The 144,179-nt window shown below is 46.3% G+C and overlaps 1 protein-coding gene across 1 annotated transcript; it reads left to right on the forward strand.

Moving 5' to 3' along the window:
• Positions 1-34,068: 34,068 nt before the first annotated feature.
• LOC142244214 (beta-Ala-His dipeptidase-like) lies at positions 34,069-106,613 on the forward strand. The gene is made up of 13 exons (XM_075316420.1): positions 34,069-34,227; positions 34,862-34,990; positions 61,184-61,291; positions 63,452-63,595; positions 77,044-77,206; positions 78,859-78,947; positions 79,384-79,578; positions 82,724-82,808; positions 84,709-84,869; positions 86,646-86,810; positions 88,079-88,220; positions 92,504-92,651; positions 105,909-106,613. The coding sequence occupies exons 2-13, from the start codon at positions 34,952-34,954 to the stop codon at positions 106,033-106,035; spliced, it is 1,566 nt and encodes a 521-aa protein (XP_075172535.1). The 5' UTR covers positions 34,069-34,227; positions 34,862-34,951; the 3' UTR covers positions 106,036-106,613.
• The last annotated feature ends 37,566 nt before the right edge of the window (positions 106,614-144,179 follow it).

Here is a 144,179-nt window from a genome sequence, read left to right on the forward strand (position 1 = left end):
CCAGAGATCCAAGGGCCAGCGCCTGCAGGCAAAGGAGCTCCTCCGACATCTACAAGCCAGGAGCGGACTCCCAGTGCTCAGGCACAGTGGTCAAACTACTACATAGGTGCAGGAGAAAGGTGGACGTTGCCAACCCGACTAGGAAGCTGCAGCCGGCTGCGGGCCCCGTTCATACCTTCGTTTGGTTTACCAGTGACTCTGTGTGGTTTAATCATGAGTACACCAGTGCCCTCAGGCACCGCACCGCGCGGCACCGCAACCCTGCACCCTGCACCCCGGCCCTCGCACCACCGGGCCCCGGGACCAACATCCCCTACCCACGGAGGGGTCAACACCTAGTTGCGCCACTACACCGCTCCCGGGTGTCCCCGTACCTTAATCGCAGCGGTGGTGTCCACCATCACCACAACCCGTGGGTGGCGTCACAAACAATCATCCCAAAACCAAATACCCGCATTCCTCCGTGTGCAACGCCAACCCCCTTGCAGAGAGACGTGACCCCCGGGTCCGTGAGAGGCTCGAGCCACCACCCGTAGAATGCGAGCACGGATTCGAGCGGCTCGGCGGCCGCAGCTGAGGCCGCGGGGCGGTACATGTCCCCAAGGGTGCACATTCATGTCAGACTACGCATCCACTAAGGGGGCCAGGTCCGTGAGTCTCCGGCATCGGGCTCCACTCGAGAGGGAGAGGAGAGAGGGAGCGCTTCATCATCTCTCTCCTTCTTCATTCACCCCCAATGAAGTAGCAGTATGACAAAAATGAATACATACTGGTAAATTTTCTGCCGTACCATTTTTATTTAATTATGTATTATAGGAAGGAGAATAGAGCGCACATGGGATTATACCCGATGGGTTATCGGTAAAGAGGACCTAAATGGTTGGTGCAAATGACAGTCAATGTAATAAAACTCATCACACGTTAGAGTATATATCGAATTTTATTGAAGAAATGAAAACAGTATACTCTTCAAAAAGAAAAAAAAATTCTTAAAAGCGAAATATATAATTATATTTATAGACAGAGCGAGCACAAAGGGCTGCACAATTGAAATCAATGGGGCTGCTACACATTTGTGCAGAACGGACTGCTGCATGTGTGACGCCCCTGGAATTTCAGGTCGTCACAGGGTACTGCACAAGCTGCCATTCCATGCAGTATTCCACCTCCCTCTTGGTTCTGGGTCCCTACTTATGGGGTGTTGCCTCTAACAGCAAATCAAAATCCTAGAGACACCCCGCACCACACCCACCTGACACACCAGTGGACGGCTTGAGAGGAATAGAGTTGCCCACCTGGGGGGTCAGGGAGGGGAGGTGAGGTGTGTAGAGAGTTGAGAAGAGTCAGTGAGTGAAGAAGGAGGTGAAAGTAGCCCTCGAGCTGAGAGGAGCTCAGAGGAAGTCGGGAGTGGGGACTCCCGAAGTACTGCCTAGGTTGCAGACGGTGGTCTGGGCCTAGAGGAGTCGAACCCCTGGTTGCAGGGGATTGTGGCAAGGTGCTCAGACCCGTTGAGGAGGATGGCCGGCAGCCTGGCCCTGTCACCGGTCTGGGACCGAAGGCACGACAGGGTACACGGACCCTAGGTCTGGGAGTAGCTTCAGGCATTCACTTGAGGAGAACGGAGCCATGATGATCCGTTCCCACCCGCTCCAGAATCGGGGCATTAGCGCAACGAGGGGGATAGGACTTTCCAACCAAAACAGTCCAGAAAATCCCAAGCATGAGCCCTGAGAGCAAGCTCCCTTACTTAGCCATAGTAGGGTGTGGGGCCTGGCTAGTTCCAAGCTACCAGCCCATCAAGTTAAAGTCTAAACTAAGTGCCAGGAGGCAGGTCACGGACCACCAGGCAGCACCAATTGGGGACGGGATGCGGACAAGCTCCCTTCAGCGGCAGCGGTACCCAGAGACTTGGTTTACCCGGTTGTCAGTGTCTGCTTATGAACTGAGTAAGTACGAGAGTGACCCCTTCATCCCTACGGCACTACCCCCTTCACCGAGTCCCGGGGCATCCACTACCCGTGGAGAGTTCTAACACCTTGCTGCCCCGTTCCATCATCCCCGGGTACTCCCAACAGCAGCGGTGGTACTCTATGCAGCTGAGACGCTCCTGTCAGGAGTGAGCAGCCATGCCGGATGATGCCGATGCGAGACTCACCGAGTCACTCACAAGTGTGACTCCGCCCTCACTGTCAGACTGCTTCTCGCTCTGCATAGACGCTTGTCTGTACAGAGCGATGAAGCACAGCTGACATTGCTTTCCCTGTGGACTATGTCAGACTAATGTTTTTTTTTATAATAAGGATGTAGTCTCTAAATGTTTTTTTTGTTTTATTTCTAATAAGAAAAATTCTTTCTCTTTGTTTTTTTTTTACTGTTTACTATAAATTCATGTTGGCCATGTCTAATTTGGCATGATCCCATGAATTTTGGGCTTAGTACCAGCTGATAATACAAAGCTGGCCCTAACCACATTATTACCCAGCGTGCCACTGGCATCAGGGCCGCTGGATGAGCCAGGTAAAGCGCCAGAAAATAGTGCTTCTATGAATGAACCATTTTCTGGGGCAGCTGGGGGCTGCAATTTTCAGCGGAGGAGGCCCAGATAGTTTGGGCCACCCTGCGCTGAGGATTCCAGCCCCCTGCTGCCTGGTTTTACCTGGCTGGCCATCAAAATATGGCGGGAGCCCACGCTATTTTTTTTTTAATTATTTATTTAAATAATTAAAAAAATGATTCTCCTAATTATGATTGTCAGGCAGATGGGGGTGGCAGCCCATAGCCATCCACTTTATCTCTGCTGAGCATCAAAAATACTGCAGAGCACTATGTCATTTTTTTTAATGATTTATTTATTTTTACAGTACTGTAATGACAGGCAATCACAGACACTGGCACAGAGAATGGGCATCTGTGATTGCCTGTTGGAATAACCTGAAACCAGCCCATACATTCATATATAGCAGGAACAGCACACAGCCATAAAGCTTATAGAGGAGGGGACAGCATCTTGAGGTGCAATTTAATGGGTTTGCCCCTTTTAACTTCTGGGTCTTGAAATTGGACACCTGGCCCAAGCTTGCTCTTTATGCCTTGGAGGTGCTGGCCTGCCCTTCGGCAAGTGTTATATCTGAATGTGTGTTCAGCACGGCAGGGGGGGGTCATAACAGACAAGTGCATACGTCCACAGCCAACGTGGGAACACTGACTCTCCTGAAAATGAACCAGGCGTGGATTGCACAGGACTTTTTGCTACCTTTGGCTGACTAAAGAACTATAACAGCTGCACACAGCCATGGTTAGACTTTAGTTCAAATTACTGTTATTTTAGTGTGTCCCCAAATTTGAAGCAACCCCTCAAAAAAAACCTGTTCAGTATCTTCACCTACAATATAGATATATATACACACACAAAATATATAGTAGTGTAAAAATACATCATCTAAAAAAATGACGTAGCCCTCTGCGGTATTTTTGATTCTCAGCGCAGATAAAGTGGACGGCTAATGGCTGCCACCCCCAGCTGCCTGGCTTTACCTTGGCTGGCAATCAAAATACAGGGAGCCCATTGATTTTTTTTTAATTATTTAAAAAAATAATTAAAAATGTGTTGGCTCCAGCCTTATTTTTTTGATCGCCAGTTAGGTAAAACCAGGCATCTGGGGGCTGGGATTCTCAGCGTGGTAAGGCCCAAGCGTTCTGGGCCCCCTACGCTAAAAACCACAGCTCACAGCTGCACCTGGAAATGGCGCATTGTATCTTAGCGCCATTTACATGCGCTTTACTTGGCTTGTCCAGCAGGGCCCTGATAGTGGTGGAATGCTGGGTAATAAAGGGGTTAATACCAGCTTTGTATTCTCAGCTGGTACTAAGCCCAAAATTCATGGTGTCATGCCAAATTAGACATGGCCACCATGAATTTCTAGCAAATAGTAAGGAAAAACACAACACATAAAAAAAAGTTTTTGGATGAACCCTGACATCACCGTGAACATGGCCGAAAAAAGCCGAAGACTACCGAGTGACAAACAGTGCAGTGAATACCTCTAGACGTTAATGATCGGACCTGGAAACAGAAGCGGCCAGGAGATAGCGGGTCTGTAGGAAGCGTCGCGGGACCTGTAAGTATAATGACAATGTTTATTAGTAACTATATTCTTTATTTTACAGCCCCCGCCCCATCCCATAACTGTAAAGTCCAAGCTCGGGGTTCGGATGAAAGTTCATGTTGTCTCTGGCCCCAAACTCAGACTTTACCAAAAGTTTGGGCAAGTCTCCCAATCCTGAACATTAGAAGACACAGAGTGGGTGGAAGAGTCGGGCTTAATGCTGCGCTAAAAAACCACAATTCCAGGAGATGAGATGAATTCCTTTCTTTATTTTCACAGGTCAACGCATTTCAAAGGCATCTCCGCCTTTTTCATCAGGACAAAGAAAGAAGAAGGCATCTCCTGATGAAGAAGGCGGAGATGCCTTTGAAACGCGTTGACCTGTGAAAAATAAAGAAAGGAATTCATCTCATCTCCTGGAATTGTGGTTTTTTAGCACAGCATTAAGCCCGACTCTTCCACCTACTCTGTGTCTTCTATTACAACATCGGGGCTGCGGTTGACCACTTTATGCATTCAATTGCTTCATGCGTACAAGGAGTTGTGCCTGTCACATCCGTAACAGGTGAGTACCTGTATTACCCTCTATACCCACCTGTCTATCATATAAGACCCTATTTGCGCTTCTCTTCCACAGCTTTGCCTGAATCCTGAACATTGGGATTTCGCCCATCACTATGCTACACCACTTGGAATCTACTGTGTTTTGTGAATGATTCGCATTTGCTCTGCCTCAAAGGAAGATACCTATAATGCCTTTTAAAAAGTATTCATATCCCATGAACAGTGGCGTAACTAGAGTTGGATGGGCCCCGGTGCAAAGTTTAGACCTGGGCCCCCCCTCCACATACACAGACACTTGGGGTAAGGCATACCTCCCAACTTTTAAAGAAGGAAAAGAAGGACAAAGTTTGCGGCGCGCTATGCGCGCCGCGGCAAATTTTTAGGCCAAGCCCCCTAACCACACCCATTTCACAGTCACGCCCATATCCACTCCCCATCCACACCCATTCAGCATGGACACGCAGGCAGCCGGCGGGCCTCCAGCATGGACACGCAGGCAGCCGGCGGGCCTCCAGCATGGACACGCAGGCAGCCGGCGGGCCTCCAGCATGGACACGCAGGCAGCCGGCGGGCCTCCAGCATGGACACGCAGGCAGCCGGCGGGCCTCCAGCATGGACACGCAGGGAGCCACAGTGAGGCGGCCGGTCGCCCACACAGTGAGGTGGCCGGTCGCCTTCACAGACAGGCGGCAGGGGGGCGCCCGCACAGACAGGCGGCAGGGGGGCGCCCGCACAGACAGGCGGCAGGGGGGCGCCCGCACAGACAGGCGGCCGGGGGGCGCCCACACAGACAGGCAGCCGGGGGGCGCCCGCACAGACAGGCGGCCGGGGGGCGCCCGCACAGAAAGGCGGCCGGCCGACCGCACAGACAGGCGGCCGGCCGACCGCACAGAGAGGCTCCGGCCGGGGGAGAGGGGGGGGAGGGAGGGAAATCAGCGCTGGGGAGATTTTACTGTACCAGCAGCAGCACAGGCAGCACTCCTCTCTGTTATGCCACGTCTACTGGGATGGTAGGAGGGAAAAGCAGGGAGGCGGAGAGAGAGTGGGTGGGCGGAGCCCGGGAGCCGGCCGTCCCGATCGTGGCAACGGGACAAACAACGTAAAGCGTGAAAGTCCCGCTGTATCCGGGACGGTTGGGAGGTATGGGGTAAGGGATAATGACACTGACACTCGGGGTACAGGATAATGACGCTGACACTTGGCTCTCACCCACAGCACCCTGAAATCCCTCTATCAGCACCCAGCTTTCCTATGTTCTGATATTTATCTTGTCCTCAGCACCCAGCTTTCCCATATCAGAGCATGAGAAAGCTGGGTGCTGAGAGATGTATATCAGAACATGGGAAAGCTGGGTGCTGAGAGATGTATATCAGAACATGGGAAAGCTGGGTGCTGAGAGATGTATATCAGAACATGGGAAAGCTGGGTGCTGAGAGATGTATAGCAGAGCATGGGAAAGCTGGGTGCTGAGAGATGTATAGCAGAACATGGGAAAGCTGGGTGCTGAGAGATGTATATCAGAGCATGGGAAAGCTGGGTGCTGAGAGATGTATATCAGAGCATGGGAAAGCTGGGTGCTGAGAGATGTATAGCAGAGCATGGGAAAGCTGGGTGCTGAGAGATGTATAGCAGAGCATGGGAAAGCTGGGTGCTGAGAGATGTATAGCAGAGCATGGGAAAGCTGGGTGCTGAGAGATGTATAGCAGAACATGGGAAAGCTGGGTGCTGAGAGATGTATATCAGAACATGGGAAAGCTGGGTGCTGAGAGATGTATATCAGAACATGGGAAAGCTGGGTGCTGAGAGATGTATAGCAGAGCATGGGAAAGTTGGCTGCTGAGGGAAAGAGCCTTTTTCCCTCAGCACAAAACATTTCCATCCCATACTTGTATCTTTGTCCCCCCTGTATAAAGTTCTCAAAATACTATAACAGCCCCCACATAGCCTTCCAAATAATTGTATAAAGGGTCTCACATAACCCTTCATATATTAGAATGCAGATACATAGCCCTCCATATATTATAATGCACCCCCATAATCCTCCATGTATAAAGTAGCCCTTCAATTATAATGCATTTCCCATAGTTCTCCATGTATTAAAATTCACCCCATAGTTCTCCATATATTATACTGCACCACATAGTCCTCCATGTTTTATAATGCACTTCCATAGTCCATGTATAAGGTAGCCTCCATAGTCCTCCATATATTATAATGCAGCCCCCATAGTCCTATATGTATTATAATCCAGCCCCATCAATTTTCATATTGTATTATGCAGCCCCATACTCCTCCATGTATAATGTACCCCTAGTCCATGTATAAGGTGTCCTTCATGTTTTTTATGCAGTCCCATAGACCTCCATGTGTCATGCAGCCAGCCACCCCAGGGCCTCCATGTGTCATGCAGCCAGGCCCCTCCAGGGCCTCCATGTGTCATGCAGCCAGGCCCTCAGGCCTCCATGTCATGCAGCCAGGACCCTCCAGGCATCCATGTGTCATGCAGCCAGGCCCTCAGGCCTCCATGTGTAATGCAGCCAGGCCCCTCCAGGCCTCCATGTGTCATGCAGCCAGGCCCCTCCAGGCCTCCATGTGTCATGCAGCCAGGCCCCTCCAGGCCTCCATGTGTCATGCAGCCAGGCCCCTCCAGGCCTCCATGTGTCATGCAGCCAGGCCCCTCCAGGCCTCCATGTGTCATGCAGCCAGGCCCCTCCAGGCCTCCATGTGTCATGCAGCCAGGCCCCTCCAGGCCTCCATGTGTCATGCAGCCAGGCCCCTCCAGGCCTCCATGTGTCATGCAGCCAGGCCCCTCCAGGCCTCCATGTGTCATGCAGCCAGCCACCCCAGGGCCTCCATGTGTCATGCAGCCAGCCACCCCAGGCCCTCCATGTGTCATGCAGCCAGGCCCCTCCAGGCCTCCATGTGTCATGCAGCCAGGCCCCTCCAGGCCTCCATGTGTCATGCAGCCAGGCCCCTCCAGGCCTCCATGTGTCATGCAGCCAGGCCCCTCCAGGCCTCCATGTGTCATACAGCCAGCCACCCCAGGGCCTCCATGTGTCATGCAGCCAGCCACCCCAGGCCCTCCATGTGTCATGCAGCCAGGCCCCCAGGCCTCCATGTCATGCAGCCAGGACCCTCCAGGCCTCCATGTCATGCAGCCAGGCCCCTCCAGGCCTCCATGTCATGCAGCCAGGCCCCTCCAGGCCTCCATGTGTCATGCAGCAAGGCCCCTCCAGGCCTCCATGTGTCATGCAGCAAGGCCCCTCCAGGCCTCCATGTGTCATGCAGCAAGGCCCCTCCAGGCCTCCATGTGTCATGCAGCAAGGCCCCTCCAGGCCTCCATGTCATGCAGCCAGGCCCCTCCAGGCCTCCATGTGTCATGCAGCAAGGCCCCTCCAGGCCTCCATGTCATGCAGCCAGGCCCCTCCAGGCCTCCATGTCATGCAGCCAGGCCCCTCCAGGCCTCCATGTCATGCAGCCAGGCCCCTCCAGGCCTCCATGTGTCATGCAGCAAGGCCCCTCCAGGCCTCCATGTGTCATGGAGCCAGCAAAATAAAAAAACAAGTACCTCTCTTCTCCTTTTGACCCCTGCAACCACGGTAGTTATGACCCTGCCCCCATATGTCACACACACTGCTCCCCATACAGCCTGCACCCCCCATAGCACACACACTACACCCCCATATGTCACACACCCTGCCCCACATATCTCACCCTGCCTGTACCCCAACTTACCCCTCTCAAACACTCTGCACCCCTTCACATCCTTCTGTCACAGTCTGCAGCCCTCATATCCCCCTCACCCTGCACTCCCCTCCCCCTCGTGCCCCCTCTTTTCTCATTACCAGTCATCATGTGTCCATGTCTCCTTCAGGAATCCGTATCTTCTGATGCTTTCTGCCCGGCAATCCTGTGTCTCCTCCCACACACTCACATGGGCATGACATCATCGCAGGTCCTGGAAGGATGGATTTCGTCTGCTGTGCAGGAGCGCTTCTGCTCTGCCGCAGCTCAGAAACGCCTGGTGGGTCTCTCCAGGTCAGGGGGCCCCTCTGCCCCCTGCTGACACCGGGCCCCCTGACTCACAGGCCGGCCCCCTGGCGGTCGCGTAGTCGGCCACTACACAGCGCATCTCCTCTGTTACAGAGAGGAGCCGGCTGTGCAGAGCGGCTGCCGGGCCCCTAAAACCCTGCGGGCCCGGTCGCAGTGGCGACACCAGATTCAAGTTAGTCTGCAGTTAGACGTTAGCTATTAGATATTCATTCATCTATGCTGCACCAACTGTTTTAAAACCAACTGATCATAATTTTTATTTTGATCAAGGTACCCTGGACCCCAAGTACTCAAAATGAACATCTGAATGTCCTGAATAATATTTGATAGAAAAATTATCAAGTCTATGTGTAGTTTAGAAGTTATTCACGTAAATCTGTGTCACATAACGCTATACGCGCATAATCAAACGTACTCAATCGTCCATACGATTAATTTGAAAAGAGGTACCCTGGACCCCAAGTGCTCAAAATGAACATCTCAATGTCCTGAATAATATTTGCTAAAAAAATGATCAAGTCTATTTGTAGTTCAGAAGTTATTCACGTAAATCTCTGTTACATAATTCAATACGCGCATAATCAAACGCACTTAATCGTACATAAGTTTAATTTCAAAAGAGGTACCCTGGACCACAAGTCCTCAAAATGAACATCTCAATGTCCTGAATAATATTTGACCGAAAATTTATCAAGTCTATGTGTAGTTTAGAAGTTATTCACGTAAATCTATGTTATATAACGCTATACGCGCATAATCAAACGTACTCAATCGTCCATACGATTAATTTGAAAAGAGGTACCCTGGACCACAAGTACTCAAAATGAACATCTCTATGTCCTGAATAATATTTGATAGAAAAATTATCAAGTCTATGTGTAGTTTAGAAGTTATTCACGTAAATCTGTGTCACATAACGCTATACGCGCAGAATCAAACATACTCAATCGTCCATACGATTAATTTGAAAAGAGGTACCCTGGACCACAAGTGCTCAAAATGAACATCTCAATGTCCTGAATAATATTTGACCGAAAATTTATCAAGTCTATGTGTAGTTTAGAAGTTATTCATGTAAATCTGTGTTATATAATGCTATACACGCGCAGAATCAAACGTACTCAATCGTCCATACGTTTAATTTGAAAAGAGGTACCCTGGACCACAAGTCCTCAAAATGAACATCTCAATGTCCTGAATAATATTTGACCGAAAAATTATCAAGTCTATGTGTAGTTTAGAAGTTATTCACGTAAGGGTACCTTCACACTTTAGCGATGCAGCAGCGATCCGACCAGCGATCTGACCTGGTCAGGATCGCTGCTGCATCGCTACATGGTCGCTGGTGAGCTGTCAAACAGGCAGATCTCACCAGCGACCAGTGAACAGCCCCCAGCCAGCAGCGACGTGCAAGCGACGCTGCGCTTGCACGGAGCCGCCGTCTGGAAGCTGCGGAGACTGGTAACTAAGGTAAACATCGGGTATGGTTACCCGATGTTTACATTAGTTACCAGTGTGAGCAGGGAGCAGGGAGCCGCGCACACTGAGCGCTGGCTCCTTGCTCTCCTAGCTACAGTACACATCGGGTTAATTAACCCGATGTGTAATGCAGCTACATGTGCAGAGAGCAGGGAGCCGCGCACACTGAGCGCTGGCTCCTTGCTCTCCTAGCTGCTGTACACATCGGGTTAATTAACCCGATGTGTACAGCAGCTACATGTGCAGAGAGCCGGAGCCGGCAGCACAGGCAGCGTGAGAGCTGCAGAGGCTGGTAACTAAGGTAAATATCGGGTAACCACCTTGGTTACCCGATGTTTATCTTGGATACAGCTTACCTCAGCTGTCAGACGCCGGCTCCTGCTCCCTGCTCGCTTCATTTGTCGCTCTCTTGCTGTCACACACAGCGATCTGTGTGTCACAGCAGGAGAGCGGCTTTGAAGAAAACGAACCAGGGCTGTGTGTAACGAGCAGCGATCTCACAGCAGGGGCCAGATCGCTGCTCAGTGTCACACACAGCGAGATCGCTAATGAGGTCACTGCTGCATCACAAAAAGCGTGACTCAGCAGCGATCTCGGCAGCGAGCTCGCTGTGTGTGAAGCACCCCTAAATCTATGTTATATTATGCAATACACGCATTATCAAACGTAATCAATCGTACACACGATTATTTGAAAAGAGGTACCCTGGACCACAAGTCCTCAAAATGAACATCTCCATGTCCTGAATAATATTTGATAGAAAATTTATCAAGTCTATGTGTAGTTTAGAAGTTATTCACGTAAATCTGTGTCACATAACGCTATACGCGCATAATCAAACGTAATCAATCGTACATAGGTTTAATTTTAAAAGAGGTACCCTGGACCCCAAGTGCTCAAAATGAACATCTCAATGTCCTGAATAATATTTGCTAGAAAAATTATCAAGTCTATGTGTAGTTTAGAAGTTATTCACGTAAATCTGTGTCACATAACGCTATACGCGCAGAATCAAACGTACTCAATCGTCCATACGATTCATTTGAAAAGAGGTACCCTGGACCCCAAGTGCTCAAAATGAACATCTCAATGTCCTGAATAATATTTGATAGAAAAATTATCAAGTCTATGTGTAGTTTAGAAGTTATTCACGTAAATCTATGTTACATTACGCTATACGCGCAGAATCAAACGTACTCAATCGTCCATACGATTAATTTGAAAAGAGGTACCCTGGACCCCAAGTGCTCAAAATGAACATCTCAATGTCCTGAATAATATTTGCTAAAAAAATGATCAAGTCTATGTGTAGTTCAGAAGTTATTCACGTAAATTTCTGTTACATAATTCAATACGCGCATAATCAAACGCACTTAATCGTACATAAGTTTAATTTGAAAAGAGGTACCCTGGACCACAAGTCCTCAAAATGAACATCTCAATGTCCTGAATAATATTTGCTAAAAAAATTATCATGTCTATGTGTAGTTCAGAAGTTATTCACGTAAATCTATGTTATATAACGCTATACGCGCATAATCAAACATACTCAATCGTCCATACGATTAATTTGAAAAGCGGTACCCTGGACCACAAGTACTCAAAATGAACATCTCAATGTCCTGAATAATATTTGACCGAAAATTTATCAAGTCTATGTGTAGTTTAGAAGTTATTCACGTAAATCTGTGTCACTTAACGCTATACGCGCAGAATCAAACGGACTTAATCGTACATAAGTTTAATTTCAAAAGAGGTACCTTGGACCACAAGTCCTCAAAATGAACATCTCAATGTCCTGAATAATATTTGCCAAAAATATAATCAAGTCTATGTGTAGTTCAGAGATTATTCACGTAAATCTGTGTTACATAACGCTATACGCGCATAATCAAACGTACTCAATTGTCCATACGATTAATTTGAAAAGAGATACCCTGGACCCCAAGTACTCAAAATGAACATCTCAATGTCCTGAATAATATTTGACCGAAAATTTATCAAGTCTATGTGTAGTTTAGAAGTTATTCACGTAAATCTGTGTCACTTAACGCTATACGCGCAGAATCAAACGGACTTAATCGTACATAAGTTTAATTTCAAAAGAGGTACCTTGGACCACAAGTCCTCAAAATGAACATCTCAATGTCCTGAATAATATTTGCCAAAAATATAATCAAGTCTATGTGTAGTTCAGAGATTATTCACGTAAATCTGTGTCACATAACGCTATACGCGCAGAATCAAACGTACTCAATCGTCCATACGATTAATTTGAAAAGAGGTACCCTGGACCACAAGTACTCAAAATGAACATCTCAATGTCCTGAATAATATTTGACAGAAAATTTATCAAGTCTATGTGTAGTTTAGAAGTTATTCACGTAAATCTGTGTTACATAACGCTATACGCGCATAATGAAACGTAATCAATCGTACATAGGTTTAATTTGAAAAGAGGTACCCTGGACCACAAGTGCTCAAAATGAACATCTCAATGTCCTGAATAATATTTGCTAAAAAAATGATCAAGTCTATTTGTAGTTCAGAAGTTATTCACGTAAATCTCTGTTACATAATTCAATACGCGCATAATCAAACGCACTTAATCGTACATAAGTTTAATTTCAAAAGAGGTACCCTGGACCACAAGTCCTCAAAATGAACATCTCAATGTCCTGAATAATATTTGACCGAAAAATTATCAAGTCTATGTGTAGTTTAGAAGTTATTCACGTAAATCTATGTTATATAACGCTATACGCGCATAATCAAACATACTCAATCGTCCATACGATTAATTTGAAAAGAGGTACCCTGGACCACAAGTACTCAAAATGAACATCTCAATGTCCTGAATAATATTTGATAGAAAAATTATCAAGTCTATGTGTAGTTTAGAAGTTATTCACGTAAATCTGTGTTACATAACGCTATACGCGCATAATCAAACGTACTCAATCGTCCATACGATTAATTTGAAAAGAGGTACCCTGGACTACAAGTGCTCAAAATGAACATCTCAATGTCCTGAATAATATTTGCCAAAAATATAATCAAGTCTATGTGTAGTTTAGAAGTTATTCACGTAAATCTGTGTTACATAACGCTATACACGCATTATCAAACGTAATCAATCGTCCATACGATTAATTTGAAAAGAGGTACCCTGGACCACAAGTACTCAAAATGAACATCTCAATGTCCTGAATATTATTTGACCGAAAATTTATCAAGTCTATGTGTAGTTTAGAAGTTATTCATGTAAATCTGTGTTATATAATGCTATACACGCGCAGAATCAAACGTACTCAATCGTCCATACGTTTAATTTGAAAAGAGGTACCCTGGACCACAAGTACTCAAAATGAACATCTCAATGTCCTGAATAATATTTGTTAAAAAAATTATCAAGTCTATGTGTAGTTCAGAAGTTATTCACGTAAATCTGTGTTACATAATGCTATACACGCATAATCAAATGTAATCAATCGTACATAGGTTTAATTTTAAAAGAGGTACCCTGGACCCCAAGTGCTCAAAATGAACATCTTAATGTCCTGAATAATATTTGCCAAAAATATAATCAAGTCTATGTGTAGTTCAGAAGTTATTCACGTAAATCTGTGTCACATAACGCTATACGCGCATAATGAAACGTAATCAATCGTACATAGGTTTAATTTGAAAAGAGGTACCCTGGACCACAAGTGCTCAAAATGAACATCTCAATGTCCTGAATATTATTTGACCGAAAATTTATCAAGTCTATGTGTAGTTTAGAAGTTATTCATGTAAATCTGTGTTATATAATGCTATACACGCGCAGAATCAAACGTACTCAATCGTCCATACGTTTAATTTGAAAAGAGGTACCCTGGACCACAAGTACTCAAAATGAACATCTCAATGTCCTGAATAATATTTGATAGAAAAATTATCAAGTCTATGTGTAGTTTAGAAGTTATTCACGTAAATCTGTGTCACATAACGCTATACGCGCATAATGAAACGTAATCAATCGTACATAGGTTTAATTTGAAAAGAGGTACCCTGGACCACAAGTACTCAAAATGAACATCTCAATGTCCTGAATAATATTTGACTGAAAATTTATCAAGTCTATGTGTAGTTTAGAAGTTATTCAAGTAAATCTGTGTCACATAACGCTATACGCGCATAATCAAACGTAATCAATCGTACATACGATTAATTTTAAAAGAGGTACCCTGGACCCCAAGTGCTCAAAATGAACATCTTAATGTCCTGAATAATATTTGCCAAAAATATAATCAAGTCTATGTGTAGTTCAGAAGTTATTCACGTAAATCTGTGTCACATAACGCTATACGCGCATAATGAAACGTAATCAATCGTACATAGGTTTAATTTGAAAAGAGGTACCCTGGACCACAAGTACTCAAAATGAACATCTCAATGTCCTGAATAATATTTGCTAAAAAAATGATCAAGTCTATGTGTAGTTTAGAAGTTATTCACGTAAATCTGTGTCACATAACGCTATACGCGCAGAATCAAACGCACTTAATCGTACATAAGTTTAATTTGAAAAGAGGTACCCTGGACCACAAGTGCTCAAAATGAACATCTCAATGTCCTGAATAATATTTGCTAAAAAAATTATCATGTCTATGTGTAGTTCAGAAGTTATTCATGTAAATCTGTGTTATATAACGCTATACACGCGCAGAATCAAACGTACTCAATCGTCCATACGTTTAATTTGAAAAGAGGTACCCTGGACCACAAGTCCTCAAAATGAACATCTTAATGTCCTGAATAATATTTGACCGAAAAATTATCAAGTCTATGTGTAGTTTAGAAGTTATTCACGTAAATCTGTGTTACATAACGCTATACGCGCATAATCAAACGTACTCAATCGTCCATACGATTAATTTGAAAAGAGGTACCCTGGACCACAAGTGCTCAAAATGAACATCTCAATGTCCTGAATAATATTTGCCAAAAATATAATCAAGTCTATGTGTAGTTTAGAAGTTATTCACGTAAATCTGTGTTACATAACGCTATACACGCATTATCAAACGTAATCAATCGTCCATACGATTAATTTGAAAAGAGGTACCCTGGACCACAAGTACTCAAAATGAACATCTCAATGTCCTGAATAATATTTGACTGAAAATTTATCAAGTCTATGTGTAGTTTAGAAGTTATTCATGTAAATCTGTGTTATATAATGTTATACACGCGCAGAATCAAACGTACTCAATCGTCCATACGTTTAATTTGAAAAGAGGTACCCTGGACCACAAGTACTCAAAATGAACATCTCAATGTCCTGAATAATATTTGACTGAAAATTTATCAAGTCTATGTGTAGTTTAGAAGTTATTCACGTAAATCTGTGTTACATAACGCTATACGCGCATAATCAAACGTAATCAATCGTACATACGATTAATTTGAAAAGAGGTACCCTGGACCCCAAGTACTCAAAATGAACATCTCAATGTCCTGAATAATATTTGATAGAAAAATTATCAAGTCTATGTGTAGTTTAGAAGTTATTCACGTAAATCTGTGTTACATAATGCTATACACGCATAATCAAATGTAATCAATCGTACATAGGTTTAATTTTAAAAGAGGTACCCTGGACCCCAAGTGCTCAAAATGAACATCTTAATGTCCTGAATAATATTTGCCAAAAATATAATCAAGTCTATGTGTAGTTCAGAAGTTATTCACGTAAATCTGTGTCACATAACGCTATACGCGCATAATCAAACATACTCAATCGTCCATACGATTAATTTGAAAAGAGGTACCCTGGACCACAAGTCCTCAAAATGAACATCTCAATGTCCTGAATAATATTTGACCGAAAATTTATCAAGTCTATGTGTAGTTCAGACGTTATTCACGTAAATCTGTGTTACATAACGCTATACGCGCATAATGAAACGTAATCAATCGTCCATACGATTAATTTGAAAAGAGGTACCCTGGACCCCAAGTGCTCAAAATGAACATCTCAATGTCCTGAATAATATTTGCTAAAAAAATGATCAAGTCTATGTGTAGTTCAGAAGTTATTCACGTAAATCTCTGTTACATAATTCAATACGCGCATAATCAAACGCACTTAATCGTACATAAGTTTAATTTCAAAAGAGGTACCCTGGACCACAAGTCCTCAAAATGAACATCTCAATGTCCTGAATAATATTTGAAAGAAAAATTATCAAGTCTATGTGTAGTTTAGAAGTTATTCACGTAAATCTGTGTCACATAACGCTATACGCGCAGAATCAAACGTACTCAATCGTCCATACGATTAATTTGAAAAGAGGTACCCTGGACCCCAAGTGCTCAAAATGAACATCTCAATGTCCTGAATAATATTTGATAGAAAAATTATCAAGTCTATGTGTAGTTTAGAAGTTATTCACGTAAATCTGTGTCACATAACGCTATACGCGCAGAATCAAACGTACTCAATCGTCCATACGATTAATTTGAAAAGAGGTACCCTGGACCACAAGTGCTCAAAATGAACATCTCAATGTCCTGAATAAAATTTGCTAAAAAAATTATCAAGTCTATGTGTAGTTTAGAAGTTATTCACGTAAATCTGTGTTATATAACGCTATACGCGCAGAATCAAACGTACTCAATCGTCCATACGTTTAATTTGAAAAGAGGTACCCTGGACCCCAAGTGCTCAAAATGAACATCTCAATGTCCTGAATAATATTTGACTAAAAATTTATCAAGTCTATGTGTAGTTTAGAAGTTATTCACGTAAATCTATGTTATATAACGCTATACGCGCATAATCAAACATACTCAATCGTCCATACGATTAATTTGAAAAGAGGTACCCTGGACCACAAGTGCTCAAAATGAACATCTCAATGTCCTGAATAAAATTTGCTAAAAAAATTATCAAGTCTATGTGTAGTTTAGAAGTTATTCACGTAAATCTGTGTTATATAACGCTATACGCGCAGAATCAAACGTACTCAATCGTCCATACGTTTAATTTGAAAAGAGGTACCCTGGACCCCAAGTGCTCAAAATGAACATCTCAATGTCCTGAATAATATTTGACTAAAAATTTATCAAGTCTATGTGTAGTTTAGAAGTTATTCACGTAAATCTATGTTATATAACGCTATACGCGCATAATCAAACATACTCAATCGTCCATACGATTAATTTGAAAAGAGGTACCCTGGACCACAAGTCCTCAAAATGAACATCTCAATGTCCTGAATAATATTTGACCGAAAATTTATCAAGTCTATGTGTAGTTCAGAAGTTATTCACGTAAATCTGTGTTACATTACGCTATATGCGCATAATGAAACGTATTCAATCAGACATAAATTTAATTTTAAAAGAGGTACCCTGGACCCCAAGTACTCAAAATGAACATCTCAATGTCCTGAATAATATTTTACTGGAAATTTATCAAGTCTATGTGTAGTTTAGAAGTTATTCACGTAAATCTGTGTTACATTACGCTATACGCGCATAATGAAACGTAATCAATCGTACATAGGTTTAATTTGAAAAGAGGTACCCTGGACCCCAAGTGCTCAAAATGAACATCTCAATGTCCTGAATAATATTTGCTAAAAAAATGATCAAGTCTATGTGTAGTTTAGAAGTTATTCACGTAAATCTCTGTTACATAATTCAATACGCGCATAATCAAACGGACTTAATCGTACATAAGTTTAATTTCAAAAGAGTTACCCTGGACCACAAGTCCTCAAAATGAACATCTCAATGTCCTGAATAATATTTGCTAAAAAAAATATCATGTCTATGTGTAGTTTAGAAGTTATTCATGTAAATCTGTGTTATATAATGCTATACACGCGCAGAATAAAACGTACTCAATCGTCCATACGTTTAATTTGAAAAGAGGTACCCTGGACCACAAGTCCTCAAAATGAACATCTTAATGTCCTGAATAATATTTGACCGAAAAATTATCAAGTCTATGTGTAGTTTAGAAGTTATTCACGTAAATCTATGTTATATAACGCTATACACGCATAATCAAACATACTCAATCGTCCATACGATTAATTTGAAAAGAGGTACCCTGGACCACAAGTACTCAAAATGAACATCTCAATGTCCTGAATAATATTGGCTAAAAAATTTTTCAAGTCTATGTGTAGTTTAGAAGTTATTCACGTAAATCTGTGTTACATAACGCTATACGCGCATAATGAAACGATGCTGAAGTTGGTTTCTTATTCGTCAGTTTCTTATTCGGCAATTTAGTTTTTTCAGTTTTTTATGCATTTATCCATAAAAATAACACATCACAATAATAAAATACAATGCACTGATGTGCCCTAATATACATACACTCAAACTCAGCTGTGAAAAATATAAAACTGGCAAAAATATGGGCATCAAAGTGGGCACCAAAGTATGTTAGTGAAAGGGTTAAATTGCTTTGGGCCACTGATCTAACACCACAAGTGCATATCTAGTGATGCCCCTAATCAAACTCAAGTCACTCCAGCCTGGCCCAAAGGGGTTCTGGGCATCAAAACTGGCATCAAACTGGGCACACAACCAATTTTCACAGATTTTAATAAGTAACTGGTGTTTTTGAGGGGTTAAATGGCTTTGGGCCACTAATCTCACACCACACTTACATACCTAGTGATGCCACACATCAAATTCAGATCACTCCAGCCTGGCCCAAACAGGTTCTGGGCATCAGAACTGGCATTAAAGTGGGCAAATGGCCAATTTTCACAGATTTGAATAAGTAACTGGTGTTTTTGAGGGGTTAAATGGCTTTGGGCCACTGATCTCACAACACATTCACATACCTAGTGATGCCACACATCAATTTTAGATCAGTCCAGCCTGGCCCAAACAGGTTCTGGGCATCAGAACTGGCATCAAAGTGGGCAAATGGCCAGTTTTCACAGATTTGAATAAGTAACTGGTGTTTTTGAGGGGTTAAATGGCTTTGGGCCACTGATCTCACACCACACTTACATACCTAGTGATGCCACACATCAATATCCGATCAGTCCAGCCTGGCCCAAACAGGTTCTGGGCATCAGAACTGGCATCAAAGTGGGCAAATGGCCAGTTTTACAGATTTGAATAAGTAACTGGTGTTTTTGAGGGGTTAAATGGCTTTGGGCCACTGATCTCACACCACATTTACATACCTAGTGATGCCACACATCAAATTCAGATCACTCCAGCCTGGCCCAAACAGGTTCTGGGCATCAGAACTGGCATCAAAGTGGGCAAATGGCCAGTTTTCACAGATTTGAATAAGTAACTGGTGTTTTTGAGGGGTTAAATGGCTTTGGGCCACTGATCTCACAACACATTTACATACCTAGTGATGCCACACATCAAATTCAGATCACTCCAGTCTGTTTGGGCCAGGCTGAAGTGATCTGAATTTGATGTGTGGCATCACTAGGTATGTGAATGTGGTGTGAGATCAGTGGCCCAAAGCCATTTAACCCCTCAAAAACACCAGTTACTTATTCAAATCTGTGAAAATTGGCTGTGTGCCCACTTTGATGTCAGTTCTGATGCCCAGAACCTGTTTGGGCCAGGCTGGAGTCACTTGAGTTTGATTAGAGGCATCACTAGATAGGCAATTCTGGTGTTAGATCAGTGGCTCAAAGCCATTTAACCCTTTCACTAACATACTTTGTTGCCCACTTTGATGCCCATTTTTTTGCCAGTTTTATAACTTTTGCAGCCTATTTTGAGTGTATTTATATTAGGGCACATCAGTGCATTGTATTTTATTATTGTCATGTGTTATTTTTGTTGTTAAATGCATAAAAAACTGAAAAAAAAAAATTGCCGAATAAGAAACTGACGAATAAGAAACTGACGAATAAGAAACCAACTTCAGCCCCGAATAAGAAACTGACGAATAAGAAACCAACTTCAGCATCGTGCATAATGAAACGTAATCAATCGTACATAAGTTTAATTTGAAAAGAGGTACCCTGGACTACAAGTACTCAAAATGAACATCTCAATGTCCTGAATAATATTAGACAAAAAAATTATTAAGTCTATATGTAGTTCAGAAGTTATTCACGTAAATCTGTGTTACATAACGCTATACGCGCATAATGAAACATACTCAATCGTCCATAAGTTTAATTTTAAAAGAGGTACCCTGGACCACAAGTGCTCAAAAAGAACATCTCAATGTCCTGAATAATATTTCATAGAAAAATAATCAAGTCTATGTGTAGTTCAGAAGTTATTCACGTAAATCTGTGTTACATAACGCTATACGCGCATAATCTTCTTCGGTTGGCAATGAACAAGGAATGTATGTCGATTACTGTGGAATGAACATTTATCCTATATAAAGTTATGTATTTTATTTCTTGTATTTGTTATGCGGGGAATAAACTTGAAGTATTATTAATATTATTATTATTATTATTATTAGGTGCTTTACATGTTAAAGGGGTGTACATAATAGTATCTACAAAGTATTTGTAATCATTTTTACATTTACGTTATATTGTGTACTTACCAATCTCTTTGTGAAAGTCTGTCAGTAGAGATAGATGGCAAAAACTAACGATTAGTCTGTAACACAGGGAACAGCGAAAGGAATAAATCAGGGGATTCTACTCAGTAATCCGACATCAATGAAATTACGACACTGGTCGTCCTTAGAACCGCTCTCCAAGTCCAGCAGAGGCAAGACAACACAATACCACGTGGAAAAGGGTCCACATTCTCCAACAACCCAAGTAGTGGCCGATCTGAACGCTTCCAAGACACAGCAATAACATTCCCCATAAATTTGTATTTTTGTTTCTTCCTGCTTCTAGGGGTCAGACACCTTGTTGGGTAGATAACATTACATTCCAACTCTTTACACAATTATATCATTCAATTCAAAGTGTGGACAACTCCATAATGTCTGTAACATTGTGTAACATGAAGCCTCCTTCAGAGAGAGGAACAAAGGCCACACTCCCCCACTAGATAGGACAGAGAATGCTAATTGTATTAATGGCTAGAGACCTAGGGGTGCATCACACATAGCGAGATCGCTATTGAGATCGCTGCTGAGTCACGGTTTTTGTGACGCAGCAATGACCTCAGTCATTAGCGATCTCGCTGTGTGTGACACTGAGCAGCGATCTGGCCCTTCTGTGAGATCGCTGCTCGTTACACACAGTGCTGGTTTGTTTTTTGGTCTTTGCTTTCCCGCTGTGAAGCACACATTGCTGTGTGTGACAGCGAGAGAGCAAAGATCTGAATGTGCATGGAGCAGGGAGCCGGCGTCTGTAAGCTGCGGTAAGCTGTAACTAAGGTAAATATCGGGTAACCAAGGAAGCCCTTTCTTTGGTTACCCGATATTTACCTTAGTTACTAGCGTCCGCCGCTCCCACGCTGCCAGTGCCGGCTCCCTGCTCCCTGCACATGTAGCCGGAGTACACATCGGGTAATTAACCCGATGTGTACTCTAGCTTGGAGTGCAGGGAGCCAACGCTAAACTGTGTGCATTGGTAACCAAGGTAAATATCGGGTAACAAGCGCTTGGTTACCCGATGTTTACCGTGGTTACCATTGTCGGCAGCTTCCAGATGCCGGCTCCCTGCAAGTGCAGCATCGCTTCCACTCGTCGCTGCTGGTTGGGGGCTGGTCACTGGTCGCTGGTGAGATCTGCCTGATTGACAGCTCACCAGCGACCATGTAGCGAAGCAGCAGCGATCCTGACCAGGTCAGATCGCTGGTGGGATCGCTGCTGCGTCGCTAAAGTGTGACGGTACCCCTAATTATATTATGTCCATAATAATAGATCAAATCATCAAAAAATGTTCAACTGCTACTGTGAAAAATCCATATGTCCTAAACTAAATGTAGAGCAGATTCCAACTCTGAAGTCAGAATTGTTGTAACACATCAGTAAATTTTGTTCTGCATAAGTTTGACCAAATGAATCAAGCACTTGGAAAGCCGTGGACTATTCTGTTCAGAACGAGTTTTTCACCAAAAATTATCTGATAAAAAAAATTTATATGCAAATGTAATGTAATAACAGAATTTCAAAAAGTCTCGTATTCCATTTCAAAAGTTTTACTTCAGCATGGCCCAGTACTGTTCTAAGGGCTTCATGTATCTGGTTTTGCACTTGGAAGTATCATATCTGCCAGTTGCAAAAACCAGCTGTAGTTCCCCGTCATATTGGGATTCCAGCAGCCTTGGTATCTGATCTCTAGTTACGTCTCCTAAATTGGATGGAAGAAGTCAAGATGGAACAGTAAAAAATACATTTCCAATGACATTTGGCAGCCATGTTGCTCATATGCTTTAAGCATGTTGTCTATTTCTTCAGCTCGTCTGTTCCAAAGTCAGCTCTGTACAGCGAGCACAAATGCTCCAAGCTGTGGAGTTTTGTTCGGAATGGGTCATCATGCATTAGTTTGTTGATTTCGCTGCCAATCTCGACCTTTATTTTAAGCGGGCTTTACACGCTACGACATCGCTAATGCGGAGTCGTTGGGGTCACGGATTTTGTGACGCACATCCGGCCGCATTAGCGATGCCGTTGCGTGTGACATCGTTTAGCGATTTTGCATCGTTGCAAAACCGTGCAAAATCGCTAATCGGCGACACGGGGGTCCATTCCCAATTATCGTTACTGCAGCAGTAACGAGGTTGTTCGTCGCTCCTGCGGCAGCACACATCGCTGCGTGTGACGCCGCAGGAGCGAGGAAGCTCTCCCTACCAGCCTCGCGGCCGCTATGCGGAAGGAAGGAGGTGGGCGGGATGTTACGTCCCGCTCATCTCCGCCCCTCCGCTGCTATTGGGCGGCGGTTCAGTGACGTTTCAGTGACGTCGCTGTGACGCTGCACGGACCGCCCCCTTAGAAAGGAGGCGGTTCGCCGGTCACAGCGACGTCGCCGGACAGGTAAGTATGTGTGACGGCTCTGGGCGATGTTGTGCGGCACGGGCAGCGATATGCCCGTGTCGCGCAACAGATGGGGGCGGGTACCCACACTAGCGATATCGGGACCGATATCGCAGTGTGTAAAGTAGCCTTTAGCCTCAGTTTTCAGTTCTTCAAACATAATGGAAACCATTTTTATAATGATCAATTGCAACTACAACATTTTTTGTTAAACCAAATATAGTGTGAAGCCATGGAAGGCTAAATTTTTCTTTTGTTTATTAAACAACAAAGATATAACAGGTACAATATATAGACATATACAGTGTGTCCACCCATATCCTATCCACCGCCATTAACTTGAGAACGGCGGCAGCTATAGGCATAGAAATGGTGTCTAGGTATAGTAAAGTTGCCATGCGCTACGCAATTAAACCACCTATAGCGCCACCTGGTGGAAAATAATGGAGTTAGCATTGTTATCTCAAACGGAATGAGATAGAGAAAAAAAGTGATTTACAAAGTTGTAGGGCATCATCAATTCAATACGAATCGACACCTTGCATACAGAAATGCTATGATATGAAACCCATGACCCCCCCAAAACATTGAATGCTGGTCACGCATATGGCGCTCATTTAACTTTGATGCTCAAAGTGGCCCCCTTCAGCTGCAATGCACATCTGGACATACTGTATCTTGCTGCAATGCACATCTGGACTCTGCACAGCATACTGTATCTTGCTGCACCTTGTGCAATATAGTAGGTGACATGTTTGCACAAGCATCTGTGATACGTGGTCGTAGGTCCTGCAATGTTGGTGGAGGGGTCGCATACACCTGCTGTTTGATGTGACCTCACAGAAAGAAGTCCAATTGGGTCAGGACAGGTGAGCGTGGAAGCCACTCCACGCAGCCACAATACCCAATGACTTGTAGTCAAATTTTAAAATAGTACAGTTTGGAATTTTAGTCCAGTGCACATTTTATAATACATGCCATTTTGAGTTGAGCTGGCTTTATTGTTTTTTCTTGATATAAGTTTCCTACCCATAAAAAAGCCAGAAAGTTTTGTGAACAGGTTCTCTCATCCAAGACTACAAATAGACAACAGCGGATCGAGAGGTATAGGGACAGAGGCCAGGGAGAACAGGATCAATACCACCTCACGCCAAAAGGAGGCAATTACCGGGCATCCCCAGATCATATGGACAGAGTCTGCGTCCTCCCCCTGGCACCGCAAGAATTTCAACGTCACCTAGTGATGCAGCCTAAATAATCATAGTGGGGTTAAATATGCTTGGTGCACTATATATATTTCAGTCATTTTAGTGTTAATTGAGGGGGGAGACCTTAGGCTAGGATCACATTTCCGTCAATTTGTATCAGTCACAATCTGCAGCTCTGGTAAACAACGGAATCCGTTTGGCGGATTCCGTTGTTCACATAGACTTGTATGAGCAGCGCATTGTGACTGATTACCTTGCGTTGCATCCGCTGCCCGACTTATCAGTCGTGGAACGACTGACCGTGGTGCGGAAAAAACGCAGTATGTAACGTTTTTTGAGCAGCACAATCCGTAGGATTTCGCCGTGCATGCTCTCTCTGGCTCCCTGCACACGTAACCAGGGTAAACATCGGGTACTAAGTAAAGCGCTTTGCTTAGTTATCCGATATTTACCCTGGCTACGAGTGCAAGGAGCACACACGCGCGCACATACACACACACACTCACACTCACCTGTCCCCAGCCATGCAGTCCCCGGCAATGACGTCCTCAGCGCCCTGGTCCCGCTCAGCTCCACCCACCCCGCACTCTGCCCCCCGCACACATTCTCAGCGGCGGAGCGATCAGCTGATCACCCGGCGGCCGGCTCCTGTGAGCGATCAGCAGATCACCCGGCGGCCAGCTGATGTGAGCGATCAGCTAATCACCCGCTGGCTGGCTGCTGAGCGATCAGCAGACCACCCGCGGCCGGCTGCTGTGAGCCATCAGCTGATCACCCGGCGGCTGGCTGCTGTGAGCGATCAGCTGATCATCTGGTGGCCGGCGGCTGTGAACGATCAGCTGATCGCTCTCATTAGCCGGCCGCATGGAGATCATCTGTTCGCTCTCAAAAGCCGGCCGGCTATTGTAAACGATCAGCTCTTTTACAACGGAGTCCGACAGTGAATTCTCATTCTTGTCATCCGTTGTACAACGAATCAGTCACATGCATCAAGCAATGCATAAGACTGATGCAAAACAACGGAAATGTGAACCTAGCCTTAGTTGGTGATTCCAAAACCTCCTTCCAATCCTCCTCTTGCATATTTGGACTAACAATTCTCAATTTTTTTTTAAATGCTAAAGGCTGAGATTTGTTCCCCACGGACAACAAGTACGTGTACATAGAGTAAAATTAGCCCTTTGACCCTTGAGATCAAAGTATCCCTATCAAAGGAAAGGAACAAGGAATGTATAGTTCAGCTCACCTTCAGTAGTCCAGTTTAATTCTGCTACTGCTCAGACTTGCAGACGCTGTGCCTGAATCAAATGAATGAAGAACACATTGTTTTTGTCCAGCTGTGTTAATATTTTTCTATCTGTGGAGTGTTTTTATATCTGACCACTGATGTATTTTTATGGAACACCTTGCGTGGAATAAATATTTGGAAATTTACCTGGCTGAATTTTATAAAAGGAAAGGAGGATATTAAAACAGCCCCCGGTGTTTTTTGCATGTCATGTATCTCCGTTTTGAGCTCCCAGTATAAAAAAAAAAAAATAAATGACACCTAGCAAAATTAAATTTGGATTGCATCTGGTCAAAGGACAACAAGACATTTTGTTCGTATATATCATTAAGAGCGAAAGCACCGTGCCAGCTTCAGAATGTGGAAGATGACTGGTCAGACAGTGTGGGCAGATATACATTTTGACATAGGGGTATTTCAGCAATGGTGTCTGAGAAGTGAACGACCCTCTTCGCCTGCCTCCAACCTGCTGAGACAATCTAAGGAGGGGCAGAGGTTTTTGTGTGCCTAGCCTATCTGTTTCCAGGAAACAGAGTAAACAATTTGTCCCTGCTGCATAAGCTAAGTGGCTCACAGAGTTGGCAAGTAAGAACTGGGCATCCAAAACAATGTTGCCTTTCGGTGACCAGCTAAATAATGAAAGAAGAAATCTGGTACCGCTGCCCCCCCCAGTTGTTTGGACCTATGAAATGTAGTCAGTTTTAATTTAGGCCTTGCATTGGCCCACACAAACCCAGATATTAACGTATTTAGGGATGAAAAGAAGAATTTAGGAACTGGATCAGGGTTGTGTTGAAGTAAATAGCTAAATTTATGAAGCAATATCATCGTTATTAAATTAATATGCGCTGGAACCGATAGAGGTAGCTTGATCCACAGTTGAAATTTAGACTTTGCCAGTTCTAATAGAGGGAATATATTGGATGGGCGGTCTTGTTTACCATCTTTTTGTATGATAATTCCCAAGTATTAAAAATTAGAAACCAAATGCAGTGGGGATAGGGTCTCTATATGGGATGCAAGACCATGGGAAAGGGACATCACATTTGATTTCTTCTACTTTATGCCTAATCCAGAATATTTATTAAAATCATCCATGATGTTGAGAACCCGAGTTAATGACCGCCCCACATCAGCCATAAATATAATCATGTCATCTGTGTACAGGCCTATAGTGTCCACCCAGTCTGCAATATGAATGCCTTTTATCAATCTATCAGAACAAATCTTTTTCACTAAAGCTTCACTGGCCAGGGCAAAAAAGGAGCTGGAGACAAAAGGCACCCTTGCCATGTCCCTCTTTCCAACAAGAAAAGTTCAGATTAGATTCCATTAACCACCATTCTGGCCCTAGGAGCCCGATATATGAATTTGGATCCATGCGCAGAATCTGGGACCAAATCAAAAGTTTTGAAGACATGCCATCTGGAAGTTTCATTCCAGAAAATCAAATGCCTTGGCCACGTCCAGTGAGGCTAAGGCCCATTTATTGTCATAAAGCGCATGGCTCGAAACGTGTCTGATGTGCGGTCTAAACATTGGAATTTTTTCTAGACCTCCATATGGTATATTTTTGTACATGGACATTATGAACTTTTGTTTTTAAAAATGAATCATTAAAAGTTGGATTTTATTTACAAGCTAGATGTATCATTCCTTTCTTACATGAGATGTGCGGCACACAATCTACACCTCAAGGGGAAAAAATGCATTAAAAAAACATGAGGTTTTGATGCAATAGTGATGCGATTTCTATTTTCGATGAGGTGTAGATGTGGTGCTGGAATATGGTGTAACTATCACCCCCAAATCTGCATCTCTTGGCAAAAAAAAAAAAAAACCACAAACTGTTTTCACGCCTTTTTTGTGTGGTTTTCTGCCAGGTAGTGGCAGTTTGGTGCTGAAATCTGGAAGCTGGATAGCTTTGAAAGATATAGAATAAACCACATGTTCTCCACTCATGTGTCCTCAAATTCATCGTCCCAGATGATTTTTGTATAGCAGCATAGAACAAACACTTTTTTCATTCGTCTGATCCCTGCACTTAGATGTGTGTGTACAGCCGCTGATTATACGTCTCTTTCGGTGTTGCGCTCATGTGACGCCCTGGCAAAACCAGGTAGTCACACAATAGGCCCCCACATAACACCTTCCCTCACCTAGGTGTGAGGAAAGAGTTAACCTTTTTCACTGACTTAGAAAAATAATAGAAATTCATTCTCCCTGGCAAGACCAAACCAGACTTATTTACGTAATAAACTATGAGACCAACCTCAAGGACGCAGAATGTTTTGACTTAGAGACGACTGAAAAACATCTTGTTATGGAAGAAGAAATATTATAGATTATTATGGGAATATAAGTCATTATGTTAATTTCTCTTGCTGTGAATATGTAATTCAAGCCTTTAATGAATATGTATATTGCATAGTTACGCCCTAATCAACTTTGTATAACCTTGTAATGTAAACAAAATAATACACTTTCTATTCAGAGCCACACATCTCCAGTCTTATGTGTATAACAGGGTCTGCTTGTTTTCATTGCGACGGAATAGCAGGGGGGGGGGACACCGGTACCCTCTCTGCATTCGGACATCGCTGGCAACAGCTGAGACCGTTATGTTAGGTTGACCTAGGTCACATACAGCTGACCTGAAACCCTAGTCACCCCCCGCAGGCACATCAGTGGGCGGGACCAGGCGGTTAGGAAATGCCCACCTAGGGGTCTAGACAGCCCAGGGCGTGAAAACAGTCAGTTAAGCAAACAGCAGTTTGAAGTTGTAGTTCAAGTTGAGAGGAGTGGAGGCTGGAGTTAGGTGTAGCTCCAGTGGAGGAGCAGTTCAAGTTGAACAGTGCCAGGGTCGGAGACCTGGTACCTTGGCTAGGTGGCAGACGGTGGTCTCCATCAGCAGAAGACGGGAAGATGGCTTGGCAGATCCGAGGAGGACCAGGACAGGGTTGGAGCTCGCCGGTACTGACACCGGAGACCGGACCAGAAACCATGCACAGAGGGGGTACTTGGACCCTGAAGCCAGGACCGGAAACAACGGCCTAGCTAATCAACTGATTGAGGGCAGGATTACAGGTCCTGTCCCAACCAAAGTCCCAAAAGCAGACAACCACCCACAGAGAGGGATAGGGCAACTGCCAGGGCCCATAGATCCCATGGGTCAGCGTCAGCGGGCACGGCTCCTCAGGCACACAGAAAGCCTGGAGCGGACTCCCGTGTTCCCTACCAGGAAGTCTATACACACAACCATAACTAGTGCAGAGGAACAGATGGCAATCACCAGCCCAGGTGGGGGACCAGAGTACAACCGGCCGCGGCGGCCAGCCACCAGCACCTTGGTTTACCAAAAGAGTTGTGTGATTCATTTACTTGTGAGTAACCAAACATCCCCTGGTATGTCCGGGCGCGCAAGCCCCTGCCATGGCCATACCCTGCACAGAGACACTGGGCCCCGGGGCAACCATCCCTACCCACGGAGAGGTTAACATCCGGCTGCCATTACATATCCCCCGGGTATCCCACAACAGCAGTGGTGGTGTCCCACTTCACCACACACCGTGGGTGGCGTCACGAACCGAATACGGTCAAGGCCGTACAACTACGTCCCCCTTTTCATTCGGCATGTCCGCGTGACCCCCGGGTCCGGAGGATCCCTCGAGCCACACAGCATGTCTGGATCCGAGAAGCCCGGCTGCTGCGGGCGTGGGGGCGGCACACTCACTTGGAGTGGTTGTGTGATACACACTATCATCTATACCCTGTTGTTTAACTAGTTAAGACCCTATTGCACCTCTTTGGTCCCCTATTACATATTTCTTATGCCTATGGCACAGTTATGATGAAAGCTGTCATTACAAAATGAGACAGTGGCACCTTACAGTCCAGCTCACAGTTGGTTGACACAATGTACAACACAAATCTCTGGTTGATCAACTACATGTTTATCTTCCACCACTTCCCACTAAACTTGGTTTACTAAAAAAAAGTTGTAGTTGGAATTCATCATTATAAAAATGGTTTCCAGTATCTGAAGGAGAAGTTTAGCACTGTAAACTGAGGATAAAATAAAGGTTGAAATTGGCAGCGGAATCAGCAAACTAATGCATGATGACCTATGCTGAACAAAACTCATCAGCTTGCAGCATTTGTGCTCGCTGTACAGAACTGACTTGGGAGCAGACGAGCTGAACACATAGACAACATGCTTTAAGCATATGAGCAACATGGCTGCCAAATGTCAGCGTAAATGTATTTTTTACTGTTCCGTCTTGACTTTTTTCAACCCAATTTGGGAGACGTAACTAACGAACATGGAGAAAGGTTCCATAAAGACATTTCTACTCTGGAAATCAGATACCAAGCCTGCTGGAATCCCAATATGATGGGGAACTAGAGCTGGTTTTACCAATACTGGTCCTTGTTCTAGAAAGACATTTAAACTGGAATACGAGACTTTTTGAAATTCTGTTATTACATTACATTTTTATATATATATATTTTCTATGAAAACTTTGATGCAGATCATATAATTGTTGGTGAAAAACTCGTTCTGAACAGAATAGTCCAAAGCTTTCCAAGTGCTTGATTCATTTGGCCCAGCTTCTGCAGAACAAAATTTCATGATATGTTACAATTCTGACTTCAGAGTTGGAATCTGCTCTACATTTAGTATAGGACATATGGATTTTTCCCAGTAGGAGATGAACATTTTTTAATGGTTTCATCTTTTATTATGGACAAAATATAATTCGGTCTCTAGCCACTAATACAATTAACATTCCCTGTCCTATCTAGTGGGGGAGTGTGGCCTTTGTTCCTCTCTCTGAAGGAGGCTTCATGTTACACAATGTTACAGACATTATGGAGTTGTCCACACTTTGAATTGAATGATATAATTGTGTAAAGAGGTGGAGTGTAATGTTATCTACCCAACAAGGTGTCTGACCCCTAGAAGCAGGAAGAAACAAAAATTCAAATTTATAGGGGATGTTATTGCTGTGTCTTGGAAGCGTTCAGATCAGCCACTACTTGGGTTGCTGGAGAATGTGGACCCTTTTCCACGTGGTATTGTGTTGTCTTGCCTCTGCTGGACTTGGAGAGCGGTTCTAAGAACGACCAGTGTCGTAATTTCATTGATGTCGGATTACTGAGTAGAATCCCCTGATTTATTCCTTTCGCTGTTCCCTGTGTTACAGACTAATCGTTAGTTTTTGCCGTCTATCTCTACTGAAAGACTTTCACAAAGAGATTGGTAAGTACACAATATAACGTAAATGTAAAAATGATTACAAATACTTTGTAGATACTATTATGTACACCCCTTTAACATGTAAAGCACCTAATAATAATAATAATATTAATAATACTTCAAGTTTATTCCCCGCATAACAAATACAAGAAATAAAATACATAACTTTATATAGGATAAATGTTCATTCCACAGTAATCGACATACATTCCTTGTTCATTGCCAACCGAAGAAGATTATGCGTGTATAGCATTATGTAACACAGATTTACGTGACTAACATCTGAACTACACATAGAATTGATTATTTTTTGGCAAATATTATTCAGGACATTGAGATGTTCACTTTGAGTACTTGTGGTCCAGGGTACCTTTTTTCAAATTAAAGTTATGTACGATTGAGTATGTTTGATTATGCGCGTATAGCGTTATGTAACACAGATTTACGTGAATAAATTTTGAACTACACAAAGACTTGATAATTTTTCTATCAAATATTATTCAGGACATTGAGATGTTCATTTTGAGTACTTGTGGTCCAGGGTACCTCTTTTCAAATTAATCGTATGGACGATTGAGTACGTTTGAATACGCATGTATAGCGTTATGTGACACAGATTTACGTGAATAACTTCTGAACTACACATAGACTTGGTAATTTTTTTACAAATATTATTCAGGACATTCAGATGTTCATTTTGAGTACTTGTGGTCCAGATAACCTCTTTTCAAATTAATCGTATGAACGATTGAGTATGTTTGATTATGCGCGTATAGCGTTATGTGACACAGATTTACGTGAAAAACTTCTGAACTACACATAGACTTGATTATTTTTTTACAAATATTATTCAGGACATGGAGATGTTCATTTTGAGTACTTGTAGTCCAGGGTACCTCTTTTCAAATTAAACTTATGGACAATTGAGTACATTTGATTACACGTGTATAGCATAATATAACATAGATTTGCTTTAATAACTTCTGAACTACACATAAACTTGAGAATTTTTTTAGCAAATATTATTCAGGACATGGAGATGTTCATTTTGAGTACTTGTGGTCCAGGGTACCTCTTTTCAAATTAATCGTATGGACGATTGAGTACGTTTGATTGTGCGCGTATAGCGTTATGTGACACAGATTAACGTGAATAACTTCTGAACTACACATAGACTTGATAATTTTTTTAACAAATATTATTCAGGACATTCAGATGTTCATTTTGAGTACTTGTAGTCCAGGGTACCTCTTTTCAAATTAATCGTATGGACGATTGAGTACGTTTGATTGTGCGCGTATAGCGTTATGTGACACAGATTTCCGTGAATAACTTCTGAACTACACATAGACTTGATAATTTTTTTAGAAAATATTATTCAGGACATTGAGATGTTCATTTTGAGTACTTGTGGTCCAGGGTACCTCTTTTCAAATTAATCGTATAGACGATTGAGTACGTTTGATTATGCGCGTATAGCGTTATGTGGCACAGATTTACGTGAATAACTTCTGAACTACACATAGACTTGATAATGTTTTTAGCAAATATTATTCAGGACATTGAGATGTTCATTTTGAGTACTTGTAGTCCAGGGTACCTCTTTTCAAATTAATCGTATGGACGATTGAGTACGTTTGATTGTGCGCGTATAGCGTTATGTGACACAGATTTACGTGAATAACTTCTAAACTGCACATTGACTTGATAATTGTTTTAGCTAATATTATTTAGGACATTGAGATGTTCATTTTGAGTACTTGTGGTCCAGGGTACCTCTTTTCAAATTAATCGTATAGACGATTGAGTACGTTTGATTATGCGCGTATAGCGTTATGTGACACAGATTTCCGTGAATAACTTCTGAACTACACATAGACTTGGTAATTTTTTTAGCTAATATTATTTAGGACATTGACATGTTCATTTTGAGTACTTGTAGTCCAGGGTACCTCTTTTCAAATTAAACGTATGGACAATTGAGTACGTTTGATTGTGCGCGTATAGCGTTATGTGACACAGATTTACGTGAATAACTTCTGAACTACACATAGACTTGGTAATTTTTTTAGCTAATATTATTTAGGACATTGAGATGTTCATTTTGACTACTTGTATTCCAGGGTACCTCTTTTCAAATTAATTGTATGGACGATTGAGTTCGTTTGATTACACGTGTATAGCATAATATAACATAGATTTGCTTTAATAACTTGTGAACTACACATAAACTTGATAATTTTTTTAGCAAATATTATTCAGGACATGGAGATGTTCATTTTGAGTACTTGTGGTCCAGGGTACCTCTTTTCAAATTAATCGTATAGACGATTGAGTACGTTTGATTATGCGCGTATAGCGTTATGTGACACAGATTTACGTGAATAACTTCTGAACTACACATAGACTTGGTAATTTTTTTAGCTAATATTATTTAGGACATTGAGATGTTCATTTTGAGTACTTGTGGTCCAGGGTACCTCTTTTCAAATTAAACGTATGGACGATTGAGTACGTTTGATTACGCTTGTATATAGTATTATATATCTTAGAATTTCAAATTCATATAGAAACCTTGAGACATTCATTTTGAGCACTTGTGGACCAGGCACCTTGATCAAAATAAAAATTATGTATGATCAGTTTGTTTTAAAACAGTGCAGCATAGATGAATGAATATCTAATAGCTAACGTCTAACTGCAGACTAACTTGAATCTGGTGTGGCGACCGCTGCGACCGCGGTCGTTACGCCCCTGCGCCATGAACTTTTCCACATTTTGTCACGTTACACACCATCCCCAGCAAATCAGAGCATCATTATGGTGTGCACCTGAAGAAGATAAGTTGAGACTACCCCTTTATATAACTATTATACATTCCCTATACAAGTGAGCAGCACAACCAACCAATAAATCCATATTAAGAATAATGGGTGCCAGAGGTCATACATCTCCGATAAACTGATTCCTTCAGAATGTTGTGGTTTATCTTCTCGTATTTATTCCCTCATGTATACTTAAAACCGTTTGTTCCTGACTTTTGGCAGGAATTTTCTGTAACTGTGGAGCAAATATTGAAAAAACCTCACTCCCCTCCCTAAAGCTAACAGGGGGTTGAGATACTCAGTTTTACTGAAGACAAGGTCTGCTGAGCCCAGCCAATCAGTGCTGGGTAACACACTGGGAAGGTCAGAACAAGCAGCATGGTATGTCAGACTCTGCAGGGAGCACCAATGTGATAACACTGTGACCAAATGAATAGGAAATATTCCAGATCTCCATCCATTTCAATGATCTGCAGGAAGAGCGTTGAGCAGGTACCAAGAAGAATATGTGAGGCTGTGTGATGCCCAATGCTAATGTTACACAATGCAGTGATTCTGGAGCTCAGCTCAGCATGGCTTTGTAAATCATGTACTGTGAATGTATTAAGAACCTAATTAGATACAATATTTACTTCATTGCTTTTGGCTCGATAAAAATGAGTATATGTATATTACTTACTATATAGTATATATGTATAATGAATATGGAAATATGCCGTTTATATATATATATATATATATATGCATTTATGTACAGTGTATATATATATATATATATATGTATATATATATTATATAATATAATATATTCTGTTTTGATTATATTATGATACATTATATTTTGCAAAGTGACTTTAGACGTAGCCACAATTTGTTTAATCCAACTGGTAACGTACGAGCAATGAGATAATTATTATAGTCAGTCCATAGTAACAAAAATCAGTTCAAGTTTTATAAAAATCTTATATATAATAAAGTATTGCAAGATCCAATATTTCCTATTATTACCTAGGTTGTGGTCAAGACCTCATTAACGTGTCATTCTTCAGTTGGTATTTCTCAGTCACTTTATATGCATTCTTAATGTCTCCATTTCCATACATCTATTTTTATTCTGTCATGCCAGCGCTAAGTGGTTATATACCTGGAGACGGGACTTTATTGAAGGCTCTGGAGAAACCTCACACTGACTGTTACATTCAGGACACAATTAGAAATGCAAGGGAAGATGGGGCAATCCGCTCCCCTCACTATGGTAAGGCTTAACAGCTCATTAAAAGTATATGTGTTCTACTATTCAGGACTATTCAGGAAAACATATTGATCGATATGTAACCTATTAAATCATGTTTGAAATAAATCATAAACCAATACATTTTATTAATTATTTCAAATGATAAAATGGAAGTAAAAGAGAATTACTTCAATGATGCGAAACCATGACCCAGGGTGACAAACAAATATAGTAAGAATATCACTCAAATGCAGGACATTTAAATGCTGCTAAAATGAATCAGCAATTCTAAAGGGTAACTAAACTATACCAACCACAGATGGTGGCTGAGTGGACGCCCCACATAAGTTGTGCCATTTCATCCCACAATATGGGATGATATCCGGATTAGACGTTGAAGGTTGGGTGCCACAAAAATATTGTAAGACGTGACAAGAGGTCAATGTAGCAAGCAATTCATGCAAGCAAGATGCACATAATTCTTCCACTCTCCCCTGTGACTTCTTACTTATACTCTTCATTGGGCTGTTGTGTTTGGTGGTTTATTCCACTCACCCCAGACAGGATACTAGTTGTTGGTGAGTTTTACTAAATTATATTTTTAGGTGTCATCACTGCTCTGATTGGATAATATTTATCTAAACAGATATCTAGCACTGTCAAATTTAGTTACCCAAGAAGAAGCAATGGCGAAACGTACGTTGGTCATCTGTATAGTTGCCACCTGTGGTATGCACGAACTTTGTGTCACTTTATATGCTATACTTTGTTTGCACTTTATTTCCAGTAGCTATTATTAGACCTGTGATCAATGCACATTAACTGCATTTAAAGGTAACTTGTCAGGTTCCTAAACACTGCAATTTGCCTTTATAGTTTTATATATATATATATATATATATATATATATATATGTATGTATGCTAATAGCAGCATTTATGACAAAAAAAAAAAGGTTTTGAAGTTCCAGTCTAACATTTCTGAGTTTTGTAAAAGCTTTTGTATTCTGCATCTTGTCATATGTTAGTTAATGAGCCAGAATTAGTATGCACAAGTGTCACATTTCCCCAACTAGTCCTGGCTGAACTTCTAATCATGAATGGGATGGACCAGTGCCCAGAATGACAGTACTGTGTTCATTTTTACGACAAAAATAGTCAAGGGTGGAATGCTCAAAGAGAACCTGTCACATCGGATAACTCTATTAACTCTATTAACCTGCAGCACTTTGACTGTCAGCTCTGCAGTGCAACAGTGTAGACTCAGCTGTCAGTCAAAGTGCCGGGCATGCTTAAAGCCACAGCTCGCAGCAATACTGGAGAATTGTAAATTGTATACTTTCATGATAAGAAATGTACTTCTCATGATCTTGTTTTGTACATGTTGAAACCAATAAAAAAGTTTATGTTTACAAAAAAAAGCCACAGCTCGCAGTGCTGTAATCAGTGTTATGTAGTAGCATCGGCGCACCTGTATAACTGAAAGCCAGCGGCTCCGAAGAGAAATAAACTTCACTATCTCCCGGGTACTGCACTCTCAGTACAGCAGCTAAACAGCTTGTTAATAATGTTATTAACCTGCAGATTAATCATATATCTTAAGTCTAAAGCGGGCTTTACACGCTGCGATATCGTTAATGAATTATCGTCGGGGTCACATCATTAGTGACGCACATCCGGCGTCATTAACGATATCGCAGTGTGTGACACGTTCGAGCGATCTTAAATGATCGCATAAGCGGGCAAAATCGTTTGCCGCAGAGAGGTCGTCCTGAAACAAAAAATCGTTCTCCGGATGTTAGCGATGTTGTTCGTCGTTCCTGCGGCAGCACACATCGCTATGTGTGACACCGCTGGAGCGACAAACATCTCCTTACCTGCCTCCACCACCAATGCGGAAGGAAGGAGGTGGGCGGGATGTTTACGTTCCGCTCATCTCTGCCCCTCCGCTTCTATTGGCCGCCTGCCATGTGACGTCGCTGTGATGCCGCACGATCCGTCCCCTTAGAAAGGAGGTGGTTCGCCGGCCTGAGCGACGTCGCAGGACAGGTAAGTGACAGGGGTAAGCAAGGTTGTGCGCGATGGGCAGTGATTTGTCCGTGTCGCACAACCGACGGGGGCGGGTACGATCGCTTGCGATCTTGCTAGCGAGATCGCAGTGTGTAAAGCCCGCTTAAGAGTACTATCCTCCATGACAGGTTCCCTTTAAGACGTTCACAGAAATTCCTGTGCAGACACTATTTTGGACATGCAGAAAAAGTTTTTCATGTTAAACTGGACTCATGTTGTTATAGGTGCTGCAGAGTAGAGCAGAATAAGGTTATGTGCCCACGTTGCGTTGTGTCCCTGCAGAAATTTCTGCAGCGATTTGAACAGCACACGTGTGCTTCAAATCGCTGCAGAAACACTGCGTAATGAAAAGCCGATTTCATGTGCTCTGGATGCAGTTCCCACTATAGACAGAGCGGGACCTGCATCTAAAGCGCACAGAATAAGTGACATGTTACTTTTTAGAATGCAGCGATTTGGCAGCATGCAAATCGCTGCGTTCTAAAACACAACATGCGCATGGATTATGTACAATGTTCGTAGATTGTGCTGGGGACGCAGGACGCTTTCAGTTTTTTTATTAGTTAACTGCTCCTTTGCTAAGATACAAGCAAATACCTAATGAGTGGGGGGTTAAGTTCAAGTGGGCATTACCAAAGTGATTGCACTTCTTTCCCCTGTATGATGCTGACTAATCAAGGCCAGGTAGTAAAACACTAGCATTAACAATCAGAAAGCTCCCACCATGACGTGCCCAATCAGTCTGCCCTCCTGCAGAGTGAGGACATGTGCAGGAGCACAAGAGCAGCAGGCAGGAGACCTGAATGTGATTAACCAACAGCCTTCAGCTCTCATCCTGTTAGGCGAGGTGTAGGTGTAGGGGGGGGCTTCTGCAAAAGTTACTTCTTCTTATAAGCATGTGTCGTAGATCTCCATTCAAATTCAAATGACTTTTATTGGCAGAACCGCATACGCATTAGTATTGTCAAATGTAGTGCTGCAAACTCTGCTGTTCTGCCCCTCTCCCCACACTGGCTACTGCAGATGAAAACTGAAAGCTGCTGGTCACCCTCAAATCTGCTGTTCTCCTGCACATGCAATCAAGCTTCATTAGGGAGAGAAAACAGTATCATTGTGTCTCCCACAGAGCCTGTTCTAAGCTCTAGTGGTGACATGTTCTCTTTTTCTCTTGTCTGTAGATGCCTTTGAATAATTCTAATAGCTGATGGTACTATGTGAGGAGAGCTACTAGAAGTGTTTGTAATGAAAATCAAACGTCTGCAGTGCCGCCCTTCTCCTGACATAAACTGACAGAAAGAGCAGACTGTTTGTCAATACATGTCTCATAGTGAGACTGTTGAAAGCTATTGTAAGGGTATGTTTTTCTTTCCCCACTGTGTTGCTGCCTGCTTATGATTGGTCAGTGTCAGAAAGAGGAAGTACACATTGTGAAGAATATTGTGAATAATAGCGGATTCATACATACCAGTCAACTGCCACTTGTCATATTTACACACATTCCACCCTGCAGCAAGAAGAAATCAGGTCTGGTCACCAAATGGCAGGTGACAAAAGCCAATTAAGAATAAGGAGTAAGCTCTAACCAGGGCAAGCCTCTGCTGACACAGTAATTAACCTGGAGAAGTAGGCAGGCAAGTGCAAGATTCAGGACAGGAACAGACATTTTGTAGTCAGCCTGGCTCTGGGGAAAAAGTTACAATTAAGGGGTATGCATGGCTCCCACAGATAGAGCGGGCATATTTCCAGCTTCATGACTGCGATACACACGTCACATATATTTTTTATTAATAGTGGGACGTGCGTATCAGCTTAAACGTAATAACTCACAGAGGAAAGCCAACAGACCTATCATGTTTCATAGCTATGGATAGATCAAATCATTTCTAGAAATAAGATGGTCATACCAAACAACTTTCTGGAAAGTGAAGCCACAGCCCATGTCCAGCCCAGTCATAGTTCACAAAAGGCGTGGTACATGGGAGGTACATACTGTAGGATCATAAAATTCAGACTGGATATTTTGAGGGCGCCTTTTCTCTGAGGGGTCGCGTCATGTAACGTATGGGGAAGCCCCAAGAAAACCAGTGTCGATGCCGAGCAGTCACAGATCGCTCCTACCAGTGATTGAGCAGCTTCCACTGATGTTACATCGATAGAGGAGAGCAGCATGTCTTCCGCTGTGATCTGTTGATGGGTTATAGCTGCCGATGTCATGCTGATTGACAGCAAATTCCCTGATGCCTAACTGCGGGGATCTGGCTGACAATCAGCATGGCATCGGCAGTCATATCCTGTAGGCAGAGCAGCCTGGAAAACGAATAACTGCTCTGTTGACTTAATGCATCTGAATCTCCAACAGAAGAAGTAACTTCCTGCTCTGAGGCAATGCCGTGTAGAACAGGCAGGTAGTTACCTGCTTGTCAGTATTTAGGCCCATAATAAAAAAGAAAAGTTCTGGATAAACCCTTTAACTCTGTACTGTCTTAGTATGGATACCTTATGAGAGGGAGGGTCTGGTGTATTTCAGTGCATTCTCATCCATCCCTGCCCTGAGCCCTCACTGTGCCTGTAATGGACATTCTCTTCTCTTCACAAGCAGACAGTGTGCTGCCAAGAAAAACAGTATATCACACAGTGATTTCTAAAGTAAACTCAATAAAATGCAGGGTGTACACGGGGAAGAAAAATGAAGACAAGCAACACTCTGAGGCCATATTTATACAATGTGCTGCCTTTTTTTCTGTGACTTTTTGAAATAGTAATTCAATGGTGCCCTTGGATGAGAGCTCCATCTGCACACACGCCGCTCCAGGCACCATTTCTTTGCAGTGGGCTTCAAAGAAATAGCACCCGGAGCGGCGCGTGCACAGATGGAGCTCTCATTCAAGAGCTCCATCTCCACACGCACTGACTCCAGGCACCATCATTTGAAGCCCGGACCGCAGACAGACTGGGACACCCACCTCACAGCCACCGCAGTCTGCTCAGCCACCTTCCTGCCCGCACAAAGTGGCAGCCAGCAGGCCGACCGCTCACCGACACAGAGGCGGCCAGCCGCCGGCACAGAGAGGCAGCCTGCACGCTCTGACAGGCGGCTGCCCGCATGCACCGACAGGCTGCCACCTGCCCGCACACAGAGCCGCACAGACAGCCCCTCGCAAATTCTCCACCTCCCAGTAAGCTATATTCGGATTTTAAGACACACCCCTCATTTTCCTCCCAAATGTTTGGGAGGAAAAGTGCATCTTATAATTCGAAAAATATGGTATATCTTTTCATGGGACAACACTGAAGATATGACACTTTGATACAATGTATCTTTTTTTAGTGGTGAGTTGTGGCCAAGGTCAACGATAGGAAGCGGGCGCAAAATACCCTCGCTTCTCTAATGATTCTTTCTATTTTATTAGATTCTTCAGCAGCTGTTTGTTGTATCTGTTCCTGAGAAAGCTTTCTCGAGAACAGTTACAATTAAGAGCGACTGAAGAACCTAACTATATAGGAGGAGGCATTGGTGGAGGGGTGAAGTTTGCGTGCCCTTCCTCTCACGGTTGCTCTGGTCATCACTCACTGCTAATTACTGTTATTAGGTCACAGCATTGTTTGCATAAATATCCTGAAGTCCTGAGTGAATATGGGTTTCTTAAGATAAATTTCCCCCTTTTTTTTTTTTTTTTTTTTTTTTTTTTTTTTACAATGCAGAGCTCTTGAGAGCTCCTAAGAGAATAGTTGTTATTCCAAGAGAGCAGGACACTTTCACTTACAACTAGAATAACCAGTAAGACAGGTGGTGCACATGCAGGTGACTTGCTTTTCAGGGAAAGGATGAAACTTGACATGCAATATGATAAGAGTATATATTCTGTATGTGAGGTAAGGTATTGTCTGGAACGGATTATACTGAGGTTAGCGCCTAAGATACCTTAGCTACCACTAGCATATAAATAATTGCTCCGATTGTCATCCAGAAAAGTGGGACGAGTGTCATGCGTAAGTTATTGCATTCTCTTCCCTCTCTTCTCCAAGTACGCAACCCCCCCTCCAAAACTTTCACATCCTCGCAGAAATATCAAACACCTTGATTTACACGCACTTTCTCAGTCCCTTCTCCCTCTCACTCTCACAGACATTGCATTTTTACAAGATGCAGATGCTGCTGCAACTTTATACAACACTACAATCTCTGCAGCTCTTGAATCGCACAATTAACAGGCAGCCCTGGCACACGAGGCAAACTAAAGAATTGAGACAGGCTTCCAGAATTGCTGAGCACAGATGGAAGAAGTTTCATTCCACTGAGTACTTCATTGCATATAAAGAGTCCCTCACCACTTTCAAGTCCACACTCACTGCTGCAAAACAAACCTACTTCTCATCCCTCATATCCTCTCTATCTCACAACCCTAAACAGCTATTCTACACTTTCAATTCTCTCCTCCATCCTCCAGCACCACCTCCCTCTCCTCTCATCTCAGCTGAAGACTGCCTCTTTCTTCAAGCAGAAGATTGACAACATCAGAGCAAGCTTTGGCCCACAATCACCACGGCCCCTCATCATAGATACTCAGCCCTCTTCCTCCAAATCAACCTTCTCCACCATGACAGAAAACAATCTTTCCACTCTACTCTCAAGATCACATCTAACCACCTGTGCACTGGACCCGCTCCCATCACACCTCATCCCCAACATCACTGCATCCTCATCCCAGCTCTAACCCATCTCTTCAACCTATCACTAACAAGTGGTGTATTCCCCTCATGCTTTAAACATGCCTCCATTACACCCATCCTTAAAAAGCCCTCCCTTGACCCATCCTCTGTGTCAAACTATCGCCCCATATCCCTTCTCCCCTATGCCTCAAAACTACTGGAACAGCATGTCCATCTTGAACTGTCCTCATACCTCTCCTCCTGCTCCCTCTTTGACCAGCTACAATCTGGCTTCCGACCACATTACTCTACTGAAACTGCCCTAACCAAAGTCACCAATGATCTACTAACCACCAAAGCCAAGCAACACTACTCTACCTCCTCCTTCTGGACCTGTCATCTGCCTTCGACACAGTAGACCATTCCCTCCTACTACAGATTCTCTCATCTCTGGGCATCACAGACTTGGCCCTATCTTGGATCTCCTCATACCTAACCGACCAAACTTTCAGCGTCTCCCATTCTCACACCACTTCCTCATCTCGCCCCCTATCTGTCGGTGTCCCCCAAGGCTCAGTTCTTGGACCCCTGCTGTTCTCCATCTACACCTTTGGCCTGGGACAGTTCATAGAGTCCCACGGCTTCCAGTATCATCTCTATGCCGACGACACACAGATCTACCTCTCTGGACCTGACATTACCTCTCTACTAACCAAAATTTCACAATGTCTGTCTGCTATTTCATCCTTCTTCTCTGCGCGATTCCTAAAACTTAACATGGACAAAACAGAGTTCATTGTCTTTCCTCCTCCTCACTCATCTCCTCCAACAAGCCTTTCCATCAAACTTGATGGTTGCTCATTCTCCCCAGTCTCACAAGCTCGTTGCCTTGGAGTAACCCTCGACTCTGCTCTATCCTTCAAGCCACACATCCACGCCCACTTCACCTCATGCAGACTACAACTCAAAAATATCTCCCGGATCCGTGCTTTCCTTAACTGAGAATCAGCAAAAACTTTAGTGCATGCCCTCATCACCCGCCTCGACTACTGCAACCTCCTGCTCTCTTGCCTCCCTTCCAACACTCTTGCACCCCTCCAATCTATCCTAAACTCTGCGGCCCACTTAATCCACCTCTCCCCTCGCTATTCCCTAGCCTCACCACTCTGCCAATCCCTTCACTGGCTTCCCATCGTCCAACGACTCCAGTTCAAAACATTAACCATGACATACAAAGCCATCCACAACCTGTCTCCTCCCTACATCTGTGACCTAGTCTCCCAGTACCTACCTGCACGCAACCTCAGATCCTCACAAGATCTCCTTCTCTACTCCTCTCTTATCTCCTCTTCCCACAATCGTGTACAAGATTTCTCCCGTGCCTCCCCCATACTCTGGAACGCTCTACCTCAGCATATCAGACTCTCCCCTACCATGGAAAGCTTCAATAGGAACCTCAAGACCCACCTCTTCCAACAAGCCTACAACCTACAATAGCCCTCAGTCCAGTACACCACTGCACAACCAGCTCTGTCCTCACCTATTGTACCATCACCCATTTCCTGTAGACTGTGAGTCCTCGCGGGCAGGGTCCTCTCTCCTCCTATACCAGTCTGTTTTGTACTGTTAATGATTGTTGTACGTATACCCTCTTTCACTTGTAAAGTGCCATGGAATAAATGGCGCTATAATAATAAAAAAAAATAATATGTCTTGCAAGGTGGTATGCGACAGTTTTTTTTTTTTCTCGCCTAGCATCCGTATGACATACATATGACCTGAGTATGCCTTCCGTATGCCATGCATTTTTAGCATCATATTTTACATACTACAGTATAATAACTCTAAGCAATTTTAAGCTAGTTGCTAAGCAATGTTATATAAAGTGTAAGAGCTGCCAGACACATCATGGAGGAGAGATATGTATCACAGAGGTGATTATTCTCTGTGATGTAAGCCTGGAAGCTAGCTCTAGTACTGAGAGGGTTAATAGGGAAGACAAGGGCCAGGTTTGTGAGCAGTCAGAAAGATGGGTGGGTCTGGCTGCTAACATACCCCCACCCTGGAGCATAGGATGGTGGACATAATGATTCCAGGTGGATTCATTAGTTGTCTATGTGGGGAAGCAGGGCTGCCACTAGGAATTTCAAGGTCCCATATTGGCAACATTTCGGGGCCCCCTTTAGGCTCCACCCCAGCTCCGCCTCCACCCCGCGAATCTTCCATAGTCCCACTGCCACTCTTGGAAAAACTTCATTTCTGCACTACAACCTCACCAATCACACATTAGCCATTCACATTGAACACTGTATCACACACATAGCCATCAGATTTTGTTTTGGCCAAAAGATTTTTTTAAGCCTGCCACTACGACAAGGTAGACTACTTTACTCTAACTTTTTTTTTTCTTTTTAAATCTAACTTTTTTGGTATATATTTATTTTTGCTATATCTATTTTTTTTTCTTTAAGGAAATGTGTCACATACAGTTTTTAAACTAATTGAAACCAAATTGTGATAATGCACACTTGGAGATTTACACCTGACAACCCCTTTAAAGGGAATCTGTCACCAGGTTTTCAACACTTAATTTGAGTGCAGCATAACGTAGGGGAAGAGATCCTGATTCCAGCGATTGGCACTTATTGGGCTGCTTAGTGTAGTTTTGATAACATCACTGGTTAATCAGCAGGAGATTATCATTACAGGACTACTTGACATGCGGCAGCATATTCATGAGCTCTGTATAACTGCTAGATCTGCAGCAGAGAAAACATTGATTTTATTACAATGACAGCAAACAGCCCAGTAAGTGACACATCGCTGGAATCAGGGTATGTGTCTCTACATTATGCTGCTCTCAGATAGGGGAGAAAAAACCTGCTAACAGATTCACTTTAAGGCTCATTCAGCAGTCGGTGAAAACCAGTCTGCACTTGGACAGTGCATGGACTGGCCATGGGTCTCCTGACCTGACCTCAGCAGCCTCAGAGCATATATGAGGATGCAGGTCAGGAGATCGGTGCCCTGGCCAGGCATGGCGTTTTAAGCTGAGATTTAATCTGATGGTTGTTCTTTATGAGAGCTGAGGAGCGTTGTGAACAAGAAATGCCACATAAGGCAGAATTAGGTCCACATGTTCTGCAATCATCCGTTGGGAAAATGATTTCTGCAGGATCAGTTTTCTTTGACATGGGAGTCTATGGAGGACACATCCGTTAACAGATTCCTATTTATCTTCCATCTGTAACAGATGCGCATCCTTACCCGCGGGGCCACAAGTCTCCTCCGCAGGAGAATGCAGCTGCTCGTGCCCATGATCAGGGTTTGGTGCGCTGCAGTCTCCTGCTTGTGTTCTCCCTATGCGACTCCACAGCAAATAATTGACATGCTGCGGCCTCGGAAAGCCGCACCACAGGTCAGTTATTGCTGTGGGCCGTACACGCACAGTGGGCACAGGATTTCTACAAATTTCATGCACTATGCTTGTACTATACATTGCAGCGTTTTGGAAGCAGCTGAAGTATGCTACATCCAAAACGCTGCTAACACTGATCGTGGGCACGTAGCCTTAGGAGAGTCTTTATTACAGCCTGCCTATTAGGGCAGGGGGCACCAAACAGACTCTGATACAAATGTACCGCCCCCGGGCAAGCAGCCGAGCTGCTGCCGCTCGAATCCACGGTGACTCGAGGGGTCTCCGGACTCGGGGGTCGCGCGACTACTCGATTAGAAGAGGGGGGAGATATGTACAGGGTGGTTTTTGGAAAGTTCGTGACGCCACCCTTGGTGCGTGGTAATGTGAGGGACCACCGCTGCCGTTGGAGAGCCCGCTGTCGATGGTGCGGCAGCCTGATGTTTAACCCATCCGTGGGTAGGGGGTTTGTGTCCCGGGGCCCGTTAATGGTTGGGATGCTGTTCGGGTGCCATGAAGGAATAGGAACAGGCGTTTCCAAAGTACTCACTCAGTCCCAGAATAATCACACCGACAGCTTGTAAACCAGAATTCTGAACACCTCTGCAGCCTGCGGGGAGCACGCCTGGATCCGTTCCCTTGGTGTTGTTGTTGGCCTGTTGCCCTGTCCCTGGCACCTTAGTCTCAATTGGACCCATGGGTTTGAAACTCTCCGGGCCCCGCTCACCCGTATGGCTAACGGAGTGAGCTTGCTCTCAGGGTTCACACGTAGGATTTCTTTGGACTGTAGTGGGAAAGTCTTATCCCATCGGTGTGCTAGTACCCCGATTTTGGAGCGGGTTGGGGATGACACTTGAAGTCTTCACCCCCGTCGGGTAAATTACCGGAACGCGTCAAGCTACTTTCCAGCCTGGGGTCTACGTACCCCGTCGTGCCCTGGCACCTGCCCGGTGATAGATCAAGGCCCTCCTCGGCAGTCTGTGCCCCTTGACAATGTCCCCTGCGACCGGGGTTCCAGCTCCTACCAGGCCCAGACCAACGTCTGCCACCTAGTACACAGGAGCTCTCCTCCGTGGCCTCTCCTCTCAAGAGCCACTTCACCTCCTTCTTTTCTCTCCACTCAACTCCACTCCAAAACTCCACTGTCACTGTCCTCACTTTCTCCTCACCAACCCCCCATGTGGGCGGTCCTATTCACTTCAGGCCCCCCAATGGTGTGTCTGGTAGGTTCAAGTGGGAAGTGTTCCTAGGATTTTGATCGGCCAAGCTGTTAACAACACCAAAGGACCAGGATCCGTAACCAAGGAGGGTGGATACTGTGCAGGAGGGCAGATTGCACAATACCCTGTGACGACCTGATAGGCCAGGGCATCACATTCCCCCTTTGTTAAACGTAGCTCGTCCGCGAGCTACAGGACGACAGAGGTTCATTTTGTTTTGCTGAACTGAAAAAGAAAAATATAATTTAATACACTTTTATTTAACGGGTCCATCCCACACAGGGGAAGTAATGCACTTAACGTTACTAAAATACTACTTTACTAAGAGTTCATCGCCCAATGGTGGGACGCTACCGGTTTTTAGGGTAACGGAGGCTCAACCTACTCCGTTGCAACCCCTTCCTGCGACAGTCCAGTCCCAACATCCCGGATTCCAATAACCCGCCACCAAAACAACTTGTTCCCCCTGGAAACCTAAAGTGAGTCCATGACTGTGTTAAGGTCCCGAGTGTTGTGATTTTGACGACTCTGGCTGGCACAGGAGGTGCAACTATTATACAAGACACAAGTTTGTGTTGGTCATGCCAGTCCTGTGACCATGGTCCATTTTTACTTAAGGTATATATAAATTGAACGGAGTCCTTGTACCGGTGTACACATTTTGACAATTTTTCTAGAAAATCTGGTAACTTTCACTCTTTTCATTAAAAACTGGTTGATTTGCTAACATTTTCTACATGAAAAATAACAAACTGTGGAAAATAATAAACGAAACACCGATACCTAACATTCTATGGCATCGCAACTGTTAATACTGTCACATTTAACACTCTTCACCGCTGCATTATTGCAACGGACAATCACAATCGACCTGCGCTGGTGGCCCATCCAGGGCACAGCGCAGCCTCTAGGCACCATACCTTGGGCCCCAAACCCAGGTGGCACTTCCACTCACAAGCTCTTGAGCGTCAATTCTTCTCCGGCGTCGCTCTCTGGCTATCGCTTTTGTACGGAATCGTAGTAGCCGCCGCCCGTGCAACTCTCCAGCACGGGGATCAATGTTAAGTTGCATTTCAGCCTCTGCTCTGGTACTGGAGGTAAGTAGACTTCTGCGGCCCTGACAGCCATAGGGATGCCGCGCGGCAGCGGAACTGGCAGGCATCTTGGTTCCGCTCCCGCTGGTGTAGACAGATGAACTGACTGCTCCACAGCCAGGGTTGCAGGGCCCGGGTGCTCCGCCTCTGAGGATGGGCCCGGTGATGCGGCCAGGTCTGGTCTGGCCGGTGTCTGGGGGACCGCTGCCATGGCTGGAATGAGGGCCTTGCTCTGGATCTCTGTAGCTGGAGACTTTGGTAGATACACTGAAGGTTCCGCTGCCGGGGTTGGTGGGGGCAGCTCGGCGTCCGCCGAGGACGGGGTAGTCAGTTGTGGAGTGCTCGCCACGAGCGGGGATGGTCCGGATCCCTCAGCCACTTTGGCCGGATTTGTGCAATCAACAGGGACTGGGTAACCGCTTACCCTCTCTTCAAGTGGGATTTCAACCTCACGGGCTCGCACCGCCACCGCCAGGCTCCTCATCTCTGACCTCCAGTGGTTCAAAATGAAGAGGAATTGCGTCCGCATACTCCGGCACAGCTGCTCCGTTTCTTCCTCTATCCATGCCGCGGTCCCGGGGACAGCACGCTCAGGGGACCAGTCTCGCTCCGCCATGTTGCCACTGCGTCTTCCAGGAACGTTATGACAGAGTCCTGGCATCCCAGTTCCACTTCCGCTAGTAACACATTCTGTCCCGCCCCCTCGGTCTTTTCGCAGCACTCGCTCGCTGACCGTGGACCTCTGGGAACATCCGGTTCCGGCCTCTTCAGGAAGACGAGGGGCGGGGCTTAATCTTTGAGCACTTTCTCGGAGAAGACGGGTTTTGATGCGAAAAAAATGGCAGAAAATGTCGGAATTGGCGGGAAACGGAATCTTGACTTGAGGTCTTCGGCTTTCAGGCGCACGTCACCCAGGTAAGTGGATCCTGCTCATATCCAGTTCGTGACACCAGGTTTTTCGAGGTGTACCACCCCCAGGCAAGCAGTCGGGCTGCTGCCGCTCAGATCCGGATCCGCGGTGGCTCGAGGCGTCTCCGGACCCGGGGGTCACGCGGCCACTCGATTAAAAGAAGAGGGGGTAGATATGTACAGGGGGGTTTTTGGAAAGTTTGTGATGTCACCCATGGTGCGTGGTAATGTGAGGGACCACCGCTGCCGTTGGGGAGTCCGGTGACGATGGTGCGGCAGCCTGATGTTTAACCCCTCCGTGGGTAGGGGGTTTGTGTCCTGGGGCCCGTTGATGGTTGGGATGATTTTCGAGTGCCGTTGGGGAATAGGAACAGGGGTTTCCAAGGTACTCACTCAGTCCCAGAATAACCACACTGACAGCTTGTAAACCAGAATTCTGAACACCTCTGCAGCCTGCGGGGAGCACGCCTTGATCCGTGCCCTTGGTGTTTTTGTTGGTCTATTGCCCTGTCCCTGGCACCTTAGTCTCAATTGGACCCGTTGGTTTGAAACTCTCCGGGTCCCGCTCACCCGTATGGCTAACGGAGTGAGCTTGCTCTCAGGGTTCACGCATAGGATTTTGCTGGACTGTAGTGGGAAAGTCCTATCCCATCGGTGTGCTAGTACCACGATTTTGGAGCGGGTTGGGGATGACACTTGAAGTCTTCACCCCCGTCGGGTAAATTACCGGAACGCGTGAAGCTACTTTCCGGCCTGGGGTCCACGTACCTGCCCGGTGATAGCTCAAGGCCGCCGGCTGCCCTCCTCGGCAGTCCGTGCCCCTTGACTGTGTCCCCTGCGACTGGGGTTCCAGCTCCTACCAGGCCCAGACCAACGTCTGCCACCTCTCCTCCGTGGCCTCTCCTCTAGAGAGCCACTTAACCTCCTTCTCCTCTCTCCACTCAACTCCACTCCAAAACTCCACTGTCACGGTCCTCACTTTCTCCTCACCAACCCCCCATGTGGGCGGCCCTATTCCCTTCAGGCCCCCCAATGGTGTGTCTGGTAGGTTCAAGTGGGAAGTGTTCCTAGGATTTTGATCGGCCAAGCTGTTAACAACACCAAAGGACCAGGATCCGTAACCAAGGAGGGTGTATACTGTGCAGAAGGGCAGATTGCACAATACCCTGTGATGACCTCATAGGCCAGGGCGTCACACAAAGGCCTTACTGGTGCTGTATTTTCCTAAGGAGATTCTTTATCACAGCCTGGCTAATAGCATAGAATCTCCTTAGGAAAATACAGCACCAGTAAGGCCTTTGTATCAGAGACTGTTTGGTGCCCCCTGCCCTAACACACACCTGCTCTAAACACCGAGGAGCCGCCCGCCAAACACACCCCACAGCCGCCGGGCCTTGACTTATTGTGTAGCCGCCAGGCCAGGTGACTTTCCGCCTGCTGCCTTCCACATTGAATCCTTCGCCGAGCCATGGCGTTGCCTGCCTTCTGCTTCTGCGGATGGAAGATTTAATTCCTGACTAGCTGTTAGGCTTACAGCACTGCGAAAGGCAGGAGGCTCACAGCACCATGAGAGGCAGGAGGCTCACAGCACCGCGAGAGGCAGGAGGCTCACAGCACCACGAGAGGCACGAGGCTCACAGCAGAGAGGCAGGAGGCTGACTGCAGAGAGGCAGGAGGCTCACAGCAGAGAGGCAGGAGGCTCACAGCAGAGAGGCAGGAGGCTCACAGCAGGAAGGCAGGAGGCTCACAGCAGGGAGGCAGGAGGCTCACAGCAGAGAGGCAGGAGGCTCACAGCAGAGAGGCAGGAGGCACACAGGAAAGAGGCAGGAAGCTCACAGCAGGGAGGAAGGAGGCTCACAGGAGAGAAGCAGAGGGCTCACAGGAGAGAGGCAGTAGGCTCACAGCAGAGAGGCAGGAGGCTCACAGCAGAGAGGCAGGAGGCTCACAGCAGAGAGACAGGAGGCTCACAGGAGGGAGGCAGGAGGCTCACAGGAGCGAGGCAGGAGGCTCACAGGATAGAGGCAGGAGGCTAACAGGAGAAAGGCAGGAGGCTTACAGGAGAGAGGCAGGAGGCCCACAGCAGGAAGGCATGAGAGCACTGGTCGGAGGTTCCCCACCCCTGCTCTAGGTGAAGCAAGACAGGGGCTGGGGTCAGTGGGCCCGCGGTCGGCACTGGGCAGAGATCAACGCCCCCCCCAACCTGGGAGCAGCGCCCCCCCCTCCCTGGGCTGGGATCACCCGGGCTGGGATCAGCGGCACCCCTGTGCTGGGATCACAGGATCACCCGGGCTGGGATCAGCGGGCCCCCCCGGCCTGAGATCAGCGGCCCCCTAGGCTAGGATCACCCGGGGATCAGCAAACCCCCCGGGGCTGAGATCAGCACTCCTCCCCCCCCGGGCTGGGATTCGGAGGATCAGCAGGCCCCCCAGGGCAGAGATCATCGGGCGGGCCACCTCACCACCCCACCCCTCGGCGATCATCTTCAGCTCACAGCGCTTATCTGACCCGCTGGCTCAGCCGCTGCTACTTGCAGGAGTGTAGGTCGCAGAGTGATGACCTCACCAAACTGATGCACGGCCCTGCGATGGCGCGCTGTCGCCCTGCTCTTCTCCAATGACCCTGCGTTTACTCCAGCACATGGCTAATTTGCATGCTCCACCCCTTCACATGCAAATTAGCCATGTCTGGTAGTGCAGTGACACTGCGGGGCCCCTCTGCTGCTGCTGTGACTGGGGCCTGATGAAGAGAAGGGGCCCGTCCTGCTTGGGCTTAATAAAGCTAAGTAATTACCCCGGTCCTTGCCAGGCCCCCTCTCTTCACGGAGAGGAACAGGGGGCGCTGTAGTCGTGGTCAGTGTGTCGTGCAACCCCCTGGTCCTGCTACAGGCAGCTTGAGGGCACAGTAGATGTCTGGGGTACGTCCACTTACTTGCCGTCTGGGGATTTCTCGTTTCCTTCTAATTTCTGGTTCAGGTTCAATCAAGGAGACGACAACAGGAGGATTTCTTTTCTCAAACACAACTTTACTGATTATCAGCAGGGTTTCTCATGCAAGTGGTTACAGTCACTTCAAATCCTTCTGACTCGCCCAGGACTATGGGGTACTCGGTTCTGGGCTGTATATTTACAGGGACAGTTCACTGGGTGGCTGTTGCCCAGTTTTGTGACCCTGGGGGTCCCTTGAAGGGGGTTATGTACAGGGGAATATTTATAAAGTTTGTATTGTGACGCCATTTGCGGGTTGCGGTTATAGTAATGGAACCACCGCTGCACAGTTTCTCACCGCTGGGGCTGTTAGTGGCAGCCTGGTTGTTGGGCCCTCCGCAAGTAGGGCCGGCGCCCCAGGGGGTAGGTGATTGAGTTAGGTGCGGAAAGCAGGTAGGCCACACAAGGGATTGCAGTGTAACTGGGCTCTTTACTCACAGCAGTTTGATGGCTGGTACCCGGAGGAAGGCTGGCCCTCACCACTGGTTCCCTTAGTCCCAATGCCAGTTTGGTGACCTGGTGGCTTCTTTCCCCAGTACCCTTCTGTAGTTGGTGGGTCCCCATGGCTTGGAGTGTCTGAGGGTCCCCTCCTGGTAGTGTCTCAGTCTTTAGTCCGTACGGCGAGCAGTTTGAACCCTGTAGGGTCGGTGCGCCATTCCGGTCCCTAGTTCTCCCGTCACTGCTGGTGACCCCAGACTTTACGGTCAGTGAGGTCCTGGATTGTCCCCTCACTGTGCAGATTTTATCAGGTCTGCCTGGAGAGTTTGCCTGACCTAGGGCTCTGTACCTCATCGGTGCTATGGTTTTGGGAGTACTCCACCGTAATCCACTGGCAACCACACGCCTGGGTCCTCAGGTCACCAATACACTCTGCTGTCAGTGCGGTTACATCCGTCTCCTCTCACTTCCCCTTATTGACTCTACACTGACTTCTGACCCCTGCTCCCTGGTTGTCGTCTAGTGGAGCAGGTGGCCACTAGGTGGCCATCCATTGGGTCCAACTCTAGTCTGTCACCAGTCCTTGGGAATGGGGAAAAACAGGGATTATAGTATGTTTTGCTGTTACCGGCACTGGTCTTCCAGGTTCCTGGGGGTACGCCCTGTATCTTTGACAAGATGCATTACCTTGTACCTTGTAGCTCCTGATGGGTTCAGGGGCGCTAGCTACACTTCCTTTTTACTTCTTCTTTAATCTGTTCCTTAACTTTCTCTGTGCACTCCTGCCCTATACTGAGCTTCTTCCCTTTTTGGCTGTGTTTTCGTATCAGTGGACTAGTCCAACCCTGCCCGATGCCTAGGCTTCTAGCTTTGCTCTCTCATGTTCTGTGGGACCCCTATGTCACCCAGCAGGCCACTGACAACAGACTTTGTCATAGAGGAACCGGTCCAACCCCGGTACATCTTCTTTTCCCTGTAAGGTGTCTCTGTCCCAGGAACCTAGTTTCTAAGCTCCTCCCAGGGGCTAAACCTTTCCTTAACCCCTGGTGTACTTTGCTGTGAAATGCCACCGAGCTACCCGGCTATGGCACTCCACCAGCACTTTTTGATTATCTAAACTGCACCTTTCTAACTGCTATATCTTTTGTATCTATAAACCGCCCTTTTGTCCTAACCATAACAAACCTAATGTTATTAGCACCTTAGCTACCACTTCCCTGTCCCTGCTCTGTTGTCCCTACATTGCACTAATAGTTTATCTAAGCATTCTTCACAAAATATACAGTACAGACAGACCAAAGGTTTGGACACACTTCCTCATTCAAAGAGTTTTCTTTATTTTCATGACTCTAAAAATTGTAGATTCACATTGAAGGCATCAAAACTATGAATTAAAACATGTGGAATGAAATACTTAAAAAAGTGTGAAACAACTGAAAATATGTCTTATATTCTAGGTTCTCAAAGTATCCACCTTTTGCTTTCATTACTACTTTGCACACACTTGGCATTTTCTTGATGAGCTTCAAGAGGTAGTCACCGAAAATGGTTTTCCAACAGTCTTGAAGTAGTTCCCAGAGATGCTTAGCACTTGTTGGCCTTTTTTCCTTCCCTCTGCAGTCCAGCTCACCCCAAACCATCTCGATTGGGTTCAGGTCTGGTGACTGTGGAGACCATGTCATCTGGCGTAGCACCCCATCACTCTCCTTCTTAGTCAACTAGCCCTTACACAGCCTGGAGGTGTGTTTAGGGTCAATGTCCTGTTGAAAAATAAATGATGGTCCAATGAAACGCAAACCGGATGGAATAGCACACCACTGCAAGATGCTTTGGTAGCCATGCTGGTTCTGTATGCCTTCAATTTTGAATAAATCTCCAACAGTGTCAGTGTGATGCCCTGGCCGGGCCAGGTAGTCACAGATAGGGCCCCGCATTACACCTGTCCCTCATAGGTAATATACAGCCAAACATTTAAACCCTAGTCACCCCCCTCAGGGTTTGATGGACACACCAGGGGGCGGAACCAGGCGGTTGTAAGATGCCCACCGAGGAGTCTCAGACAGCCTGAGGCAGGAAAGTAAATAGAGAACAAGTCTAGAGTTCAAGTTGAAGAGGTGTGTGGGCTGGAGCTGTGTGCAGCTCCAGCAGAGGCGAGAAACCAATTTGGGCAGGTGCCAGGGTAGGAGCCCTGGTACCTTTGCCTAGGAGGCAGACGGCGGTCTCCGTCTGCAGGAGCCGGGAAGACGGCTCGGTGGAACCGAGGTGGACTGGGACAGGGTTGTAGCCCGCCGGTACGGACCCGGGAAACCGACTCGGAAATCGGAGCACAAAAGGGGGTACTCAGACCCTGAAGCTAGGTCCAGAAGCTACTGGGGGATAGCTAATTAACTGATTGCGACCAAGACTAGGATGTCCTGTCCCACCCAAAGTCCCGACTGAAGGCAACAGCCCAACGAGGGGGATAAACGGCCACCGCCACAGTTCAGAGATCCCACGGGCCAGCGTCTGCAAGCAAAGGGCTCCTTAGGCAACAACAAGCGGACTCCTGAAGTTGCAAGCACAGGCAGTCCACCATCCAACACAGGTGCGGGAGAAAGACAGAGACCACCAGCCGGGTGGGGGACCAGACTGCAGCCGGCTGCGGGCACCGACCACCATCACCTTGGTTTACCAGAGACTCGTGTGTTTACTAATAGTGAGTACAACAGCACCCTCCGGTCGCCCATCTCCCTGCACCGCTAAACACCCCCAATGGGTCCCGGGGACACCATCCCTGCCCACGGAGGGGTTAACAACTTGCTGCGCAACATCTCCCCCGGGTGCCCCGTAACTGCAGCGGTAGTGTCCACCTTCACCACATCCCGTGGGTGGCGTCACGAACTTAACGCGGCTCCGGCCGTACATCTATGTCCCCAAACCACAACCCCCCTTTTAGTTGAAGTGACCGCGAGACCCTCGGGTCCGGAGACCCTCGAGCCACCCACTGAAAGTCCGGATCTGAGCTGCTCGGCTGCCAAGCACGGGGCGGTACATCAGCAGCAAAGCTCCCCCACACCATCACACCTCCTCCTCCATGCTTAACGGTGGGACCAAGCATGTAGAGTCCATTTGTTCACTTTTTCTACAAAGACACGGTGGTTGGATCCAAAGATCTCAAATTTGGTCTCATCAGACCAAAGCATAGATTTCCACTGGTCTAATGTCCATTCCTTGTGTTCTTTAGCCCAAACAAGTCTCTTCTCCTTGTTGTCTGTCCTTAGCAGTGGTTTCCTAGCAGCTATTTTACCATGAAGGCCTGCTGCACAAAGTCTCCTCTTAATAGTTGTTCTAGAGATGAGAAGGTGTGTTCAAACCTTTGGTCTGTACTGTATGTAGTCTTTCAATATAAAAAGTACAAATCACATTACACTTTTAAAGGCAATACATTAGCATTGAGTACGACACTATAACCGTTTGGCCACTAGATGGCACCGGACGCACTTACAACATAACCAGACTAAAATCTAATAAAACATTCTGGTTGGGGGCTTCAGAGGGGAGTTCTTCGCATGCCGACCACCTCCTTACATATGCTGCCCCCCTCTCTACACACACATACTCACTTGCCTAGATGGGGGTCTTTATTACAATTATGATCACAAAAAAAAACATTCAAACAGATCTGGCATCATTAATTCAACATACTCTTAGTAGGACAAAAAAAAGGAGTATAATGAGCACTAACTGGCCATCTGGAGAAAGGGGAGCTAACCCTTCAAATAGATGATATAGCAGCGCCGAGTGTAGAAGAAATAGGTGGCCCTCACCCCATTTCATAAAAGTCCTTTATTTAGTTTGCTTAAAAACCATGGATGCAGGAGGACGCAAGCAGTGCTGACGTCCATAGTGCTGCCTGCATCCTCCTGCATCCAAGGTTTTTAATCAAGCAATTGGGATGGTGGCCACCTATTTCTTCTACACTCGGCTCTCTTTTATTATAATTATGGCCCTATCTGATGTTAGAGTAACATCACCTTTAGCTCTTTGCAACTCCTTGGGCTGGCCTAGAACGGTGTCACTGTTCCTGCCCTAGGCACACACAGTGAACCAATGAAGCTGGTGAACTTCCAACCTCCCTGGAGCCACTGGCTTACAGTCATAGGGGTATGCACGGAGCGATGTCATTTTATTTTACCTTGGCATTATAATATATATTTGTTTACTTTTAAAGATCAAGAGGAAAATATACTGGCTGTTGCTGGTATTTTACATGGGACACTTCTGCAATGCACATGGATACACTCCAGTTAGTTGTCAGTCACCGTTAAATAGGTAACCCACTACTTGGACAACCCCTTCTGAAGACCTATGTTTCTCCCCCAAGTAAAATAATAACAACTATACTTATCTGTGGTGCTGGCATCATTCAAGTGATATCAGCTCTACCTCTCCTAAGGCTCACGTGACATTGTTATGTCACACAATCCTTGTTAAAAATCAGTGCTGGCTTCACTCTAACCTCTGTTGGAAAAATCAAGACATCCAGCGGAAGTAAGCTGCTGCTCTCTCATTTCCTTCCAATGTTAATTACATCTGCAGGAGGGAAGAATGAAGCTCATTGGTCGCAGGGATTGAGTAACATAACAATGTCATGTGAGCCCCGGGAGAGGGGCAGAGCTGATACCACTCGAATGGTGCTAGCACCAGAGATGAGTATAGGTGTTATTCTTTTACCTGGGGGAGTGAAGAAACATAGGGAATCAGAAAAGATTGTCTGAGTAGTGGAGAACCCTTTTAAGAAGAATATAAATGTGGTGAGAATGCGCTAAAAAAAAAAATCACTGGACTTGTAAAAAATATGCACATTTTTTCTTTGATTGCTTTTATTACCTAAATGATGGAATAATTTACAATTGGTTACAATAGTCAAATGAATGTATGTGACACTGCAGGGACATAAATAAAGGCCAGTATGGGAACAAAAAGAAAAGTCAGTGCTGGAATGAGCAAGTTATAGGGGTTATCCACTACCTGGACAATTTCTTTTTCAAATAAGGTAATCTACCTTGTAAAATAGAAATGACATATACTCACGTTTTGTACTAGCGCTGTTCCAGTTATGTCGGCTCCGGATGTCCCATGATATTGTTATTTCAATAATAGCTTACATGACATAATGTCACGTGTGCCTCAGGAGAACCAGTGCTAACATAGCTAGAATGATACCAATAGAATAAGTGAGCATATGTTATTTTTATTTTACAGGGAGGAATATAGTCTTTAAGAAGGGGTTGTCCAAGTAGTTAGCTAAATTTAAAATCGGTTTTCCATCAGATGGATACCACAAGTACCAGCATGTCCTGTCATTCAAAGCACACAATATGCACAATAGGCCTTAAATCCCAAAACTAGTTGTTTAGGTATAGGCAGAGAATCACTGCTGTGAGTGGTGAGTGCTGTGGTCAGTGCTGGATCAGGTTTCTCATTCCTGGAGAGCATGGGCCTCAAGGCTCAGGCAGTAAATCACTGTGGCTATCAATAGGCGCCTTTGCTGTAAACTGTCCTGGGTGCTAATATCAGTTTAAATAGTCTCTCCAGGAAAGGAGACAAACTCTAGCGCCACCTATTGGAAGTAGCAATCCTAAAAGTCAAAATTGGCCTTTTAACAAGCATTTTCATATGACCTAGGATATATGCCAGATCAGAATCCCAATTTGCAGACACGGTGTATGCAAATTGGGATTCTGATCTGGCATATATCCTAGGTCATATGAAAAGTCTTGTTAAAAGGCCAATTTTGACTTTTAGAATTGCAATTTCCAATAGGTGGTGCTAGAGTTTGTCTCCTTTCCTGGAGAGACAATTTGAATAATTCCCAGAGGGGCATTGCAGCTATAAGTCCCCTTACCACTGTCAGCTAGACTGGCTTGTCAGGTCTCCATAAGGAGAATAGTCTTCCCCCGTGGTCCCCACATAGCTTCTCATACAGCCAGATCAGATACCTACACTTTGCAATATCAGTTTAGGCAGTTATTTGTATGGAATTTCCAAAGTAAAATGCAAAAGCAGAGCTTGGCTGATTCGCATAGGAAGCTGCTGCAGCTACTGACTGCACATGCGTGGCCTCTGCTCCCTCGCTGTTCTTGCAGTCCAGATGAACTAACTGCACAAGAGTCTTGACATGAATAAGTATCCAGTAAAGTCATACTACCGAAGATTTCCGTCCCTCTTTTCTGGTGGAGGCTAGGACTTGAAGCACAAATCAGATAACAAGTCTTCCCCTGTTCAAGCCCACAAGCTGCGTAGTGACATCAGCAGATGCAGCCTCACAAAGGCACAATGCAGATGAACTGCAACTAAAGGAGCCAGAGCCATGCAGCATTAAATAGCTGCCGAAGGACTGGCATGGGAGGCAAATGCTATGCTGGCCCAGCCCACCCCTGACCCTACAGATCATCACCAGTGAATACCTGCACAGCAAAAGGATAAGGTGGATGTCATGGCAGAGAGCTGCATGTGCGTACTTGGAGTGATTGAGCACGTGGCCCACTGCAGGCACCGCCCCTTCTGGCATTTGCCAGATTTGTCAGATGGCCAGTCCGGCCCTGCCACTCCATCACTAACACCAGGGTTTGATGCCAGCAGACACTTCACAGCTGACATCAACCCCAAATCAATCATCGCAGTTGACAACACACCAGGGAAATCAGGAAAAGCAGTAGGAAAGCGCCACAATTGGCACATTTACCATAATATGATGCGCCACTTCTGGGGCGGCTGCATGGTGGTAATGTTAGGCTGGGAAGGGCCCAATAACCATAGACTTTGCCAGCCTGATAACATCAGTCCTCAGCTATTTGTTTTACCTTTGCTGGTTATCAAAAATCTATCTATAGCGCTAAGTTATTAGTATTTTTTCTTTGAGATCGGATAACATATGGATGGTTTGTGTGCTGTCCAATTTTTTTCTTGCACCCATTTACTTTGGTTGACGAGTCTCATGCGATAAACAAGGCCATACACAGCATACTGTAATGTTTTTCCTCAAACGATTGCAGCCGAGGAAAAACTCGCAGGTGAACACTGCCTCGTTTAATAACACTGGTGCAAGTGCAATGAGAGTTTTCCTTTCTTTGCACTTATCCGATTTATATGCAAGTGAGAGAGAGGCCTAATGGAAATTATGGTATCATTCTTCACTGTACAAGCTGATATAAAATACGTATTGCCGAAATGGATATTCCCGGTTACCCCTAAAATAAGAGGGAAAAATAATATGTGACTGTGGTAACCAGGAGATTAAATAGCACAAATATTTAGCAAATGAATTAGGCTGGTTAGTAGCACTTTAGATTCCGATTATCGCTGACCACCTCAAAACATTCCAGGGTACATATAGGAGAGCCATGACGTATTGAGGAATTTATATAATGATCTGGTCTCATTATAACATCGTATTGCAAACCCATAGAGGAAAAAAAATATGATTAATAATCCCCATGGATCACACAGGTTTTCATGTGTAATTTACTAGGAACACAATATATTACCATGTTATATCTTGACCAGCATTTTGTTCAAGAGTGTTTTAAAGTTAATTGCTAACTACTCATTAGTAAAGATTGTAGCTTTGACCCCGGGGAGATCAGTGTTGGCAGTAATGAAGAGTCTAGAGATCAGATATAAGTAATCATAAGCTCCAGCACTTTGAGTACCGGATGCCAAAAAGATAAAGGCAGCCAACAACACTGATTTTTGGTTCTCTTGGTAAGTATTTTTACATGCAAATATTTAAAAAAAATGTTTTACCATCAATCTAATAACTTCCCACAGAGGAAAGTAATGTGCAAACATTTTAAACAGGTATGGAATAACGAGCTGCAAAGAATGCTTTCAAAAATAGAAGTGTTAATTGTTTATTTTTATTAATTAACCTCTTTAACCCTAGCCATTTTCCGGTTTTTGGGTTTTTGTTTGCTTTTTCCTCCCCTTATTCCAAGACCCATAACTTGTTTATATTTCTGGCCATATAGCGGTATGATGGATTGTACTTTTGAATGGCACCATTTATTTTACCATATAGATTACTGGAAAACAGGAAAAAATTCCAAAAAAAAGTGCAATTCTACAATTGTTTTTTGTTTTTCTTATTTACCATGTTCACTATATGAACTACCAACATTTGCAATTCAGCATGAATATTAAACAATTTAATAACTGTCCCAAAGTGGAATTATTTAAAGGGAACCTGTCAGGTCCCATATGCGTTCTGACGTAGCAGCAGGGTGATGTGTGGCCTAGAAACCCCTTCCTACCCATCCCTGTGTTGTAATAGTGTGTAATATGAATGTATAAAAATATGTTTTATTACTTATGTGTTCCCTCTGTAAATGATCAGAGAGTCTAGCCCCTGGATGTCGCATCCCTGTGGGCGTGATACCATGGATTTACATGAGCGACGTCATTGTCAGCTTCTTGAGATCCCGCGCATGCATGCTTGCCATTCTCGCAAACTTGTCATCCGGGTGCTTGCTTCTCGACTTCTGACGCGCTCTGCGCATGGTCGGAACCGCTGGAGTCTTCTGAGCATGCGCAGTGTGAGTCTGAAGCCGACAAGCAAGAACCCAGATAACACGGCTGTGGGAATGGCAAGCGTGCACGCATGGGATCTCCAGGAGCTGACGGTGATGTCGCTCATGTAAATACATGGTATCACGCCCATAGGAGCATGATACCACAGAAAGCATGCAAACGCCCATGGGGCAATGCCTCACCCAGGGGGAGCTAGAGACCTGCTCATTTACATAGGGAACATGTAAGTAATAAAACGTATTTTTATACATTCATATACAATATTACAATACAGGGATGGGTAGGAAGGGGTTTCTAGGCCCTGCTTATAGGTCAGAACGCATATGGGACCTGACAGGTTCCCTTTCAATATGAACAAAGAAGACAAAATGTACCAGGACAGAAATAATCAGGTCTATAACTATAAAATCATATTTTCTTGAATACATACATACAAGCAACTTACTGACACAGAAGTTAATGGGTAATCGACACTCTAGAGATTGTATGAAATCTGATGAGTATAATGCAGCCGGTGACTGACATAGGACAATATTCTGTATGCTCTTGCACAATATGAAAAAAAAGCTTCTAAGTAAGAGGTGAGAGAGATTAGAGAAGGCTGTATTCATATAAGACATGTAATACTAGTGAGGCTCGTGTTTTGTTTGTAGTTAGCCTCGGGGGAACCAAGACATTACGCAATCATGTGGCTGCCGGAACAAAGAGCTGTTTTCTGCTAATAGTAATAAACACTGCTCACCAAGCAAACTGCTAACCATTTGACCGGCTATATCTTCATCATACTACTATATGTGCAGAACTTCATACTCCTGGTAATCCCCAGATGCCATACTACAGAACCATATTATATATTGTCTGCAGATCCTCATCCTCCAGTTTATCATGCTGCCTCTGGAAGCCAACGCCTCTGAGAAACTAGTAGAAGACCTCTTCCATTACATTGATGCACACCAGGATGATTTCGTTCAGGTACAGTACAATGTCCCTATTGTAGAGGAGGAATGTTCCATGTCATATTCTAGAAACATCTTCCAGAGCAGCGTGAGTAACCAGTATGTACCACTGACACGGTATTGGATTATTATTAGACAGGGACAGTCTAAGTATAGGTGCGCAAGTCATTCAGTGACACGCGAGGGATTTTTGGGCCTGAAATAGTTAAAGGAACCTGTCATGTTTAAGATGGTAACTGATCTGCGGACAGGATGTTATAGAGAAGGATCAGCTGATCAGATTGATATACAATCAGCAAACCTCACATTTTATCCATAGTGTTTGTATGCATGATTCCAGTGGGTGGAGCTATTTATTGATAGGCAGTCTTCCCTGTATGGCTGTGCATGCAGTGATAGCTGTCAATCACTGAGGAGAGCTGCCCAATGGTGTCCTAAGCTTAGAAAGTTCAGATACTTAAGTTAATAAATCACAAGTAATACTAAATCCTTTCAAATAAACCTGTATATCGTTCTGCTCAGCTCTTCCTTCTCTTCACCATGCTGCACACAGATCAGATTGTGTGTACAACGTGACATGATCTCTTTAAATGGATATATGATAGTATTTAAAGGTCTACAGGATCACAGGATCGGTGAAAAGAATTACTGCTTTCTTTAAGAGACCATCATTTTATAATCCTGTATGATCCCTTTATTTTACTTGATTTAGGTATAAGGCCGGTTCACAAGTCTTATTTTTAGTGTCTAAAATTGATTTGAGGACCGATATATCAAAGAATTTATGACAAATAAGTGGCGTAAAACACTTTGAATAGTCGCATTGTGCACTGGTCTTGCGCCTTGTAGCACCTTCACTCTTGCTTCAATGGGCAAAGTGAGGGAAGAGCCATGGCTGGACGTGGGTGGCATGGCTAAGCCAGGCAAATTCAGGGAAAGCGGCAGCGTTTCTTTTGACTGGAGGAACATTTTTGGCATAGCAGACTGAGGCACATGCCACTGATATTGATGTGCTAAGTTTATTAAGTAGCTTGTGCCTCTTCATTAATTTGGCGCATCTTATTCCTGCATGCCCCTCATGGAGACTGGTATATGAAACGCTACCCTTAAAGCGGTATTCCCATCTCCAAGATCCTGTTCCAATATGTAGTAGGGGTAATAATAATAATATTAGCAAATACCTCCAATTAGAAATGTAGTATAGTTCTCCTGATTCGCTATGTTCCTTACCTCATGTGCAGGGCATTGCAGTAGTTTGGTTATTACACTGGCAACCAAACAACTAAGTGTCATTATATAGTGGTCATAAACATGGATACCTTAGCTATGCTGCTTACTTAATGTGCAGGGTATTACAGTAGCTAAGGTATCCATGTTTATGACCACTATATAATGACAGTTGTTTAGTTGCTAGTGTCATAACCAAACTACTGCAATGCCCTGCACATTAGGTAAGTGGCATAGCTAATCAGGAGAACTATCCTACATTTCTAATTGGGGGTATTTGTGAATATTATTATTAATACACCTAATATATATTGGGATAGGATCTTGGAGATGGGAATAACCCTTTAATATATTGAGGCTTTGGGTTTTCAGGGAGTTTATTTAAGTGTGCATGAAAGTATGGGTCATTAAAAAGGATATGCATCCTTCTCACTTTATTTGTACACCCTCTGAATAAAGCCAGGGTGAAGCGCTTGTTAGGGGGTGTCGAGGGCCGCTTAAAAGCACTGCGACTCCGGTGAGTGTTTCATCTACTACGTGCCCTTTCTATATAAGACAGAATTGTACATTTATAGTTGGATTGTCGCATTTCCTAGCTCTAATATGTGTTATTTAGCATTGTATTACTATGTATTCACTTACTATATTTGGAGACCTCGATTGCAAACTACAGAATGGTCCACATATGTGCAAAGTTTTGTACTTTAATGTTTTAATTTTGGATTATATTTTAAAAAGTCTAATGCTTTTAGCCTTGGAGTTTTTTTATCATGATTGATAAATTGTGGCAGAGATAGAAGCAAATGTGTCTAATAAGATATATTACAGAGTTACTTATTTTCATGTGTACTATTGATTTATGAAATAAAAACTGGAATGTCAGGTTATTGTTTAAGTGCTAGATATGGTCTACAATATATCCAGTAACCAATGATCCCATCTCACACAGAATCTTAAAGACTGGGTGTCTGTTCCCAGTGATTCCAGTGACCCACAGTTTCGACAAGAATTAATTAGGATGATCCAAATGACAGCTGAGAGGATTCGCACATTGGGGGCGTCTGTGGAGCTGGTGGACATGGGCCTCGAAACCGTAAGTGTTATAATAGAAGTATATGAAGTAGTATAAAGGTTGGGAGGGTTTATTTAAATATAATACTTAGTTAACTATTAGTGATGAGCGAGCATGCTTGTCACTACTCGGTACTCGCACGAGTATCGCTGTACTCGGGCTGCTCGGCGGGGACCGAGTAATCTCGCGATACTCGTGCTGTACTCGTGGTCTTCATTTCTGCATGTTGGCGCTCTTTTGAGAGCCAGCCCTCATGCAGGGATTGGCTGGCAGACCACTGCAATGCCACAGCCCTGTTAGTTGTGGAATTGCAGTGATTGGCCGGCCTGCACAGCGTGACCGAGCCTTTATATCGGCCGGCGCGCTGTGCTCTGCTCACAGCTATCCAGACTGTCAGTGCAGGGAGAGTGTCGCTGATTCAGGGAAAGCTTTGCAGCCCTTTATAGCTTTTTCAGTTGCAGGGCTGCAAACAGTGTGACCAAAAGTCCTTCTCAGGACTATTCTAGTTGTATACAGGCAGGCAGGGTATAGCCAGGTCGGAGTACAGTAGCAGAGTCCTTCTCAGGACTATTGTTGCTATATACAGGCAGGGTATAGCCAGGTCTGAATACAGGCTAGTGACCAAAAGAGTCCTTGTCAGGACTATTGTACCAGTATACAGGCAGGCAGGCAGGCAGGGTAGTGGTGACCGTATACCAGCCTTCATCATATCTGGGGCTGGTGTACACAGTGTAAAACAGTCCAGATAGTGTCTGACTTGTCTGTAATTGTCGCTCCCCAAAAAAACCTGTTAGGTTCTTATTGCGTCCGTGCTTGGTTTTTAAAACCGCACGTGTGTGCCTGTTGGTGGCAGCGTACAGGTGCACTTGTGTGCAATTTCCAGAAACTTTGATATAACGCACAAGTAGTGAATATACACGTCAGCAGTGCACAGCATTGCAAAATGCGCAAGGGCATTGGCAAGGAACAAGGAAGTGGACGTGATGGTGGTGCAGGCAGAGGCCGAGGTCGTGGGCAAGCTCTAATTTCGCCACAACAAAGGGCCACATCTAGTCGCTCGCACGTCCTGTCCCAAATTCTTGGGGACCGCAGCAGTACACCGCTCTTGAACCAAGACCAGTGTCAACAGGTTGTTAGTTGGATAGCAGATAATGCTTCCAGTCAGATTGGCACCACCACAAACACTCTGTCTTCCACACGGTCAAGTGTCAGTAGCCGTGATACTGCACCGCACATTTCTGAACCTGATCCTCCTTCCTACCACCAGGCTGAGTACACGTCCTCCTCGGACATTAATGATCCCACACTTGGACACTCGGAAGAGCTGTTCACGTTTCCATTCACACATTCTGGCCTCTCGCCAGCTCATATTGAAGTGGGTCATGAGGAGATCGTCTGTACAGATAGCCAAATATTTGAGCAGCCACGTTCTCACGAAGTTGGCAACGTGTCCCAACAAGTGGTGGACGATGATGAGACACAATTGTCAGGAAGTCAGGAGGAGGAGCAGGGTGCGGAAGAGGAAGACGACATGGTGGATGATCCAGTAACTGACCCAACCTGGCAGGAGGATATGCAGAGCGAGGACAGCAGTGCACAGGGGGAGGGAGGCGTAGCATCACAACAGGCAGTAAGAAGCAGGGTGGTGGCCCCAGGCAGAAGTCAGGCAACCGTTCCCCGGAACAACACGACGACACAAGGTGCCTGTACAAATGTTAGGTCTTCCCGAGTCTGGCAGTTTTTTAAGTTGGATCCAGATGATTCAAAAAAGGCCATTTGCAACACCTGCCGTGCCAGCATCAGCAGGGGTACCAAAACTAGCAGCCTGACCACCACCAGCATGATCAGGCACATGTCAGCCAAGCACCCGACTTTGTGGGAAGTACAACAGAGTCGAGGAGCAGTGCTTGCTGATGTCACTGCTACGTCTTCGCTGGTTGTGCATGCGAGCCAATCCTCTGTCCATGCTGCCTGCGAACAAGCCTCCTCCACTCCTGCACCTGCAGTTGCCTACGCAGAAAGAACACCATCATCAAGCACGTCCTTGTCCCAGCGCAGCGTTCAGTTATCCATTCAGCAAACCTTTGAACGCAGGCGCAAATACACTGCCAACACCCCACATGCCACAGTTCTAAATGCTAACATTTCGCGACTGCTTGCGCTGGAAATGTTGCCTTTTAGGCTGGTGGAGACAGAAGCATTCCGTGACCTGATGGCGGCAGCTGTCCCACGTTACTCGGTCCCCAGCCGCCACTATTTCTCCCGGTTTGCCGTCCCCGCGTTGCATAACCACGTGTCACAAAACATCACACGTGCCCTGAACAACGCTGTTTCACCCAAGGTCCACCTAACCACAGACACTTGGACAAGTGCTTGTGGGCAAGGCCGCTACATCTCGTTGACGGCACACTGGGTTAATATTGTGGAAGCTGGGACCCAGTCTGAGCGAGGGACGGAACACGTCCTTCCCACACCAAGGTTTGCAGGCCCTACCTCAGTCAGTGTTTCACCCACACTCTACAGCTCCGGAATGTCATGCTCTTCAGCCTCCTCCTCCTCCTGCGCATCCTAATCCACTGTGCCCTCCACACCAGTCACAAGCTGGAAGCACTGCAGCACTGCCTCGGCGAAGCGGCAACAGGCTGTGCTGAAGCTAATCTGCATAGGTGACAAACCCCACAATGCAGAAGAGCTGTGGACAGCTCTGAAACAGCAGGCAGATCACTGGCTCACACCTCTGAACCTAAAGCCAGGAAAGGTCGTGTGTGACAATGGCCGGAACCTGGTGGCGGCTTTGAGGCGAGGCCAGCTGACACATGTTCCATGCGTGGCCCATGTGCTCAACCTCGTGGTTCAGCGGTTTATAAAGTCATACCCAGAGCTGTCTGATCTGCTGGTAAAAGTTCGCCGCCTGTCTGCACATTTTCGAAAGTCACCTACTGCTTCAGCCGGCCTTGCCGGCTTTCAGCGCCGTTTGCATCTTCCGGCTCACAGACTGGTGTGTGATGTCCCCACGCGTTGGAATTCAACTCTGCACATGTTGGTCAGGATATGTGAGCAGAAGAGGGCAGTTGTTGAGTACCTGCATCACCTAAGCCGTCGGGAAATGGGTCAAACTCCACACATAACACCTGAGGAGTGGAGATGGATGTCAGACCTATGTACCATCCTCCAAAACTTTGAGGACTCCACCAAGATGGTGAGTGGTGATGACGCCATTATTAGCGTCACCATACCGCTACTCTGCCTTCTAAAACGGTCTCTGCTGAAAAACAAACATGATGCATTGCAGGCGGAGCGCGATGAGTTGCAGCAAGAAACAGTAGTGGGTGTGGGTGATAACACACAGCCCAGCCTCGTCTCATCACAACGTGCAGTGGAGGACTATGACGAGGAGGAGGATGAAGACATGGAGCAACTCTCCGGCCAAATTGAGGATATGACATGCACACCAGTCATATCCTCGGTTCAGCGTGGCTGGCCAGAGGACAGGGTAGATGAGGAGGAGGAGGAGGAGGAGGAGGAGGAGGACAGCATGTTCAGTCATCTTGTTGGTCAGGCTACTGAAGTCCTGGCTGTTAAGAGTCTGGCGCACATGGCTGACTTTATGGTAAGCTGCCTGTCTCGTGACCCTCGCGTTAAGAACATCTTGGCCGACAATCATTACTGGTTGGTAACACTGTTAGACCCACGCTACAAGGAGAACTTTTTGTCTCTTATTCCCGTGGAGGAGAGGTCAACCAAAATGCAGCAGTTCCGGAAGGCCATACTCACGGAAGTAGGCAAAGCATTCCCCTCACAAAACGCTAGCGGCATAGGTCAGGAATCAGTGGACAACCGAGGCGTACAGCCGAGAGAGGCACAAGTCCAATCCGCCAGAGGTAGGGGAACAGTCTTTAAGATATGGGACAGTTTTCTCAGCCCCTCACGTACCACAGCCCCTGAGGTGCGGGGTAGTGCCACAAGAAATCCTAAGTTTGCCCAGATGCTGAAGGAGTACCTTGCAGATCGAACAACTGTACTCCGACATTCCTCTGTGCCTTACAATTATTGGGTATCCAAGCTGGACACGTGGCATGAATTGGCTCTCTACGCCTTGGAAGTCCTGGCCTGCCCTGCTGCTAGCGTTTTGTCAGAGCGTGTTTTTAGTGCCGCAGGTGGAATCATTACAGATAAACGCACCCGCCTGTCAACTGAAAATGCTGACAGGCTGACTCTGATCAAGATGAACAAGGGTTGGATTGGGACAGACTTCACCACACCACCAGCAAATGAGAGCGGAATTTAAAGTTTGCCATGTACCTCCACTCACCCATGGGTACACACTTCTGGACTTTGGATAATCGCTGGACTGCTCCTCCTTCTCCTCATGCGCCACCATGATGATGACCGTTACAAATTGCAATACTTAGGCCTTTGTTTCAGGTATACCCCCAGTGGTAAATTTTTTCGCCCATTCTTTGCAGAATGGACATTACAATGACAGGAGACCCGCTCCTTTGCAATGGGAACAATGTTTTGAGGCCCTCATGCACGTCTCTACCCAGGGACAACGTGGAGCCTCCCAATTTTTGGCTGCCCTGCCTAAGGGCTATACTATAATACACCCACTTCCTTAAAATGGACACTTAATGTTTTGAGGCCCTCATGCACGTCTCTATCCAGGGACAATGTGGAGCCTCCCAATTTTTGGCTGCCCTGGCAAAGGGCTATACTGAAATAGACCCACTTCCTTACAATGGGCACTTCAGGTTTACAGGCCCTCATGCACGTCTCTATCCAGGGACAATGTGGAGCCTCCCAATTTTTGGCTGCCCTGGCAAAGGGCTATACTGAAATAGACCCACTTCCTTACAATGGGCACTTCAGGTTTACAGGCCATCATGCACGTCTCTATCCAGGGACAATGTGGAGCCTCCCAATTTTTGGCTGCCCTGGCAAAGGGCTATACTGAAATAGACCCACTTCCTTACAATGGGCACTTCAGGTTTACAGGCCATCATGCACGTCTCTATCCAGGGACAATGTGGAGCCTCCCAATTTTTGGCTGCCCTGGCAAAGGGCTATACTGAAATAGACCCACTTCCTTACAATGGGCACTTCAGGTTTACAGGCCCTCATGCACGTCTGTGTGCAGGGGCATTGGTGAACCTCACAATTTTGGACTGCCCTGGCAAAGGAAAATACTACAAAGACTCACTTCCTCAAAATGGGCACATTAGACTCAAGAGGCCTTCATGTACGTCTCTTCTCAGGGACATCGGAGTGCCACACAATGTTTTCACGTAAAATCTTTCATGTATTAATCTCAAAAAGTAACATACACCAGCTCTATCTCACTATTGGGTATGTGCCCTTAACATTTCCGCCATGAAAAATCATTTTGGGGTCATTTTGGAAGGTTTTCTGGTGAGTCCGTAAAAATGGCGTAAAACGCGGACAAAATTGTTCACAGCTGTGACTTTTCAGTGATAAATGCTTCAAGGGGTCTTCCCCATGCTGTTGCCATGTCATTTGAGCACTCTTCTGAGACTTTTGTGCCATTTTTAGGGTTTCTCCATGCTGCCGGGGGGTCATTTCACAAAAATACTCGGGTCTCCCATAGGATAACATTGGGCTCGTTGCTCGGCCCGAATACACGAGTATCTTGGGAGGCTCGGCCCGAGCTTCGAGCACCCGAGCTTTTTAGTACTCGCTCATCACTATTAACTATTTATAATATTGGATCAAAATGCAGGAATTTTCCTGGGTTTTGTGACTTCTATCAAAGTCCTTCTCATTTACCCCAAAGTAAAGTTACTCCTGATGTTTCTGGAAACAAAATAAAAAGTTCTAATTATTCTCAAGCTTGGAAGTCATCCACTATCCATCCGATAACATAATTTCCCGATTTTGTCCGACCACCGGGATCTCAACCAATCACAATAACTGGGACTTTGAGGAGTCCGTGTGACATGTAAATGAAGCAATTTAACATCAAAAATCTCATAATCTTCTTATGTCACTCTATTGAAATATCAAAACAAAACATATAATGACGGAAACCAGGACATTTGCTATCATTAAATTTTTCTTTTGTTATTACTTAAATGCAACATGTAATAAAAAACACAAAGCAAAAAAAAATGATTGACAGAAAATCATAGGGTACTTCTTAAAGTGAACCTTTCACCACTTTTTTGGACTATAAGCTGCGGCCACCACCACCGGGCTCTTATGTACAGCATGCTGTATATAAGAGCCCAGGCCGCTGTGAGAACATAAAAAACACTTTATAATACTTACCTAACGGTCGCACTGTGATGGAATAGGGCTTAATGAGCGTCTCCATTGTCCGGTGCCGGAGCCTCCTCTTTCGGCCATCTTTGTTCTCCTTCTTCTCTAGCCGTGGTGCATGACGGGTCCGACGTCAGCCACACTCGCCGGCATTCCGGTCCTGAGCAGCGCAGATCAAAGTATCGTCGTGCGCCTGCGCAGGACCGGCGAGTGTGTATGACGTAGCCGCGTGATGCACACAGGCTTCAGAAAGAGGACGAAGATGGCCGAAAGGGGAGGCGTCCGCACCGGACAACGGAGACGCCCATTAGGCCCTATTCCACCGCAGAGCGACCGTTAGGTAAGTATTATAAAGTGTTTTTTATGTTGTCACAGCGGCCTGGGCTCTTATATACAGCATGTTAGAATGCTATATATAAGAGCCCGGTGGTGGTGGCCGCAGCTTATAGTCCAAAAAAGTGGTGACAGGTTCCCTTTAATGCAAAACTGAGGAGCTGGAGTGTATAAAGTTATTGCACTTTCCCTTTAACACCGTAGACATACGAAACTCTACACTTGAAGCATTCACCATATGACCAAGGACTGGACATGTTATATTGCATCATTCAAGCAAGTTGGATATATTTTTAGCCAGATTATATTAGTAACAGTATATTGCAAGAACCCAAAATAGCCTATCCCTTAACCAGCAATCCCAACATAACCTACACTGTTTACAGTATCTATTATGTTATGGTATCAACCATGACGTTATTAGGTCTGTATACATATACAGCTGGAATGACTGTCCCTATCTAAACTGATGTGTGTATACAGCCCAAATAACGTCATGGTTGATACCATAGCATAATTGCTACTGTAAACAGTGCAGGTTATGTTAAGACTAATGGTTAAGTGATAGGCTATTTTGGGTTCTTACTATATACTGTTACTAATATATTTTGGCTAAAAATATATCCAACTTGCTTGAATGATGCAATGCAATATGTCCAGTCCTTGATCATGTGTTAAAGGGATAGTGCAATAACTTTATACACTCCAGGTACCTCACATTTGCATTGAGAAGTACCCTATGATTTTCTGACAATCATTTTTTTTGTTTGCTTTGTATTTTTATATGTGTTCATTTAATCAATAAAAAAAGAAAATTTTAATAATAGCGGAAAAATTGTCATAGTTTCCTTTATTATATCAGGGGAATTTTTGTTTTAATGTGTAAATGAATCAGTTGTGAATCATGTGCACTGCCGCTCTATTCACTTTCAATGCGACCACTGGAGATACCCGAGTGCAGCATTCGGCTGGTCTTCAGCCCTCTTATAAGAATGAATAGAGGGGCACTGCACATGACCGACCACTAATCCAATCACACCCCACACAGGATTTTCAGGGCTCCAGATATTTGGGTTGGTGGGGGTCCCAGTGGTCAAACCCCCAACAATTGGGGTTAGTTTAGTTGCTGGTGGTCTTAACCACAGATACCTAAGCTGCAATGCCCTGCACATGAGGTAAGAGACATGGCTATATCAGGAGAACTATACTACATTTCAAGTTGGAGGTATTTGCTAGTATTATTATTACACGTACTACACATTGGGATCGGATCTTAGAGTAGGGAATACCCCTTTAACTTTTAAACTCACATTAAGTAAATATGTTCTCATACTCTGTTTTCGTCTGTATGTGGTCAATTGATTTTATGTCGCTAGCAGTGAAAAAAATGTGACTTGAACTACCATAGTGTGGCAATGGTAATGGCGAAGATCCATAAAAAAGTCACTGGCTACAGGGTAACACATATGAAGAATCTTTTCAGCCAGTGTTGTCCATGATCTTATCATTCGAGGACAACTGAGTCTGATCCAGGGTTATCCAAACAGTTCAGAAATACAGGTCAATGTGTGGCGCCCCTGACCTGGTCAGGCACCACTGAGTACTGCACCCATGCTGGGGACAGTACAATACAGGTAATCCAGAAGGCTGACCGAGGTGTGACTACACAGGCGCATAGTGATCAGGTCTCACACATGTACCTATGAGAGGACCCCTGGGGATCCCAGGAGGGGGAAAAGCCTTCACCTTCACTGGAATAGTGGAGGGGGCCAAAAGCCTCCATCTCCTCTCAAGGGGTGTGGTAAGAGAATCTGGTTGCTAGGTGGCGTAGGCAGGCACAAAAGGGAAAAGAGAAGGAGGAGTAAACAGTCTGCAGCAGAGTGTGGAGGAGTGAGGAGCAGGAAAGTGAAGCTCTGACAGGAGCAGCAGTGAAGGTCCCAGATGTGAGCCGGTTCAGAGCAGAGTCCAGGGAGCTCTGAGGAGAGCTGACCCCTTCCCCTGGGCTGCTGTAGTCTGACAGCGTCCGCGCAGTGGCTACCGACGGGGGAGAACGGTCACCTAGGAGTGCTACCCGAAACCCATCTCCAGCTAGAGAGAGAGCACAGAGTGGGAAGTAAGGAGACTGCTAGGGAGAACCAGGCCCAAACGGGCGGCAGATCCCGATGCGGGGATAGATCCACCTTTCCTTGCTAAACCTGCCGGTGTGGGGCTCTCAAAGCCCACGCCACAACACCACAAAAGCCGCAGCCACGTAGCCACAGTTAGGGCCCATAGCTCACAGGAGGCAAGCAGCTGGAGTGAGCTGGTCCAGGCCACAAGCAAACGGCAAACGAAGGGGAGTGAGGCTTCAGCAACTTCCCTGGGTGACCCCCATAGGGACTAAAAGTCGGGGTCACCACAAACCACCGAAGGGCTAAGGAAGGCGAGTCAGTAGTCACCCTCACAAGTCAGCCTGAAGGATACCTGGTTCCAGCCTGGTTCATCCCAGCTACGCCCGGGTTACTCACTCTGCCACCTTCTGTGAGTAAAACCCCTGAAAGACATTCTGCTTGTGTGGAGTTATTCTGCGCCTTGTGGTACTACGCACCTACACAGGGCCCTGGGGCTTGCCTCACTCTCAGGAGGCTATTCCAACTAACTGCACTTACCATCAGCCCCAGGCGTCCCTCAACCTGCAGTGGCGGTCCCCACTGACCGCAATACTGAGAGTGGCGTCACGACAGATAGAAGATCTCCTACCAGTGACAAGATCCAGCTGAGTGGAGTCCCTGAAGGTAATGCACCGACACAACACCTGTGGGGCTTCACATCTGGCGTCACGAACAGGATAAGGACTAGACCTGTTCAGACAGGTGACCATGTGCCTGGGCGGTCCGCTTGAAAAATTGGAAGCGCCGCCATATTGCCACCATGAAAAGCGCGCTGAAAAACAACAGCAGCCCGCGCTGGGAGAAGTTACCGCCCACGAAGAGGTGTGGCTACCCAGAGATCCCCTGCAGAGTTCTGACCTCGCTTGTGAAGAGAGCGGAAGCGTTCAGAGACGTCGGGACAGAAAGGGAGCCAGAAGCCTGCTGCTGGGAGAGGAGCTGCTGAAAGAGGCAGAGCGGAAACTGAACAGCTTGTTACTAGAGGCAACGACGAGTCCACTGCTGGGAAATCGTACAGAAGAGGGCGCAGAAGAAATGGCGTCTGACCGCAGAAACCCAGAACCGGGCTCCGCTGCCTGGTGGTATCGGGAGCTGGCCCAGTTCTGCGACCGACTGGAGACCCGGGTCGTGGAGCAGATCAGAGAAGAACGCATGGAACTTCTGGAGATGGCTGCCGCGGTTCAGGCCTATGAGGGGAGAGCCGCGCGCCGAGTGCCAGATCGGGCGGTGACGACTCAGACCCCGATGCTGCCACCGATGGGTGAGTCCAGTGATACCCCTGCCAGCGCGAGTGCCCCGACCCCTGCTGCCACGCCCGCAGTCCCTGAAGAGGCGCCCGGCGCGGCGACGCTGAGCCAGGCCGCAGCCACGCCAGGTGCGGCCCGCCAAGCCCAGGCCGCCGCAGCGATGCCCTGCTCGGCCCACCAAGACCCGGTCCCTGCAGCGACGCCCAGTCCGGCCCGCAAAGAACCGGCTGCCACCGCGACCCTCATCCACGCCGCAGGTGTGACGCTAACCCAGGCCGCCGCCATGCTAGGCCCGGCCCGCCAAGACCCCACCGCAGCAGCGACGCTCGTCCGCGCCGCAAGTGAGGTGCTGAACCAGGCCGCAGCCACGTCTGGTGCGGCCCGCCAAGCTCCGATCGCTGCAGCGACGCCCAGCCCAGCCTGCACAGATCCCATCGCAGCTGCGACGCCGATCCAGGCCGCCGCCATGCAGGGCGCGGCCCGCCAAGACCAGGCCGCCGCCATGCCAGGCGCGGCCCGCCAAGATAAGATTGCATCACCATTTACCCCGGCCTGCAAGGCCAGAGCAGACACCGCTCCCCAGTCCAAAGAGGTCCCTGCTGGAAAGCCCACGCTGGGGGAGGACCCCGCATACTGGCAGCTGAAGGCTGACATGGAGGCCAAGTTTCCACAATGGTTGGTGGACCAGTACATACTCCCTCCGCATACCCCCAAGACGACTCCTGCAGCCATCATGCCAAAGAGATCCCTGCCTGGGCCTGCTGAAGAAAGTCCATCCCCAGCACTGCCACCAAAGGAGTGCTCAGAAGAACTAAGGGGGAGGGGAGGCCAGGAAGCTGAGGAGCTGACTCAGGAGCCACCAGCAGTGGATCCATGCCCAGAGACGGAGATGTTGCCATATTCTCGCTGGGATGAAGAGGAAGATTTATCCAGCAACCTCACCTGGGAGCCTGCCAGCAGTGAAGCAGCCACCCAGCAGAATCAAGCCCGCAAGACACGGCGCCGTAGCCGAAACCAGTTGTCACCTGCTCCGCCATCCCCAGAGCAAAGAGATGACATAACGGCCAGAGACCTAGAAGAAAAACGGTTCCTGAGAAGAGCCAAAGCACAGGTCAGAGGACCCCTTTGTAGAGGAATTGTGGAAGACTTTAGCCTGAAGTCAGGATACGGGTTCATCGTTGCACCTGGTATCAAAGAAGGCATTTTTGTCGATAGGAGAGACGTCAGAGCTAATTTGCCCAGAGGACATCCTGGAAGAAACCTGAGAATGGGAGACACAGTGCAGTTTACCATGCATCAAGGCGAAAGAGGCTGGTACGCGCTAGATGTAGCACCATGTCCTAAAGAAGAAAACAGGAAAGACAGCGATAAAGAAAGAAAAGACAAAGAACCCACTGATGAGACTACCACAGATGAAGAAAAAGGTCAAGGAAGCAACAGGTGTCGCAGCCCTACAGGCCCAAGCCCTGGTGAAGAGGAGTCTGCATAAGTTCAAGTAAAGTAAGCAAGTTACCAGTTTGAAAAGTTTGTTTTTGCAACGTTTTAAAGTTTAAGAGATGTGCCCACATAAACTGATGTGAGAAATGAACCTTAAGGCTATGAACTGGCTATAGCCACAAACTCTCGCAGTGTAAATAGTAACACCAGAGGGCACCACCACCACCAGAGTCAGCCTGTTTAGGGGCTTGGCTCGTCTGCAACCAGGGAGCCCGTCCGTATATAGGGCCTTGGCTTACCTGCAACCAGAGAGCATGCCTGTTTATGGGGCCTGGCTCTCCACCACAAAGAGGGTACCTGGTCAGCACCAACTGTGGAGGCCGCCTCTGGATCCTGCCAGAAGTGGCTGAAGGCGCGGCTCCACCAGGCCAGGTATACCCTGAGACCACCAAACCATGAAAGCCGCCTCTACATCCTGCCAGAAGTGGCTGAAGGCGCGGCCAACGTGAGAGGGTTTTGGGTGGGTTAACGGACTTGTGGGTGGAGGGTGGTGATGTATGGTACCTGGTGCTTTTAAAAATGTTTTACATGTTTTAATGTTTTATGCATTTTAAAATGTTGTCTTGCAGCCCGAGGACGTGCTGGTGATAACTAAGGGGGAATGTGGCGCCCCTGACCTGGTCAGGCACCACTGAGTACTGCACCCATGCTGGGGACAGTACAATACAGGTAATCCAGAAGGCTGACCGAGGTGTGACTACACAGGCGCATAGTGATCAGGTCTCACACATGTACCTATGAGAGGACCCCTGGGGATCCCAGGAGGGTTAAAAGCCTTCACCTTCACTGGAATAGTGGAGGGGGCCAAAAGCCTCCATCTCCTCTCAAGGGGTGTGGTAAGAGAATCTGGTTGCTAGGTGGCGTAGGCAGGCACAAAAGGGAAAAGAGAAGGAGGAGTAAACAGTCTGCAGCAGAGTGTGGAGGAGTGAGGAGCAGGAAAGTGAAGCTCTGACAGGAGCAGCAGTGAAGGTCCCAGATGTGAGCCGGTTCAGAGCAGAGTCCAGGGAGCTCCGAGGAGAGCTGACCCCTTCCCCTGGGCTGCTGTAGTCTGACAGCGTCCGCGCAGTGGCTACCGACGGGGGAGAACGGTCACCTAGGAGTGCTACCCGAAACCCATCTCCAGCTAGAGAGAGAGCACAGAGTGGGAAGTAAGGAGACTGCTAGGGAGAACCAGGCCCAAACGGGCGGCAGATCCCGATGCGGGGATAGATCCACCTTTCCTTGCTAAACCTGCCGGTGTGGGGCTCTCAAAGCCCACGCCACAACACCACAAAAGCCGCAGCCACGTAGCCACAGTTAGGGCCCATAGCTCACAGGAGGCAAGCAGCTGGAGTGAGCTGGTCCAGGCCACAAGCAAACGGCAAACGAAGGGGAGTGAGGCTTCAGCAACTTCCCTGGGTGACCCCCATAGGGACTAAAAGTCGGGGTCACCACAAACCACCGAAGGGCTAAGGAAGGCGAGTCAGTAGTCACCCTCACAAGTCAGCCTGAAGGATACCTGGTTCCAGCCTGGTTCATCCCAGCTACGCCCGGGTTACTCACTCTGCCACCTTCTGTGAGTAAAACCCCTGAAAGACATTCTGCTTGTGTGGAGTTATTCTGCGCCTTGTGGTACTACGCACCTACACAGGGCCCTGGGGCTTGCCTCACTCTCAGGAGGCTATTCCAACTAACTGCACTTACCATCAGCCCCAGGCGTCCCTCAACCTGCAGTGGCGGTCCCCACTGACCGCAATACTGAGAGTGGCGTCACGACAGATAGAAGATCTCCTACCAGTGACAAGATCCAGCTGAGTGGAGTCCCTGAAGGTAATGCACCGACACAACACCTGTGGGGCTTCACAAATGGATAAATGTCAGGTGTCCACTTCTGTCAGTATTTCAGGAGCAAATGATTTTTTTCAAGTCAGCAATCTGAGATAATATGTGACTAGAACTCCGAAATATTAACTTTAATGTTTATTCACAGCTTCATGGTGGACAAACAATTAAGTTCCCTCCAGCCATTCTAGCCCAGTTGGGAAATGACACTGATAAGGCGACTGTTTGTTTTTACGGACACGTGGATATTCAACCTGCAAAAAAAGAGGACGGCTGGAAGACTGACCCCTACACAATGACTGAAACGAATGGTCAGAATTATATTTCATTTCAGTATTTTACCTATTTTCACTAGCAAGGTTTATGAAGTTTTTTTTTTTTTTAATCTGATAATTTTTTATTAAACACTTTTTGTTTTCATGTACAAATAAAGCACAATGTGTAGAGATACTTAAAGAAAACAACCCCATCCCATCCCTTCCCCCCTCCCTCCATCCAGAGGATACGATAGCCATAACAAGTAATCCGTTTCTGAAACATTTACATTTACACCAAGACAAAGTACAGAGTCTGACACTCCGAACTATTAGAATTAGTCCTTTTTTGCAACAACCACTCTTCTTCATTCTTTACAATCTCTTAGAACGCATCCTTCTTTTATTTCCCATCTTAAAATTGTGTTCCACAATGGCAAACTAGAACAAGCTCCATAACAGAGCTCTAGTTATCAGTGCCAAATTTGGTGTATCTAACCACGGGACCCAAAGGTTCTCAAATTTCTTGTATGCCTTTCTTTTCTGGTAGACATATTTCTCTAGTCTAATGATATTATTAATATTATTAATAAATTCTCTAACCCCCAGGGCTGTGGCATTTTTCCAGTAGGACACTATGGTCTTCCATGCCTGATACAGTATATGTTCTATAACTAACTTATGACCCTCCTGAATCGAGAGTTCCACAGTATACCCCCGGATACATGTCAGAGGACTTCAGTCATCCTGACAGTCATGTACAGAGTCTATAAGATCTAGGACAGCAGTCCAATATCTCCGTAAACGCGATCAGTTCCACATGAGATGTATAAGGTCCGCATCCACCAGGCCACACTTCCAGCAGCACGAGTCAGGACTTACCCCTATTTTAAATAGAAACTTTGGAGTTTGATAGACTCTATGGATTAGAAATAACTGCGATAGCCTATGTGACTCGCCGACCGACAGTAAGGGAATTGTTCTAAAGCAGAGGTCCCCAACTCCAGTCCTCAAGGCCCACCAACAGTGCAGGTTTTTGGGATTTCCTTAGTATTGCACAGGTGTTAATGTAATTACCTGCTCAGGTGCTGGTTCCAACAGCAGTGCAATGCTAAGGAAATCCTGAAAACATGCACTGTTGGTGAGCCTTGAGGACTGGAGTTGGGGAACCCTGTTCTAAAGTATTTCCTCCCAAACATCTGTAGTAATAGGACCCACGTCTCTCTCCATTTTTCTCTAAGCCAGCAAGTCGCCTGCCCTTGGCCACTTAGAAATACATATAGTACCAAGACACTGCCCCATTTAAATCTCCACCTGCCACCAAGATATCCAATAACGGGCTATGATCTACTAGCCACAAGCTCATCAATCTAGACTGCATCTCACAAGCATGCCTGAGTTGCAAGTACAGAAAGAACCTGCTATTTGGGATACCAAATTCTCCCCTAAGAACCTCAAACATCTTAATTCTCCCCGTCAATCAGTTGCTGTATCTTTTTAAGTCCCTGCCGCTTCCACAGATCAAACCCTTGCAGTTTATTAAGCTCAGGGAAGTTCAAGTTCCCTCAAATAAGTGAATACTTAGTGATGGTTTATGATGTTTAATAGAAATACCTGGAAATTTCCATCAATATGTGATTTCTCATGAATATTTATCTGCATCACTTGATATTATCTGCTAACATATTTCAAAATCTTCCCACCTGAAGGAAACCTGTATGGACGGGGAGCTACAGACAACAAAGGCCCTGTCCTAGCCTGGATCCATGCCATAGACACCTATATAGCCCTAAAAAAGGTACAAAATCTCTTTGTAATGCAAATGTTTAGATATTTAATTTTTTAATAGTGAACCTACCTGACTAAGTAAATTTAGGTCACTTGCTATTTTTTCCTCTTGATTTCCACCAATATTTCCAATACTTTATATTCTACTGTCAAGCTAAATAGAAAACATACAGTATGTGTGTCTGACAGTTGAAGTGGGCTTGGGACCACGATGCACAAGTTCGTGAATGGAACGGGCAAGCAGAGACGCATCCACGTGGGGTGTACATAACACTCTGGAAAGCTCTAGCAAATTGTAGAGCTTGCTAAAAAATGTCCTTGGGGTGAACAATCCCTTAAACATTAATAAATATTTGTATGATGTGTCTTTTAGACAAATTTCCTCTTCATTAATGTAATGCACATGGACGACTACCCGAAAATAAATATTTTTTTAATTACTTTAGGATATTCCTGTAAATTTGAAGTTCATCATAGAAGGAGTAGAGGAAACCGGTTCTCCTGGTTTAGAGGAGCTGCTTACAGGACATGAGGATTTCTTTTCAGATGTTGACTATGTTGTCATCTCAGATAATGTGTGGCTTAGCAGAAAACCTGCCCTGACATATGGAACAAGAGGCAATGCATATTTCTTTATTGAGGTAATTATGTCACTTTTGGATTGTAAGATTTTGATGTTTATTTTAGTTGTACCAACTACAGATATCAGAAAAATCCATAGCACATGGCTGGGGATACAGGGACAGCAGGGGGCCTTGTGCCCAAACTCAGTATAAACGTCTGTATAAACCCTTTGCTGTCTAATATACCAGCACAGTGATATCCCCTTATGAGTTTTCTACAAACTCCTGGCAAGTTTAGGATATGAAATGTATCACCCTCTTCCCGTACATGTATCTAATAGACATTAAGGGGCTCCTTTTAGGGATCCAGTGAGCCCCTTGCCTACTGGACTCTTGTGGTGCTGGCTTCCATTGCAGAAACACATATGGGGACAGATGGTAACAAGGGCTTGGACACTAATATGTTTTATTTTGTTTTTCTGTTCTCTGATTTTTTTCTTATTTTTTTTTACAAAGCCATTTACTATGTTTATTTTAATGGGATTTTTCTGATGACAAATCATTCGATAAAAATGGAAACTTAATGTTCTGTTATATTAGCTATTGATGAGTGAATCGATTCACAGAATCCTGGTCCGGTGATTGCATCAGAAGTCACTGGGTGGGAGCACTGCGAGTTTCCTCCTACCCGCCGAAATTCCCACCTCTACTGATTTATAAGACCAACATGACATCATTCCCATGTGGTGCACTAGACTAGGCATACGTCCCAGCCCACGGGTAATATATAGTTCACAGGGCTCCCATCCGGCTGCCATGGACTACCGACATGATCACTTGATCGAATTTCCTTCTACCTGCTGAAATCCCTAGCGCTCTTTTGATTTATAAGCCCAGAATGACATCATCATTGCAGCATGATGTGCTAGGCTAGGCATACAGTACCTACCAGCCAGTGAGTAGGAGATACCACACATGGCTCTGATCCAGCGGCTATGGACTACCGATATGATCACTTGATCAAATTTCCTCCTACCTGCCAGAATCCCTAGCACGTCTTTTGATTTATAAGCCGAGCATGACATCATCATTACGGTTGTGAAGCCCTAAGTTAGGCATATGTACCTGCTAGCGGGCAGGAGATACAGTAGTTCACAGGGCTCTCATCTGACAGCTATGGACTACTGACATGATCACTTGATCGAATTTCCTCCTACCTGCCAAAATTCCTAGCACGTCTTCTGATTTTTAAGCCCAGCATGACATCATCATTCCGGTTGTGATGCACTAGGTTAGGTATAACTATCAGTCAGTGGGTAGGAGATCGTTCACAGGGCTCCCATCCTGCAGCCAAGGGCTGCCGACATGATCACTTGCCCATATCCTTCAAATCGATTCAAAACAAAAGTAAATGGGACACCAGTGTTAATAGAACTAATACAGTTAGGTCCAGAAATATTTGGACAGTGACACAATTTTCGCGAGTTGGGCTCTGCATGCCACCACATTGGATTTGAAATGAAACCTCTACAACAGAATTCAAGTGCAGATTGTAACGTTTAATTTGAAGGTTTGAACAAAAATATCTGATAGAAATTGTAAGAATTGTACACATTTCTTTACAAACACTCCACATTTTAGGAGGTCAAAAGTAATTGGACAAATAAACCAAACCCAAACAAAATATTTTTATTTTCAATATTTTGTTGCGAATCCTTTGGAGGCAATCATTGCCTTAAGTCTGGAACCCATGGACATCACCAAACGCTGGGTTTCCTCCTTCTTAATGCTTTGCCAGGCCTTCACAGCCGCAGCCTTCAGGTCTTGCTTGTTTGTGGGTCTTTCCGTCTTAAGTCTGGATTTGAGCAAGTGAAATGCATGCTCAATTGGGTTAAGATCTGGTGATTGACTTGGCCATTGCAGAATGTTCCACTTTTTTGCACTCATGAACTCCTGGGTAGCTTTGGCTGTATGCTTGGGGTCATTGTCCATCTGTACTATGAAGCGCCGTCCGATCAACTTTGCGGCATTTGGCTGAATCTGGGCTGAAAGTATATCCCTGTACACTTCAGAATTCATCCGGCTACTCTTGTCTGCTGTTATGTCATCAATAAACACAAGTGACCCAGTGCCATTGAAAGCCATGCATGCCCATGCCATCACGTTGCCTCCACCATGTTTTACAGAGGATGTGGTGTGCCTTGGATCATGTGCCGTTCCCTTTCTTCTCCAAACTTTTTTCTTCCCATCATTCTGGTACAGGTTGATCTTTGTCTCATCTGTCCATAGAATACTTTTCCAGAACTGAGCTGGCTTCATGAGGTGTTTTTCAGCAAATTTAACACTGGCCTGTCTATTTTTGGAATTGATGAATGGTTTGCATCTAGATGTGAACCCTTTGTATTTACTTTCATGGAGTCTTCTCTTTACTGTTGACTTAGAGACAGATACACCTACTTCACTGAGAGTGTTCTGGAGTTCAGTTGATATTGTGAACGGGTTCTTCTTCACCAAAGAAAGTATGCGGCGATCATCCACCACTGTTGTCATCCGTGGACGCCCAGGCCTTTTTGAGTTCCCAAGCTCACCAGTCAATTCCTTTTTTCTCAGAATGTACCCGACTGTTGATTTTGCTATTCCAAGCATGTCTGCTATCTCTCTGATGGATTTTTTCTTTTTTTTCAGCCTCAGGATGTTCTGCTTGACCTCAATTGAGAGTTCCTTAGACCGCATGTTGTCTGGTCACAGCAACAGCTTCCAAATGCAAAACCACACACCTGTAATCAACCCCAGACCTTTTAACTACTTCATTGATTACAGGTTAACGAGGGAGACGCCTTCAGAGTTAATTGCAGCCCTTAGAGTCCCTTGTCCAATTACTTTTGGTCCCTTGAAAAAGAGGAGGCTATGCATTACAGAGCTATGATTCCTAAACCCTTTCTCCGATTTGGATGTGAAAACTCTCATATTGCAGCTGGGAGTATGCACTTTCAGCCCATATTATATATATAATTGTATTTTCTGAACATGTTTTTGTAAACAGCTAAAATAACAAAACTTGTGTCACTGTCCAAATATTTCTGGCCCTGACTGTATAACCCTAATCACAGGATGGTCAGGCTGTCGCTACATAAATACATTATTAGATATTCTATAGAGCAAAAAAGTAAATAATTTTTCAGCACAATTTGCTACATCTTAAATTTTCCTGATTTATTCTCAGGTGGAAAGTGGGACGAAGGATTTACATTCTGGAACCTTCGGAGGTATCATCCATGAAGCAATGAGAGATATGGTATATCTTTTAGGTAATATATGACGTATCTTATGTCATTTATTATTTTCTCCTACCTATCTTTGCAAATGTTTTAATTGATATTAGGCATAATGCGGTATGTGTATGTATCAATTGAAATATGTCAGAAAAGTGTCATGATATTAGAATAATTGTGGAAGCGTAGCCATCCTACTTATAGATATGATATGTGATAGACACTCAAAGATAGAATTGCATAGTGCGCATAGTATCTGTGTTGACTATACAGTAGTATCCATTTTCTAGTAACCAGCAGTTTGTATGGCCAGTCCAATGCACTCACCTTAGCGCCTTAGTATATCCAGTACCCAGTGAGGATAGTATTGTGGCGCCCTGGACAAGCCAGGGGCCACAGAGAACAACATCACCACACCCACACTCCCGGTCAGGCACACCGAAGTCAGACACAAACCCTTGTTGCCTTCCTCCAGGGGCTGATGTTCACACCAGGGAGTGGGCCAGGCGGTTGGCCCCGCCCACCGAGGAGTTCACAGTCCTGGAGGCGGGAAAAGTAAGTCAGTTCAGTTTTGGAGGTGAAAGTGGAAGGAAGGAAAGTGGTAGTAGAGCAACTAACTGACAGCGTCTGGGTGTGTGGCCCGGGCGGTACAGCAAGGTTGGCAGACGGTGGTGACCGTCTGCAGGAGTGGCCTATCGGAGTTTACCGTAAGGACCGTGGACGGGCGGTGGCCCGGCGGTACCGGACCGGTACACAAAGAGAAGTCAGCACCATCTGGCAGGGGCTTACGGACTCCGGCAAGGCTAGGAGTCGCCGTGAATTTGCCAAACCCATCAGCAAAGGAAACCTCCTGGGTTTCCCAACAGCCAAGTCCCGACAGAAGGCAACAGTCCAACCGTGAGAGGGAAACACAGCCACCGCCAAGGCTACCGTTCCCAGGGCCAGAGCCTGCGGGCAAAAGGGGCTCCTCCAGCCCATATCCAAGCTGGGGAGCGGGTTACCGGTGGGAACCCATTGGAACCGTTTACCGTACATAGGTGCAGGGAAAGGCAGTCACCATCAACCTGCCGGGAGAAACAACACCGCAGCCGTCTGTGGGACCCGTCCATCCAGCCGTGTGTTTTACCGAGAACTGTGTCCTCATCATTGGCTGAGTGAGTACCACCGTGCCGTGCGGCACAGCGCTGCCCCCGTGACCCTGCATCTCACCAGGCCCCGTAACCCGCCTGCCATCCACTCCTACCCCATCACCGGGCCCCGGGACAACCAACCCCCTACCCACGGAGGGGAGAACTAACAACAAAGCTGCTCCCTGTCACCGCTCCCAGGATCCCCGTCCAGAGCAGCGGTGGTGACACCAATATCACCACAACCGTGGGTGGCGTCACGGACAATAACCAAATCCCCACAATCAAACCCCCCCCTTTTCACTCACGGGCGAGGAATGCCGCTCGAGTCCCCGGGATCCGGCCCACCGCTTGAGCCACCACCGAGCAGTGGCAGCCGCCGCAGCAGTGGCCGGACCCGAGCAGTGGGAGAGCGCAGCGTCCCCTCCTCCGCCCGCGACAGTATCATGTTAATATCCGTGTATTGTGTCCTACAATGGATCCAATTGAATAAAAATGTAAGGACTTCTACACATAACCAGATGTGGGAATCATAACACCGATACTGTGCTAACACAGATGTATGGGGGCATTTATGTCTCCAGATTTGAGTGCAGAATCCTTACAGCATGTATTGTCAGATATCATGTATAAAACCAACCACTACTCTAGACATACTTCATTCTAATAACATGTCCGGAAATATGGCACACAGCATTGACCTATATTGCACGCTGTTTATGGGCTGAAATGCAGGCTTCCTGTTATAATAAAACAGAACTATTTAATAATGACTTTATTATTTAACCCTTTACCTTATCTGTACGCAGCCAGTCTTGTAGATACATCTGGACACATTCTCATCCCAGGAATTTATGATGACGTGGCCCCACTAACTGAGGAAGAGAATAAATTATATGAGAATATAGATTTTGATATGGAGGAACATAAAAATAACACAGAAGTGAACACATTTTTATATAATACTAAGGTAAACTGACATTTCCAGCATTATATCTTAATCTTTCAACCCAATCTCCCTTTCTATTATTACTGCTGATTGGTAAAATATCACGGGAAGCAACACCTGGGTCTCCTATCGGTCATCACCTGTCACCCTGAGCTTCTGTGCTCTAACTCGAGTCTTCAAGAAAATCACAAGTATTACTAGTTGACCAAAAGAATCCTTTTTTTCATGCACACACTACTGACATAAAAGTAGAAAAGAAACACATGCGACAGTTAAATGTTTTTAAAGATGACACTATAAGCAGGGCCGGGGTCACTACCCGGTGGACCTGGGCAAGTGCCGGGGCCCTGGACAAACAGGAGGGCCCACTTGCTGTCGAGGACACCGTTAGTGCTGTTTGCTTCACGGTGTCCCCAGCCCTTTATGATGTATGGTAACTGTCTCCCCCCTTCCTCGTGCGTTCTCTCCTCCTGTGCGCAGTCTCTCTGCACTATGTGATGAGCTCAGCATCCTGACTGCTTCCTGTTTATGAATAGTGATAATGTGGAAGCATAGACCAGTGACATCACCTGATACCTGTGGTCAGCACTGATTTCTTGCATCGCTGGGACACCACTCAGCAGTAAGGATGCTGCGTTCATCACACAGCACATGGGGGAGAAGAGTGCACAGGGGGAGTAGGGAGAGCACAGGGGAGAGAGAGAGCCCAGGAGAGAGACCGCACAGGGGGAGAAGAGAGCACAGGGGAGAGACTGCACAGGGGGAGTAGGGAGAGCACAGGGGAGAGAGAGAGTCCAGGAGAGAGACCGCACAGGGGGAGAAGAGAGCACAGGGGAGAGACTGCACAGGGAGAGAAGGGAGAGCACAGGAGAGAGAGAGCACAGGAGACAGACCACACAGGGGGAGAAGAGAGAGCACAGGGGACACATCACACAAGGGGAGAGAGCACGAGGGACAGACTACACAGGGGAGAGAGAGCACAGAGGAGTGACTGCGCAGGGGGAGAAGAGAAAGCACATGGGAAGAGACTGCACAGGTGAGAGAGAGAGCACAGATGAGACATCGCACAAGGGGTTAGAGAGAGAGTGCACAGAGGAGACATCGCATAGGGGGAGAAGAAGAAAAGAGAGCACAGGTGAGAGCGCATAAGGGGAGAAGAGAGCGTATGGGGGGAGAAACAGGCAATGTGGCTGGATATTGTATTATTTATAATAAATATATATATATATATATATATATATATATATATATATATATACACACATACAGCCTGCAAACTCTATATTCTAATCATGAATCGTGGTATGTGTTAAAGGGGCCCACCTCGACTCTTGCCCAGGGCCCACAAAAACCTGGAGCCTGCCCTGACTATAAGGTTCCCAGTGATGCATGGATGCTCCAAGCTTCTTTACTACATAGGGGACTATGTGGTCTATCATAGAAACAGGGCTGATTTTACCTATAGACTCAGAGTTGTTTTTACATAACTCTGTGGAATGAGAAACGGACACCCTGGTAGGAATTCGGGAAAGGCTGTAGGGGGCGCTCAATCACTAATGTTGTCAGAAGTGCGTTAAAACACTCTTCTGCTTTACATTCAGGCACCACACAACATGCTCTGATATTGAGCTCTTTATTCCAAAACATTAAAGAGAACGATGACGTGTCTGATATTTTTCATTAATACATTTGAAAGCAAAATCTGAGCGCCACCACGTGGCTATAAATAGTAATGCCTTTTTGTGTGACTATTAACCCTATGCATGCCACCAAAATAACCTTTCACCTCTGCCGCAGGAAGAGATTCTGCAGCACTTGTGGAGATATCCCAGTCTTTCCATCCATGGAATTGAAGGAGCATTTGCTGGAACTGGGACCAAAACTGTCATACCTTCAAAAGTCATTGGAAAGTTTTCAATTCGACAAGTTCCAAATATGAAAATTCCTGTAGTAGAAAAGCTGGTGAGACAGAAATATATTCTTGTATACAATATGGTAGATAAAAGTTTGATTGCTGAGTTTCACAACTTGCAAACTGTTATAGAAGGAAAGCAAAAAACCCTCATAACATGGACAAATCTGTGTGCTTGGAGCTTGTATGCATAGGAAATGTATGGCGCATCGAGACCAATATGGTTGGCACATTACAGCTCAATACAACACAAAGGCCATATTCTGCATGAAACTATACACTAAAAAAGTATTGTAGCATCTATTCTGTTTATTGTCTTAGGATAAGAAGAGGTACAGGTCGTCTCATAATACTTTTTTACCCTTCCCTAAAATAAAAGCCAAAACTTGAAAAAACTATCCTGTGTGAACCTGGCCTTAAAGGGAATCTGTAACCAGGTTTTTGCCACCTAATCTGAGAGCAGCATAATGTAGGGGCAGAGATCCTGATTCCAGCGATGTGTCACTTAGTGTAGTTTTTATAAAATCACTATTTAATCAGCAGTAGATTATCATTACAGGATTACTTGGCCTGCTGCAGGTAGTCATGCATATGAATGAGATCTATATAACTGCTAAATCTGCAGCAGAGAAAATATTGATTTTTTTTCAAAATGACAGCAAACAGCTCAGTAAGTGACATCACTGGAATCAGGGTCTCTACATTACGCTGCTCTCAGATGGGGAAGCAAAAACCTGGTGACAGATTCCCTTTAATCCAATCCTTGACATATTGTAGATCTGTAATCAGGAGCTTATTTGTACATGAGAACCATTATTTGCAATTTCTTACATTTTTATGATATCATTTTTTTAAACAAATATAGCAGCTATCATTTATTTTGTAACATATGATTGTGACAGAGCGCTAAATTGTACGTTTGCTGCATTACTTGTGCTCTCTGTATTGCTCTATGTACAGCTAACAAATGGAGCTTTCACCTTTACCCTTGATTTTTTATTTTGTTTTTAATCCTCTATTTGCAGCCCAAATATACATTGTCTCTTTATCTTGAATAATTTAATCTTGGTGTAATAAACATAACAACAAAGGACGCCATCATGTACTTTTATTAGCCCTACTCAGTCCTATATATTACACTCTATTGGTACTTTGTTGGTTCAGTGCTATCTAAACTGTCCATAGTGTAAAATCATCCAGTAATCATCATATACCATTTAAACTAAAAGTAACACTATACAGAAAAAAAATCAATTCGGTAAAATAGAACGTGAAATTATGAGAAAAATAAGCAGATCATGCTCAATCTTTCTCCTAGGTGAAGAAGTATCTAGAAGACGAGTTCGCTAAACTAAAAAGCCCAAACAAGCTTACAGTGTCCCTGGAGATTGGAGCAATGCCGTGGGTGGCTAATGTGGATGATCCTCAGTATGAGGCAGCTAAAATCGCAATAAGAAAAGGTTTGTTTTTCAGTTAAATATGTGTAGTAGACAGGCTCGGACTGACCATAGGGCAATTCTGGCAAATGCCAGATGGGCCGCTCCCTGTAGTGGGCCGGTGCCTGTAGTGGGTCGCTCTATGTGCAGTCACCACCACGCTCCTCAGCAGTGTGTGCATGCCGGGCACACTAGCTGCAGCAGGAGGTAGCGCGCTGTGCTGTGCCGGCTCTGCTGTGTAATAGTGTGCCCGGCATGCACACACTGCTGAGGAGCGCGCCGGTGCCGGTGACTGCAGCTTCCTCCTTCCTATTCAAATGTATTTGCGTCTTTCAGACGTAAATACATTTGAACAATGCGCCAGGATTGGGCCCCGCCCTCGACGTGCAGCAACGTGATGAGATCAGCACCTTGCTGACGTCATCACAGTGCTGCGGGCGCCACACAAAATACATCAGGAAGCGGTAAGCGCTCCATGGAGGAGCGGAAGAGACAGGTTTAATTAATGGGGATGAGTGGGGAGGGGCTGAGGACACATAACGGGGAACATTTGTGAAGGAACACAGCTTTGTGACATGCAGAGGGGGAGTACTGTATTCCGAGGGAGGGGGGAGGCAGGAGTGTGTAGTGATGGGGTAGTATAATTTGTGTGTGTAGGGGGTGATGGGGGTGCATTGTATTATGTCTGGGGAGGGGTAATGGAAGGTACATTGTATTGTGTGTGGGGGGAGGTGTAATGGGGGGTGCATTGTATTGTGTGTGTGGGGAGGGGGTAATGGTGGGTGCATTGTATTATGTGTGTGGGGAAGGGGTAATGGGGGGTGCATTGTATTTGTGTGTGTGTGTAGTGGGGGATTAGGGGTGAATTGTATTGTGTGTGTGTGGGGGGGAGGGGTAATGGAGCGTGCATTGTATTGTGTGTGTGTGTGTGTGTGTGTGTGTGTGTGTGTGACGGTAATGGGGTGCATTGTATTGTGTGTGTGTGAGGGGAGGGGCGCGGAGTCATTAATCGAGGACTAATTAATGTGATATCAGTGATATTAGTCCTGGAGCTGTCCGCACAGGTACAATCCCCTGTAGTGACTGCAGCGCTTGTAGAGTGATTAGGACACAGGTATGTGGAAGAACAATCCACAAATCAGGGAAGCAAAGAGCAGAAAATACATCAAGGTTTGCTACACACTGCAAAAATGTGTCACATAGTGCCATACAGTACTCGCATAGTGCCATACAGTACTCACATAGTGCCATACAGTACTCACATAATGCCATACAGTACTCATAGTGCCATACAGTACTCACATAATGCCATACAGTACTCACATAGTGCCATACAGTACTCACATAGTGCCATACAGTACTTACATAGCAACATACAGTACTCACATAGTGCCATACAGTACTCACATAGTGCCATACAGTACTTACATAGCAACATACAGTGCTCACATAATGCCATACAGTACTCACATATACAAGTGCACAAAGATATTACACATTCCCCACGCGAAAATTGGGCCTGTGTACCCCCAAATGCCAGGGCTGAATTTTAGTCCCAGTCCGGCCCTGGTAGTAGATATGGGAAAGGAAAGCATTTTAACACGTACATAATCCGCATACTAATACTGGAAGATGTCTTAAAAAAGTTCATTAACAACTACATACAGTAGATCTATACCAGAGGTCTCAAACATGTGACCCACGGGCCACATGCGGCCCCTCAGGCTACTTTTTGTGGCTCGCAGGCTCATGGACCCGGTAACAATCGCACCCGATGCAGGGGCCTCAGTTATCAGAGAATTATTTCAGATGAACGTCAAGCTCTCTCTTCACAACTCAATTCTGCCACCAGCCAATCAGAGGCAAGCAACTGACCTTAGTTGCTTGCCTCTGATTGGCCAGCGGCTGCTATAGAGAACTTGACTCTGCTCGGTGGCGGCGGCAAAACGTTCATCTGAATTTCAGATGAAGTACTGACAGTGGATGAGATCGTTACCGGGTCCACGTGCCTGGAGGCCACATGAATCAAAGAGGAAAGAGGACGCTAAGGTAACGGAAGACAGGTTAGAAGAAAGCTTTGGTGTCTGTGTGTGTGTGTTTCCTGCTGAAGCTGCACAGGTCAGGGTGTGTGTGTGTGTGTGTGTGTGTGTGTGTGTGTGTGTAGAATGGAACAACAGGAGAGCAGGATGGAACATTGCTACAAGAGGACAAATAAAGGGGACATTACTACAAGAAGAGGACCTGCATGTGCACGGGGGATGAGGAATGGGCACAATACAGGATGGGCAGATTACTACAAGGAGACCAGAATGGGCACAGTACTACAGGATGGGCACAAGGATGGACACATTACCACAGGATGTGCACAATACTACAGAATGGGCATACTATTACAAGGAGCCAGGATGGGCACAATACTACAGGATAGGCATAAAGATGGACACATTATCACAGGATGGGTACATTACTACAGGATGAGCACAATACTACAGGATGGGCACAATGATGGGCATATTACTACAGGATGGAGACAGAGAAAAGGATAGACATTTTACTTCAGGATGGGAACAAGGATAGGCACATTACTACAGTATGAGGACCAGGATGGGCTCATTACTACAGGATGAGGACCAGGATGGGCACATTACTACAAGTCGGGGACAAGGATGGTGCACATTGCTACAAGAAGGAGAACAGGATGGTGGACATTACTAAAAGATGAGGACCAGGATGGGAACAAGGATGGGCACATTACTACAAGACGGGGACAAGGATGGTGCACATTGCTACAAGAAGGAGAACAGGATGGTGGACATTACTAAAAGAAGAGGACCAGGATGGGAACATTACATGACTACAAGATGATGGCCAAAATTACTATATGGTGCTAATTGTAAAACTGTATTACTTACACAAAGGTGATAAAGTGTAAAAATAAAGCATGATTTTTTTACAAGCAAAAATGTTTTTTATATATATATATACACACACACAAACTACATAACTGCATTTGTTATAATAACCAAACAGACAAAAAATGTTTAAAAACAGTGATCCAAATGTGTATAGAAAAACAATACGGTACCAATAAAAATGTCACTTTTTCCTGAAAAGAACGTGGCCCCCAAATTAGTTTTTTTCTATGTGCAGCACTTATTCACTGCTGAATTTGAGACCTCTGATCTATACTCTTGTCTAGTTTTCTTATTCCCTCTCTTCCCTCTACTTGTCTATTTTTCACTTTTTTATTTTATTTTTCACGATTACAAATGAGTACTAAAATATATTTTAAATTGTATTCCCTTTATTTTTACATATCAGACATTTTTTTTAGTTGAGTAGGGCTATGAACAGTGATTCAGATAATGGCTACCATTCTTTTTTTTTTCTTGCTTATTTATTAATTTATTGTCATTTATTTCAGACATTATGCACAACATTTTGTCATTAAAGACCTTTAGTTGGTATTTTGAAATGAATATATTTAGATTGTTCCTTGTACCTGTGGCTGTCATATTAGCTTCAGATACGGGGCATTTTATGCACTTGCTTGAACTGCAGACCTGAGCTAGGTCTGTTAGGTCTCTCTTGGTGCCCCGGGATCAGATAATTGCTGGGTGCAGAAGATGAAGTACTTTTAGCCCTTTCTATACTGTATATACAATGTTTGTGTGTTTCATAAACAGGAAGACTGAAATGGTAATAACCAATCTCTGCCTTCTCTATGGGGAGTCCGACTGTGTCTGACAGCTATCTTCTTGCTCCTGCACCTGCATGATCTTGAGTCATAGGCTGGTGTCACACTTACGAGTGACTCGCATGAGAATCGAGTCGCATCACCTGACACGACCTGCCATTCTCCGGACAGGAGAGAGCAACTGCATAAAAATACATGCAATACACACTCCTGTCCAGAGAGCGGCAGGCCATGCCGGGTGATACGACTCGATTCTCATGCGAGGCACTCAGAAATGTGACACCGGACATATGCAAACTACCCAGACATTTAAAGTATATGGGTAGTCCAGAAGTTGCCCAATACAGAATGAATTGTATGCAAAAGATGCCATTTGAAATGGTCATTACTATGAGAAGTTGTAAAATGTGTTAAAAGTATTATTACTGTCATCATTATGTTGATATGTAAGTACAACAATGATGTTGTAAAATCTGATGATTTTTAGTTGATTTAATATCAGTGTCAAGCCATGACCACTATAATGTTATAAAGGTGTCAGTGCTGATGTTCGTAAAGCTCTAGTTAGCACAATAAGTAATTATCGCTGATGGACTTTTGGACTTTGCAGTGTTTGGAGTTACACCAGACATGATCAGAGATGGATCCACTATCCCACTGGCCCGGACCTTTCAGGATCTGACCAAAAAGAGAGTAATGATGCTACCTATTGGTGGTGCAGATGATGGAGAACATTCACAGAATGAAAAAATTAGCAGGTGAGAAACACAAATTACCGTATTTTTCGCTTTATAAAACGCACCTGATTATAAAACGCACCCCCAAATTTGGTGAAGGAATAGAGAATTTTTTAATAAATGGGGTCCGTCTTATAATGCCAGTGTCCGTCTAACAAATCATATAGGGTATATGTCCCTTATAGCCCCCCCATCCTAAAATTAGCCCCCTTAATCTGGATATGGCCACCTTATATTGAATATAGCCCCCTTGTGCTGGCACACATCCCCCAGTGATGCCACATGTCCCCTATGGCTGGCACACATCCTCTATGGCTGGCACACATCCTGTATAGCTGGCACACGGCCCCCTGTGGCTGGCACACGGCCCACTGTGGCTGGCACACGGCCCACTGTGGCTGACACATGGCCCACTGTGGCTGGCACACGGCCCCCTTTTGCTGGCACATGGCCCACTGTGGCTGCACATGGCCCACTGTGTTAGATATTGCCCCCAGGCTGCTGCTTTTAGTAAAATAAACTCTTTCCGTACCTTCTGCAGCACTGTCTTCCCTCGTGTCTCCCTCCTTGGGGTTGAGCTCCTCCTCCACTTCCTGGTTCTCGGCCTGTCATGTGATCGGCAAAGCAGAGTGATATCATCTCTGCGTTCATGATCACAGCAGCAGAAGGGAGACTGGGAGATCAGAGCTGGAGGAGGTGAGTAAATAGTGTTTTATTTTACTATGGGCAGCAGCATGTTGCCATATCTAACACGGGGGGTGTTACACCTCGTGGCTCTCCTGTGGCAAGGAATGAGACAGTCTCCTTGCCTGCCACGAGCGCTCCTGCTCCGCAGCGCCGAAGGTCTGCCAGACTGCGCAGAGTGCAGGAGAAACCTCCTCAGAGAGGCAGCACAAGGGTGACACCTAGTGGTACTCCTGTTGCAAGAAATGAGGCGGTCTCCCATTCCTTGCCTGCCACAGCTCCTCCTGCTCAGCAGCCTCGAAGGTCTGTGAGGTTGCGCAATGTGCAGAGATTTGCTGCTCAGGGAAGCAGTGAGACTGCCGTTATCTCTACACATTGTGAGACCGAGGATCCCACCTCTATTTCCCAGAGGCAGGAGGGTGAGCATGTGCTATGCTTGGTGGATCCTGATTCGCCCACTGACGTCACACGGCTTGATGACAAGGCTGGTGACGTGGTGAATCCTGACTGGCCAGGCTGGGATGTCGTGGATCCTGATTGGGTCAAGTCCGTCATCTCCGCCTCGCGCCCGCCCTTGGCTGGAGCTACACCTCCTTAAAAGCTCCTCCTGCCATCATGGTGGCGCGCGACCGTCCTTCTATGTTTGGATGTCTGGCAGCGTGCTGCCACGCCACTGCTCAGGCATTATCTTCTTCTGTGGGCTTGGCCCTTGCTGCTTAGGCAGCACCTGGTTTGCAGGCCGTGTCCCTGCCTTGCTGCTCCGGCAGTAGCTCCTTCTACAGGCCGTGTTCCTGTCCCAGGTGAGCTCCTCGAGTCTCCACTGGACTCACCTGGTTATTGAAAGCACACGTGCGTGGGCACCTCTGTGCTACCCTCGTGCCATATTCTCGTGACTTCCACTGGCACACGTGCGTGGGCACCTCTGTGCTTCCCCGTGCAACAGGTACACCGAGCCGTGTGATCCCTGCCATACAACCCACACGGGTTAGGGCAGACCGGTGTACATAGATCGTCTGTGACATTCCAGACGATCGCTAGCAGCAACCCGCTCACTCTTCACCCACCATAGCAGCGGTCCCTTACACCGCACAGTGGACCTTGACCGGCGGAAGCTGTCCATTCCCCATCTTGGCACGCTTCCCCGGGTCCCCCTCGTAACATTACGGTCGCGCCAAAGGTCTGGCTATGGCTGAAGAGCAGCAGCAGTTGCTGCGTTATGTGCAGCAGTTGGAATCACGTTTGGCAGCAGAGGAGCAGTCTTCCTCCGACAAGACTGCTCTGATGACAGTCGCCACCCAGGCGGCTACCCAGGCTGTGCTATTGGGCGGAAGGTCTCCTCGCCTTGCGCTTCCAGAGCGCTTTAGCGGGGACAGCTCCGAGTGCCGTGGGTTTATAAACCAAGTTACCACCTACTTAGAGCTGTCCGCGACTCTTTACGCTACCGAGAAGGCGAAGGTAGCCTTCGTCCAGTCCCTGCTCACAGGGAGAGCGCTGAAGTGGTCCACGCCGTTGTGGGAGCGCGGAGATCGGGTGGTGAATAACTTAGCATCTTATCTTGGGGCCATGAGAATGGTGTTCCTCGGGCCTCAAGTCACCCACGACTCCGCGCTGCGCCTCCTACGACTTCGGCAAGGGTCCGCTTCAGTCGGGGACTTTGCCGTACACTTTAGGACACTTGCCGCAGAGCTGGACTGGCCCGATAAGGCCCTTGTCCCTGTGTTCTGGGAGGGCCTGGCAGGGTTCGTCAAAGACGCACTGGCCACGCGTGAGGTGCCTGCTACTTTAGAGTCCTTGATTGTGGTTGCCTCTCGCATAGACATCCGCCAGGCGGAGCGGAGGCTCGAGGTCTCTTCAGCACCCACGTCCTCACGGCCTAAAACGCGTCTGGCTCCCGTATTCCACCAGACAGGTCTCCCAGCCAGCTCTGTAGGCGACTCCGTGGAGTCAATGGAGGTGTCCAAAGCGGTCTCCTCTACCCCAGGTTCTCGGTCTAGTGTCATCTGCTTTTCCTGTGGGCAGAGGGGACACATAGCTACCCGATGTCCCAAACCGTCGGGAAAAGACAGCGTCTAGTTTCCATCAGAGGGGGGTTACTAGACGCTGCTTCTCCCTCTAGGTTGACTATCAGCGCCCAGTTGCAGTTTGGCACTACTCTCTTCTCTGCTCTGGCCTGCCTGGACTCAGGCGCTGATGGCAATTTCATTTCGACCTCCCTGGCAACCCGATACTCAGTTCCCCTGGTTCTCTTACCCAAGCCACTCAGGGTTCGGGTAGTCAACGGGTCCCTACTAGTCGATCCCATCACCCAGATCACCATCCCTCTCAGGATGGAAGTACCACCAGGACACCATGAGCAGGTGTCCTTCCTGGTGCTTCCAGGGGGGACGGATGAGATCCTACTGGGCCTCCCCTGGTTGAGACAGCATGCTCCTATACTCAACTGGGCAACAGGGGAGATCTCATCATGGGCAGGATCCTGTAGGGAGCACCTCGTGACTACCGAACCACCCGCTACCATTAGGTCGGTTGGGCCCTCAGGGAATACAGGGGAGCCAGGTTTACCGACACCTTATGAGGCCTACAGGGACGTCTTCTCCAAGAGGGCCGCAGATACCTTTCCTCCCCACCGGCCATACGATTGCCGAATAGACCTGAAGCCAGGCTCCGAGCCCCCTAGGGGCAGAGTGTATCCCCTCTCTGCTCCAGAGACGGAGGCTATGTCCAAATATATTCAGGACAGCCTGGCAAAAGGGTTCATTCGCAAGTCTATTTCACCGGCCGGTGCGGGGTTCTTCTTCGTGCAAAAGAAGGAAGGGGATCTACGCCCCTGTATCGATTACAGGGGATTAAATGCAATCACGATCAAAAACAAATACCCTTTGCCCCTCATTACGGAGTTATTTGGTCGATTCCGCGGGGCAAAGATCTTCACGAAGCTGGATCTACGCGGGGCGTATAATCTAGTGCGAGTCCGAGAGGGCGATGAGTGGAAGACCGCCTTCAACACCAGGGACGGTCACTACGAGTATCTCGTAATGCCCTTCGGACTCTGCAATGCCCCCGCCGTATTTCAAGACTTTGTGAATGATGTGTTCCGGGATTTGTATCTTTCCGTGGTTGCATACCTGGATGATATCCTTATCTTCTCCCCCGATCTTGCCACCCATCGGAGGGATGTCATCCGAGTACTTAAGAGGCTCCGCACTCATTCGTTATATGCTAAGCTAGAAAAGTGCGTTTTTGAACGTGAATCCTTGCCGTTCCTGGGGTATATCGTGTCCAGTCAGGGGTTAGCAATGGATCCAGGGAAGTTGGAGACAGTGATGAAATGGCCTGAGCCCCGCTCGCTGAAAGCGATCCAGCGATTCTTGGGGTTTATCAATTATTATCGCCAGTTCATTCCCAACTTCTCGACGGTGGCAGCACCCATCATTGCCCTTACCCGCAAGGGCGCTAATCCCAAAGCATGGACACGGGAAACGGTAGAGGCATTTCACACTCTCAAAACGTACTTCTCCAGAGCTCCCATCCTTCATCGTCCAGACATCTCCAAACCCTTTCTACTAGAGGTAGACGCCTCTTCGGTCGGTGCTGGTGCAGTCCTGTACCAGAAAGACGAACGAGGAAGGAAGCATCCTTGTTTCTTTTTCTCCAAGACCTTTTCTCCGGCCGAGAGGAACTACTCCATAGGGGATAGGGAGTTACTGGCGATGAAACTAGCATTCCAGGAATGGCGGCATCTCCTGGAGGGTGCGAAGCATCCATTTGAAGTATTTTCCGACCATAAAAATCTCACATACCTCCAGACAGCACAACGCCTGAACCCAAGGCAGGCCCGTTGGTCCTTGTTCTTCTCCCGGTTCCGCTTTATTATCCGCCACCTGGCCGGTGAGAAGAACGTACGGGCCGATGCCTTGTCACGTTGTATGGTTGTGTTGGAGGAGGACGAGGAGGAGCCTCGTCTTATACTACCCCCGGACAGCTTGAGGATGGTCACTCCCACTTCTTTGGACCAGGTGCCACCTGGCAAGACCCTCGTTCCCCCTGAACTACGGAATGAGGTGCTATCGTGGGCCCATGCCTCCAAGGTCGGGGGTCACTTTGGGGTCAAAAGGACCAGAGACCTTGTGACTAGGCACTATTGGTGGCCGAGACTACCCCAGGACATACAGGAGTATGTGGGAGCCTGTATGTCGTGTGCACGGAATAAGCCGTCCTGGCAGAGACCGGCAGGTCTTCTTCACCCACTGCCAGTGCCGGATCGTCCCTGGGAAGTGGTGGGAATGGACTTCCTGGGAGATCTGCCCAAGTCAGCAGGTCACAAGGTCGTATGGGTCATCACGGATCACTTCTCTAAAATGGTCCACTTGGTGCCTCTCCCACGACTCCCGACGTCACGTGCTCTCGCCACCTTATTCATTAGGCATGTATTTAGGCTGCATGGCATGCCTGACAAGGTGGTGAGCGACCGGGGTCCCCAGTTCGCGTCTCGCTTCTGGAGAGAGCTCTGTAAGCTCCTGCAGATAGAGCTGAACATCTCCTCCGCATACCATCCCGAAACCAATGGACTGGTAGAGAGGACCAATCAGACCTTGGTAACTTACCTCCGCCATTTTATCTCCGCGCACCACGACAACTGGGCTAACCTCCTTCCTTGGGCCGAATTTGCCATTAATAATTCGGTCCATGAATCCTCTAGCCAGACTCCGTTCCTACTCAATAACGGACAACATCCCAGAATCCCGGTTCCGATGCCCATTACGTCACCCGATCCTAGAGTGGAGGATTGGGCAACCGAGGCCCGGGAGATCTGGGATAACACCCAAGAGGCCCTTAAGAGGGCTAAAGACCGGATGGTGACAACGGCTGATGAGCGCCGCCGCCCTGCACCATCCTTCGCCCCTGGTGACCTAGTGTGGCTGTCCTCTAAGAATGTTAACCTACGGGTACAGGCAGCCAAGTTCGCCCCTAGGTACCTGGGTCCGTTTAAAGTGCTAGAGCAGGTGAACCCGGTGGCATACCGACTCCAGCTCCCTCCACGCTGGGCTATAGCCAACACCTTTCACATGTCACTCCTGAAACCCGTACGGCTTAATAAGTTCTCGGGATCCCTGACGCCTCAAACTGACTCCCCGCCCGACGACTCTGAGGTGGCGAAGCTTGTGGAGACAAAAGTTATACGGGGCAGGAGGTACTACCTCGTGGAGTGGGTCGGCCGTGGTCCGGAGCATAGATCCTGGGAATTGGAGGATCATATCCACGCCCCGGGTTTGATAGCGGCCTTCGAGCACGGGCAGGGGGGGGGGCCTAGACGGGGGGGTAATGTTACACCTCGTGGCTCTCCTGTGGCAAGGAATGAGACAGTCTCCTTGCCTGCCACGAGCGCTCCTGCTCCGCAGCGCCGAAGGTCTGCCAGACTGCGCAGAGTGCAGGAGAAACCTCCTCAGAGAGGCAGCACAAGGGTGACACCTAGTGGTACTCCTGTTGCAAGAAATGAGGCGGTCTCCCATTCCTTGCCTGCCACAGCTCCTCCTGCTCAGCAGCCTCGAAGGTCTGTGAGGTTGCGCAATGTGCAGAGATTTGCTGCTCAGGGAAGCAGTGAGACTGCCGTTATCTCTACACATTGTGAGACCGAGGATCCCGCCTCTATTTCCCAGAGGCAGGAGGGTGAGCATGTGCTATGCTTGGTGGATCCTGATTCGCCCACTGACGTCACACGGCTTGATGACAAGGCTGGTGACGTGGTGAATCCTGACTGGCCAGGCTGGGATGTCGTGGATCCTGATTGGGTCAAGTCCGTCATCTCCGCCTCGGGCCCGCCCTTGGCTGGAGCTACACCTCCTTAAAAGCTCCTCCTGCCATCATGGCGGCGCGCGACCGTCCTTCTATGTTTGGATGTCTGGCAGCGTGCTGCCACGCCACTGCTCAGGCATTATCTTCTTCTGTGGGCTTGGCCCTTGCTGCTTAGGCAGCACCTGGTTTGCAGGCCGTGTCCCTGCCTTGCTGCTCCGGCAGTAGCTCCTTCTACAGGCCGTGTTCCTGTCCCAGGTGAGCTCCTCGAGTCTCCACTGGACTCACCTGGTTATTGAAAGCACACGTGCGTGGGCACCTCTGTGCTACCCTCGTGCCATATTCTCGTGACTTCCACTGGCACACGTGCGTGGGCACCTCTGTGCTTCCCCGTGCAACAGGTACACTGAGCCGTGTGATCCCTGCCATACAACCCACACGGGTTAGGGCAGACCGGTGTACATAGATCGTCTGTGACATTCCAGACGATCGCTAGCAGCAACCCGCTCACTCTTCACCCACCATAGCAGCGGTCCCTTACACCGCACAGTGGACCTTGACCGGCGGAAGCTGTCCATTCCCCATCTTGGCACGCTTCCCCGGGTCCCCCTCGTAACAGGGGGGCATGTGCGATCAAAGGCGGGTGCAGGCAGATATAATATGCGCCGCTCCCCCAGCCCGTCACCACAGTGCGGTTTCAGTACCACGGTGATGGACAGCGGCAGTGCATATTATATGAGCGGGAGCAGGAGATCTAACGCGGCCGCCCGCAGCTTTCACCTGCCCCCAGCACTGCTCCAGAGGTGCCCCCACCTCCCCTGGACTCTGTAGTGTGTATATATATATATATATATATATATATATATATATATATATACACCCCCCCGAATATTCGGATTATAAGACGCAACCCCTACTTTCCCCTAAAATTTGGGGGAACAAAAGTGCGTCTTATAAAGCGAAAAATAAGGTATTTAATTTGGTATGTGATATATATGAGCATTTATGATTAAGTATGAGAAAACTCAAATGATACATTTGGGGTTAGTACCAGACACCTAGTGTCCGGAGCTCAAACGTGAACATGAACTTTACCTGGAAGTCCGTGTCCGAGTTAAGGGTTCCGATGCTGTTTGGACAGTAAATAAAGCTTGTTAAAAGACTGCAGCGTGGCCAATCAACAAGCTTTCGGCATGGGGAAGATGCCTGGAGGCTGCTAAGAACAAAATAAATAAGTCAATAAATAAATAAATTAAATATTCCCCCATATTTTTGATAACCACCCAAGGTAAAGCAGACAGCTGTGGGCTGGTATTATCAGGCTGGGAAGGCCCATGGTTATTTGGTCCTTCCCAGCCTAAATAAATAATTAAAAAAAAAACGGCATGGGATCCCCTCTAATTTTGATAACCAGCCAAAGTAAAGCTAACAACTGAAAGTTGCAGCCCGCAACAGTCTGTTTTACCTTGGCTGGTAATAACAAATAGGTGAGACCCATGTAATTTTATTAAAATTTATTCCCTAGCCACATTTATTTGCAGGGCAGTTGTCCTGCTCATACCCCCATTTTTTGTCATTTTGCAGCCCCCTAACCCTTATTACGACCATTATACAGCCATTTTACAGCACCAAAAGTTGGGTCTACATTGACTTATCTGGAGTTCTGGGTTCGGGGTCAAGTTTGAGTCCCAAACCAGCTGTGGGCTGCTATTTTTAGGCTGGTCAGGACTAGTGATTGGCAGACTGTAAAAGTCTGGATCCACATGGTTTCAAAAGTATCCGGGTGCTGGGAATAAGAGTTCTCAGGGAACTCCGGCTAATGATCCGGATGCGGCAACTCAGGAAATAAAAAAAATAAAGGAAAAATAAAAATAAAGCAAGCGTGCTATACTTGCTGAGTCTCAGATGCGACTGTAACTGCTTCCGGACTGATCACTCTTCTTTGTGGACAGCTTCTTAGCCTCATACATATTCACTACTTTCCCTGCCCACCGGCAGTTCTGGCACCTGAGACTGGTTGCAGTCAGACAGCGTCCCCACCTTCTGTGACAGCTTGTCTGACTGCAACCAATCACAGCCTCTGTCTGCAGGTCACTGTACATTGTAATAAAAATAAATAAATAAAAAAATTCTCGTAGGATTACCCCATATTATGACACCCAGCACAGGTAAAGCAAATGGCTAAAGCCTGAAGCTCAAAGCTGTGCTATTATTTTGGCTGTGTATGAAAATAGGAGGGACCCCATACTGCTTTTTGTTTTTAATAATGTAAATAAATAATTTTAAAAAAACAGCATGCGGTCCCCCAAATTTTGATACCCAGCCATGATAAAGCCGACAGTTGGGGGCTGGTATTCTCAGGCTGGGGAGACCCATGCTTATTGCCCCCCAAGTAGCAGCCTGCAGCTGCCCAGGATTGTCACAATCTTGGAACTTTACCCAGCTCATCCTGATTGAACTGGTGCGGTGCCAATTGGGGTAATAAGGGGTTAATAACAGCCCACAACTGCCACTAAGCCATAGATTAGTAATGGGAGTAAAATAGCTGTTTCCCTGCAAGATTACGTTTGTGTAAGGTAGAAAAACTGCAACAGCACAGGTCTTTTTTTTATTGCAACTCAGGTGATTCTATGAGAAATCTTGACAACACATATGTAATAAGTTATTATTACTAATAATATAACTTGTAGTGAAGAAAAAAAAACAGCACAAAAAAACATTTTTTTTAAATAAAAAAAAATACATTGAAATTGATTTATTGAAGCTAATTAATGTATAGACAGTGCAAGCTGGACAGTTCTCAAAAGTGCCAAATTTATCAAAGAGTCTAGTCTAAGGGCGGCTTTGCACACTACGACATCGTAGGTGCAATGTCGGTGGGGTCAAATCCGGCGTCACTTGCGATGTCGTAGTGTGTAAATCCTAGATGATACGATAAACGAGCGCAAAAGCGTCGTTATCGTATCATCGTTGCAAGCTCCGACTTTTCCATAATTTTGCTGCAGCGATGGTACGATGCTGTTCCTCGTTCCTGCGGCAGCACACATCGCTGTGTGTTACGCCGCAGGAGTGAGGAACTTCACCTTACCTGCCGCCGGCGGCTCTACGGAAGGAAGGAGGTGGGCAGGATGTTTACATCCTGCTCATCTCCGCCCCTCCGCCGCTATTGGCCGCCTGCCGTGTGACGTCGCTATGACGCCGCACAACCCGCCCCCTTAGGAAGGAGGCGGGTCGCCAGCCAGAGCGACGGTCGCAGGGCAGGTGAGTGCATGTGAAGCTGGCGTAGCGATAATTTTCCCTACGCCAGCTATCACACGATATCGTACCTGCGACGGGGGCGGGGACTATCGCGTGCGACATCGCAGCATCGGCTTGCGATGTCACAACGTGCAAAGCCCGCCTAAGTTTACATCATTTGCTAGTTTGCTTGCTTTGGTCCAGAAAGTGGCAAGACGGAAACCGTCACTGATAGGGTGCAGGGCTCGCGTGACGTAACAACCTCACATGAGCCTTGGGAACGCAAGTGCCGACACTTCTGGAACTGTGCCATCACAGGAGGTGAGTATAAACATTTTTAGTTTAATGGGGGAAAACATGGGGAATGAAAAGGGGTTGTCTTAGTAGTTGGCAACATATTTAACTTTAGTCCATGATATCCAATTTTACCATAGTCAGCACATGTACTGGGCCTTGAAAAAGTATTCATACCCATGGGGTACACAGTACACTCACAAACTAATAGGTATTTTATTTTGGTTTTATTTGATATACCAACACAAAGTAGCAAGCATTTGTGAATTGTAAAGGAAATGATAAATGGTTTTCTAAATGTTTTAAAAATATAAATCTGAAAATTGTGGCTTGCATTTGTATTCAGCCACTCCGCAGTCAGATTGTGTGTTCAAGTCACTCTGGTGGGTGTGGATCCATTGCACCATGGAACCGAGCTTAACTTGGAGAGCAGTGACTAAGAAACTACCTGATTCTTCACTAGAGCCATTGATGGTGTGGTTAGGCTTGTGCTGCAGTTAGCTGTGGGGTACCACTACATGGCAGTCCCTACCCAGCAGCAGCAGACCCCTAGGATCAGGAACGCAGGTTCGTACTCAGGGTATCAGACAGGACGGCTGAAGCAGACTGAATGGCTAGTACCGAGAGAAACTCAGCTACGTGTACTCTGGACATAGGACAGGTTCTGAATAACAGGGACCTGAAAACCAGCAGTACGTACAGGCAAGCTGTTTAAACATGTTGCTCAGACACCTCCCTAAGGGGGAGAATGCCTTAAGTATCCAGTGTGTCTCAGTCAAGCATGCTTCAAGGAGACCAGTGCGGCGTGCGTAGACTGTGGGAGCCAGAAGCCACAGTGGGGGACACATTAGATGACTGCGTAAAATGCTGGTGAGTGCGTAGGTGTTCCTGATAGGCAGAGAGAGAAGAATAGTACAAGGAGGCTGATGCCGATGTTATGATACAGCAATTCTGTGAAGGCCTCAGATGTTTGTTTGAGAACATTAGGGGTCAAACAGCATCATAAAAATCCAGGAACACACCAGAAAGGTCAAGAATAAAGTTGCGGAGAACAATAAAAATGGGTTAGGTTATAAAAAAATAGATCAAGCTTTGAATATCTCACGGAGATGGAATAGAAGGAGTATGGCACAACTACAAACCTGCCAAAAGATAGCCATCCATTTAAACTAACATCCCAATTAAGGAGAACACTAATTAGAGAAGCAGTGGAGAGGCACAAAGTCACTCTGGAGGATCTGCAGAGATCCCCAGCTCAGGTGGAAGAATCTGTCCATGGGACAACTGTTAAGTCCCCGTCACACTAAGCAACATCGCTAGCAACATTGCTGCTAACGAACAACTTTTGTGACGTTGCTAGCGATGTTGCTGTGTGTGACATCCAGCAACAACCTGGCCCCCGCTGTGAGGTCGTTGGTTGTTGCTGAATGTCCTGGGCCATTATTTAGTTGTTGCTGTCCCGCTGTGAAGCACAGATCGCTGTGTGTGACAGCGAGACAGCAACAACTAAATGTGCAGGCAGCAGGAGCCGGCTTCTGCGGAGGCTGGTAACCAATGTAAACATCGGGTAACCAAGAAGCCCTGTCCTTGGTTACCCGATATTTACCTTTGTTACCAGCCTCCGCCGCTCTCACTGTCAGTGCCGGCTCCTGCTCTGTGCACATGTAGCTGCAGGACACATCGGGTTAATTAACCCGATGTGTGCTGTAGCTAGGAGAGCAGGGAGCCAGCGCTAAGCATTGTGCGCTGCTCCCTGCTCTGTGCACATTTAGCTGCAGCACACATCGGGTAATTAACCCGATGTGTGCTGTAGCTAGGAGAGCAGGGAGCCAGTGCTAAGCAGTGTGCGCTGCTCCCTGCTCTGTGCACATTTAGCTGCAGCACACATCGGGTAATTAACCCGATGTGTGCTGTAACTAGGAGAGCAGGGAGCCAGCGCTCAGTGTGCGCTGCTCCCTGCTCTCTGCACGTGTAGCTCCGTGCTCTGGTAACCAAGGTAAATATCGGGTTGGTTACCCGATATTTTCCTTAGTTACCAAGCGCAGCACCTTCCACGCGGCGCTGGGGGCTGGTCACTGGTTGCTGGTGAGCTCACCAGCAACTCGTGTAGCGACGCTCCAGCGATCCCTGCCAGGTCAGGTTGCTGGTGGGATCGCTGGAGCGTCGCAGTGTGACATCTCACCAGCAACCTCCTAGCAACTTACCAGCGATCCCTATCGTTGTTGGGATCGCTGGTAAGTTGCTTAGTGTGGCTGGACCTTTAGTCATATACACCACAAACCTGGCCTTTATGCAGGAGTAGGAAAGAAATTTTTGAAAGCAGCCATAAAAATTCCCATTTGTAGAATGCAAAAAAGCCATGTAACTACCATATGGAAGAAGGTGCTCTGGTCAGATGAGTCCAAAGTAAAACTTTTTGGGCTAAATGCAAAACATTATGTGTGGCGGAATATTAACACTGTACATCTTTCTGAAAATACTATTCCCACAATCAAAAATGGTGGTGGCAGCTTCATGCTGTGGGGAGGCTTTTCTTCATCAGGGACAGGAAAACTGGTCAGAGTTGATAGGAAGAAGGATGGAGCTAAACAGATGTCAATCCTGGATGAAAACCTTTTTGAGGTTTCAAAAGACAAGACTGGAGTGTAGGTTCACCTTCCAGCAGGACATCAATCCTAAACATACTGCCAGAGCTACAATGGAATGATTTAGAATATATCAAAGCAAATTTATGTGTTTGAATGGCCCAGTCAAAGACCAGACTTAAGTCCCATTGAGAATTTGTGGCAAGACTAGAAAATTGCTGTTTACAGATGCCTCCATCCAATATCATTGAGCTAGAGCTATTTTACAAAGAAGAAGAGCAAAAAATTTCAGCTTCTAGGTGTTCAAAGTTGGTAGAGACATACCCCAAAAGACTTGCAACAGTAATTGCAGCGAAAGGTGATCTTACAAAGTATTGACTTGGAGGCAGAATACAAATGCACACCCCAATTTTCAGATCTATGTTTTTTAAATATTTAGAAAACCATGTCTCATTTATTTTACACTTTACAAGTACCTGCTACCTTGTGTTGGCATATCATATAAAATCGCAATAAAATACATTTACATTTCTGGGTGTAACGTGAAAAAATGGGGAAAAGTTAATGGGGTATGAATACTTTTTTAAGACACTATGTATTATGCACTGTTCTGAGTCCTAACAAAGATTCTTTGACAACTGCATGATTGGTCCACAGAGATTTATGTTTTTGTCTTTTTCTATTGCAGATCTAACTACATCCAGGGGACCAAATTATTTGCATTATTTTTCTTGGAATTGTCAAAACTTCATGAAGATTTCCAGATAAAATCAAAGCCAAAGAATGTAAAAATCTCACAGCTTGTTGGGTGCTGAACTGAAGAAATATTGGCTTTTATCCATCAAGACTAGTGCGTCTGAAACATGGTGTGTGCTTTGCCATAAAACTTACTAAAGTCAGGTACTGGAGTAAGATTTCTGGTGTAAGATATGCCACCGCTCATCATGAATTAGACGAATTGTGGCATCACACCCCTGTCCCGCTCTAGGTCTACTCTTTTTGACAAAGCCAAGTGAAATTGTTGAAAAAAAAACACCAAATGTTACAACATTTTTGCGCATCTTCATGTAGCGCCAAAAATGTGCAACTTTTCAAAATGATTAATGCCAGGACGCTGGTATAATTAATTTGATGAATCAGGGCCTTAATGTTTGGGATGCAGACAAGCAAGTCACTGTTTACTCTGTTATACAGGTGCAGCTTGTCAACATCATCGACCACAATCTTCCTTATTTCTACAGCGCAAAAATTCTGCTCTGTTAACGTCACCTTTGATATTTTAGGACTGAACCAATGCTAAGTTAACCACAACCTTGCTTACATATGATCTTTTACTTGTATTCACTGATATATTGTATCCATGGACTATTTTATTACATTTATTACAAACCAATGTTGTCGTTTGCATTTTTCTGTGTTATTATTATAATCCAAAAATCCATGCTCCCAAATGTCCAGGATGGAGCAGAATGGTCCAAGAGTTAGAGCATTGTCCTGTACAACCCCCGATATTTTCAGGGAATCTTAATGATGGGAGCAGGGGTATCAGTAGGTTCCATTAGGACATGGCATTGTATGAGAATTTTATCTCACTAATAGGTTTACAGGAGAAGTAGGTTGGCTGGATACAGCTCATCTCAGTCATAGCAGTGCAGGAGGTACTGGACTTTTATTTCCAAAAAGATCTTGCAAAAATCCCATAAAAAAATGGTAGAAGATAATGCACAATAGTAGTTGGAAACTTAGCTGGCTGCAATCCACTGACTACACAAACACAACTAGAAGTAGCGGAGGAGCGCTCCTAACAAATATAGATGCCTCGTCACCACCAAAAAACTAACTAACCTCAAAGATGAAATGAGGAATCCTGACTTGCCTCAGAGCAGCCCCAAAGGAAATTCAAAGCCACCAACATATAATGACGGTGATGTAAAAAAAACAACACACAGATGATAGATAAAAAATTAAGCAAAGTGAGGCCCTGTTAGCTGGATACAAAAGTATAGGATAGATTGCTGGTTGCAGCCAGTAAAAACCCTGAATAATACCATCACCTGATAATCAAAAATTTCCTTAAAAGATCACACGATCTTTCCTCCCACTATATCAGGAACTCTTGTGCAAATACATTTAAATAGAAAATGCAAATATAATAGAAAAAATCTTTACTACAAAAATCACATGAGATACAAAAATACAAACTCCAGATCAGACAAGGAGCAAAACTCCCTTTCTTGCTGGGAATAAATCGCCCTGCAAAAATAGTGCAGGAAGAGCTCTTATTCACATGCAAGAAACCAAACACAGATTTAGAAAAAAACTTAGATTAAGCAGAAATGCCCTTCAGTGTAAATTCAGCCGTTAACCAAGCCCAGACTAAGAATAAAAACCCTCACAAGGAAAAATCACTGAGATTGCACAGTTCCCATAAACTGCAAACAAAAGGACAGAAATATGCATGAGAACTAATTGAATCTCAGGAAGAAAAAACAAAATATTTATCAGGCATAGCTGCAGACTCAGAATGACATGGAAAAAAAAACGATGCAAAGGAACGAAATACCGCTGTAGAAATCATTCCTGGAGAATACAAAAAGGAGCAGAAAAAAAAGCAAAAACAGAACCTACAGGGAAAGGCAAAAAGCCTAAAAGCTGGAGGACAAACTTCAGGACATCTTCACATAGAGCTGAAACAATTATCACTGAGGTTAGACAGAGAATGCCTTCCTATATCCCCCCATTCTGGACTCCATAGGCTTCCTGAAACAGCAATCATCTCCCACACCTGTCTGAGCAACAAATGCAGACTCAGACTCACTACCAGCACTAGCCACCAGAGGGAGCACAGAAACACTCCCAGAAACAGCACCATCTCTGATGATATTCATAACAGGCAAGTTTGCTGTCCAATCAAGCACAGTGATACTGTGGTTATTAAACCAGGTATTGGTACTTTTGGCAGTGTGAACAGGTGCCAAGTCATGCTGGAAAATGAAATTTCCATCTTCAAAAAGCTTGTCAGCAGGGGGAAGCATGAAGTGCTCTAAAATTTCCTGGTAGACAGCTGCAGTGACTTTGGTCTTCATAAAACACAGTGGACCTACACCAGGAGATGACATGGCTCCCCAAACCATCACTGATTGTGGAAACTTCACACTAGACCTCATGCAGCTTGGATTGTGTGCCTCTCCACTTTTCCTCCAGACTCTGGGACCTTGATTTTCAAATGAAATGCAAAATTTACTTTAATCTGAAAACAACACCTTGGCCCACTGAGCAACAGTCCTGTTCATTTTCACCTTGGCCCAGGTAAGACGCTTCTGGTGATGTCTATTGGTCATGAGTGACTTGACACAATGAATGCGACAGTTGTAGCCCACATCCTGGATACGTCTCTATGTGGTGGCTCTTGAAGCAATGACTCCAGGAGCAGTCTACTTCTTGTGAATCTCCCCAAAATTTTTGAATGGCCTTTTCTTAACAATTCTATCAAGGCTGCGGTAATCCCAGTTGCTTGTGCACCTTTTTCTACCACACTTTTTCCTTCCACTCAATTTTCCATTAATATGCTTGGATACAGCACTCTGTGAACAGACAGCTTCTTTAGCAATTACCTTGTGTGGCTTACCCTCCTTGTGGAGTATGTCAATGACTGCCTTCTGGACCTCTGTCAAGTCAGCTGTCTTCCCCATGATTGTGTAGCCTACTGAACCAGACTAAGGGACAATTTTAAACGCTTAGGAAGCCTTTACAGGTGTTTTGTGGTAATTATTCTAATTTTCTGAGATAATGACTTTTGGGTTTTCATTGGCTGTAAGCCATAATCCTCAACATTAACAGACATAAAGACGTGAAATAGATCACTCTGTGTTTAATGACTCTATATAATATATGTGTTTCACTTTTTTGTATTGAATTACTGAAAAAAATTAACTTTTTGATGATATTCTAATTTGAGATGCACTTGTATGTACAATACAGACCAAAAGTTTGGACACACCTTCTCATTCAAAGAGTTTTCTTTATTTTCATGACTCTAAAAATTGTAGATTCACATTGAAGGCCTCAAAACTATGAATTAAAACATGTGGAATGAAATACTTAAAAAAGTGTGAAATAACTGAAAATATGTCTTATATTCTAGGTTCTTCAAAGTAGCCACCTTTTGCTTTGATTACTACTTTGCACACTCTTGGCATTCTCTTGATGAGCTTCAAGAGGTAGTCACTGGAAATGGTTTTCCATCAGTCTTGAAGGAGTTCCCAGAGATGCTTAGCACTTGTTGGCCCTTTTGCCTTCACTCTGCGGTCCAGCTCACCCCAAACCATCTCAATTGGGTTGAGGTCTGGTGACTGTGGAGACCAGGTCATCTGGCGTAGCACCCCATCACTCTCCTTCTTAGTCAAATAGCCCTTATACAGCCTGGAGGTGTGTTTGGGGTCATTGTCCTGTTGAAAAATAAATGATGGTCCAACTAAACGCAAACCGGATGGAATAGCACGCCGCTGCAAGATGCTGTGGTAGGCATTCTGGTTCTGTATGCCTTCAATTTTGAATAAATCCCCAACAGTGTCAGCAGCAAAGCACCCCCACACCATCACACCTCCTCCATGCTTCATGGTGGGAACCAGGCATGTAGAGTCCATCTGTTCACCTTTTCTACAAAGTGTGTTTGGATCCAAAGATCTCAAATTTGGACTCATCAGACCAAAGATTTCCATTGGTCTAATGTCCATTCCTTGTGTTCTTTAGCCCAAACAAGTCTCTTCTGCTTGTTGTCTGTCCTTAGCAGTGGTTTCCTAGCAGCTATTTTACCATGAAGGCCTGCTGCACAAAGTCTCCTCTTAATAGTTGTTGTAGAGATGAGAAGGTGTGTCCAAACTTTTGGTCTGTACTGTACATGTATAATGCTGTTCTCTGAAAAAGCAGTCATGTTTTTTCCTGTCAATTTTATTATCATTGTTATATTGTGACTGTCATCTTTAGTTAATCTTCTTCAAGTACAATTGTGACTGTGTGGCATATTGAAGGCTGAAAGGAAGCATGATAAGGTAAAAGAAGGTAGACAGGCCGAAAAGAATAATGAAAGAAGTGCTCTAACCAATGGTTATAGACTACACTTATCTTTAACTATATATTTTTTTAAGCATGAAGCCCAGCTACTATGAGAAAGCAAAGCAGCAAATACATGTACATCATTTAAACATGCAGGGAGAAACCTGTCATTCAAGGGGAGTGGGCAGGGAGAAACCACCAGAAACCTACCTGTTCAACTGTACAGTTTGATCCCTATCAATAAATTAACTTTATTTCCCCCGTTTGCTGATGAACAATTAATCAAGGCCATTTAATTAGCAGCAACTTGATGCTAATCTCAATTACTATGAAAGCAGTAGGGTTGTGTTTAATTTTTCACAAAGCTCCTGCATTTTTGCCTAGTTTTCTTATGTTCTTATTTTTCTGAGGTTGTGTTTCCCTAATTTTAAGACCTTCTCAACACCAGATATTTTCTATTATGTCCTGATATCTAAAACCACCTAATTCAAAGAGGTAGTACTGCATGTGTTGGTCCTGATGATCATAGGTCCACAAAATACGGTAGTCCAGTATTGCAGAGGCCAAAAACATTGTACTACTATGAAATACACACAAATATCAAGCTGAAATCTGTGCCTGGTCCCCAACATTCATATATTTTCTGTCAATAGAAACCTTGCAATCTGTAAATATAGTTACAGTGAACCTCAGTTTACGAGTAACTTGGTGTGTGAGTATTTCGCTATACGAGCAAAGCTTGCTGTAAATTTCTAACTCAGTTTACGAGCAATCTTTGCTGTACGAGCAAATACTCACTGCACACACTTCCGGTTCTGTACTTTCACTGCACTCTGACCCGCTCTTGCAGTCCGCACAAGCACACACAAACACACACAAACACACACAAACACACACACACAAATTATGCTCACCTTTCCTTCCATTCCCTCACCTGCCTCCTGGTTCTTGTAGTCCGGAGGTACAGTATGTGTATCGGTTAACCATCGCAACGATGGAGGAACTTCCGCTGTCAGCCGCTTCTCAAAGGCAGTGCCCTGGCCAAATCAGAGGCAAGCGGCTCATGCCTTTGATGTTAGCGCGCTGGCAGCGGAAGCTCCAGCATCAGTCGCGATGGTTACCCGGTACATATCCTGTACCTGTGAACTACAAGAACCAGGAGGCTGGCGAGGGAACGGAGGGTAAGGTGAGCATAATATGTGTGTGTGTGTGTGTGTGTGTGTGTGTGTGTGCGTGTGAGTGTGGAATGGCACAATAGGGGACCAGAATGGGACATTGAACAAGTTCTGGAACGAATTGTCTGAGCTTCCATTATTTCCTATGGGAAATTATGCTTTGCTAGACGAGTAACTTGGTTTACAAGCTCACTCCCAGAACGGATTGTTCTCGTAAACCAAGGTTCCACTGTATATTTTTTATACCTATTTAAAAAGTTAGTCTGCTAACTTTGTGCTGTTCAGCCAACAGGTATGATACAGTGAAGGACATAATTATTTGATCCCTTGCTGATTTTGTAAGTTTGCCCACTGACAAAGACATGAATAGTCTATAATTTTAATTTTTACAGTGAGAGAGAATATAAAAATAAAATCCAGAAAATCACATGTATAAATTATAAAATAATTATTTGCATTTTGCAGAGAGAAATAAGTATTTGATCCCTCTGGCAAACAAGACTTAATACTTGGTGGCAATACCCTTGTTGGCAAGCACAGCAGTCAGGCGTTTTTTGTAGTTGATGATGAGGTTTGCGCACATGTCAGGAGGAATTTGGTCCACTCCTCTTTGCAGATCATCTATAAATCATTAAGATTTTGAGGCTGTCACTTGGCAACTTGGATCTTCAGCTCCCTCCATAAGTTTTCTATGGGATTAAGGTCTGGTGACTGGCTAGGACCCTCCATAACCTTAATGTATTTATTTTTGAGCCACTCCTTTGTTGCCTTGGCTGTATGTTGTGGGTCATTCTCGTGCTGAAAGACCCAGCCACGACCCATTTTCAATGTCCTGGCAAAGGGAAGGAGGTTGTCACTCAGGATTTTTCACTACATGGCTCCAACCATTGTCCTATTGATGCGGGGAAGTAGTCCTGTGCCCTTAGCAGAGAAACTCCCCCAAAACATAATGTCTCTACCTCCATGCTTGACAGTGGGGACAGTGTTCTTTGAGTCATAGGCATTTCTCTTCCTCCAAACACGGCGAGTTGAGTTAAAGCCAAAGAGCTAAATTTTTGTTTCATCTGACCACAGCACCTTGTCCTAATCACTCTCAGAATCATCCAGGTGTTCATTTGCAACCTTCAGACAAGCCTGCACATGTGACTGCTTGCGCAGTGGGACTTTATGGGCACTGCAGGATTTTAAGCAATTACAGCGTAATGTGTTACAAATGCTTCCCAGCTGCCTTGAGATCATTAACAAGTTCCCCCATGTAGTTTTAGGTTGATCTCTCACCTTTCTCATGATCCTGGATACCCCACGAGGCAAGATTTTGCATGGTGCCACAGATCGATGTCGATTGACAGTCATTTTGTATTTCTTCGAATTTTCTTACTATTGCACCAACAGTTGTCTCCTTCTGACCCAGCATCTTACTTATGGTTTGTGCAGGTCTATGATCTTGTTCCTAACATCCTTAGAAAGCTCTTTGGTCTTGCCCATGTTGTAGAGGTTAGAGTCTGACTGAGGTTAGAGTCTATGGACAGGAGTCTTTTATACAGGTGACAATTCAACAAAGAAAAGATATTTCCAGCATCCACCTCCATCTACATGACGGGTCCGAGAGGATTTTTATGTTTTGGGATGTAATGTACATCACCCCATGCTTTTAAATGGATTCTGAATAAGAATTGACTTTTGTTTCACTTGGACGTGGATGCTGGACATATCTTTTCTTTGTGGAGTTCCCTGGCTTGGCCGGCCATTGAGTCCGTGCACCTGTCCCTCATTGGAGTCTCCAACAGACCTGAGTGAGCTGATTTCGTGTTTTGAGGTGACAATTCAAGACAGCTGTCTTTAATGGAGGAAACAAGTTGATTAGGAGTGTCTAAGTGGTCTGTATGTAGGAGACAAGAACTCTTAATGGTTGTAGGGGATCAAATACTTATTACTCTCTTCAAAATGGAAATAAATGTATATAATTTATAGAATGTGATTTTCTAGATTTTAGTTTGGATATTCTATCTCACACTGTTAAAATTAACCTACCCTTAAAATTATAGACTGTTCATGTCTTTGTCAGTGGGCAAACTTAGAAAATCAGCAAGTGATCAAATAATTATTCCTTCACTGTATTCAGTCAAGCCAAATGGCACAGTAGCTTAAAGAAGCATGCTGGTAAACCAACAGCACAAAGAAGCTTAGTAATTAAAAACATTCCTCCAGTTTGGATTAAAATGCTTGTCATTTTTAATTTAGAAATTGTAACAAGGCCAATAAAGAGATAACTCAACACTTTATGACATACAAAATATTTAACGAGGATCATACCCTTTTTTTTGGGGGGGTGAACTTAAAATGTAATTTTGTATAACAGTAAGGGGCACTTTGCACACTACGACATCGCAAGCCAATGCTTGCGATGCCGAGCGCGATAGTCCCCGCCCCCTTCGCAGCTGCGATCTCTTGTGATAGCTGCCGTAGCGAACATTATCGCTACGGCAGTTTCACATGGACTTACCTGCCCTGCAACGTCACTCTGGCCAGCGACCCACCTCCTTATTAAGGGGGCGGGTTGTGCGGCGTCATAGCGACGTCACACGGCAGGTGGCCAATAGAAGCGGAGGGGCGGAGATGAGCTGGACGTAAACATCCCGCCCACCTCCTTCCTTCCGCATAGCTGGCATGAGCCGCAGGACGCAGGTAGGAGATGTTCCTCGCTCCTGCGGCTTCACACACAGCGATGTGTGATGCCGCTGGAACGAGGAACAACATCGTAGCATCGGTCATTTCCAAATTATGCAAATGACCGACGCTACACCGATGATACGATTACGACGATTTTGCGCTCGTTAATCGTATCAAAAAGGCTTTACACACTATGATATCGCCTGCGACACCGGATGTGCCTCACTTTCAATTTGACGTCACCGACATCGCACCTGCGATGTCGTAGTGTGCAAAGTGCCCCTAAGTGATTGTATGGCATTTTACATGCATTTTATGCACTTTCAAATTAAACTGATGACAAACCAATTTGAAAAACATATCTGGACATGAATATGTTTTTACCAAATATAGCAAAATTATATTACTGCATTTTTAGTTTTGAAAAATAAAAACCTAAACAAATATAGCTATGGAGGGTGCAGATACCAGCGGATGATAACTGGAAATTGCTATTATTGGTAAAGTCCTCAACAACGCGTTTCAATGCTCACAGGCCTCTTTTTCAAGTATATGAGACATGCATTGCAACACATTAAATGACAATGTAGATATTATGTCTCTCTGGTTATTGATTGAATGTCAGTAGCGCATGCATGGGTTAGGCTGATGTAAGTACAGGCACCAAACTTGAGACCAAATGAACATCCTATTGGAGTTACGGTTAGGCGGCAGAAACACCCCTGCATCATTATCGAAGATATGCTGAAATCTAGTTATTACACATACTGTGTTTGCGGGACAGGCACCCTTTTTCAAAGTACCGTATTTTTCGGATTATAAGACGCACTTTTCTTCCCAAAAGTTTGGAAGGAAAATGAGGGGTGCATCTTAAAATCCGAATGTAGCTTACCGGGGGGTTGTGCAGAGGGGTCAAAGGAGGCAGTGAGATGCTCCGAGCAATGCACTGTGCTGCCGGTGCTGCTGGTTTGTGCGACGCTGTTCTGTGCATCGGGCAGCGCCGCTCTGTTCTGTTTGGAGCCGCTCCGTTCTGCTCTGTGCACGGCTGCTCCGTCCTGCTCGGCTGCTCTGTGCATGGCTGCTGTCCTGCTCGGCTGCTCTGTGCACGGCTGCTCCATTCTGCTCGGCTCCTCTATTCTGCTCGGCGCTCGGCTGCTCCATCACCAGCTCCGCACAGAGCAGAGCGGCGTCACCGGCCCCGCACAGCGCAGAGTGGCGTCACCGGCCCCGCACAGAGCAGAGCGACACTGGACCCGCACAGAGCAGAGCGACACCGGCCCCGCACAGAGCAGAGAGACACCGGCCCCGCACAGAGCAGAACGACACTGGCCCCGCACAGAGCAGAGCGACATCGGCCCCACACAGAGCAGAGCAACACCAGCGCTGCACAGAGCAGAGCGGCGTCGCCGGCCCTGCACAGAGCAGCACCCGCAGTGAGTATCTGGGCCCCCCTCTATACTACTTGCAGTACTTCAGTACCGCCCCTGCCTCCTGTGACCCACACTCCTCTGCAGGCCCCCCTCCCTGGTAAGACACCACCAGATTATAAACGGACCACATATTTTTTTTTACCTTTTTTCCCTCCAAATTTGGGGTGCATCTTATAAAACGAAAAATACGGTATGTGATGTCATTTAATCTGTTGTGATAATGTAACGGGGTGCCAGGGGTGCCTCGGGGGTTGTAGTCGTGGCCCCTTTTTATGCCAGGCTAACCCCCGGCTCCGCCGTCACTATTGGGACAGGGGATTGCTTGGTGGGGCAGAGTGTGGTGGTACAGAGAACACTGTCAGACGTAGGAAGACTTTTTGCAGACGGAGATCAGTTGAATCAGAAGGCATGTTTATTTCACGTATCTTCACAACAGAGGCAACAATCTAATTGCGTCGATCCACAACTTCTGCTGGGGGAAAACTCTTCTTGTCGTCTCCTCTCATGGGGATGTGCCCGGCTACTCCACTTCACCTGGGCTCCCACTCCGGCTACCGCAGACTTGGCCCACCCAACTCTGTTTCACCTTAGAGGACACTTTCTCTTTCCCTTTCCTTCGTTAGCTGTCCACCTAGCTCCCACACTCTGCCCCCGCTGCTCCTTCTCCCCCGTCCCGGACTCGACTGCCTCAACCTCAAACTTACTTTCCCTACAGCACTCTCTCACACTCCCCCTTCTGTCCAGCTCCTCCTCTCTCCTGTGCTGTTCCTATGGGGACAGCCGCCCCCATCTGACATCTAGGGAAAACCCATTAATCACATAAAGCATAAAACATTAACATTAACATTCTTTTGAACAACCCCCGGCATGGGGCCTCTTCAGGGGGGAACTGCACCTCCTTGTAAGGGGTTCGTCCACCCCTTACATTCCTCCCCTCTTTTTGCCTTAGCCTCCCGGCAAGGCTCGCACCTGTAAAACATAATCTTAATCAGCAAGGCGAATTCCTTATAAAACTTTTAAAACTTTCACGTAAAAACCACAATCGGTGGGCGCACAGGTCCGGCGCCCGGAGTCCCTCCAAGGGAGCTCCCGGTCTTTGTCGGCAGTTTGCCCGGAGGCCCTCAACAGGCGCTCCCGGTCTTTGCTGGTCTTCTGCCCGGAGGCTCTCATAGCACTCCCGGTCTTTGTAGGTAGGAAACCGCAGACAAGAAAAGTTTACATCACAATCACGGAGGGAGTCCTTGCACAGTCCGGCATCAGGCTCCTTCCGGGCTCGGTAGCTTGAACGGTGTTACAACTCTAACTCTTCACCGGTCCTTTCAACAATGCCGGTACTTAGCACGATCATGTCCACCACCTCCGGTCGCTATGATTCACACGGGATGGTAAGCGCGCTGCCATTCAGCCCGCTAGGCCCTCACATAGTTGGAGAGGGATTGGACTGGCAAGCGGCGCAGCCTCCGGAACGGTTCATAATTGACTGGTGGTTCTGACGCCTCTGTCTCCGGTTTTGACTCCTCAACCCCCGACAGGGGTGACGGAGTCGCTGAACGGGACGGCTGGGGACTACCAACGATGACCACCGGGTGCGTAACCATACTCTGGTGGATCGCTAACACCGCCGGTGTCCCCTTTTCTGGCTCAGCTATCAGTCCTGTAATGACTTCTGGCGACACCGCCAGCGTGTTTCTCGGCCGGCAAGTCTCAGCCAGCACCGGTCTCTGTTGTGTACGTCTCCGGTATTGACACTCTTCCCACTCAATCTCTTGTTGCCACTGTGCGGCCTCTTTTGCAGTGGGCATCCGGGTCACTCCTACGGCAAATAGGCCCTGGCATCCCACTTCTCTCCGGAATTTCACTTTTTCTCCCGGGTACAGGGTATGCAGACGTTGGGGCAAGCCCTCAGTGTCCAGGTTAACCCAGTTATAAAAAAAATGATCCCCGGTCTCTTCGTCCTCTATGAACCCATAGCCCTCCGCCTGATTGAATTTGACCACGGTGCCAACGGTGCACTGCCGATCAAACTCTTCGCTAAGGGGACCGGCCATCATCTCACGGGCCACGGTCTCGGCCAGTAACCTTTCTTGCACCGGATCGGTTTCAGGCGGTGGGGACTGTCGTCGGGTCAGGGGCGCCGGCTTCACCGGCTCCCAGAAAAATCCCCACTCATCTTCCTCTAACTCCGGGGCATGTTGCTCTCCCGGGGCCGGAACTTCTGTGGGGGCTGGAGGTCCCACCTTGTCTGGTGTAACCACCTCCGGACTCTGGAGAGGTGCTCCCAGCATTTCGCTTCCCGGCTGTAGTTGCGTCTTGTAGGTGGCCCGGACTTCAGTGGATGTTTCACCAGTCACGGCATCCCATGAAGTGACCCACGTTACTTTTGCGGGCCGCTCCGGACCTCCTGGCACAGCCGGTAGTTTAATGGTAAGGGCTTCCTCGGCTGCAGTCTGCCTCGGGCGTCCTCTCCCCAGGCTGGTTGCCACCAGCGCGCCCGCTGCAGCTCGCTGCTTCGTCTGAGTCTCCATCTCACTTAAGGTCAGTTGTTGAGTTGGCGTCTCTTGCAGCTCTTCCTGTAATGGCGCCAGGGACGGTGGAGATGCTGGGGAAGGTGGAGGCGGGCCTTCTTTTCCCACTCTTGCATACACTCCACCCCCAGTCTCGCACATCAAATCGACCCAGCACAGGCGACACCTTTTTTTTCCTGTAGCGCCGCCCTCTTCACATGTCTTCAGCAAGATCTTGGGGCCAGCACCTCCCCTCTTTGGGCGGCGCACTCTGTACTTCTTTTTCTTCGCCGACCAGCTCAGGGTTCTTCGCTTGGCGCCAATTCTTCGCGCGCTCGCTGTACTTGTGAAGACGGCGGCCATCTTACCGCCGTCTTGTGCCTGGTCCAATGCCTTAGGCACCACTTGGTCTCCATCTACTTGGATCGGGACCCCTTGCAGATAATCCGGATCCTGCCGACTACGCCACATGTAACGGGGTGCCAGGGGTGCCTCGGGGGTTGTAATCGTGGCCCCTTTGTATGCCAGGCTAACCCCCGGCTCCGCTGTCACTATTGGGACAGGGGATTGCTTGGTGGGGCAGAGTGTGGTGGTACAGAGAACACTGTCAGACGTAGGAAGACTTTGCAGACGGAGATCAGTTGAATCAGAAGGCATGTTTATTGCACGTATCTTCACAACAGAGGCAACAATCTAATAGCGTCGATCCACAACTTCTGCTGGGGGAAAACTCTTCTTGTCGTCTCCTCTCATGGGGATGTGCCCGGCTACTCCACTTCACCTGGGCTCCCACTCCGGCTACCGCAGACTTGACCCACCCAACTCTGTTTCACCTTAGAAGACACTTTCTCTTTCCCTTTCCTTCGTTAGCTGTCCACCTAGCTCCCACACTCTGCCCCCGCTGCTCCTTCTCCCCCGTCCCAGACTCGACTGCCTCAACCTCAAACTTACTTTCCCTACAGCACTTTCTCACACTCCCCCTTCTGTCCAGCTCCTCCTCTCTCCTGTGCTGTTCCTATGGGGACAGCCGCCCCCATCTGACATCTAGGGAAAACCCATTAATCACATAAAGCATAAAACATTAACATTAACATTCTTTTGAACAACCCCCGGCATGGGGCCTCTTCAGGGGGGAACTGCACCTCCTTGTAAGGAGTCCGTCCACCCCTTACAATAATATGCATGTCTCTTGAGCCTCAAAACTCGTCGTTGAGTAGTTTACCAATAATAGGAATTTCTGGTTATCTTCTACTGGTATTTGCACCTTTCATAGTGTTCAAATTATACTGTGCATTTCTTATGAAGAACCAAAAGCATCGCAGTAGGACCTGGCGAACCTAAGGACCCTTGACACTGACAGCTATTTATCCAGCTCTTCTGTTTCATTGCCCTCATTGGAGTTGTACCTGTGTTAGCACTGTTTAATAAGTGAAGCCTTTTTTTTGGTTTTACTTTCCCTTGTCCTATACATATTAACCTTATGAGAGCCTATTTTCTGGTTTTATAAACTGTCTTTAAAAAATGATGCTAAACAGTTTCTAAATCCAACCTTCGGCCTGTACCTAGACAGTGTCATGTCTCCACCAAAGTCTGCTCCTGTGACTTCTGTTTCGATCGCCAGGTGTCGCTGTATTTCTGCCGTGGGCAGTGCTGGTGATAGAAGAGAAGTCAGTACCAGTGGCTCTGGTGAGCGCAGTCTCCATCCATCCTCTTTCTGGTGTTCTTTGACAGCTCTTTGGTCTTCGCCATAGTGGAGTTTGGAGTGTGACTGAGGTTGTGGACAGGTGTCTTTTACACTGATAACAAGTTCAAACAGGTGCCATTACTACAGGTAATGAGTGGAGGACAGAGGAGCTTCTTAAAGAAGAAGTTACGGTCTGTGAGATCCAGAAATCTTGCATGTTTTTAGGTGACTAAATACTTATTTTCTCACCATAATTTGCAAAAAAAATATTGCCAAATCAGACAAGGTGATTTTCTGGATTTGTTTTCTCATTTTGTCTCTCATAGTTGTGGTCTACCTATGATGTCAATCGCAGGCCACTCTCATCTTTTTAAGTGGGAGAACCTGCACAATTGGTGGCTGACTAAATCCTTTTTTTCCCCAGTGTACAAAGTGTGTGAAAGTGATAAATATCAATATACAGCCACAACTTGTGTTAATAAGGACTAGTCTCAGATCAAGGCTACATGGCAATTTCAGACTTGCGGCGATTCACAAACATCCGAGTCAAACAAAGTCACACAAAATTAAAATTCAGTTCTGGATGAATTTACTGTATTTAGAGCATCTTTTATAATTTGTAAACCTATGAGTGCAACAAAGCTATATAATCAACAGCAGTATGCTCGACAAATAGACAGTTATAGATAACTTAAAGGGGTTGTTTGGGTTTGGGGAAAATGTCTACTGTCTTTCCATGTGACGGTAGACTTTTGAATCCTCACAGTGTGCACTGTGGCATCACATGACCCCAAATATGCTATTTGCACACTGTTAAACACATTACAACTAGTGATTAGCGAGCACTAAAATACTTGGGTTCTCGATATTCGAATTTTGCAGGTCAGATGCCTGAATGGAATAGCCTCAAGTATGGAGCATAATGGAAGTCCATGAGAAATTTGAGAGTTTTTCCTGGAAAACCTTCTAACAAGGACTGGGGGGAGGAGGATAGGAAAATCGCCGAAGTAGATGGAAACATCCCTGCAATGCAATGGGAACGCATCTCTGACTCCCAGGTCACTGTTGGGAACAATATGGTTAGAGTATTAATGGAGTGGCGCCGAAAGCGGACACTCAGGGACCTCCATATCACCAATGACGTCATTGACGGCCAATTAGTGGCTGCCACATCACCACTGACGTCGTCGATGGTCAATCAGCAGCCGCTACGTCATCGGTGACATCAGCGGTGACCAATCAGGAGTCGCCGCATCACTGGTGACGTCACGCGCATTAGCGTGAATTCTGCACTTAGAGCCAGGAAAGGCATGCGCGGTAGGGCAAAACAGGGACTCAGAATGAACAAAGACCCTGGACACGTGACGCCTAGCAGCAAAGTGCCTGGAGCAGCGGACAGGTGGCGCAGGAGAGTCAGCCAACACCACCGCAAGGGATGAGGAGGGGCAGGAGCAGTTCGAGGCTCAGGAGAACCCCGAACTGTAAAAGTACCTCCCATCTAGGGCCCCCCCACGCCAATGCTCAAATGCTGCCACCAAGTCGGGAGCTGCAACCTCCTCAGCCGGCACCCAGGTCTGGTACTCCGGACCCAAGCCAGCCCAGTCCACTAGGTAAAACATTCTCTCCCAGACTTTTTTGGATCTGACCACCGCACGAAGCTGGACGAAAAGTCCCCATAAAACCTAGTGAGCCGAACTGGCTTAAAAAGAGACTCATGGAATGTGTTGGCAATGTAGAGGTGTGCAGGAATGGTGAGCCGATAGACTACCAGGTTGAGCTGCACTAGGACCTTGGAGGGATCCAGATAACGTGGCGCGAACTTGGTGAACTCAGCCCAGACTTTGATGTTCCACGCCGACAACCAGACCCAATCCACGGGCGCAAAAGAAAAGTCCGAACGGTGAGACCTATTGGCAGTCTCCCTAATCCGCTCTTTTGAGACCCGTGTAGCATCCTGTGTCTTGTCCCATACTTCCCAGGGCTGAACTGCTCAATCCTCCAGAATACGAGAAGTGGAGGAGACTGGTATGGGGACAAGGACATTGTATGGGGACAGGGTGCTGACCATTGTTCAGGACAAAAGGCATTTGTCCTGTCACCTCTGCCATGGAGTTGTTGATGGCAAACTCTGCCCAGGGCAACAAATGGTAGGAGGTGGAGAGATTCAGCTCTATCTCCAGCAGAGAGAAGAGATCTCTCCAAAACCGAGAGGCAAACTGATTCCCCCGGTCAGTAATGATCTTGTCGGGCATCCCATGCAAACGGAAGATGTGCTTGATGAATAGGGATGCCAGTGCACTATAGGATGGTATACATGGCAGAGGGATAAACTGGACCATCTTGGAAAAAAGATTAGTCACCACCCACATGATCTGGTTGCCCTTGGACTTGAGCAGGTCCCCAACGAAGTCCATTCCCACCATCTCGGAAGGACAGTCAGGCACCGGGTGTGGATGCAACAAACCTGCGGGTCTCTGCCTGGATGGACGGTTGGTGGCACATGACACACATGCCTGGACGTATTCTTGCATGTCCTGTGCGAGACATGGCCAGCAAAAGGACCTCTCTAAGAGCTCCTGTGTCCTCTTGGCCCTGAAGTGACCTCCTAGCTTGGAAGTGTGGGCCCAAGCTAACACCTCCAATTGACTCTCAGGTGGGTACCTGATCAAGAGACACAGGAGAGACTGTCCTCAGGTTGTCAGGGGGAACAATAAGGCAGGGCTCCTCTTCCTTATCCTCTGTGTACACGGACCTATAAAACGCATCCACACAAGCGTTTTTCTCTCCCAATAGAAAATGTAATACGAAATTGAATCAGGAAAAGAAGAAGGACCACCTGGCTTGTCTGGGGTTCAGACGCTGGGTAGACTGCAGGAATAACAGGTTCTCATGGTCTGTGTACACCAAGAAAGGGTGGTTAGCTCCCTCAAGTAGGTGCCTCCATTCGGAGAATGCCAGATTCATGGCCAGCAGCTCCCGATCTCCGATGGAGTAGTTCTTCTCAGCTGCGGAAAACATCTTCGAAAAGAAAAAGCAAGGACGTTTTCGCTCCTGGGGTTCATTTTGGGAAAGGACCGCCCCTGCACCTACTTTTGAAGCATCCACTTCCAAGATGAAGGGCTTATCCACATACGGATGGTGAAGGATGGGAGCACCAGAGAAATTGGGTTTGAGGGAGGTGAAGGAGTTAGATGTCTCCTTCGTCCAGGCCTTGGGGTTCGCACCCTTCCTGGTCAGGGCTACTAGGGGCGCGGCTAAGGTGGAGAAGTGGGGTATGAACTGGCGATAGTAATTCACGAACTCCAGGAAATGTTGTACCGCCTTCAGCAACTGGAGTTCCGGCCAGTTCATGACAGCCTCCACCTTCACAGGATCCATAGCCAGTCCTGAGTTGGAGATAATATAACCCAGGAAAGTTATGGACTCCTGTTCGAAAATGTACTTCTCTAACTTAGCATAGAGTGCATTTTCGCGCAGCCGAACTAGTACCCATGTCCCAACTTCTCGATGAGTCGCTTTATCTGGAGAAAAGATGAGAATATCATCTAGATAAATGATTATTGAGGACTGGAGCATATCGCGGAAAACATAATTCATGAAGTCTTGGAAAACTGCAGAGGCATTACATAGTCTGAAGGGCATGACCAGGTACTGGTAGTGATTGTCCCTGGTATTAAAGGCGGTCTTCCACTCGTCACACCTTGAGATACGGATGAGATTGTAAGGCCCTCATAAATCCAACTTCATAAAGATCTTAGCCCCCCGCAATCAGTCGAACAGCTCCGAGATTAAAGGGAGGGGATACTTGTTCTTGATGGTAATCGTTTTCAATCCCCTATAATCTATACACGGCCAGAGATCTCCTTCCTTCTTCTGTACGAAGAAGAATCCCGCTTTGACCGGAGATGTGGACTTTCGTATGAACCCCTGCTGCAGATTATCCCTGATGTACTTGGACATGGCCTTAATCTCGGGTACTGACAGGGCATAGACCCTACCCCAGGGAGGCTCAGACCCCGGTATAAGATCTATTGGGCAGTCGTAGGGGTGATGTGGAGGTAGTGTCCCTGCTAACCTCTCAAAAAATGTCCACAAACAGATGATAATGTCACAGAAGTTTGGACAAGTCCAAAGGTTCAGCAGAAGAAATGTCTCCTTCTGTCTTAGGGCAAACATGTTCCCAGGCAGGTGGCACTCCAACTGAGGAACTTCCCTGTACCCCAATTGAAATGTGGGGAATGCTGCCGTAGCCAAAGGAGCCCCAAAAAGAACTCATCTAACCCATCTGTCAGGACCAAAAAGGAGATGGTCTCCCGATGACCAGATGGCATGGTAAAAGTGGTATGGTTCGGTGAGAGATCACCTCGAGTAGGATAGAACCATTAACCACACGGATGGGGATAGGTTTAGCAGGGGTACCGCGTGCAGGCGAACAAAAGGTGGAGATGAAGCTTCCGTCTGCACCGGAGTCCACACATGCCTTCACGAGAATGGAGATGTTACCATAGGCCAATATAGGTCAACTTAGAGGGAGAAGTGGTTGTGTCTAGAGTTCCACCCTAATGAAAACTAGATGCGACCGTTTCCCAACCTCTTAGGGCACTGGTTAACAAAGTGCCTGCCTGTTTGCATGAGAAACAAACTGGGCTGGCTACAGAAGAATGTGGCCTAGCTCCTGTTTGTCCGATCTCCATGGGCACCGGACGTGGTTCAGGGTTCGAGGTCGAAGCCAGGGGGCTGGAGAAGGTGGGAGCCAGAAGTACACGAGGTCAACTTTGTGCACGCTCCAACTTATGCTCGGAGTGGTGCTGATTGATCCTCGTGGCTATGGAAATCAAGGCTTCCAGGGTAGGTGGTATCTCCCTTGCAGTCAAGGCATCCTTAACATGCCCTGCAAGACCTCTCCAGAACACCAGTAGCAACACCTTGTCTGGCCACTCGAGTTCGGAAGCGAGTGTACTGAACTCAATGGCGTAGGTGTTGACCGATGTGGAACCCTGAACCAGATCCAGAAGGCGTAAGGCGGTGTTATGAACCACCTGGGGGCACAAAAACAAACCCCTCAGTTCCTTCAGGCAGTCCATAGCATGATTTGTCACTGAGTCTCCACGTTCCCAAAGCAGCGTAGGCTATTCCAGTGCTCTATTAGCAAGGAGCGAGATGATAAAACCTACCTTGGCTCTCTCAGTGGGATACTGAGAGGCCAAGAGCTCCAAGTGAATTGAGCACTGGTTGATAAAGCTTCAACACGCCTTACTGTCCCTCGGAGAACTTATTGGGGAGAGAAAGGCATGGAGTGGACTGGGCCGTGGTAGACACCAGTGCCACGGTGTGGCCGACTGCCTGAGTTTCAGCCTGCTTCACCAGAGCAGGAACATCCACAACTGGAGAGGACTGCTGGACTGCAGAAAGCCGAGGTTCCAGTTGTTGGATGTACCTCTGAAGCTGTTGTACGTCTGCCATGTCCAAAGGACATTTGGCACGTGCGTATTTTTACGCGGGAGGACGGTTAGAGCAAAACTAATAACAGCTCTAACGTCTCCCGAGGTCCTCTAGGCAGATGGTAAAGCCACAGATGGACAAGCAGCGGGAAGACACAGCTTCAGAGAAATACGAAAATAAAAAACATGGTGGTGTTAGCAGAACGCCCACCGAGTACTGGACCTCTCCTGTTAACAGCACAGGGAGTCCTGAGGGAAACTGTCCGTGTACGTAGGGGGCACACTGGAACAGTAGGCGCAGCCCAGGTAGCTTCACTGAGCTGCCACAGTAGGACTGGAGTGGTAGGGCAGAAGCGGGATAACTGGCCCTGACTATGCCTCGCCACGAATCTTGGCGTGACTGGCACCGAACGCCTATAATCCTGCCTACCACTTCCAGTATCCCATGCAGCCCTGTCAAAGACACTATAGGGCTGTATTGACGCTATGGCCACTATATGGCTGCACTGCTTTGCTGGTGCCATAGAGCCAGAATGATGCGCGCACAGCCATGTGCGTCGTCCAGGGTCTTTTAAAGACTAAGCCCTGCCCCAAGCCAAACACCAGATGGCAATGACTCCAGCAGCGGCCACTCCGGGACCGCCACATCACCAATGACGTCATTGACGGCCAATCAGCGGCCGCCACGTCACCGCTGATGTCATTAACGGCCAATTAGCAGCTGGCGCATCATTGGTGATGTTAGCAGTGGCCAATCAAGAGCCGCCGCATCACTGGTGACGTCACGCGCAGTAGCGGGAATCGCATACTTAAAGCTAGAAAAGGCAGCGGGAACCCGCACATGCGCGGTAGGGCAAAACAGGGACTTAAGGGCCCGTTACACGCTACGATATATCAAACGATATGTCGTCGGGGGTCACGTCGTTAGTGACACACATCCGGCATCATTTGACATATCGTAGCGTGTGACAGCTACGAGCGACTGTGATCGAGCAAAAATACTCACCTTATCGTTGCTCGTTGACACGTCGCTCATTTTAAAAAAATTGATCGTCCTTCTGCGCACCGGTTGTTCATTGTTCCCGAGGCAGCACACATCACTCCGTGTGACACCCCGAAATGATGAACTGCAGCTTACCTACGTCCCGCCGGCAATGCGGAAGGAAGTAGGTGGGCGGGATGTTACGTCCCGCTCATCTCCGCCCCTCCGCTTCTATTGGGCGGCCGCTATGTGACGTCGCTGTGACGCCAAACGTCCCTCCCCTTTAGGAAGAGGATGTTCGCTGCCCACAGCGAGGTCGTTCGGGAGTTAAGTACGTGTGACAGGGATTACCGACTTTGTGCAACATGGGCAACAAATTGCCCATGTTGCACAAACGATGGGGGGCGGGTGCGATCACACATGCGATCGCACGATAAATCACCGCGTGTAAAGCGGCCTTTAGCCTCAGAATGTACAAAGACCCTTGACACCTGACGCCTAGCAGCCAAACACCTGGAGTGGCGGACACGTGGCGCAGGAGAGTCAGCCGACACCACCCCAAGGGGATGAGGATGGGGCTAGAGCAGTTGGACACTCAGGAGAACCCCGAACCATAACACAGGCCATCTTTTACCTTATTTCCCTGTCGCCTATGACAACAATAGATGATATAGTATAGAAGTAAATAAAACTACCCTCACCGATAGTCACCGGTAAATATAATTTTAACATTTTACTACCTTTTCTGGGCATGTGGTGTGTGACATGGTCAAAAAGATCCTGTTTCATTTAAGAAGAAGGGACTTTGAAATTCATAAAGCCTATGCGGACAATGCAAGAATTAGCAAAAATTAGAAGGAAGAGGAACTCCGATACACCCTATATTAAACATAAAGGAGGGCCTCATACACATTCTGTTAAAATTGTTAGGTAATGGGTCTCCTAGACTGGTAAAGCGTATGCACTAGTGCAAGAGCTGCCAAAATTTTAAAGGAGGGACTTCAACACACTCTGGAAGACACACAGATGGAGACCTCAGAAAACCTTTTTCCCCCAGCATATGCAGCATATGCAATATGTGCAAGGGCTGCCAAAGATTAGAAGTACTCCAATACCCTTGGAAAACATGTAGAGTAGGGCCTCAGAAAAAAATTCTTTGACATTTGGGAGGAGTGGGACTTTTGTGGCCAACAACAAGGAGTCCCATAGTTGAGGCCACTCAGGCTATAACTGACACAACAAGAACCTTCAGGCATCCAACTCCGATTTTGCTCCAGCTAAAGTGGGTGGCAGTTCCTCCTGTGTTAACTCAGAGCATCAGGCCAGTAAAAATATGAGGTAATGGGTTGTATTAACCACCTTGGCAGGTTAATGATGCAACAAGCTCCTCCTTCTTGAGCTCTTGAGTAGAGTTGAGCGCGGTTCGCGGTTCGTGGTTCTCCAGTTCGCGGTTCGAGTGATTTTGGGGGCTGTTCTAGATCGAACTAGAACTCGAGCTTTTTGCTAAAGCTCGATAGTTCTAGTTACGTTCGAGAACGGTTCTAGCAGCAAAAAGCCAAGCTAATTACTAGCTGGCTTTCCGCTGTAATAGTGTAAGTCACTCTGTGACTCACACTATTATGAAATTTCAGTGTATAGTGTGCGGGAACAGCGCATTCAGATCACTGCTGCTGGGATAATGGCGATCGCCATTTTTTTTCTTTTTCCTTGTCTTCCTTCCCTAAGCGCGCGCGTGTAATGGGGCTGGCCAGCATGTCAGCCAATCCCAGACACACACACAGCTAAGTGGACTTTTAGCCAGACAAGCAACGGCATGTGTGATAGGATGTCCATGTCACATGTCCCTGCATTATAAAAACAGGTATCTGCCCGTCCGGACGCCATTATCTCTTCTGCGTCTGGGTGTCAGTCACCGCTGGCGTAGCTCCTGTCTCCGATAGTGCAGTGTACGCTCTACACACAGCGCTATACAGAATAGGGATAGAAGTTTCTATTAGCCCTTGTAAGGGCTAATAACAGCAGGCTCAGAGCCATAGGTGACAGTCAGGTCCGTGGAAACAGATTTTAACAGCTACAGATAACAGCGTCTGTGTAGCTAAGGTCAGGGACTTCCTCGCTGCATTTCCCCATTAGGAGGGATAGAAAGTGAGGCTTCCTTTCCTGTACACTGACCCTCAACCCTGCCACTGTACCCTCCTGCCCTTTGCACACTCAAGCTCATTGTTACTGAGCCATTATACTAGCAAACACTGAGTAAACTTAGTGGCATCCTAAAAGTGGCTGTTGGACTTCCATTATTGTCCCACTGGTGCAAATCTATTTGCAGCACCTCTGCATTGCACGCTCAAACTCATTGTTACTAAGCCATTATACTAGCAAACACTGAGTAAACTTAGTGGCATCCTAAAAGTGGCTGTTGGACTTCCATTAGTGTCCCACTAGTGCAAATCTATTTGCAGCACCTCTGCATTGCACACTCAAGCTCATTGTTACTAAGCCATTATACTAGCAAACACTGAGTAAACTTAGTGGCATCCTAAAAGTGGCTGTTGGACTTCCATTAGTGTCCCACTGGTGCAAAGCTATTTGCAGCACCACTGCATTGCACACTCAAACTCATTGTAACTAAGACATTTTACTAGCAAACACTGAGTAAACTTAATGGCATCCTAAAAGTGGCTGTTGGACTTCCATTAGTGTCGCACTAGTGCAAATCTATTTGCAGCACCTCTGCATTGCACACTCAAACTCATTGTTACTAAGCCATTATACTAGCAAACACTGAGTAAACTTAGTGGCATCTAAAAGTGGCTGTTGGACTTCCATTAGTGTCCCACTAGTGCAAATCTATTTGCAGCACCTCTGCATTGCACGCTCAAACTCATTGTTACTAAGCCATTATAATAGCAAACACTGAGTAAACTTAGTGGCATCTAAAAGTGGCTGTTGGGCTTCCACTATTGTCCCACTGGTGCAAAGCTATTTGCAGCACCACTGCATTGCACACTCAAACTTATTGTTACTAAGCCATTATACTAGCAAACATGAGTAAACTTAGTGGCATCCTAAAAGTGGCTTTTGGACTTCCATTATTATCCCACTGGTGCAAAGCTATTTGCAGCACCACTGCATTGCACACTCAAGCTCATTGTTACTAAGCCATTATACTAGCAAACACTGGGTAAACTTAGTGGCATCCTAAAAGTGGCTGTTGGACTTCCATTAGTGTCCCACTAGTCCAAAGCTATTTGCAGCACCACTGCATTGCACACTCAAGCTCATTGTTACTAAGCCATTATACTAGCAAACTATGCTGCCAGTTTAAGGGCCGTAGTTGCATTGTCAGGGATAGTTATTGTTGTTTATTCTGCTGTTAATAAAGATAGACCACCGCTGCAATCTACACCACCTCTCAATTTATACTACCACATTTTAAGTGCACAATCTTGTCGCAATCAAAATGAGTGGCAAAATGACAGATGCTCGTGGAAAGGGGAAGAGGCGTGTTGGAAAAGGAAAAAAAGGGTTTGTCCATGGGGAAGGTGGCAAAGCTCCATTACCATCTGCTAAAGATAGACCATCTTCCAGCAAAAGTAAGATGTCTACTACTTACCGTGGACAATCCGATGTGCTCCCTTTTTTACGGACACGAACAACTGGAACAAAGGTAGATGATGGCCAAAAAAAGAAAATGCTTGAATGGATCTCAAGTCGTCTAACAAGTGCCCTCTCCGCCACCTCAACTACCGCATCCAAAAAACACCAGTCCTCTGAGTTGTCATCCCAATCACTCTTGCTTTCTCCCAGCTCTGAAGTCTCCATCCGCCCTGCACAGTATGGTGGAACTGAGATGGCTGAGTCTGCAGAGCTGTTCAGTCACACTATAGCCTGGGAATCAGAGGTATGCTCCCAAGCTACAGTGAGTACAGACCAGGAAATGGTCTGCAGTGATGCCCAGAACCTTTGTGACTCAGATTCAGGCCGTGATGAACAAGTTTCTGAGCATAATGTTGACCCTTATTCACAAACTGAAACACCTGTTGTAATAGACAATGAGGAACATACTGATCACGATGAGACGCAGATACCAGATTGGGATGACAACTTAAATATTCGGTCAGGGCAAGAAGAGGCTCGGTCTGAGGGTGAGGGGAGTGCAAACACAACAATTGATGAGGAAGTTGTAGTTCGCACCTACTGTCAACCCACAGTCAGGCACTCGAGGAGGTCAACAGAGGCGGTGGAGGAGGATGCAACTGACGACGAAGTTACCTTGCGCCTTCCTGGACAGAGTCGGAGTACTGGTAGCACGTCTACAACTGCATCCTCAGCCACCACTGTGCCTCTGAGCACTAGTCGGGGTGGATCAGCAGGTCGCATGCCCTCTAAGCCTTGCCTAGCCTGGTCCTTTTTTGACATAGCAAAAGATCGCCCAAATTATGTGATCTCTAAAATTTGTCGTGATTCTGTTAGTAGAGGGCAAAACCTCAGCAGTTTGACAACTTCTTCCATGAATCGTCACATGAATAAAAATCATATGTCCCAGTAGGAAGCTCACCGTGCTGCAATACCATCCACCGCCTGCCCCTTCCAGTGCATCTGCACGCTCTTCATCTTCTAGGACTGTGGGGACAGCTGTCACACCTGGTTTTCCACGCACAACTTTCACCACTGTAACCGCAACAGGCAGTTTGCTTGGTAGGTCATCAGTTGGTTTGGAAGGGGAAACAAGTGCGTGTGTACAGCTCTCTCAGACATCGATAGCACCAACGTTGGATGAAGGCAACATCATGTCTATGCCTGCACTTTCCTCACAAACCTGCATTTTTCCAGGGACACCCTACTCAACACCGTCTACACACAGCAGCCAGATCTCTGTCCCTCAGATGTGGACAAATAAAAGGCCATTTCCTGCGACTCATGACAAAGCTAAGAGGTTGACTTTATCCCTCTGTAAGCTCTTGGCTACCGAAATGCTGCCTTTCCGCCTGGTGGATACACAGGATTTTAGAGACCTTATGTCTGTCGCTGTGCCCCAGTACCAGATGCCCAGTCGCCACTACTTCACTAAGAAAAGTGTGCCTGCGCTACACCAGCATGTCGCACACAACATCACCGCTTCCTTGAGAAACTCTGTGTGTGAACGGGTGCATTTCACCACCGATACTTGGACCAGTAAGCATGGACAGGGACGTTACATGTCGCTGACTGGGCACTGGGTAACTATGGTGATAGATGGTGAAGGGTCTGCTGCACAAGTCTTGCCATCCCCACGACTTGTGTGTCAATCTTCTGTCTGTCCAAGTTCCGCCACTGCTTCTGCCTCCTCCACCTCGTCTGGGTCCTCCACCTCCACCCCAAGCCTGCCTGGTCAGGCCACCAGCGTTCTAACTGCGCAAAAGGAATCACGCACCCCTCATTACTATGCTGGCAGCAGAGCGCAATGGCATCAGGCGGTCTTTAGCTTGAAATGTTTTGGAAATAAGAGTCACACAGCGGCTGAGTTGTGGGCAGCTCTGGAGACTGAGTTTAATAAATGGTTGTCTCCACTCAACCTGCAGCCTGGTAAGGCCGTGTGCGACAATGCTGCAAACCTGGGTGCGGCCCTTCGCCTGGGCACGGTGACACACGTGCCTTGTATGGCTCACGTGTTGAACCTTGTTGTCCAGCAATTTTTAACACACTATCCCAGCCTAGATGGCCTTCTGAACAGGGCACGAAAACTGTCTGCTCATTTCCGCCGTTCAACCACCGCTGCTGAGCGACTTGCATCGCTCCAGAAGTCTTTCGGCCTGCCGGTTCATCGCCTGAAATGCGATGTGCCGACACGCTGGAATTCGACTCTCCACATGTTACAGCGACTGTGGCAACACCGTCGAGCCCTGGTGCAATACGTCATGACGTATAGCCTGGGCCAACGAGATGCAGAGGTGGGGCAGATCACCCTGATGGAGTGGTCTCAGATCAAGGACCTATGCACCCTTCTGCACAGTTTCGACATGGCGATGAATATGTTTAGCGCTTACAATGCCATTATCAGCATGACAATTCCCGTCATTTACATGCTGGAGCACACGCTAAACACTATTCGGAGTCAGGGGGTGGGACAACAGGAAGGGGAGGAACTACAGGAGGATTCATATGCGCAAGACACAACAACATCACCAAGGTCCAGACGTTCATCATCACCAACTCGGCAGGCATGGGACCATGGGGGACAGGGATCAACAAGGGCGCATAGTAGCAGGCGAAATGTTGCGGAAGGTGCAGGAGAACATGAAGAAATGGAGGACGAACTGTCCATGGACATGGAAGACTCAGCGGATGAGGGAGACCTTGGTCAAATTTCTGTTGAAAGAGGTTGGGGGGAGATGTCAGAGGAAGAAAGAACGGTTAGCACCTCTATGCCACAAACACAGCGTGGACTTGGTCCGCATGGCTGCGCAAGACACATGAGTGCCTTTTTGCTGCACTACCTCCAACATGACCCTCGTATTGTCAAAATTAGAAGTGATGATGACTACTGGCTTGCCACACTATTAGATCCCCGGTACAAGTCCAAATTTTGTGACATAATTCCAGCCATAGAAAGGGACGCACGTATGCAGGAGTATCAGCAGAAGCTGTTACTCGATCTTAGCTCGGCTTTTCCACCAAACAACCGTGGTGCAGGGAGTGAATCTCCCAGTTGTAACTTGACAAACATGGGATGGTCTCGTCATCTCCAACAGTCTACCCGTACCAGTAGCACTGTATCTGGTGCTGGTAACAGCAATTTTATTGAATCTTTTCATAATTTTTTTAGACCATCCTTTGCAAGGCCACCTGAGACAACAAGTCTGACAAGTCAACGGCTGGAGAGGATGATACAGGAGTATCTCCAAATGAACATCGATGCCATGACTTTGCAAATGGAGCCTTGCTCATTTTGGGCTTCAAATCTTGAAAATTGGCCAGAGCTCTCCACTTACGCCTTGGAGATTTTGTCGTGTCCAGCTGCCAGTGTTGTCTCTGAACGTGTCTTCAGTGCTGCTGGGTGTGTGCTGACAGATAAGCGCACACGTCTGTCCAGTGACAATGTAGACAGACTAACGTTCATCAAAATGAACAAGTCATGGATCCACAAGGAATTTACTACCCCTGTGTCATCCTGGGGAGAGTAAATGCTTGTGGATTTTGAATGTGTTTGATGCAAATCTACCTGTGAAGTGTACAAGTGGGGCACAAGTGCTGCCACTGAAGGGGTGGGTGTGTGTGTGTGGCCCAATTTTTAGAAAAAAGGGAGACTCCACTTGGAGTAACCCTTGCTTGCTGTGTTTTTTAAAAGGAGCCAAGATGAACAAGTCATGGTTCAGCAAAGACTTTGCTACCTACCCCGGGGTCATCCTGGGGACGGTTAAGTATGGCGTATTTTTGAATGTGCTTGATGCAAATCTAGCTGTGAAGTGTACAACTAGGGCACAAGTGCTGCCACTGAAGGGGTGGGTGTGTGTGGGACCCAATTTTGGAAAAAAGGGAGACTCCGCTTGGAGTAACCCTTGCTTGCTGTGTTTTTAAAAATGATCCAAGATGAACAGAGCTGGGATCAGGAAAGACTTTGCTACCTACCCCGGGGTCATCCTGGGGATGGTTAATTATGGCGTATTTTTGAATGTGCTTGATGCAAATCTAGATGTGAAGTGTACAACTGGGGCACAAGTGCTGCCACTGAAGGGGTGGGTGTGTGTGTGGCCCAATTTTTGGAAAAAAGGGAGACTCCGCTTGGAGTAACCCTTGCTTGCTGTGTTTTTTAAAAGGAGCCAAGATGAACAAGTCATGGTTCAGCAAAGACTTTGCTACCTACCCCGGGGTCATCCTGGGGACGGTTAAGGATGGCGTATTTTTGAATATGCTTGATGCAAATCTAGCTATAAAGTGTACAACTGGGGCACAAGTGCTTCCACTGAAGGGGTGGGTGTGTGTGTGTGGCCCAATTTTTGGAAAAAAGGGAGACTCCGCTTGGAGTAACCCTTGCTTGCTGTGTTTAAAAATGATCCAAGATGAACAGAGCTGGGATCAGGAAAGACTTTGCTACCTACCCCGGGGTCATCCTGGGGACTGTTAAGGATGGCGTATTTTTGAATGTGTTTGATGCAAATCTAGCTGTGAAGTGTACAACTGGGGCACAAGTGCTGCCACTGAAGGGGTGGGTGTGTGTGTGGCCCAATTTTTGGAAAAAAGGGAGACTCCGCTTGGAGTAACCCTTGCTTGCTGTGTTTTTAAAAATGATCCAAGATGAACAGAGCTGGGATCAGGAAAGACTTAGCTACCTACCCCGGTGTCATCCTGGGGACGGTTAAGTATGGCGTATTTTTTAATGTGCTTGATGCAAATCTACCTGTGAAGTGTACAACTGGGGCTCAAGTGCTGCCACTGAAGGGGTGTCTGTGTGACCCAATTTTTGGAAAAAAAGGAAGACTCCGCTTGGAGTAACCCTTGGGGTGTTTTGCATGATTTTAGAAGGGCATGCCATGCCTATATCTTTGTCTCCTCCTCTTTTTCCTCATCCAGCTGTTTTGTTTTCGCATGAGTATATATCCTTGTCACTTTCCCATGTGTTTGTGTTGTGTTGTGAGTTGTTTGTCACCTTTTGGACACCTTTGAGGGTGGTTTCTAGGTGTTTTTATGTGTTTGTGATTGCCTCCCATTGTTTCCTATGCGGTTCGAGCGGTTCGCCGAACCGAACTCGAATGAGACCTCCGTTCGACGAACCGAACTCGAGCCGAACTGCGACCGGTTCGCTCATCTCTACTCTTGAGCTTCTTGTAGATGGAGGTTGCCATATCTCTGACAAGTCACAGTTCAGAAATTTTCCCAGGCAAGCTGTCCAGAGATCGTTGGTCCCACTGATGCCACCACAAGTGAAGATCTGAGCTTGTGGGTTGTATTAATCACCTAGGAAGGTTAACAATGCAACAATTTTTATTTATTCCGTACATGGTCTTACAGCAACCAGAGTCCTTATGCTCCTCCAGATGACAGATATCATGCCCGTAGAGTGTGCATCCAGCTCCAGCTGGCAACAATAGTCCTTAGGATATTTCCTCAATTCAAATGACGGGTGTATTGACTGTAGCACATGTATCCAGCTCCAATCTCTATAGTCCATTCATGGCCACCAGCACCTGACCGCAGCAACAGCTCCTTGCCCCTCCACGTCACCCCACCAACTACATCCAAACATCTAAACGTGTTTACTTGTTTTTCTACCTCTTTTGGGATCAGTATGCTGAATGTGGTGAGATGATCACATCCCACTCCCTTAAACATTTGTTTCATGTAACTCCAAATATGATGAAGTCCAGTCTCTGGCCAGTCTGTATGATTGTGTATCAGGGAGACCCACTGCAGATAGAAAAATTAGATTCAAAACCCCCCAACAGATCCAGGACAATAAAATCTACTGCAGACCTGATTACATTAGAGTCCAAGGAGGCAAACTAATATGACACACTGTTACAGCCCCTTCCCCTTTCCAATCATGTACAGACAGGTGACCTTAAACTGACATGCAAGCACATCTCTAATTAAAAACACAACAATGACATAACATAACAAGTGCTCTGTGCTGGAAAAGGCTAAGGGGTGCTTCACACATAGCGAGATCGCTACCGAAATCGCTGCTACGTCACGGTTTTGGTGACGCAACAGTGACCTCATTAGCGATCTCGCTGTGTGTGACACTGAGCAGCGATCTGGCCCTTGCTGTGAGATCGCTGCTCGTTACACACAGCCCTGGTTCGTTTCTTTGGTCGTCGCTCTCCCGCTGTGACGCACAGATCGCTGTGTGTGACAGCGAGAGAGCGACGAAATGAAGCGAGCAGAGAGCAGGAGCCGGCATCTGGCAGCTGCTTTAAGCTGTAACCAGGGTAAACATCGGGTAACCAAGGTGGTTACCCGATATTTACCTTCGTTACCAGCCTCCGCCGCTCTCACGCTGCCAGTGCCGGCTCCTGCTCTCTGTACATGTAGCTGCAGTACACATCGGGTTAATTAACCCGATGTGTACTGTAGCTAGGAGAGCAGGGAGCCAGCGCTAAGCAGTGTGCGCGGCTCCCTGCTCTCTGCACATGTAGCTGCAGTACACATCGGGTTAATTAACCCGATGTGTACTGTAGCTAGGAGAGCAGGAAGCCAGCGCTAAGCAGTGTGCGCGGCTCCCTGCACATGTAGCTGCAGTACACATCATGTAATTAACCCGATGTGTACTGTAGCTAAGAGAGCAGGGAGCCAGCGCTAAGCAGTGTGCGCGGCTCCCTGCTCTCTGCACATGTAGCTGCAGTACACATCGGGTTAATTAACCCGATGTGTACTGTAGCTAGGAGAGCAGGGAGCCAACGCTAAGCAGTGTGCGCGGCTCCCTGCTCTCTGCACATGTAGCGACGTTATGATCGCTGCTGCGTCGCTGTGTTTGACAGCTAAGCAGCGATCATAACAGCGACTTACTAGGTCGCTGTTACGTCACAGAAAATGGTGACGTAACAGCGACGTCATTGTCGCTGTCGCTATGTGTGAACCCAGCCTAAAAGTCTTTAATTTGTGGCCAGCTTTCACACTCCGGCAAGCACTGGTCTCCTCCCCCTGTTATCCACTGTCAACTGCATTGAGCGGGTGGGGTACTGCTACATACACACCCAGATATTTTTTTACCACTGCCGCTCATCTCCATGGCCCGCTCTCCTAGCGTTGCTAGCATCTGCCTCACCTCGGTTTTCTACCCTCTGCCATCTGGATGACAGCCCTGGACTGTGGTCCCTCCACTGAGCTGCCCTCCATATCTGAACTGACCTCCTCCTGTGGGTGTTTTCGGTCCAACTCGCCTAATCTTATTAGAGTCGTCTGATTGCCCTCTGGCAACCACTCCAGCTCTTTCCCCAAGTCTCTTCTACCAAGTCATCGCTCAGTAACTTTCCCAAGTAAGCAGTCCATAGATAGGTGATCCCACTGCTGCCACCACGTTTGAAGATCTTAGGATGTGGGTTGTATTAATCACCTAGGTAGGTTAACAATGCAACAATATTTATTTCTTCCATACATGGTCTTACAGCAACCATAGTCCTTATGCTCCTCCAAACGATGAATATCACAACCATAGCGCATGCATCCAGCTCCATTCGACAACAACATGTATCTCCAAGTATAAAGGAGTTCAGTCTCCGGCCAGTCTGCAGGATTGTGTATCAGGAGGTCCCCTGCAAAGGGGAACAATAGATTCACACACACCCCACCACCACCAGATGTAGGACAATGAATTCTACTGCAGGCCTGATTACAATAGAATCTAAAGAAGCAAACTAATATGCAGGCCTGATTGCATTTAGGTGGCTTTACACACTGCAACATCGCAAACGACATCGCACCGGTTTTGTGACGTAATAGCGACCTCCCCAGCGACATTGCAGTGTGTGAAACACATCAGCGACCTGGCCCCTGCTGTGAAGTTGCTGATCGCTACAAATCGTTCAGGACCATTCTTTGGTCTTTTGTTTCCCTCTGTGCAGCATGATCGCTAGAAAGTTTCAGTGTGTAAAGGGGACTTTACAGCGACTTTGTTAGCGACTTCCCTTTCAAAAAGCTGCTTTACAACGTCCCCAATGACTAGCTAGGTCGTTCTGCAGATCCGGATCGCTGTTGCGTTGTTGGCCAGGTTTGCCTGTTTGACAGCTCACCAGCGACTCACCAGAGACTTTGTAGCGATCCCGGCCAGGTTGGGATCACTGGTGGGATCGCTGAAAGTCTCAGTGTGTAAAGGGGCCTTTAGAGTCCATGGAGGCAAACTAATATGACACACTGTTACAGCCCCTTCCCTTTTCCAAATATGTACAGACAGGTGACCTTAAACTGACACGCAAACACATCTTTAATTAAAAACAACATATGATTCATGTATCTCCAAGGATGAAGGAGTTCAGTCTTTAGGTACTGTCACACATAACGAGATCGCTAGAGAGATCGCAGCTGAGTCACCGTTTGGTGACGCAGTAGCGATCCCGTTAGCGATCTCGTTATGTGTGACACTTACCAGCGATCAGGCCCCTGCTGTGAGATCGCTAATCATTGCAGAATGGTCCAGGCCATTTTCTTCAAAGGCGATGTCCTGCTGTGCAGGACACATCGCTGTGTTTGACACTGTGTGACAGGGTCACAGTGACTGCTAAGATCGTTATACAGGTCGCTACTGCGACCTGTATTGTTCCTGCATCGCTGGTAAGATCTGACTGTGTGACATCTCACCTGCGACCTCCCAGCGACTTACCTGCGATCCCTATCAGGTCGCATCGTTTTCGGGATCGCTGGTAAGTCGTTGTGTGTGACTGGGCCTTTTGGCTAGTCTGCAGGATTGTGTATCAGGGAGACCCCCTGCAAGGGGGGACAATAGATTCACAATCCCCCCCACCACCACTAGATGTAAGACAATGAATTCTACTGCAGGCCTGATTACATTAGAATCTAAGGAGACAAACTAATATAACACACTGTTACAACCCCTTCCCCCTTCCAATTGTGTACAGACAAGTGATCTTTAACTGACAAGCAATCACATCTCTAATTAAAACACAACGAGATTGACTTAATCAGCTCTCCATGCAGGAAAGAGTCCAATAGTCTTTAGTTTGTGGCAAGATACTCATAAAGCCATCTTGAGGCTTCAAATGGATTGAAGTAGGGATTTCAAAACATTTTGTTTATCTCCTTGGAGAACTTTGCCAATGAAAATTCATGCAATTTTTCAACCCATCCTAGGGAAAACACTACAAGACATTAGCCCATTTAATCATGCAAAAAGTGCATTTGGCCTTTTCTTTCATTCGATGAATGCAGCTTTTTTTTTCTTATTTCTTATCGATGTTGAGCGCGATAGCACCCGCCCCCGTCGTACGTGCGTCATTTGGTGATTGCTGCCGTAGCGAACATTATCGCTACAGCAGCGTCAAATGCACATAGCTGGTCAGCGACGTCGCTGTGGCCGCCTAAAAATCCCTCCCTCAAGGGGGAGGTGCTTTCAGCGTCATAGCGACGTCACTGTGGCATCACTAAACGGCCGGCCAATAATAGCGGAGGGGCGGAGTTGAGCGGGATGTAACATCCCGCACACCTCCTTCCTTCCGCATTGCCGGTGGAGGCAGGTAAGGAGATGTTCGTCGCTCCTTCGGTGTCACACATAGCGATGTGTGCTGCCGCAGGAACGACGAACAACATCGTACCTGCTGCAGCAACGATATTAAGGAAATGAGCGACGTGTAAACGAGCAACGATTTTTCACGTTTTTGTGCTCATTGATCGTCGCTCATTAGTGTCACACGCTGCGATGTCGGTAACGGTGCCGGATGTGCGTCACTAATGACGTGACCCCGACAATATATCGTTACCGATGTCGCAGCGTGTAAAGCCCCCCTTAAGCTCATGAAAAATGAGAACAAAAACAAAAATGTTGTGTTTATATTTTTTTCAATACAACAGAGAATAGAATAGCTGTAGGCTTGATAAGGACTTATGGATTTAGGTTGCAGTAGCAAGGACTGTATGGTTATAATCCCTGCTTAGATACCTCTAACACATTCCTTCTCCAGCAGCTACATTACACTAATTGCAGCTAAGAGCTGTATATTAGAGAATAGAATATATTTATAATTTTCCCTGAAAAGGACTTTTGAGTTAATGTCATAGCAGCAAGATCTGTAAGGCTAGATTCACTCTAAGGCCACACTTACATGACACAACGTAAAGTTTTTGTCACGTACGTGTTAAAGGGGTGGTTTTGTCCCCGTGTGCCGTGTCTATGGCACGTACGTGTTCTCCGTGTGTTATACATAATAACACACGGAGAATGGAAAGCCCCGCCTTACCTGCATCTTCCGGCACTGCCTGTGGTTCTGAATGACAGCGTCCGGCCAAAGCCATGCCCCACTGACACTGCTTCCGGCCCCCAGTGAAGAAGAAGCATTGTTCAAATTCACTGGGGGATGGATGCAGGGGACAGCCGCGGCAGAGACTGCAGGTATGGTGGAGGTGAGTATGTGTTTTTATTATTTTTACACTGACACGTGTCTTTCTCCGGCGCGTGTCACACGGGCCCGCATCCACACTACATACGTGTGGTACGGGTGCGGGCCGTGTGACACCCGCGCTGCCGGAGCAACGCAGACATGTCAGCGTTTTTAAAAAACGGACACACGTAAGTACGGAATGGACACACGTTCCATTCCAGAATACTTACGTGTGTCCAAAACAATAACAATACATAGGACCCCATGGGCCCTGTTAAAGCCGGGCTTTTGTTTCCTCTCAGGTAGCAGGGACGGACCGGCCGGTTGTGAGAGCAAGCTTAAAACACCATAAAGACAGGAGATTATAGTGAGTCAAATAGCTCTGCTGCTTTATTGGATCTGAAGGTTTCTTTTATACTTTTCAAGCTGATTACACAATATTACACAATATGAGACATGTGATATAGTTACATAACTTTAGATAGATGCCAAATATAGTCATTATCCCAAATGACCATATTTGGCAGATATCATCACATAAGGAAAGGATAATATTTCAAGCCAAAGAGATATGTAATAAAAAGTGTTTCAAGAGATGTGATTAAAACTATAAAAACTGATTAAAACTATAAAAACTGATTAAAACTATAAAAACAAGTTCCAGTCACTATAAAAACAAGTTCCAGGTCAAGATGACCGTATAAAAAATAAAAGAATAGCAGATGTGGAATAAAATAGCAGATGTGAATAGAACATCAATTACTCATTCCTTCCAAGCTTGCATAACGGATTGTGTAACTGATTTCATAACTATATTAGAAGAAGTCTAACTATCGAGGAGTAACTAGTAACTATCAAGGAGACAAAATGGCTTCTCTAACAGCCCATGTCTCCGATACTTGAAAAAAAAGGCACACACGTACCGGAGGCACGTGAGTGTGGCAGAGGCCTAATACAGTATTCCTTCTCTAGCAGCTCTACCCAAACTATTTCCGTGATACAGTGCACTGCACATGGCTTTTTATATAGACCCAATGATGTGATGCGGCCGGCCAATCACAGTAATGCCAGTAGCCAATATGACTAAGGCCTTACTGTGATTGTCAGTCAATCCTGGCATGTTTAATGGATGAAAAACAGCAGAGAAACATACAAGGCACGGACTCGAGCATGGCGACCTAGCACAAGACTACTTGATTGAGTGCTGAATGTGCCAAGTACCCCATACCCCAGTGCTTGATCGAGTGCCGAGCATGCTCGCTCATCACTAATTATGACTAGACATGCCCAGCTTCTCTCAAGGTGAAAAGCAGTGTATCAGGAGATAAAAGGTTAATTCTGTGCTGCCAATGGAGGTGACCAAGATAAATGAATAAGTAGTTTATTAGTCTACGCATTTTGACGGGAAAGCTTCTTCTTCAGGACGTAAAATGCACTTGTAGTTTTACGTCTTGAAGAAGAGGCTTTTGCTTCGAAGTGCGTAGACTAATAAACTACTTATTCATCCATCCTGGTCTCCTCCATTGGCAGCACGGAATTAACCTCCTATCTCCTGATACACTGCTTTTCACCTTGGGAGTCCACAGCAGCCTCCTCTATGCTTTTACTTCGTGGTTGTGGATTTACAACCCTGACCAGGTTAGCACACTACATTCCTGTACACCCTGTACCACTGTGGTAATATCCTATCATGCTGTCTCCTTTCCAATTGTTATCCTTCTAATAATAGTAAATTTAGTGAGACTGCACATGTCTAGCCAGCACAGTACCACATACAGTTAGGTCCAGAAATATTTGGACAGTGACACAATTTTCGCGAGTTGGGCTCTGCATGCCACCACATTGGATTTGAAATGAAACCTCTACAACAGAATTCAAGTGCAGATTGTAACGTTTAATTTGAAGGTTTGAACAAAAATATCTGATAGAAATTGTAGGAATTGTACACATTTCTTTACAAACACTCCACATTTTAGGAGGTCAAAAGTAATTGGACAAATAAACCAAACCCAAACAAAATATTTTTATTTTCAATATTTTGTTGCGAATCCTTTGGAGGCAATCACTGCCTTAAGTCTGGAACCCATGGACATCACCAAACGCTGGGTTTCCTTCTTCTTAATGCTTTGCCAGGCCTTTACAGCCGCAGCCTTCAGGTCTTGCTTGTTTGTGGGTCTTTCCGTCTTAAGTCTGGATTTGAGCAAGTGAAATGCATGCTCAATTGGGTTAAGATCTGGTGATTGACTTGGCCATTGCAGAATGTTCCACTTTTTTGCACTCATGAACTCCTGGGTAGCTTTGGCTGTATGCTTGGGGTCATTGTTCATCTGTACTATGAAGCGCCGTCCGATCAACTTTGCGGCATTTGGCTGAATCTGGGCTGAAAGTATATCCCGGTACACTTCAGAATTCATCCGGCTACTCTTGTCTGCTGTTATGTCATCAATAAACACAAGTGACGCAGTGCCATTGAAAGCCATGCATGCCCATGCCATCACGTTGCCTCCACCATGTTTTACAGAGGATGTGGTGTGCCTTGGATCATGTGCCGTTCCCTTTCTTCTCCAAACTTTTTTCTTCCCATCATTCTGGTACAGGTTGATCTTTGTCTCATCTGTCCATAGAATACTTTTCCAGAACTGAGCTGGCTTCATGAGGTGTTTTTCAGCAAATTTAACTCTGGCCTGTCTATTTTTGGAATTGATGAATGGTTTGCATCTAGATGTGAACCCTTTGTATTTACTTTCATGGAGTCTTCTCTTTACTGTTGACTTAGAGACAGATACACCTACTTCACTGAGAGTGTTCTGGACTTTAGTTGATGTTGTGAACGGGTTCTTCTTCACCAAAGAAAGTATGCGGCGATCATCCACCACTGTTGTCATCCGTGGACGCCCAGGCCTTTTTGAGTTCCCAAGCTCACCAGTCAATTCCTTTTTTCTCAGAATGTACCCGACTGTTGATTTTGCTACGCCAAGCATGTCTGCTATCTCTCTGATGGATTTTTTCTTTTTTTCAGCCTCAGGATGTTCTGCTTCACCTCAATTGAGAATTCCTTAGACCGCATGTTGTCTGGTCACAGCAACAGCTTCCAAATGCAAAACCACACACCTGTAATCAACCCCAGACCTTTTAACTACTTCATTGATTACAGGTTAACGAGGGAGACGCCTTCAGAGTTAATTGCAGCCCTTAGAGTCCCTTGTCCAATTACTTTTGGTCCCTTGAAAAAGAGGAGGCTATGCATTACAGAGCTATGATTCCTAAACCCTTTCTCCGATTTGGATGTGAAAACTCTCATATTGCAGCTGGGAGTGTGCACTTTCAGCCCATATTATATATATATAATTGTATTTCTGAACATGTTTTTGTAAGCAGCTAAAATAACAAAACTTGTGTCACTGTCCAAATATTTCTGGACCTAACTGTATATGCAAACTGCTTGTGGTTACATGAGCGCACTGTCTCGCTGCCGGCAGCGGGGAATCCTGACAGCTTGCGGGCTGCATGTTTAAGGATTCAGACTTCTGCAGACTCATAGAGTGACTGCAGAATTTCATCCCAAACCTGGTCAACCTCCTTAAATATACATAAGTTTTTGTGTTAGTATTTTTGCTTTGTTAGGAATTGTCCCAAAACTCTATATATTCTTTTTTTAAGCAAGGACTCTTCTAAAGTGGTTGTACTTTTAATTTTAGATGAAAAAAAAAATAGATTAGGAAGATGCACATGATCAATTAGCCAAAAATAAAAGCTATCAACTCATAAACAATAAAAAGAAACATATTTTGTAAAATGAACTGGGTTAAATGTATAAACAAATCTTATAAAACACAAAAATAAGATTATCCGCTGTGTGAAATACCTCATTTAGAATGAGTGGAATAAGTGGCCTAACAGCTTAACTTTCTAAGTAATACATTTATTGGGTAGGAAAAAGCTGATTAAGGGATCAGACCTGAGTTCCCTGCCAGTCTCATTGTTAATATCC

Source organism: Anomaloglossus baeobatrachus, chromosome 6, assembly GCF_048569485.1.
Source record: "Anomaloglossus baeobatrachus isolate aAnoBae1 chromosome 6, aAnoBae1.hap1, whole genome shotgun sequence".
NCBI lineage: Eukaryota > Metazoa > Chordata > Amphibia > Anura > Aromobatidae > Anomaloglossus > Anomaloglossus baeobatrachus.

Bases quoted from the DNA above. Each gene is read 5' to 3' on its own strand.
- LOC142244214 (XM_075316420.1), top strand. From the start codon at position 34,952: ATGCAAGGGAAGATGGGGCAATCCGCTCCCCTCACTATG. The intron at 79,579-82,723 runs GTAATTATGTCA...ATTTATTCTCAG, and splicing joins ATGCATATTTCTTTATTGAG to GTGGAAAGTGGGACGAAGGA. The intron at 88,221-92,503 runs GTTTGTTTTTCA...TGGACTTTGCAG, and splicing joins TAAAATCGCAATAAGAAAAG to TGTTTGGAGTTACACCAGAC.